Source organism: Manacus vitellinus, unplaced genomic scaffold (assembly GCF_001715985.3).
Source record: "Manacus vitellinus isolate BGI_N305 unplaced genomic scaffold, ASM171598v3 scaffold_0_pilon, whole genome shotgun sequence".
NCBI classification, from domain to species: Eukaryota; Metazoa; Chordata; class Aves; order Passeriformes; family Pipridae; genus Manacus; species Manacus vitellinus.
In genome coordinates this window covers 57093766-57237944 of record NW_021938789.1, presented here as the reverse complement: position 1 = coordinate 57237944, position 144179 = coordinate 57093766, and the positions used below count along the sequence as shown (strand labels likewise).

The 144179-nt window shown below is 41.2% G+C and overlaps 1 protein-coding gene across 1 annotated transcript; it reads left to right on the top strand.

Annotated features, from left to right (window-relative positions):
* The first annotated feature begins 29371 nt into the window (after positions 1-29371).
* On the top strand, positions 29372-118145 carry RNF150 (ring finger protein 150). Its single transcript, XM_029959617.1, has 9 exons — positions 29372-29450; positions 29510-29584; positions 67474-67724; positions 74407-74478; positions 74895-74977; positions 81893-81989; positions 87631-87841; positions 110777-110883; positions 118037-118145. The coding sequence occupies exons 1-9, from the start codon at positions 29372-29374 to the stop codon at positions 118043-118045; spliced, it is 984 nt and encodes a 327-aa protein (XP_029815477.1). The 3' UTR covers positions 118046-118145.
* Positions 118146-144179: the final 26034 nt, after the last annotated feature.

The following is a 144179-nucleotide window of genomic DNA, read 5'->3' as shown; positions in this document are numbered from 1 at the left end:
GTCCGGGACTGGGATGGGGGAGAGTGTTTCACACTCCCAGGTGAACGATCAGATGGAGTTAGTGCTTGCAGTGTCAGCACATGGGTGCTTGGCTCCCAACATGTGCTCGTCAGCTGGAACCAAGGCAAAATCCAGTCATTGGAAACAACCTAAACCTTGGCTTATGCCCACGAAAAAAAACCCGCCGATTTTGTAACAGTGTTTGATCTGAAATAATGTTGTTTTAAAAACAGTTCACCAGATTTATATTTAGGGGTGGTGTTTTCTGCCAGGGGTCACTGGGCTGTTATACCAGCTGCCTATGCGTGGAGACAAAATGCCACCTATTGTGAAATCTCAGTTTGGTTTCCATCCAGTAACTAATCATGCCCAGCTGTTTCATGCCAGCAGAATCTCAGCAGAGTTAGGGGTAGATTGAAACACAGAAATGCTGCAAAACAGGATGTTATTCTAATGACATTTTAAATTTTCACAGTAAACCAGCTAGCATGGATGTGCTGAGGAGCAATTTGTTGCCTAACTATAGTGCTATAATACTGCTGATGCAAAAGTAGTGCTTTTGGAACCTCTTGTGTGCAGCCTCTTTGGGAGATTAACAATTTATATTGGGCAAATTCACGTTTCTTTGGTAGGGTTGGTGGAAGATGGGGGGTTTTTTAGTGCTTTCCTTCGGGTTTGTGAGACAAGCAACTCATAACCTCTTGAGCTGCTTAAAACTGTGCTTTATAACCTGCACATGGTTTGCTAGCTGTTCAGATTATACTTCTTGCTACTTAAAGTATCTCAGATTATATACTAAGCAGTATAAAGTAGTAGGAGCTTGGCATACTTACGCACCCTCAAAGTAAAGCCCAGGCTGTTCTAAAATGTAAGATGCAGCATCGCTTGTTCTTCTGTACCGGGTTTCTCTAAAACTGCCAACATGTTGGATCAATTAATGGCTTGCCTGTTTTTGAAGTATGCACTAAGCTGTTTTCCCACACAAATGGTGTTTTATTAAGAAACAGTGGGAGTAAAAAATGTGTCTAACCTTTTAAAATGTTAGAGCTTTGGTTTGTTTTAAAGTTCTAAGATGAAGTAAGCAGGGAAACTTTCTTACTGAAAATGGCCTCAGATTTAAAAAATATGAACATTGTATCAATTATCGTGGGAGAATCTTCTTTATGTCATATAACTCCGGAGGGTTCCTTCCGAGAATCCTTTCTGAGTGTTGAATTGATACCCAGCAGTGGGATTGTACAGTACCAGAGGCTGAAATGAAAGGAAACTTGCAGAAAATAATCTGAACTTGTGGAACGTGATCACTGAGACTGGAGGGCTTTGCTGATTGATTGGATGAGGTTGTCTTCATTTTAAGGATTTTTGTTCAGCAAAGTTGAATAATGATTACCTTAGAGAAAACCTGCCCTCTGCACACAGTCAAAACTGAGAGGAGTTTTAGAGCCTCAGTCTGCTGGAACAGGAGGAAAAACAATTATTCTTAAATATTTGGCAAACTAGCAAGGATTCAGAACTGGATTTATCTTTACTCTCCCTCTGGTACCACTATTACGCTGGGACAGAGTGAACATACAAGCTGTGTGAAATTATGGCTGCAAGTTTCTGACTTGCAGCCTTTGACGTCTGCTTGTTCCCAGTCTAAACGATAGCACAAGATTCAAGGGAAGAATGAATCAGGTTCTTGCTTTCTGAGTTCAGCAGCATCTGCAGTGCTCTGCCCACGCCAAATCCTGGAGTGGGAAGAAGAAAATTCCATCCTGGAAAATACTTGGAGGGTGAGAGTGGAGGGTGAAATATGACCTAAAAAGCAATTTAAAAGTCAAAAGAAATATGCTGTTACTCCCTTTTTTTTTTCCCTCTCACAGATTTTTTTTTTTGAGGTTTCATAGAAGTTTAAACAAACTCTTTCTATACAGAAAAGTATATCCTGTTGCATAACTATGTGGATCCTGCCCTTACTATGGAACTGTTACTCCTAAGAGGTGTTTTATATACATTCTTCTCTTCTGTATGCTTTGCCTTCTTTGTCTTAACTGTCATTTTATCTCTTTTTGCTGCTTTTTCTGCTCTTCTCACCCTCAGCCTTGCTTCTTCATCTCTACCCCTGTGCTTCTTGCTCCTCTTGACCATGCTGTTGTGCCACTTCACAGTGCTTTGCCCTTGCCACTTTCTTCCCAAAGCTCTCTTTCTCCTGCCAAAGATATTACCTCACAGCTCTATGTTTAATTATATTTCCTGTTCTCTGCTACAGTGCATGCTGATGACCCTTAGCTCGTGTGGGGCCTCCTGATTTTAAAATCTGTAGGCAGCTGTAGCAAGACTCTGTGCTTCAAGTTGAAGGAGGTTCATAGACCTCCTTCCCACCACCCCCAAAACAAAACCAGGGTAGTGTTATATTGAAGCTTGTTATGGAAATCTTAAAATCTGGGATTTATTTATAGTGCACCAGACGGAGCAGACAAAGTGTGCAATTTGAACCAGTTCAGTCACTGCATGGAAAGCCTTTGCTTTCGGGGAGCTTGCGCTGAGCTCACTGCTTGCACATCCAGGAGGGAGAGGTGGAGTTGTGACATCTGCATTCACAAGGAATGTGGAGCCCTGGGCTTCTCCTGCTAGGATGCACTCAGTTTGTACATCACCTGCTGCAGCCTTTGCAAACTGGCATCTCTGTGTTTATTGGCTTGAAGTATGGCATAGGAGCTGTGAGTATGACTGTTTGCTTTTTCAGTAAGTAGGTTTTAACTAGAGAAGGAACAAAAGCTTCTAGAATTTCTATTTCAGATGCTTCGCATTTCTCCTACATCATCTTTCCTGGTAGAAAAGTACTCTAATAATATAGAGGATGTTCTTTTTTCTCCAGAAGAAAGATGTGTGTTGGCTAGGGTTTCTTATTGGAATTAGCTGTCATCTAGGTTTGAAAAGGCTCTAGCCATTGTGTCTAATTTAATAACTTAGTATTAATTTGAAGTAGTCTTACTACCTGTTGTAGCACATGTCCTAACATTTCCTCTGAGCTCTGAATAGATACATTAGGAGAGCCTTCCAGAAGGTGATGCAAGGTGAGAACTTCATTCTTTTCAGCTCTTTTTTTGAGGGAACCTGGGTTGACCACTTCTAACTTAGGCACCTGTCAGGTGCTTGGAGCTAGAGAGGAATGTTAACTGTGACTGTACATGATTCATATGTGGGTAAAAATCAAATCTGTAGTGTTCTCTACAGTTTGTAACATTCAGTTTGAATTCTGAGGTGCATCAGATTATCTCACAGAATGGATATGCTTGTTATGTGAAGCAAATTTCATCCTAAGTATTTTGCACCAGAAGCATATGTGGGTCAGGCAGTTTTGCATTCTCCATATTCCACTGCTTTTCCAGTGCATGCCATCACAAATTTTAAGTCATGTGCTGCACATATGACAGCCCCTTTGCAATGAAGGGCAGATGCCTCATTTTTTGTAATTGCTTGTGCACTCTGGCAGCAACTAGCAGCTGTATCTTGGAGACATGAACCTCATCTGTGGTATAAGAGGACTCTGACTTCTTCCCTCCCTCCCTGGCCCTCAAGTGCAGTATGTGTGCACCAAATTGCATGAGGGCATGGCCATCCCACTGTAAAATCAGATGTGTCCCTCCGCACGTACTGCGAACGTGGCCAGCCTTAATCTGAGTGCATTCAGTTCAATAGCAGTTTCTTCCCTCATACTCAGATTTTTGTTCCATGATCGATGACCAGTCTTGCCTTTTACGTAGTTTAAGATGTGTTGGTAGTAATTTTGGCTTTGGGCTTCCCTGTAGATTTCTACTGATATGCAAATTAAACTTTTGAATTTGAAGATTTCTCTCTTTACAGACTTAATTCAGCACTGTAGCTACATTTGTTTCTTTACTAAAACAATTGTTTTCCTAAACTTTTGTTGAATTCTAATGAGGAAAATGTGCTGACAGCATTCACACTGAATTTACATATGGGTAAGTGTGAATTAATTGAGGGCTGGCGATTTCAGGCTTCTGGGGCCTGCCATAATTATATTCTATTCCAGGCACCCAAGATTAATTCCTAACAGAAACTAACTCAGTGCTGGAGGGAGATGGAGATTAGTACATCTCTGAGGTTTATCCATTGAGGCATGACTGGCATGTGCTGCCATCCTTAGGAGCTCCTTGATCCGTCATGGAGGCCTGACTGTCAGCAGTTTTTTAAAATCTGGTTCTCTATGTTTATCAAAATTCAGGATTTAAAGCACTGGCTAGAGCCAGCAGTAGTGCCAGCAAGCTGTCCCACTGCACTGGCTGGTGAGCCACACTTCTGCCTCCTAGCTCTGCTGTGGTGCAGTGCTAGACTGCTCTACTGCCCATGTGTTCAGCTGTGCCAAGTGGAGGGGGCACTTTGTGGTGTTAGGTAACACACTTAACTGAATTAAAAGGAATGAATTTGACCCACAAGGACTAGAGAAATAGTGTTAGTCTCTGATAGCACCTGGGACAGCCATTTCAGTGGTGGGGCACTGAGTTTTGTCATTAGATTGAGAGGCTTTTTGCCTCATTGAGTCGCGTTATCTTTCAGCCTTAAAACTGGTTCGTGTGTCTCCTTCAGAGCCCACTGCAGACAGTGGAAAGACAGTGAGTCCACTGAGCTTTGGATCAAGCTGTAAGGTTCAGCTTTCCCTACGAAGTCGTGAAGTATTGATTCATTGGAGATTGCATTGATCCTCCACGCTTGCTGATGGCAAAAGCAGTTAGATTTCTGCACATCCTTTGGTTACCTGCAACGTTTGTATACAGTGATATTCATACAAGTGCTCTCTTCAGATCTCTGCAGTAGGAAGTGACACAGCAAGAAGACAATCTTCCTCAGGAACAAAACTGTGTCTGCATGGATGCTGACTGCTGCCTGTTAATCTGGAGCACCTCGTTGGTTTACAGTCTTTAGGAGAATGGCTTGCTTTTGATAAAGCAATGGTTTGTTCTAGTCCCGTTGGTGTTTTGCCTTTAAAATGGTAAATGTTAGCTTGGGTTATTAGAATATTGGGGCAGTGTGTGGCTAGTGTGGTAACAATTGTAGCTCACTAATTGATGCAGATGTATTTCTATGCTGCCCCCCTTCCTGGTACATCACAGACCCCAGGAACATTTTCAGCAAAAAGGGAGAGAAAGTTAGTTCAGTGTTGGCACTCTTTAGAGTTTCTTTTCCCAGTAAGAGAACAGGACACTTTTGACTTTTCTCATGTAAGCAAAGGCCTAAAAGAACCCATTATTTTGCCACACTTGTTTGATAGAGCTCATAATGCATTGCCATGTGAGATGACTGAGTTTCAAGTGACGTCTGCTGAGACCACAGGCCAGGCTGATGAAGAGTTAGATCTTTATGAAGGGATAGCCCAACGACTTCTCCACTTCCCAACAATTTCTGCATAGCTAACCTGCACAGAAACGGCATTCATTTCAAGACAAGCCCCACTTCTGCCCTTTCAGCTGCATTTGAGCACCAGTCACTTGATGACTCCTTTGGTACAGAAGGGGGTGAACAATACAATCATTGACTCATAGAAATCAGATATGGGAAAAATGGAGTAGTCCATGTAATCTGTCACTTTAGGAATGCAGGACTGCTTCCTACCGTCCCCTACCATCACAGTGTTTTTTGCTTAGGAAGAAATTTTGGGGTGCTTAGAACCAAACGCAGTCTGTATAAGGAGAATGATGCTGAGGCAACAGATATAAAATGTGGGAGGATGTTAATTAGTAATACTATATCTTGCAGTAGTATTTAATTCTCATAACTTCCACAAAGTCATAGCTGCTAAAGGTTTAAAGCCCGACTGTATCCATTGTATCACACAGCTTATGGGAGTTACATGGCAATTGTAAGAAAAAGCAAGTGGCAAAATATTTTGTAACAGTTTGTGTCCAAACAGGCTTTACTGTGCTGCGTCATGATTCCATAGTGGAATGTGACCCGGGACTTCATTTGTGACCAGCTCTCTCTCCTCATTTCACTCCACAGTGTTTTGGTTTCTCTGCAAAAGAAGTCAAAAAGGTTAGGCCACAGGTCAGGTACTGCACAGTTTTACCAGGTCCTGAATGTGGATGAGCAGGGGTCAAGGACCCCTCAGCGTATCTTGCTTGTTCATGAGTTCATCATGCATGTAGATGTAGTATCTCAGAACATAATTTTATTAAGAACTAAAATTTCTCTTACACGGAGGAGAAAAACCAAACCACTTAGGTGAAATTTCAACTTCTAAAATATACCATAATAAGTCTACCAGCTTTATATCTACTGTCTGATGCACTGGCCACGTTAGTGTAATTTGAAGTAATTCTTCAGCCAAGATAGGTTGAAAATTACTGATTTAGGTGCTTACCACCCTGCTGGAAACAATATTTTTTGGTTAAAAAACATGGATGGAAACACCTCTTCTTTCACCAGTTCTAGCAGATGGAGAAAGTTTGTGAATATTGGTTTGCTTATGAAACAACAATACTATGTAGCTGTGTTTTACAAGAGAGGCTTAACAGGGGCATTCTTTACTTTCTGGCTTCTCTTCAATAAATAATTTGAAATAAACCATAGAAAACTGAACTGAGGAGAAATGGAGACAATGAAAAGATTAAACTGTTTTATTAGTATTCTACATTGAAATATGAAAAGCTAGCATATTTGTTTCTTTGCTACTTAAAGATATAATAGTTTTTTCAAATAATTGTTCATTTCTTTTCCCCTCTCAAGAATGACTTATAAATAACATTAATAAAGTGAAGTAGCTGTTCATTTGCTTCTGACAGTATAATCATAGTGATATTCAATTATACTACTACACCTAGAGGTCTGTTAAGAGTTTCAGTCTCAAATTTGATGTGTTTAACTGTGTTTATATATGTAATAGAGCCTTCTGTAAATTGGAAAGGTAGCCCATTTATTTTCAGTTTGAGACAAAATTAGAGGAAAAAGAAACGTTTATCTTTTTAGTTCCCAAATCACAGAAACACATAGAGTCCTGGCTCGAGTATGCCTTGTATACTCCTTAAACATAGATAGAAGCATTACATCTGCATAGGAATGTAGTTCCTCCAGGGATACACGGAGCAGGGTGGGTTGGTAAGTGCTCCCTTGTGCTACACACTTAATGAAACATAGCATTTTAAAATTAATTTATATTCCATAGTGTCTTGAGCCTTTATCATGAGAGAGGACCCCAGCAGTGGGATGTTCCATAACAAAGCAGTTCTTTTTGTATGGTTTTCTACAAAGGTAGACCCCTACTACTGACATATTTTTCTATGAACCATCATCATTTGTCACTGAACATTGGCTTAATTATATAGGATTTTATTCTTCCTCATAATTTGATCCATACCCTGTGCTTCCTCCCTTTTTATATGCTCTTAGGTTTGCCTCTTACTGTTCAAACCTCTCCTTACAAGACATTTTTTTTTGCAAGTAATCGTAAAGATATCTCACCAGATAATATATGTATTTTAAAATTCCATGAAAGGAATTATACATCACATTAATCTCTGGCTTCCAGCTTCATAAATCACACACACCATTAAAATGTGCTCTTCTGTTTGTTGCTTGATCTTGCAGTCCTTGTCAAAAAATCCATTTCTAGTTACATTGCATTGAACGTGCCTGGCATTACACAGCACCATTGAGAATGAACTCAAGAGCCTAGAAGGTAGTTTCATCTTTGGTTATGGATGTCTAATCTTAAGATTGCTGTAAACTGTGTCAGCACTAGTTGAATATGTGTTGTGGGTTGCCTAGGTTCAGACCCTCTACAAGAAGCTGTAAGGTTCTGTTGTTTCGGTTAAATTGATTTGTGGAGAACTTGAGAAGCTTTTGCACCTAATTGTTACTGTCATACTAACAGAGCATTTCCAGTTCCTCAGGATCAAAGCTCTGAGTGTCTAACAAGTTTCACAATAAAAGGTTTCTTGGGTTTTCCAATTATGCAGGAGTTCTCTATCAGTATCTGATAAAGATCTTCACGGTTTTACATCCCGTGATGCTTTTCCATTTCAGTGTTTTCTGTTAAAAGACAGAAATATATTTCTGCTTTTCCTTTGTGTTAGAAAATCTTAAACCTTTGCCCATATTTCTGGGACATGTCTGTGTTTGTAGTCCGAAATAAATAAATCTTTGAAACAGAACAGTCTGATGCTGCAATCACATTCATGATTGCTTCTTATGGTTACACAGAATCTGCTTTCCCCTCTTGTGCCTTTTTAAGCTTTTATTACATACTCACTGTCTCCTAGTTTTACCTGCCAGTATCATGTTCCTTGACAGGGGCAACTTTCCCAAGATTGTGTAATCTCTATGCCTGGTCTCTTATTGCTCTTTATGTGTCCATGTCTTTGAAGTACCATCTGCTTGTCTATCAAATTCATACCTTTACTAAATACTCTTTCAAGACTTCTCATGCTGGAAAATGAGGAGCAATATGATTAAAATACATTATGTCTTGTTATAATGCTGCCTTTGATGTGTTTGTCTTGCCTTATTTTTCCTTCCATCCTGTATCCTCTTTATTTTCTTTTTAGTTTTTTCTCTCTCTTTTTTTTTTTCTCCTTTACTATCCATGCTTCCAATAAATCTTTCCCTTGGACTTCTCACCCTTTTTTTTTTTTCTTGCCATCTTCACTTCTCCCTTTATGTGCTCTGCACCTGTTTTTCATCTCTTCCATTTTAGTTTTTTTATTTTTCCTTTCTGCCCACTCCTTGCCAGGCTGACAAAAGTAGGTAAAGGGTATTAACTATGTATACAAAGTTGACTGTAAGGGGAAACAGAGCAGGATTATTGCCTTTTGGTTGCTTTTCCTTTGCAGCTGATTCTGGGTTTAAAGAGCATCTGCTGTCTGCTGCTCAGGGTGGGCTTGGTGGAGTGGGACACCAGCAGTTGGGCATAGCACATTTGCTATGCATAGAAGGGGGTTTGTGCTGAACACTCCTAAGTCTTTTTCATGAATTCTTAAAAGACTAAATTATGATCTCCTCTGTGAGAAGGGGCAGATTCTTCTCTTACATGCCTTTATGGAAGAAGATTAAGTTTCCCCTCAGTGGGTGCTAGAAAAACTGATGGGAAATTTTTCCAAAAGTGTTTTACTTAGGTGGTGAAATGGATTTTCAACAGAAAACTGTTTTGGAAAGCTTTTGTTCTCCAGAAGAGATGTCTTTCAAGTCTGAGTTTTAATAAAGATTTTATTTTAGTAAATATTTAATGTCTCAGAATTTCAGGTTCAGGAACAATTTGGTTCCTCTTTCCCTTTTTTGATGATATATTACATTTTAATCAGCTTCTACCAGCTTTAGACACTAGTTCCCCTCCAGAGCACAGACCTGACTTTCTCCCAACTCACATGTTACACTTCTCCAGGAATCCATGCATGCATTTGATCACAGGTATTATTTAAAGAAGTTGACTTCAAGTTTGCAGTGCTGAATTTCTTTTTCCCTGTGATGGTATGACAACAGCTTTCTGTCTTCCCACAGTGCAGTCCCTAAGCTATAAGTTTTTTGGCCCTTGTTGTGTGTCTTTACAGGTAGGCTCGGGTTGACTTCAGCACTATGTCTGGAGACACATGGGAATGATATGAGATAAAAATTGCCCTCACAGACAAAGGCATAACAAGGATCAGTAGTTGTCAATGGAAGGGAGACAAATTCAGGCTTGTAGTAAGATACAATTTCCTAAATGGTTGTCCATACCTTAATGCTATTTGAATGGGATTGGACAGCTCTCTAAATGTCAAATGCTGGAAAAAATTACCCCATTCTCTGGGAAAATTATGGCAGGATGTGTACAAGGAAGGTTAGAGAAGGTGATCGTGGTAGTTCTTTATGGTTTTGGGGTACCTCTGGAACTACCACTCAGCTCTTTTCCACACCTGGAGACTCAAAACAGCTGAGGCAGAAGCTCTGCACCATGGGCAAGGGTAAACCCTGTGGCCTGAAGCATCAGCTTTTCAAGACAGGATCTCTGCAAAGACCTGAGCTGGGTAACAGTGATGATCAACCAATGTCAGCTTGATATTTCTTTGTGACAGTTGTTCATAGGAGAGGAAACTGCAAAAAAAGGCACTTGCAAGAAAAACATAGTCTGAACCACTTCTATTTTTTGTGTCTGAAGGTGGCTAACAAATGCAGAGGGCTGCCTGTAAGCCTCCACAAAACAAGCATTTGCTGGAGCATGTGTCTTGCATCATGGGAGAAGCTGAAAGCCTTTCTCTTCTGAAACTTTTATTTAAATGTTGAATGCCAGCAGAAGGGAATGCCATGATTGAATACAACCTAGTGCAACAAAGCTGTCAGGTGAGGATGAAATAGTTCAAAAGGCAGTAGGACTATCATTCACTTCACCAGAGAAACAGCTAAAATAGCCATTAGATGAAAGTCATGTGAATGAATCTGAATCCTGGAGAGGTGAATTCATGTTGATGAAAAAATGATAGCCGTCAAAGTAGCTTGTGACCCCTGTGGCATCATCAGTGGGAAGACATTCTTCCTCTCAGAGACCCTGAAACTTCTTTGAATAATCCTCATTTCAATTCTGCATTGACTCATTTCTCATTGGTACTTACTGTCATGATCTTTGACATTTTCTTGTTTGCTGCCTCACTGCTGTTTGTCCCAGTCCCTCCTTGGAGCCTTTGCAGGTGGTGGGAATGTTCCCTGAGGTGATGAGGTTCTTGGTCAGCTTATGCTCCAGTTTGAGCATTAATGTTTTCTAGTTGCCTTTAGCAGTTTTGCACGTTGGTTGATGTTTGAGAAAGGAGCATTGTATTGCTGAGTGCTGCCAAAATGGATCCACAGGTGAATTAGATAGAGAAAGCTACCAAACAGCTACATGTGAAAGTGTTATGTCTAAGCCAGTCAGGATACTCTAGTGCTTATTGATTCTTCAGGGAACTCCTCTGTCATCTTCACTCCCCTGACCTACTAACCCCTGCTTAAGAAACTACACAGGAAAATTTCTTTTTTCCATGTTTTGGCTTTTGGAGGTTTTTTGTGTTTGTTTTTTTTTTCTGCCCTCCATCCAGGGATATTATCTTTTCTTTATCAAAGACCCAGACAGCTTTTTTTCCTCACTTTTTTTTTCTATCCTACTCTACTAAGAGAGAGCAGGAGAGTAGAGTAGAGCAGGAGAGAGAGTAGAGAACTCTACTAAGTTCTCTATCCAGAACTTGTTGAGATGCAAGTTATGAGACTCCATAGCCAATTTTAAGAGAAAATTATGACTGTATACCTATTTGTTTCTGAAGTTTCTAATGGTTGTTAGTTCAAGGAAATTTTTGGTCCTAGAGAATTGATATTATCTGGTTTCTAAATACACATGGCATCATTTCTTTCCGTGATAATTAAGGGCTTCATTCCTATTAACTAGTTTATGTAACCATCTTTCTACTATTACACTTATGAAAAATAACAAAGCAAGCACTGAATTTTTAGCATTGAATATCTTCTACTGAGTACCTTGTACATCTGTAGTGTGGAGTCTGTTCTTAGTTCTCAACCATTGCTATGCTGAGTCAGCACAATGATTGCTGTTGGTCTTACTGTGTCCACAGACCAGGAATATTTTTTGCCAATGCAAAGATAACTCTGCAGATTTTATCACAAAGCTGTTGTCTTTGGCTCTGACTAGAGCCACATCTGTTGTGGGTTATCCTGCAAAACAGGAGCTACTGTGTATATGTAAAACAATAGACTGCTTGGTAGTAATGGTAGCAGGGAGGCAATTCTAACTGTGTCTCTCCTGGACTAATATAGAAACTCTTAAAATCTCTTACTTGCAAATGAGACCAATACTTAAAAACCACTTCTAACTTTACTAAGGCCATGATTTTGCTGCCATAAAACTCACTGTGAAGTAGGAATTTTAAAATTTAGGTTAGATGTTATTTCTAATGTCTACATTACATTATTAATTTGGAGGATGCCTCATGTCCCAGTTCAGGACAGTGTTTGCACAAATGGTTATAGTTAAGCTCACGATTAATTCTTGCTGAGAATGGGCCAGAAGTTGAGCTCCTTGACTAAAAGTCACTGGAAGTGGTTTTATGAGAAAATGTCATCTATGAAAGATGCAGAAGTGTCTGATGCAGCCCAGAGGCTTATTACTAAGAACGTTACTGTGGTCACCTTGGATGAATAGTCAAGGTCCTTACAATAAGGCACTTCTATTTATAATTGTAAAGATAAGATCTGTATATTTTATATATTTCATAAAACAGGTACTTTAGAAATACTTATTAAAAAGAGATGCTTTAATTATATTTCCTCTTCCCACATAGCTTGGCTTTCTGGGTTATCACGCATTGCCTGCATTACAGTAAGAAGCAAAGGTGCCTCTCTCAACTTTCAGTGAGCACTGTGCCACTTCCATCTGTGGAAGAGTTGACCACCCAAACCCTATAAAATCCAGGTGCTGCCTGTTCTTCACTGTGTTTTATTTGATGTCTGTTACCAGTGCATGCAGAGGAACAATAAGAGCTGTGAGAAGCGTGGATAGCTGGTTAGTTATTTGCAGGTGGCTTAGAGATATACATCAACCAGTCATTTGTACTTGCTAGGTGAGCTAGAGCAGTTCATGTAATTTAGAAGAGACACACAGCGTTTCTTGCTAATCAGGGAGTTGCCTAATTTGGAAATACATAATACATACTCTGAGGCCAATCTGATACACAGCAGCTCCAAAATTTACACCCATTCCAGTTTGGGAGTAATTATTGTAATGTTTTGCAGATTTGGTTCCAGTAGATAAAATTTTGCATCCTCCCTTGTGGCCTTATCAGTCTGTCAGCTTCATTTTGCTTTGAGAAATTCAGGAGAGGCTTCTTTGATGTCCCCAGTGGTACACAGGACATAACTTTCAGCCACAATTGCTTGGGTTGTGTTGAGAGGATGGGAAACTGTAGCCAAGGAGAAGGGAAGTGTAAAATTAACAGACATTCCTCCTTTAGACATTCCTAACAAGCTAACTGCCATATTTAGTTAAAGGGATCTGCCTGGAATTAATGCAATACTTACTTTTAATAACCTTTAAGTATGTATGGGTGCCCCATGACAACTGTTGTAACACACAGCAGGACTTGCTGGGCAAATATTAATGTAGGATATGCAAGTATTGATGAGTACTTGAGGTGACTCAGTAGTGTTTTGAGTGCTCTGCAAATCTTATCACCACAAGCCTCAAAGATGTTCCATAATCTCAATGTGAATGGCCTGCAGTGGGGTGGAGGTGATTAGTATCCATTTGTGAGTGCTGTGCTTTTCACAGGCCTGGGCCTTGGTTTGCCTTCTACTGTGTCTCCTTGTTTAATAAAACAGAATTGGAATCCATCCATCAGCAAATTGCTGCAGGTTTGATTAATTTGTAAATAAACCTGATATTTATGCTGTTATCCAACAGTTGCCTCTACTTGTTGGCAAGAGTTTCAGTCTTCATTAAAGTGCTCCACATTAAGTCAACTTCAAAAAGAAAAAAAACAAAAAACAATTTCATTTTGGTTTCCATCTTTAATAATGGCAAAGTCCCTATCACTGAAATGGATAACATTGACAGCAAGTAAGGACCCCCAGGCTATAACGGTCAAGAGGTTGTACCTTTTTCTTGTGAAAGGATGCTGCACTGTGCAGACTTGGTGTCATGAAAACTGAAAGAATAGATGAAGTTTTAAATAGGCAGTTGAATTCTAGGTCCACTTCTCTAGCTACTTAGAAGGAGCACACAAAGGACTTGATTGGAAAAGTCACAAGAAGTTCACAGGAAAAAAAAAACCCTCCAGCACCAGTAAAATGATCTCAGTAGTTGTTACATGGAGTATTGGGATTATACTAGGCTTTAAGCTGACTTTCCCAGGCCATACTTTCCTCATAGAGACTGCTTTCAGACCAGCTCAGGTCTGATTTCTGAACTTTCAAGTTAGTCACCATTTAAGAGTTTCCAAAGTTCCCATTTCATTTATTTATATTTTTTTATGTTCTGAAGAGAAAACCAGTAACTGTCCTGTAAATTCTACCTTTCCTTTAGAAAAAAATCTTTCCTTTAGAAAAAGCATTATAAGTGTGCTGATTGCCAGTAATGCACTTACCTATGCCATTAATTTGTAACCTCTGCTTCTGAAATCCTAACCATGCTGAAGTCAATGCCAAACCTTCCTATGGATTTCATTGCCAGGTAGTTAAACCAAAAAAATAAATACCTGAGCTCATTGTATCTTCTGCTGCCCTCGTAGTATTTAACATGTTTTCCAGAACAGAAGAGCCCCATTCATCACAACCCAAAAGATATAATACCAGTCTTTCACCAGCAGTCAGAGTGAAGTATTAATAGTCAGCACTCCATATGAATTGTTTACATCTATTGGATTCAAGTAACACAGCAGGCAACACCAGGGCTTCATTAAGATCATTTTGTAATTGAGTAAAATGACAGGCCAGCCTCTGAGTGCCTTGAACCTATAAGTATTAACTGGCATGATTTGTCCAGTGCATTTAATAAAAGGTCCACCTGGCCTCAAGTGATTGTATAAATTATGTAGTCGTTACATTTATGAAACAGATAAAAGTTAATTTTCTTACCTTTTGAAGTATTTGAGAACAGTAGGTCATGTCTTACATGTATTTCTGGGCTTCAGTGGGCTTCAAAACATGTTTTTTCTGAATTCTACTGACAACTAAAATTTAGTTCTTCTTGCAGGGCTTTTGTTTGAAATGAAGGGAATCTGGTGGTGTGGTGTTGTTTAGAGCTGTGCTGCAGGAGGAGGCTGAGAAGCTGGGAGTGCAGGATGCACATCCCTGCTAGCTAGAGCAGCAAGAGAGGTTGCTGCCTGACAAAAGTCAGAGTTGAGATAAAACCTTCTGAATCTCAAGCAGGTAATGGCTGGCTGTGCTGCAAACGTACCTGTTCTAAATTTGGAGAGTGAGAGCAGAATGGTTTTCACACCTTTCTTCACTAACTGCTATACTAAGAAAGAATGGCAATGATGACAGCCTTATCACGAGGGCAATGCTTCCATGCTGGTTTTTAGGAGAATGCTCAAAAATTAACATTTGCAGTCTCCAGTGAAGGAGTGGAATCTGTGTTTTATACCATCCATCTATATACTGAGTAAATGTGGACAGATGTCACAAGAAAGATACCGAGTCTACCCACATTAAGCCTAGCAGAGGTCACTCCTAGATGGTTTCCTGTCTGACCAAGTTAAGATGGCATTTAGTGTGGGCTGAATTTGTTCTAGACAGAGGATTAGGTATTCGATTTTGAAATATGTGGTTAGTTGGTGATTTTTTTTATTTTTTTTTCTGGAAATACCATTCAGCTGAAGAGACCACAATGCAGGCAATACCACATGGTGATTTTAGTGAATTTGTCCTGGCTTGCATATTGTGTTTTGAGTGATACTGATCTGTTTTGAGAGCTTGTGGGGTTTTCAAAACCACTGCTATGTTAATCTCATTTAGGTTCTGTGACATGCTTCAGATCACTCTCTTTTTCAGGATCTGGTTACAAGATATTGAATGAGGTTTTGTTCTGCAAATGGGTTATTTTCAGTTTTCACTACACCTTCATTTTGGACATCTGTGACTGTTTAACCTCTTTGTAAGTCTTGAGCATACCTATTATGGTGAATTTCTTTGCTGATTGAGATGGTTGCTAATGAGAGAATCTCTGTCTCTCACTCAGTATAGGCACTGCTGTGTCCTTAAAGACATCTTGCCTTTTGATCTTTTTGATCCAAATTAATTGTTGGAGGCCAAATGCAGACAGAAATATCAAATGCACAGCAATGCTTAACAGAAGTGTTACAATTACATAAAAGTATCAGAAATCAAAGGGGGTATCCAGGTAGGTGATTCAGCATAGAAATAACAGGCTATCTGAAGTTCATTATTTCATTTCTATCTGCTTGTACTGAGGCACTGAGTCGTCCAAGGCAGAAAAGCTAAATGAGGTGAGAGAACATAAGCTGTCATACAAGAACCAAGGTAAATAGAATTACCCTCCTTTCATGTCCTCTCACGTATGGGCCGAATTCATCCCCAGAAATATATGAGCAGCAGTAATATTACCAGGAGAGAATAATTGTCAATAGTTATGACTAGTATTCCTCCCTGGGAGCCAGTATATGTTTTGTTTGTTGTTGGGTTTTCTGTTTGTTTGGGTTTTTGTTTTGTTTTCATTTGTTTGTTTGTTTGTTTTTTAAGGGAGGGGAAAGAGGCATGTAAAACAGCGTGTAAATATCTGGAACAGCATGATAACATCTTCTGAGTTGCATATTCAGGGAATAACTAAAAGTTACCATTAAACTGAAGGTTAGCTTAAAACAAACCTTGGTTTGGAATCAAGCATATAACTTAAGCACATCCCCTTCACATCTTCAGCTGTGTCTTGTGTCCTAAAATTTGCTAAATTTGGTGCAAGATTTCGTTTCTGAACATCTTAGATGTGGAATGTTTCATATAAAATGTTGTTTTAAAGCCATTTAAAGAGTTATATAATTCACATTCAAACTCTGAAATTTCTGGCTCAGGTACATGTTCAGATAATCAAATTTCAGTAAGGAAATATGGCACTTACCTTATCTGTTTCAGATAGATCCAGTGTGGAAAACTCTTAAAGGTACTGTAGTGTACTGTAAAGAGATCTGCATGGGTATGCATTTGAGCATTAGAAAGAAAGAATCTAATTAGCAATGTACTGTGATATCAGCATTATGTTAAGTGCTTTTGTTTTCATCATCCTCAAAGCATGCTTAAATCTCACAGAGAAATGATGGAAACCATATAATGAACCGTATAAAATCGGTCACAGCTGTACAAAATGTAGCGTGGGCAGAAATGTACTTTTCAGTGAAGCCTGAAAATACTGACAGGTAACTCTGACAAATGCTTTGTTGTAGAAATATGAGCACGTGCAACACACACTGAAGAGATTGTTTCAGTAGAGTATCATGAATTTGCCTGAGAGGAGTTGATTTCTAACTGAATAGTCGGAAGAAGAGTCTGTATTGCCACATTCCTGTAAAAAAAAAAAAAAAAAAGAAAAAATAGGGCTTTTAAAAATTGCTAGACCGTTTTAAAGAAGCCCCATTTCTGTGCCCTTTTCTGATTTAGAGGGGACTCAGGAGAGAGGGAGGAATAAAATTATATCTCAGCCAACTCTAGTCCTTAACCTTTCAGGTCTTAGAATGTAAATAAAATGTGTTGTCTTGGAATGTAAATAAAATGTGTTATACAGTCAACTCATAATCTTGCAACTTGTATATGCACAGGTGTAACAGAGTGGGGACAAGAATTTGTCTGCTATTCATTAGCATTTCAGAATACTAGAAGCAAGAGATTCCATCTGGAGAAGAGTTTCTAAGCTGCTGAGTAGAAAAATGAAATAAATGTTGTTCCCATATTGTTCCAAGTGCTTGATTAGAAATGAGTCAGAGAGTGGTCTCTGTTCTTCTCCATCTGGACGTGTGTACTCCATGATAAGCTCAGATATGAAATTTAAAAAATCTGTTATAAGCTTTTAATTCCTTAGCTAAAAAGACAAGGTGCTTTGTAGACAAACTGTAGAGATTAGTTTTACAGTTTTAGGCCCTCATGCTGAAAATACTCATGCGGGCAAGTACCATGCATTGCTTGATCTATTTATAGCTTTACTCAGTGTATGTTTTTACCCAGATGGGGCTCCTTAAATATCACTGGGCTGTGTGTATGAGCAGCAGTTCACACTACAGCACAGGACAAGAACCCAGGTAGCAAGCAAATATACTTAATAAGTGTTCACAATTGGTTAATACAATACTTGCAACCTTTTCACTTGTGTCTCTCTGCAAGAAGGATCTGTAACTGACAGAACTTTCAAAGTAGCTTTTAATTACTGTTTTGTTATTATTTTGGATAATTTTCTTTACAAGGATAAATAAATAACATTCAATTTTAAACAATGGAGAAATAAGCAGAAAGGGTAGTACTCTAAATCTGGAGTAGCCAGATCTTACAGTGTGCCAGGAATGGATTCCAATTTTCCCAGGTCCTCTTTTTTCGGTGCTAATAGATCATTTCCATCCCCACAGCACCTTGCTCCTCCAAGCTTGCTTTTTGCTAGTTTTGGTTCTGTAGGTTTACTCTTTCCATATGCTTGAACTCCCACCAAGATTGGTTTGCATTTCTTTTAATATAAAACTCTGAAATCTTCTTCTGCGCTAAACTGAAATTAATTTTTATTTGCTTTTTCCATTAGCTATTCTTGTAATTCCATTTTAAAATGTTATAATTTTAATACATATTCTGAAATTCTACTTTAATCTACCAGTTGATAGTTTTGTAAATCTCAGAAAACGTAGCTGTGAACATAATCCAGACAATTACATTAAACATGCTTACATTAAACTATAGTTGGACCGAATGCCTTTCCCTATGCCCCTGCCCTCCTATGGGAATAATAGATTTCATGTTAAATACAAAATTTGAATAATACACTTTTTTTGGACATCCCCAGCCACTGAATGGTGTTTCAACTGCTGGTATCCTGGTGCTTGTATGAGGTATCTGGTGTACATGAACTTACCTAGAATAGCTAATTTTAACCCTTGCAGTGACAGAGACCATGATTGTGTGTAAGGATGCCTGCAGCTCCCTTTGGGAGGGTTACAAATGAAAGCTCACTGTGAGTCCAAGCTATAGTATGGGGTTTTTTTGGTTTGGTTTGATTGTCCTGTGCAGCATCAGGAAGCTGGCTTCCCCTTTGCAGTTTGTTACGTTAAAAGCATTGGAAATACTAATGTACTGATTTAAGTGGGCTTAATGATTGCAAAGTATTTTCTATGACTTTTAACAGGTTAAATTACTAGATTGGGATCACATCAAAGGAACTGTAGGATTATTAGCATTACAAATCTGCATCCTGATCAGAACTACTCATCACATTGAGTTCAAGGTGATGAGATTAATATATTCCTGTAAAATGAATGAAACCATCTCAGGTTCTAATACAGCCTCTTGTGCACTACATATAACCTCCCTCTGTAAGCAGCCAGGTACCATGAGGTGCTGATTGCCAGTTTTAAGCTAATGGTAACTTACTGGCTTTAACTTAGGAGACTACAAATTACAGAGAAGCAGTGAAGATGGGATAGAGCCTCTTCAGTCATAGCACTTTGCTGTAACTTGTATACATTTGACATAAACCCTTTATTTTTTAGGCAACAATTTTTGCCGCTGTTCTTAGAGGACAGAGTTAAGTGGAAAACATTCTTTGAAAATAGAAAAGTCTGCAAGATAATTTTAATGGGCTTTTAGATTTTTTTCAAGACATTCATATATATGTATGGGTTTTAACACTATTGGAAGTTTTGTATTAGTCTACCCTTTCTACCTTGTCCTTCTGTTAATGGCACAGTCTCTGCTTTCTTGTACTCATGAAGACCCCAGGTAGGAAACATTCTGCAGAAAGCCTGAGAAAACAGAAAACTTAATGACCCCAGTGTATTTTCTTCAAAAATACATCGACATCTTAGCAGTCTCTCCCCATTCCTCCATGCTCCCTTCCCTCCTTGTTTCTCCAAGCTACTTGTTTCCCACTCCTATATTGCAATTTTCTTCCCTTATAGCTCTTCCAAAATGAGTTAGGCTTTAAAAAGATTTTTAAAAATTAAAAAACAAAATAGCCTTGTTTGTTTTCTAGATCCTATCATACCTGTTTTGCCCTGCAGTCCCTTAGTTCCACGATGGCCCAGCTGAAGTCTAGGTGAGTGGCACTGCTGCAGCAGGAACAGGCAGCTGCTGGTGAGGAGGGCCAGTAAAATTTGTAAAATGACTCTGTTCCCAAAAAAAGCACAGGGTGGAACTGCATATGGATTAAGTCTTATGTTGAGCATCAAGTGCAGCTGTGTTTATTACACTGTCTGCAAAACAGAGCAAGTAGTGTGCAGGCAAAGCTCAAAAGCCCCTTAGCAGTTTCCTCATCTGAGGTCAGTTGAGAAAGGATTCCCATTCCTGGATTCAACTTTCAGTATAGAAGAAAGCCCTGTACCTAAATCTGCTATGTACTCAAATGTTGTTTGAAATGGTTTGGGCTGCAGAAAACCATCTGATAGCTTTGCTTGAGGCCCAAGGGACTGGAATTAGTGTAAATAACTTATATGTGGGCGTGGGACTGTCAGTGTAACGTATGTGTCCCAACTTTCCAACCTCAGAGTGCTGACATAGTCCTTTCCTGCCATACATCCTTAGGCTGTTCATGTTGTTTTCTGACACTTCTATCACACCAGCTGCAGCTTCCCACTCCCCAGGTCTTGGCATGCCCTGTGGGTTGGCTGGCTTGATGATATTCTGTGTTCCAGCAGAGCCGTCTCTTCCTGTAGAACAGCTATCATATCCTTGATGGCCTCCTGTCCCATTAGCAGTTCATCCTCACTTTGTCTCTTTCCTCTCCCTTCTGACTGTGATTTCGAGTCATGTCACATGCCACACTGTTATAGGGCGTGCATTTGCTCTTTCTTAGCTGTGTGCTTGCCTGATCATGTTTAAACAGTGCTTTTCCTAAGGAGTGCACTCTAGTCTTCTTGCACAGTTTCAGGGACTGTATCTTATCGAAACAACTGTAATATTCTGACATGTGGTGAAACTAAATGCAGAATGTCTGGTTTGCTATCCAAAATGTTTTAAGGGGCAGGGGAAGATTCTCAAAGAAAGGCAGCTGTGGTCAGGGAAGAGCAGTTACTTATGCCGGAAAATCTGTTAATGCATCTTGGGTAAATCTGTCTGTGGCTTCTTGGTGGTGGTGAGGAGGTTATAATTCCCAGTAGCACATACAACACAGTGTTCATACTCATTCTTCACATGATAGCTGCTGCATGGCTGTTCATCTCCTGTCCATACCTGTCAGATGTGAAGGAGCTAGAAGTAAGTGCAGTTCCTCTCAAATAAGGCTAAAAGCTGCATCTTTCTCTTTATACATCTTCCTCCTGTCCTTTATGACTTCAGTGAAAAATCGGGAAAAGGTTTCTTCAGCATTTCTTTTGTATATATAACAACATAACTTCCTTGTTGTAGCTTCAAGGAACCATTATGCTTTTCTGCTCTACCCTTCTGTAGTCACAAGTCTCTCAGGTTGTCAGACACACTTCATACCTAATAGCAGAATCTAAACATTGCAAAGGATGTCAAGGTTATGAAAAGCCTAAAACTCAAAGTCCAGGCTAGTCCTGACCTGAAGTTGTTGGCTTTCTTTTCTGCATAGGCCTGAACAGGTATAGTTCAGTATTTAAAATCAAGGTAGAGCTTATTTTGTGAAGGTGTATCTGATCAGTCTACTACATGAGTGCCTGACTGCACATCTCTCTAATGACAATGAATTATCTGATTAAGTTTCTATCTGTGTCACACTGTCTAGACAGTGGACAGCATCTTCTCGTTGTTTTTCACATCTCTGTGAGTTGTCTTGTAAGTTAACAGAACTGATATTCAGTTGTTGCAAACAAACAGAAACTATTCTCAAGCCGTTATCCAACTTTGAATATGACTTACTTTGAATAAGACTCGGTGAATAAACGTATCTTTGGTTAAGATTCGGGACATTTTTAAATGCATTTTAAATTACTACAAGCCTTTAATCCTGTGCTGCCTCTCTGCATAGATGTACTATTAATTCATTACTATGATGTTTTCTGTTGTTTTGTAGCAGACTTGGCGAAGGTGAAAATTGTAGCAGTTGAAAAGGGGAGATAAAATGTGAAGGTAATGGAAAAGCATTTTCGTCAGCAAATGAAAAGGTTTTCATTCTATTTTGCAGATGGGAGATGTAATATGCTAAAAATGGAACTGAATATGCTTCCACATCTCATTTGAATAGTAATCAAGCAAAGCAGAAGATCTATACAGGATTAGAGTACTTGGTCTCAGTATTGCATAAACATGGCTTGGGGGATTTTTTGGCTGTTTTGGTCTCACACAGAGTCCAATATATACTTTATATTTAAAATATGTGCTCGCATTGCATTTGAGATGGGGTCTTTTTGTATTAGAAAAAATTACCAAAAGGAATGTAATGTACAACAGGGAGTAGCAGCTACCTTCATTAAGTATTGCTTTTATTACATCAAATGTTACAGAGTGGGATCAGATTAGAAGAGGAATATTTTGCCTCTTAGTTCAGTGAAGATGGATGAGGAGTTAAAAAGCTGGTGCTGGAGTCTAGGATCAGTATAGGTTTATTGTCAGGCTCTTCACCACTAGCTAGAAAGCAGTGTTAGTAAAAAAAAATTATTAACACAAAATCTTGTTAGGAAGTGGATACTTAGGCTACAGTTATTTTATCTTAATGTAAGAAGAATGCGTTCTTTGTTTTTGTCTCTAGAAGAAAAAAATTACCATATTAAGATACAAGAGGAGAGCATAATTCAATTGCATTTTGTGATCTTATTCTGCTTCTGCTTTCAGTATTAATTTTCTAGCTGCCATATCTACCAAAGGTATCATGTACAGTGGTAGCAGCCCTGGTAGCTACTTGTCAGAGAACGGTTTATGGCTCAAGACAGTTGTTTATTTTGTTTGCTTAAACTTAATCAGGAGTACAGTTGACTGTCCAATACACATATCTTGGCTTGGGAAGGCTCCCTCCCTGTGCACAGCATGGAAATGGTCCCGCCTGAAGTCAAAGACAACTTGTTTCTGAGGTTGAGCACAAGCCAAGTCTAGCTGGTCACTGGTCAAGTACTCTGCTGTATGAGGGCCTTTGACAGAAGCCTTCTGAAGGAGGCTAATAACAAGTTTCCAGGTTTCCTTATTGTGTAGCACATTGTCTCAGAATTACATGTGCTGTGCCATCGTTTCACACAGTTTCATTGACTCATCGGAGGCTTGTGGCCAACATTGTGCTTCATCTGTTAGTGCCAGGAGAACAATCTCGTGGAAAGGCAGGCGTGCATGTTCTGGAGCTATTCAGAGCTCCAAACAGGATGAGTGCTGAGAAAGAGGAAATAGAAATAGGAATGACAAAAAACTACAGATGTTTGGAGAGCCAGAAGACTAATCCAGGAGCTGCCAAAGAAGGAACAGATAACAGGAAAAATAAGTGGATGAGAAATACAGGAGTGTGAGATGTGATAGAAAACCTTACAAAGGAAAAAAGTTTTAAATGTTTGTCAGGATAGGAATAATCACCAGACCATAACTGGATTATGGCATTTGCTAGGTCTTTTCTGTTTCACAATGGTTTGGTGATTTGATTGTATTCAATAGGGCGATTTTTATTTCTGTGTATTCTCATTTTCCCAGCTGAATGCTTGTGAGCTAGCAAAACTGTCATAGGTTTATGGCCTCTTATAGGATTATCTTGTTGTAATGTTTTATAAGATTCAGTAGAAAAAGAAAGCTGATGGTCTAGAGTAGTTGGAATGTAATTTGCTACAAGTATTTTAAGTGGGGTTTTTATCACTATTCTAAAAAGTGGAATTAAGTTCTGCTCTCTTTGTGCAGGTGTAACACTAATATGAGCAATACACAATGACATATCAAGGCCAATCTTCATCCCACAAGCCAGCTTAAGGAATACTCCCCTAGAAAGCAGAGTTGTGTTTATAACCCCTGAGGCCAAGCAGTGTTATCCTGGACTGGTGGCAACAGCAGTGAGTGCTCAACAGCATCAGTAGTGCCTGCATCAGCAGCAAGCCTGTGTGCTCCCGGCCTCTCCTACTCTGTTTACTAGTGTACACACTAAATCCCACTCCCTGGATCTTCAGTGTCACTGTTATTTGTGCTAGCTGGAGTAAAGCGTGACAAGTAGGCAGCGTAACATTGCTATATTCACATATTTCTAGGCAAACTTTTTGTGGCTTGCCCAGCTCTGGAAGGTGGCAAGAGGAGGCCAATGCATCATCCACGGATTGCCAGGGAGCACAGGTATCCATTAACCATCCTGCCCTTTTCCTGCATGTTCACACTGCTGCTTCACACTATGAAAAGGTCTCTCAGGTCATGAACAAGGCAAGACACAAGTAATGCAAATATCTGCCTCGTCAATCCTGTCTATAGTGTCTTTCCTTCTGCCCTGTCAGTTCTTCCCATGGCAGGTAGAGAACCCTATCTAGCTTACACTCAGGTCTTCACTGAGGGCTGTGGTGCAGGCAGGTCCTCCAACACAGAGACCTTTGGAAGGTGTGTGTTGCCCTAAGTGAGGAAGAAAATGCTGCAAGTTGCATTTCCATAAAGCTAAAGCAGAATCCTAAATAGCAGCCTCTTCAGGTTGTTTCCTATCTCCTCCATGCAAAATAGCAGTGTAGGCCAATCACAAACTCCTCATCTTCTGCAGTGCTTATAAATATGACATCGAACACTTGTTGGTGAGAGGGAAATGAGATTGAGTTTCCTTGTGAAATATGGAAAGAAGGTAATCACACAATACTTCAGGGTTTGAGGGCTCTGAGATGCGTTCTAACCCTACAGCTGTCAGCCTCTGTACATGCAAATGTCATACCATCAGAATTTAATAGGGTGAAATAGGTTTTCATTTTAGATGAACAAGAACTCCAGTTATAAGCTCTTACAATTCCAGTTACTGTACTCTGTATGAATGTGTTTAACATCAATTCAATACATGACACAAAAGTCCTTTGCATGTTGGCTGAAGTTACAGTGCTAGTTACAACACTGTGCTGTCAGTATAAGAGGGTGGACAAGGCACTTCCATTAATCCCCCTGTATTTGGTTTTTGTAACATTTTTTAATATGTCTCTTAAGCTTCAATTTGTCACTCTTACTCCTAGTCCAGAACTCAGTTTCTTGTGATAACTGGTGAAAGTCCCACCTGATGAATTTAGAGCTCTATGGTTGTTTAGAAATGGAGGTTTGTGATTAGCTAAAGAAAAACAGTCTTGTTCCATGTTTTAACATTTGTGAAATATATAAGATCAGAGTACACATGAAATAATTGTGGTAACTCTAATTGTAGGAGTAAAATTTCATTTGGCATTTTTCTTGTATTTCTGAAGGCAATTACTTTGCTGAAAAAATTACGTAATTGGTGGCAAAGTCAGTGAACTTTTCTATATTGTATATGTGACCCTGAAAAAATCTGTTTTGTAAATAGGTCCTCACAGGAGAATGTTCATGCACTAAAGTTAAAAAAGATGCTGCTAGATCTTATGTATCCATTTTAGTATTGCGATAAAAAAAATCACAGTTCAAATATTTTAAAGAATCCAGTTTCTACAAAGAAAGTGTTTCCAATTGTAATAGTTTGGAATCACAATCAAATTCCATTATCAATTTATATTTACAACCACGTGCAATTTCCTGTACTACTTGTGAAAAACAACACTGCTTTTTAGCAAGGTGGGCTAATTTGTTACATTCTATGCAATTTAAAGTTCATATCTTGAGATCTATACTTTTTAATATACTAAGTTTCTATCTTCATTTAATCGTAGTCCTGAGTTTTACAAACTGTGGCTCAGTCCTGGAAATGCTCAGATGCCTGGAGTGCAGGGTTTGCTGTCAGAGATGGGCAGAGGAAATATTCCATTTTGCTGTTCAGAGGGAACCCCTATTGGGTAAAGTGGCTTTGCTGCGGTGTCTTCTACTAAAGACATCTTCCCTGCATCCAGTCAAATTAATTCATGGTTATTGTGTTTTTGTATAAGGATCAGAAAAGCTGCCAGAGCAGATATTGGTTGTCTGTCAGCATAAGTTCACTTGTGGCTGCCTGTGTGCTTAAGCCTGTGTCTATTATTGTGCTAGCCAACAGTTGTCCTTTGAAGCCTTGTGTGAAGAGGAGGGAGTGCTAAAGGTGTACCAAGACTTAACAGCTAAAACAAAGCCTGACTCATTCTTTTGCTTACTTACTAAATGTGAGATCACAGAACTTTACTTCAGACGAAGAACATTTGATATGCAAGTTATTGAAAAGAGGAAGTTAAAGATTCATATGTCTCTCTTCTGAAGTTGCTTGCAGAGTAAAGTTTGTCTGTAAAAAAAAAAAGTCTATTACTGCAGGTGGAAATGTTAGTATTAGTGTTAGGATATATTTTTTATGCAATAGCAAAAGAAAGCAATTTGTTTTGAAAACTAATGTACCTACTATGGCATATACATTTGTATAGCCTACCAGCCTTGTTGTGTTTGTGCAGCTGAATGGTTTGCAAAGCATTTTCTATTAAAAAAAAAATAAAGCTATAATATCAACACAGTTTATTACATATATTTCTATCTTTTGATTTACTATCTTTTTGAAAAATACACGAGATGTAATGCCTACAAAATAATACATAACTCTAATAGATTAAAGTATGTAAGAGTATTATTTATCAGACATTTCGTCAAATCCAGACTTGAAAAAATAATCCATATCTGGGCTCTGTGATAAAAATAACAGTGGGATATATTTTGATCAGGAACTAAAATGAAATTCAGCTGTCTGTCAGCACTGTTGATCTTTTCCTGTATGCCATTTAATCTGGTAATGAAAGACACAGTATCTCCCTCCCCCATATGTTTAACTGGAACAGTTTTTTCAGGTGCTGAGCACCTGTGGCTGCAAATCAAACTGAGTGTGTTGTCTAGCATAAATTGAGAATTCTGCTTCCATCAGAAATGCTCTTCAACAAGTCCTTTTTATTGCAGAGATGACTGTCTGCCCTTGTAAGCTCTTGACAGTGCTATTTTAGGATGGTTTCACTAGTTAGCTCTGGAATGATCGGAACACATCTTAGCAGCAGCAAAAAAAAAAACTGATCCAAAACAAGTACACTTAACTCCAACTCTGACATGCTGGTAGATGATTCAAAATCGTATTATATTTGCTTCAGAGGAAAAACCTTTAGAGAAAATAATGTGAATGAGCAGTGGAAGTGGCATTTAAGGCATGCTCGCAGACTTTAATTCCAGATTAAGCTTTGCTGTCTGAATGCCAGTGCACTCACTTCCTTGCCATAAAAAGATCCTGTCTATCTCCTCACTTTAGTTGATTGCTAGAATGTAGAGAAAATGCTCACTGATGGAGTGAGATACAAAATGAAGTGCTTCAGATTAGTGCAGTCAGAATTTGGAATGCATGGTGACTTCTGTCTCTGAGAAATTGTCCTTTCAGGCTTTTAAAATGGGGCTTGGGGCAGAGAAACAGCTTTTTGGTTTTGTTTGTTTACTAAGTGACAAATAATATTTTATTGATAGAGAAATACGTTTGAGAGCAGGATATGTTTTTCACAAACTGAGTGTTTAACTTGTCCCACAGTAATCAGTGCCTGGCTTGCCTGTGCTGTCTCACTGGCATCCAGTCTAAAACTACTGAGAAAAATGCAAGTGGAGTTGAGGGCAGAAACTGCTGCAGGTTTACTGGCTTTCTTCCACCCCCAACTGGGGCTCTCAAGTTAAGAAATCAATACACTTTGAGAATTTGAACAATGAATAATAAAATAAGAGCCAGTCAAATGCAGAATGTGTCACAGAAAGTAACCGATGATGTCTTTTAGGAACAGCTAAAATACAGTGAGTTATGTCAGCACAGACAGCTTCAGGAGGTAAAAGAACCCTTCCAAAACCTGCATCCTATACTTTATGACGTAAATGTGTGTTTTTTGCTTACACAGTAGGTTTTTGTACATGCTGTTCCTCACCAACTCCCATGGAAGCAGGAGCTTGAATCTCTAGGAGAGAGTGGGATGGGGATATTTGAACAGGGCATGCTGTTCCAAATGGATGCTGCAGTGATCCCTCAGAAGGGAGTATGCAGTAAGATGCATGCAGCACATACTGTCACCACAGGTGTCAAAATGGCACATTTTGGAGGCTGAACCTGTTTATGCTAATAATGAGTGTTATTTTTGTTCAGCGCTGAACTGAATCATCAAGAACACTTTCTTTTGCTGAACTTTAGCTCTGCCCTATTGTAACAGGAATCCAGTAATGAGGTATTTGAATTAGTTTGTTTTTGCCATGGCTAGTTCAGGTTAAAAGCTTGTTAGTTTTCTCAATGTGGTTTTTGTTCAATGCTGGCTGAAAAGAAAAAAATAAATGCAACAAACTTTACATTTTAAGCACACATCTTTTTGCATAGGTGTGAATCTTCATTTGCTTGCTTTAATGACATTGTTTGTTCTTTTACGTATCACTGTTTCAGATTGTGTCAGTTTTAGTGTGAAGATTCATATTATTATGCAAGCTCTTAATTTGATATGAAAAGTTGTAAATAGGTAATGGCTATGACCTTCAGGGATTTAACTTTGGTCTTTTTTGAGGGTTGCTAAGCACTTGCAACTCTTCCATTAGCAGAAACAGTGGCTACTCAAGATTGGGACCTTTGAAATGCTCATCACAAATCTACCTATTAGAAAATAGCCATGATTCTCAGAAGCCCATTTCTTGGCATATTTCAGAACTATTAACAAAGTAAAGGTGATTATCTCCGGGCAAATGCTCCACTGTATGTTTAAGGGCGTAGTTTTGAGTGTTTCAGAATAATTTTGACCCTGAAATATGCTATAGCACATCCCCAGGCTGCCTTCTCACAGAAAGCATCACCTGAAGTTTATTAGTATCAACCTTGAGCAGCAAATTTAAGCTTGAAGTTTTTCTACCAGGCCCTTTGGCTCCATTTAGATTGAATGGCTCCTTTTCCCCATCCCTGAGCATATTTTCCTTAGCACTATTACCTGTAGTGATGTGCCCAGTGATTCAGACCTATTCACCAGGCTATTACAGCAGTGGAATAACTTTCATTTGAACCTGCTCAGAGGTGAATACAAATGCCTGTAAATAAGCAAAATGGACTTTCTTCTCTGTCATTGGAGAGGCGTCATAAAAAAACAAAAATGCAAATGAGACTGGATGACAGCAGGCAAAAGGTGTTTTGTTTTACTCTAAAAAAAAAAAAAGAAAGTGCAGTTAACAGCAGACCAGAATGGAAAGCTGGAAAATTAACTTGACCAGGTGCACGTCATTATTAGAAAAGTTTCTGTAAGTCATCAAGTTATGCATTCTTTGTGTCCTTGGATTGTCCCTTTTCTGTAATATTGACCTTTAGCAGGTCCACGGAATGTGCAGTGCTTATTCTTTCTGTGAGGGCTGTTAAGATGCAGCAAGGTTTGCTTATATGGAGGTCTAGGTACCAAGAACACTTGTAAGATTGTGGCAGTCGTAATGAATTGACCTGCATTCCCTTCCCAGTGGAGCAAGTACCAAGAGCTTCCCAATACTTACTGGTCTGGTTTTGGAGAGTTTCCAGCAGAATAACTTTGTCCCATTTTCAGAGTACTTTCTGTTACATACTGAGGATTTGAGTAACATGTGAAGTGCCGAAGTGATTGCAAGCCCCCAGAGGGATAAAATTAGGAGTGAGCTTCCGTGAGATATCCCATAATTTGTGATGTTAAGGATGGCTCTGGAAAGGATTATCAATAGAACAGGACACAGACGAGATGAGAACTTGGACGAGAGATGTAAATATGTTGATGGTCAGGAGTAAATGTCTTCGGTGTATTAAGAATATGTTTTTATAACACCCTTTGAACAGGATTAAACTGGAATATAGGTATAGAAGTAAAAGATCTAGCCAGCTCCTCTGAAAACACGGAAGATATCCTCTCAGGTGGGTAATTTGTCTGATGATAGTGATGGATCCTCAATATGCTCAATGGATTAATGTTGCACTTTGATAATTTCTCTGAAAAGGTTAGGCAGTACAGCAGCAACCTCTGATCAGAAGCTCACAGAACAGCAAAAATAGCTGTAATTCCCCATTTGGAGTTGTACTCCACAAACTCCCCAGTTGCCAGCAGTGAGTGTACAGTTGCCAGTGGTGATGACTGGGTGGAAAATCAGAAATATACTTTTATTTATAACATTCAAGTTAAAAAAAAAAGTCACATTTTTAACCAAGTCTGGCTTTTAAATTCTGATGAAGGTTTATTTGGTCAAAAAAGATGTTATATTTCCCTCGGAAAGGCATTTGCCTTGGGTGAGGGTTTAATCTGAGTGGATGGAATTAAACAGAGATTATTTAGTACTGTTTAACGAGCGAAGATTGATTAGTCAGGTGTAGAGGCACAGTATTCTTCCTTTCTGTGAAAGCTTATTTCAGATCAAATTCCTAATTCAGTGTCAAAGATAACTTGATCAACTTGTAACGAGCTGGAGCTGAATTGTACATGAGACAGAGAGTTGTGTGATGGAAGCATCTGTGTGTGTATGAGTGAGAGGGAAAGGAGGGAGGGATTTTAGCTTGTTTAGAAAATAAAATGCATCATTAATCTAAATATGACAGTAGCATAAGCTGTGAGAACTGTCTTCCAAACAGCATGCCATGAGCCTGCTTTGTTTGCTGCTCTCTGCCAGCTGCAATCACGTTTTTGCCTAACTGCTGGTTCGTTTTCCTGGCGCTTGGATGAACCGATTGCTGCCTCTGCCAGAAAAAAGCATTGTGGGGAAAGACTGCCTGGAAAACATGCACTGAAAGAATAATCTGCTCAGATGCAGTGTAGTGGGAATGAAGGGGCAGAGAAGAGAGATGCCAGTTCGTCACCATTCCCAGCTAAATCTGAGCATCAGGAAGAGACATCATGTCCCCTGCCTGGAGTCTTAGAAAGAGATGTGTGCGCTCGGTAGCGATATGTCAAAGCTAGCGGGAGAAAAGGATTTGATAAGAAAAATCTGGCTGTAAAAGCTGGGTTTGTCTCATTTTTATTCCTGTTGGGAGTGATCTTTAGAATGATCACCTTTCTATGTTGCTGCCCTTCTTCAAAAGCAAGATACAAATGGAGTTGGAGAACAGAATATGAATACCTAATAATTTCATGTGCTTGTCACCACCCTGTTTTACATGCATCACAGTAGTTTTCTCCCTTCTTTGACTAGATGTTTCTGCTTTAAACACTCTGCAAGTGGTTTTTTGTGGGATTTGTTGTTGTTTGGTTTTTTTTAAATAACAGAAAGGTCATGGGCAAGTGAGTTCAAAAGCTAACAAACATAAAGCAAACAGCAATTATGCATAAGAAATGCATGGAGAAATATGCATATGCGTACAGGAAGTTTTTAAATAAACTGAATATAAATACTGTGGAAGCAGAAGTGCTGCCAGCAGGGTAATTATATAATTGATGTGCTTGTCTGTGAAACCACTTTTTCTGTGGTTTGATATATAGCTCCGCTAATGAGGTGGGTCTCAGTCCCAGAATTTGATCTCCTGTTCCATATGAAATATTCTTCACACAGACAGCTCTGTGGAGCCTTTTGGAAGTGAAACACAACTCTTCTAGGTAATGTTCTTTGTGTCTTGCTGGTTTCTGGGCCATACTATTTACCACTTCCCATGTCAAGGAAGATGGTAGTGGGAGTTGGTACAAACGGAAAATTAGAGTCATGTTGTGCACACAGCAATTGGGCTCTCCTTTCCCACAGCAGTCATGTTTATTTAGATGTATTTCCCTGATTGCTTTTGTAACTGAACTGTCATTGAGCCTCCTTTGCTAATTAATCATACTCTTCATCTCGTGCTCAAGCAGAAACTGGTCAGATTGATGTGCTGCTGAAGTCCAGAAGATCAGGAAAAATGATGGGGTTAATAGGTGTGTGACTGGAAGAATCAGTTAGTCTGCTGTTGTTTTACACCAAAGTACTGATGTTTTGAAAAATAACTGAGTATAAGCTGAATATTGCATTATCTGGGACCAGAGAGATGACTCTGGGTGAAAATTGATTTTACTGTTTTGTTTCATTTCAAGATTATCAGATTTTTTTTTTCTTGCTCTCTTTTAGTTTTTTGTCTGAATTCTCTTCATGTCTTTGATCTTTCCTTGTAACTTTGTGTCCTCCTCATGTGGGCACAGGCTCCAGAGCTCCATTGTTTTCTTTCAGAACGGCAGGAAGATGAGAGATCCTCAGGATCTTTTCCTCCTTTCCATCTTTCCACTTCTTGTCCCCTGACAAGAATCCCACAAAGCAGTATTTCTTTGCCAAAGACACTGCTGTTGCAGCAGCCTGCTGGTGAGGGACTGTCAACCCCCCATTCTGTGAGCAGTGTGTCTCCACCGTGTGCCAGGGCTTAACGCCGACAGGCACGTTTTGATGAGTATTTTTTCTGTAGTCCTTAAGAGAATAGTAATTAGTAACTAATAGCAAGACTCCAACCTACTCCTGTTTCCTCACATTCTGTCTCTTCAATCCCCATATACTTGTGTGCTAATTTATGTTCTCGAGTGAAAACGAGGAGGCTTCGAATCTGGAAGTGCTGCATTTTAATAGGTAGGCTTAAAATAATTAGAAGTGGTTTCCTGTTAGTATGTTTTAGACCAAAGCATAAAGGAGACAAGATACAGACCAGAAGTTTCAGGTGTATATCCCAAAGTCACGCATGATTGTGCAATCTGTACCTGGAAAAGAGATGCCAATGAGATGGGACAGCATCTGTCCACTGAACCAAAAGGACCTGCTTTTCTGCTCTGCCCGGCTTGGCTTTGCTATTTACACATCAAAGGTGGCATTTAAACCTTTATGGAGGCATGGTTCCTTAGTTTTGAAAAGGCACAGATCTTGAAATAACAGGTGACAAACCATTTAAAGGACGTTATATTGCCAGAAACACGAGGTTTATGCACACAGCCTCGGATGGGAAGCGTGCCACCAGGGTCACTTACGTGTTTACTGTTGAGAGCAAAAAAAAACCTGGTTTTGGGAGCAGGATCCAGTCACTTAAACAGAGATTTGTACTACCCTTGTAGGCATTGTAGCATATACTGCTGCCCACTGGGCTCCCAGAGGTCCTGTGTCATACCTGCCAGCCCTGTGCAGGTTCCTCACATACCCTAAGGAGCATAAAGCAGCACAGGGTACCTCTCTTCAGGCCATTGAATTTGGTGGCAGGAGGAAATGTCTGGAGAGGATACTGGAAAAAAATGCCAGAAACAGTCAGGGCAGCAGAGGAAGAACTGCCAGAGCACATGATAAGGGGGATGTGAGTGAGGCAAATAAGGAGTGTAGGTGCTGGGGAGCAGGCAGATAATTAAAGAAACTTAAAATATAGGAGCCTGGTTTTTATGCATTGACATGTGCTTCTTGACAGAAAATCACATTAGCGACTTCCTCCTGCTGTAACAGAAAAGTAGTTCAGGCTGGATTTGTCTTTCCATAGATCTTTTGATTTATATAATATGTTGCTGTTCTGTGAGTAAGGTTTGTTGTCAGAATTCCTCTCCAAAGGGTTTGCAGTCTGCAAACTTGCTTATTTGTCAGTACTGTACGTAACTAATATGAACCAAATCGATGGTTCAGAATTGTTTTGAAGTAGATTGATTTTGGCATGAGGAGATATTTTCGAGGAAGTATAAAGCCAAAAAATAAAGGTAAAGAGAATATATGCAGCAAAGCCGTGACTGGAGAGTCATTAGCAATGATAGCACTCACTAGGCCAAACTTAAAATTCAGATGTGAAGAAATGTAGCATATGTATGCTGCAGCGGGAAGCAGTATCTGGATAAGCCACTGAGAAGTCAGAGCCAGTTTTATGAATTTAAACAAAAAGTTCATGCATTTAAAAGTCTGGCTGTAGACAGAGTAACTTGGGAGTGAGTCAGCCTGGTGGCCAGGAGCTGGCAGGAGCTCAGCTCAGGATGGAGCCGAGCCAAGTCAGCACTGCTGGGCAAACCTGCGCTCCGTGGCAGCCCAGCCTGGGCACAGGATCCCCCCAGAGGAAGAGGTGAGAAGGGAGCAGGGGAAAACCAAGAGGCAGGACCTCGGAGAGAATGGTTTGCAGGAGTGTGCTTGTGCAGTGCCTGCCTGCACCTCTACAGAGGCTGCAGAGCCACGTGCTCCTGTCCTTCCCTGACCTGATGCCGTCTTGGGCATCTGCTTGATCTGTCTAAGCCTAGAGCTGGCTCCAGGTTACCCAGTGAATTACTGTCCCCAGACAATTTCTCAGTATTATTCTTACTGAGTTGTCAAGAGCTAAGTTAGCTCAGATCTTAGCCAGCAACACGTGGTCAGTACATTTGAATTATTGTTTTTAACTTTGTGAAGAAAGAGAGCAGTTGAATATATCATGTAAGTTGTGTTTCTTCTGGTGGTAAAAAGGAATTTCCTTTTCAGCACTGCTGCATCCCTCAGCGTCCTCTTTATGTCTTTCACAGTCTTTAGTTACGCCATCGACTACCAAATAACATCTTAAAGTTTTGCAGCTTTTTACACAATGATAAGGTGGTGATTTCTTTCACCAAAAGAGGCTGTTGCACTGGGAACTGGCAACTCCTACTCCAGCATCTCGAAGCGAAAAAGAAAAGAGGCTCATTTTGGTTTGTGAGTGGCCGCAGGTGTTTGGGCACTGTGGGAGATGCTCAGGAGCCAGTGTCTCAGTGCCTGAAGTGTCAGACGGGGAGTGGGAATGCTCAGAGTGGCCAATTCTGCATTTAGGTCCAACTCTTTGCTGCCAGTGTCTTTGGTAACTCTTATCAAAAATATCAGTCGTTTTGGCTGGAGACAGTGCAACATATGCTTGTTACAAGGCCTCGGGGTCATCATCTTTGTTTTCCTAGCTCTAAATGGCAAAGTATATGGCACAAAATTGTATATTTGAAACAGGTGTAACAAAGGCTGGTATTAGCAAGGTGCCATGGCTGAAGGATAATTAAGGCTTTACCATGAGGAAGAAAGGTGGATTCAAACTTTTGCAATTAATCAAATTGATTTCTTAACACATAAATCTGCATCCGATCATGATCCATAACTAAGTATATCACAAAAGTTATTGTGATCTCAGGGAAAAAAAATTAGTGTTGGGAATACTGCCTGGGAATATAAAGGCACTACAACTGAGTTTTAAATCTTCTTTGCAAGGATAGTTTTGATATTGTTGAGTGCTATTATTTCTTGACAGAAAGGTGTATTAGATGGTGTCTAATTTTTGTGTGTCAGTGGCATATGTGATATAAAAACTACATTTGCTTAATGTAACAACTTTTAAAAAACAAAACTGTTTCTTTAAATTTGTTATTATGTTATTCTTTTGTTTATCAATATAACCTATGTACCATATACCCTTTTTCTTAAATTTGCAGAGGACCGGTATGAAGCTGACCATACCATGTTTTATCCTTTCTAAATGATCATTTAAATTTGTTACCTTTGTTAATTTTGATACTTATACCTTTACTGCACCATTTATTACCCTCTTTGCCTGGTACTTGAGCATTTGGTTGTTCAAAGTATATACTGAGAGAAAGCTTTAATATCTTTAGATGGCCATGGATGCTTGACTGATTTGATTTCCTTCTCTTGTCCAATGTTCTCTTTTCTTCCCATTGAAGACAAATACTATGTTCATGCATATTCTTTCTGGTGATTACCCTCACTTCCCTGCTTTGAGAAGCTCTTGCAGAAGAGCTCATTGCTACAGCCGCTGCCTCTGACATGTCGTTTGTGAAGTTCAGGTTCTTTCCTCCTGATATTAGTCATGGATAAATCTCACTTACAAATTTTGCTGCTGTCCTTGACAAGGTGAAGTTGTTAACACTCATTTACAGCCCGTAAGAGGAGATGTCTGGAGATGAAGTCTCGTGCTACTAAAACATTAGTGTATCTGTCTGCTTGTTACTGATCGTTGCTGTCAGGTGAGGAGACCTGTGATATGTCTTCCTAACTCATCATTTGAGAGGTTTTTCACTTGAATCTTTACCAGCATTATTCTGAGCAGGAAGGAGGAGGAAGAGATGCACCTGCCAGAATAAAGACGTGCCTGGTTCATGTTGTAATTAAACATAGGAAACAAAAAAAAAACCCAAAGCAAACTGTGAATACATATGATAGGCAGGTATGAAGGTGGGTTAACTAAACGTTGAGTTCTCCAGTTTCCACTGGCAGAAACATTAATATTTGCACAGAGGATCTTCTAGGGGGTTTTTTTCTTTTTTTTTCTTTTTTTTTAGTTAATATGTTGAATTTATTTTTTTTAATAAGCTACTTTCTTATTGTTTTGAACTTTCTATTTCAGTGCTTTACAGAAGCCTTTTTTCACCCTCAGCACTGCTAAGGGAAGCTGCTGTAATGGGACTTTTGAGAAACTGGAATCAGTGTTGCAGAGGGCAAGACTGTTGCAGTTGTCCTCTGAGTGTTGAATAATCTCCCAAAATGGAAGTAGTAGTGATGCTAATTAATCCTTCTTATAATATGTTAAGAGCTCTGATTCCTGCATACTTTAAATTTCATTAAATGAAGGAAAAAATATAAGAGATGCAGTTTTAATTAAATATGAGTAAAATTCTTATTCTTAATTAATCTGTTTCTATACCATTACTTATACATGGAGAGTGACTTGACTGCATGTATGTCAGAAAGTAAAAGGAGAAAAGTTGAAAACCCTATTCTTGATCTTTCTCTCCCTTTCTTACCCATCATGAGTATTTCAGTCCCCTGCTATGAATTTTATTGTATTTCAAAGTACTCTTTCTACCTGCTCTGATATAGTCCAGCCTCACATATTTCATTTCAGGCCTCCAACCCTCTGCATTCAGATTTCCATCAGTTAAATTCCCCTTTCCATCCTGTTTTTCCAACCTCTCAGTTTTTCAAAAAGTGCTGTAGGTTTTTTCTTTGTCACTTTCCCCTGTGAAACTTGAAAGTGTAGTCATTTTAAGCTTCCACTGTTTTTACTAAGGTGTTGGATTTTTTTCTTTTTATTCCCAGAAAAAGCTCCAAGGTCCAGAAACAGTTTGTAAGGAACGTTGAGGTTCATGCAGAATAAGAATTTTTTTCCTTCCTCCACGATGTGCTCTCATCCCTTTGGCTGCTTGACATTCAGATCATCTTTTATCTGAGGACTTCTTTCCACAACGGACATGAATTACTTCCCTCAGCCTTGTCACTATTTTTAAATGAGCCCAGCACCCTCACTGTTTTAAGAGGCTTCTGGATCATCCAACACTGGGAATATCCCACAGTTGTTGAGTGCTTTGTCGCTACCCAGAGCTTTAACAAGGTGTGGGGATGTACAACTTCTGAGGCAGGATACTAAACAGGTGAGGTTTTATTTTGGGAAAGACTTGTAGAGCCATGTTTTTTCCAGTCTGCTTTGTAGTGACCTTTGCAGGTGGGAGGGACAGGCATATATCAAAGTCAAGAGGGAGAAAGCGAAAGCACCGGCTTTCAAAGTGCTTCCATGAGTTTTCCAGCCCCAATCAGACCTTACATCACAGTCAGCTTTTCCAGTTGTGTTTATTAATAGCTAATCAAGCCAAATACATGGAATTTCTGGGTACATTCAAGATTTTCATTACATTTCCCCACTATCATTCCAGGTTTTAAGATTAACTGTGCTTGTTACAGAGTCCCCACAGAAACGCAAGACACCAATTGTACTGTTCCTTGTCTTTTCCCTCTGTGCTGTGTTATGGATATGCAGGTACTTTGAAAGATGAGCTGGTTTTGCTCTGAAAACTCACACTTTGTACACGATAGCAGAAAGCTCCTGTACCTCTTCCCTTTTTTTTATTTTTCTCTCCCAGTGAACTATTAATGAATTATTCATCCAAAAGCCTCAGAAGGCAAAGTATAAAAAGGAAGAGTACCTGAATTCCCTCAGATTTTTATTTTGTGCTGCTTTTCTCTAAAAAAAAAATCCTGAAATTGTACCTATATCCAGGTCTGTAAAAACACAGTGTGGGATATATGATATGTGATCCTGGGAAGATCTGGGTGTGTTTAGGTGCAGAAGCCATTGACTTCAAAAACACAGCTACTGGTAATAAGCTTTCTGGCTGAAGCCTCATATGTTGAATATAAACAAGCCAATTCTGGGCTTTTCACCTTTTCCATCTTATAGTTTTTCTTCCCTCTTGATTTATTCCCTTATTTGTCTTTATTTTTTTTCATCACTCCTTGCTTTATGTAGAAACCTGTGACAGTTAACAATGTAATGGATAGATAGTAGTAGAGGAAAAGCCAATAACTATGCATACTTAAAATCTCTGTGGTTCTGCTGGGACCAACATTTTTAGTACAGCATTAATTTCAAAGGAGCTTACTTGATGATGGAGAAGATTTTTACAGTACTGACTTTGATACTTCCTGCTTGGTTGTGTCACAGATAATACTAATGATTTTAAGACCTTGTTAAAAGAGGGAAATTAGGAAATCTGGAGAAAAAAAGTAATTTAAAGGAATTTACGGATTGGAATGATAATTGGTATATTTAATGTGGTTCATAATATGTGTCTGTTGTGAGTAGTGATCTTTGAAATTAGAATTATATTACTGTTGATAATGGTTTTCTTTGGATCCGCTCCTTGTTTTTCTGTCCTCAAGTCTGAAAAGCTTGATCTAAGCTGGTATTAAAAGACCAAGTTCTGCTTCATCTTTTATTGAAGGCTGAATGATTTAGCAAAGGTAGAGTAATGTTACTTTCATCTAGAATACGGAAAACATTTTGTTTCAGATGTTTTTTTAAGTAAAAAAGCAGTACATATCACATGGAGATTGATTTGGTAGGAAGATGTATGGAAATGGCAGAACATTTAACAAAAACTGTTGCAGAAATTTTAATTTTACATTCTTCCAATATTTTTTTAATATTTTATTAGAAATTAATTTTTTCAGTCTATATTGACACGGATGACACATTCTACAGGGAATAATTTTTTAGTTGTTTGATCTGTCATCAGATCCATGAATCCTCATACCAGTTGTTTCTGCTTGTATGTTTTAGCTACTTTTTAGTTAGAAAGTTGAATACTGTTCTGAGCAAAACCACTAAATGATGATGATGATACAAGTTCTAACCAATTTTATGAGATGAACTGTAACAAAGTTACATCTTAATGCAGTATGAGAATAGACATCAAAAAGAAGAAGTAAATATATTAATACTTGGAAATCTGCTTAGGAGAAAAAAATGTTGGTTTTACTAATATATATCTGTGTTTTCCATTATTTCAGAATGTGATTCTAAAACAGTGTAAGCTAATGCGAGGTAATTTTCTACATGTGTACCAGTAGCTGGATTAGAGGTTTCTTTTTGTCATTTTGTCACTGTAATAATGCCTGCAAAATGATGCTTTTCTTTCTCCCATACTCTTTATGGATGCAGTAAGCTGTAACCCTGCAAAGCAGACTTGCTTTATAAATGGACTACAGCAAAAAGGCCTGGATGGTGGAGAAATGTTTGCTTTGTGCTTTGTCCCAACAGAGAAAACTGGCCTTTTAAGTCCATCTCACTAATAATAGGTTGGTGGGACAAAAGTAAGGCAGAGAAGTGAGAAATATACATGTTTTCTTTGTTCATTGCTTACTGGACATTGGAAAGCTGATTTCTACTGTTTAGCAAATCTAGGAAAATAAATGTGTAGAGAACTATCTTCCATTAATCAATACTAGAATTGCAGAGAAACACAAAGATAGGATAAATTCAGTCGTATTTTACTGCCTTATGCTCGGTAGTTCTCCATTCAGTCAGGTTCCTCCCAGAGCACAGAAGAGGGAGAAGGATTAGGCACAAAATTTGAATGACAACCTTATGCTTTCTTTAGCTGCAACGTTATGGTTGAAATGGAAGATGATCCATCTGGTATTTTCATCTACATCAAAAGCTCTTTCTTGAAAACTGTTTGTTATGAGAAGGAATAACTAGACTAGTGTAGCTTCATACAGGGTATTCTAGTTGAAAACTGCACCAAATACTTATGTAGATATGGAAAACAGGTCTGCTGGCAGTGGCCAAAGTGACATGACATCAAGTCTTCTAGCAAATGCAGTGTAGCAGAGGTTGGGAAAGTCTTTGCTGTGCACAGTGTCTTGAGGTCTTGCCCTCTAGGAAATGCTGCACCTACTAAACACCAGATTCCTAAACAGCACTGTAAGAACCTTCAAAAAGTAAAACAGTGAGAACATATAATATTTTGCAGTGGACAGTTTTAGAGGGTGTAGTGTAACAGAATGGAGTACAGTGAGATGAGAGATTACACTGAATATATCTTTTGTAAATATTTCATAAAATATACCCTTTCTGTCTCAGAACTTTTGTCAACCTTCCATTTCCTGGCTTTAACAAAACTTCATTTATTGACATCAAACTTCCATGTGGAAGTACTGGGCACAGAAGCAACAACCTCTGGGGAATTTTTGTCCTGCTTCATGCATTTACTTGCTTGAAATGCATTGTGAAGGGGATCCACAAAAGATGAAAACATAAGGCATTTTGTACAAGGTGTGGTCCAAATCCTTTGTCAGTCAGGTTGCCTTCAGTCTAATTACTTCCTTTGTCCTACTAGAGTGTTAGACAAGAGAAGCAAACTCAAGATTTAGGTTGAGGAGCTGAGTAGGTTGTCTCCAGTTTTCTGTTCTGTTGAACCAGTGCCCTGAGAGTGAGGAACTTACACACTTTCCACAAGAACTCATTAATTGGGACAGGCTTCTTTGGTGTTAGATTTTGAGCCTCAGCACTGAAAAGATTTAGGAAGGGTAACTTTTATGTAGAATTACAGACTGATAGAATGTCTTGGATTGGAAGGAACCTTAAAGATCATCTCATTCCAGTCCCCCTGCCATGGGCAGGGACACCTTTCCCTAGACCAAGTTGCTCAGAGCCCCTTCCAACCAGGTCTTGAACACTTCCAGGGACAGGGCATCCACAGCTTCTCTGGGCAACCTGTGCCAGTGCCTCACCATTCTCATAAATCTCTTTAGCTTAGAAGAGAGAAAGATGGTGGGGGTTCTACCTGTGGTGGTCCTGATTTCAGTGTGAGTGTTGTGGCTGGGTAATCACTTTATAAAAAGAAGAAAAAGGCAATAGCTTAACTGGATTTGAGGTATATGAGGTGCATGCTAGTATTTTGAAGAGAAACTACTCTAGAAAACTGTGAAGGCCACACACATACACAGAAGGGGTGCTATATGGGGGTCATATAGCAACTTGTGCTTTTTGGCAGTGGTGACTTACACATGGATTCTCAAATGAAAGATGTCTGAGTCCTCGTGCCTGAGTTGTGATAAGTGACATGGCAGATGTGTAGCAGGAGTTCATCCAGGATTTCTCCTAGTTTAGACTGAAACTATAATAAAAATCTTTCTTGGCTGAAAAGAGGTTGGACTACAACCCAGCTAAAGTTTTGGAGGTCCACAGATCTGTCTAAAATGATGTAAGAACATCTTGACTACAAGAGACATTTGATCATATGAGTGACTGGTTTGGACTAGCTTTTAAAATCAGTTGGGGGGGGTAGAAATTTGTCCCTGTAGGTGGTATCTTTCCTTTCTGCTTAGATAAAGACTTAATCCTCAGAGGCTGATTATGTTCAGGCCAGGGATTTGGCTCAGAACCCATTTTGGTGCAAAAGTGCAGGAACTTCTTAGGTTCTTTGCAGCCAGGAACAACTGAACTATAAGCTTATGAAGAGCTCAGCCAAGCTCCCATTAGTGAAACAGCAGTGGAAGAAAAATTTATACATGAAACTTGACTTCGTTTCCATTGAAGTCAAGGCATTTTCATTCCAAGAAGAATAGGATCTGGTTTGGTTTTTTTTCAGTATTGAAAATGAGTGTCTCACAGATTTTTGAAGCGTTCTTAGAGGTTTTTCTCCATTTAGTATAATCTCTGCTTCCACTTTCTGAATCCTTTTGTTTGGTCAAAATGATTATTGATATAGTTAGGAAAAAATATATATGGTACACTGAAAGGAGGGGTGGTTAATTTTTGAAGATCTATTTGGTAGCCTGACATACTTGCCAGAGCACATTTCTATTCACTAAAGGCATCAGACAGAAAATTATGTACACAACTTTAGCCAAAACTCAGGAGAATGTTTGTGATTTCAGAGTGGGTTTTATGACAGTATAAATTTCATGGCTCCCCTACAAAAAAAAAATAAATCTGAAACTGTATTGTTTTATTACTGTATTGTTTCATTGTATGTTGCCTGTAATTTCTGTGTGGCAAAGAACCAAAACATCCAGAGGAAGCTGTATGTTTGTTTGCCTTTTTATTAACAAGCTGTTGGCTAAATAAATTTCCATTGTTGGATGACTAAGACAGTCAAATATTTACGATACAGACATAGGGCAGGCTGTGTAAGAAATACCTGGCCAAATGACTGAATCCCAGAAATTTCTGGGAATAATCATCAAGGATTCTGACTAATTGCAGGCACTAATGCCTAATGAGTGTCAAATGTGCACCTGTTTGCCCCTCTCCATAAATATGTTGCATGGACAATGTTCTCATAGGTGGTTATTAGTACTGTAACCTGAGGATCACTTTTCCTGCAGTTCCATTTTATTTCACACATCTGGGCACATCATTCACACAGCAGGATGTCAGTGCTGATATTCAGCTGTAAGCAGTGGACCTACATGTGTACTAAATCAGGTCCTTAGGCTGCACTTGAAAATTTTTCTTGTACTTATTGCTCTGTATTAGACAATATAGTCAACTGTTTTGTAGGTATTTGTCAGTTCTTCAGAATTCCAGTGATTCTGAGATGCCTCCCATGCCCTCTAGCACATAACATTACATCCTAAACAAAGGCAGAGGAGTTTGCACTGGCAATTTAGTGTCTGAATGTATTACTTCTTCAGCTTTTAGTGGATTTGATACCACTGCAGGGAAGTGACCTTGAGGCAGAGGTGCTCTACAAATCACAGTCCATGTCTGGCAAAGAAATTTGCAGAATATAGGCCTCAAATACTCCTTCCCAGCCCAGTCATCATCCTAGATTTTGCTCTTCTGATCTCCTGTGATGCAGTGATTGCTGGGGTACCTGTGCCAAGCCGTGCCTTTGCCCTCGAGGTACTAAACAGGCTTAGAGAGTGAAAATCCCTTGTCTGCACAGGCCCTATGGATGAGGTTAGTCCAAGGCTTTCTTAGGTGTTTGGGAAACTTCCAGCAAGCATTCAGATTTGTTGTAGGGAGAATATTCAGTGTCACTGTAGAGAGGGAGCTGAGTGTCACCCTGCCCCTGCATAGCCATAGCTCACCTGGCTCTAGGGATTTTCAGGGATCTTCAGCAACAGAATACAGGGTTGTGAGACTCCAGGGTTGTGTTGACTCATCACTGCTTGAGTCCTCAAGCAGTGCTTGAGATGGAATAGGGCAGGACCTCTTACTGACAGCTTTCTTAGGTGCAAAGAAGCAGGAAGGCAGTACTGTGATGTTTGGCTTTAATATTATAATGCAGATATGCCAGAGAGATAAAAGTGAAACAAAAAAATCTAGAAAGGACAGCCTATGGGCTTGCCAGTAAGGAAACTGAGAAATGGGACATTTAGTGAGCTAAAAGTAGTGGCCCTAATCCTCAGTTTAGGATTACAATGAACGAGTGGTTGAACTAAAAATCAATAAGGTGAAACTTTCACTTATATGATTTCTGTAATGACTGCTTAAATCCATAGAAACTTCATCTGATGTAATATGGGATAGCCTGGGGGTGTGACTTTGAGAACCATAGTTGTACCTTTGTCCACATCTCCTTCCCTCATTGCACTGAAGAATGTACTTTACTTAGCTTACTGTACTTTATAAAACTTGCAAAATACTTTGTCACAAAGAATAATGGTTTGTTCTTAAAGCCCAGGCAAAATAAATCACAGTTCTTAGAACCAGTGTAAACATGATAAAAAGTGTACACAGGTCCTGATTTTGAAAAACCAAGCATTGCTGTGATGTTGTCAGCTTGTTGCTGTCCAGCTGCTCCAGAAAAACAGCAGCTGCTGTGCCTCACTACCTGCTTCTTTCCTGGTAGGTGCTTTATGATTTAAATCACTTCTTTGGGTGGAGAGAAGCAGATCTCTCTAATTCAGCAGCAGCCACTTGCATTGACTTGACACCAAGAAATAAAACCAACTGAAAAAGATCTCTGCAAGGATAGAGAAGAATAGGCTTAGCTAATAAAAAGCTGCTGAAAGCAAAATAAAAGAAAAAGAAGACATAGTACTGGTGTTTAACTCTCAACTTAGGAACATAAAAAACGTGCATGCAGTTTTATTCATTTACCAGTAAAGAAAAAAGCTAGAAGGTGAGGTTTGTTTGTCTTTTTAAAGGCAGGTTTTAATAATATGCATTGCTTATAGATCTAGAATCATCTCTTAAATCAGAGAGCAGCATCCATGTGCTGTGTGGGCATTTTAGGCAAAGAGTTGACTGTCATCACATGAAATCCTTTTGCCTTTTTTGGCTGGAGAAGAAATGCTTCCAAACTCCGTGCAAAGGCAAGAGGAGGACCAGACTGTGCTGCTTAATATTTGTGACTCGTTATGCCGTGTGCTTTTAGCAGTGAGGCATGGCTAGTGGGTAGCTTCCCCCCACCCCCAAATCAGATTATCTAACAGTTAATCTGTTTTGTTGATGTGCTGAGCAACAGCAGCTCATTCAGGACTCGGGGCTGGAGGGGGGAGCTCTTCTGAGAGCAGGCTGTTTCAACCAAACATTTTCCTTTTAGTGATCCATAGGATTAAATTTCAGGCTGTTGCCTATGGAACTTGGCATTAACAGCCAGTGCATTCATCACATTAGCTTTTCTCCTCAACTTCCCTTATGGAAAAAAATAGAGCCGTAGTTTCACCATCAGTCTCCCTTGACCAGCTTCTGTGATTACCCTTTTTCATCACTTTTTAATACTGACCAAAGCCTGGGTGGTTAAATTCACAGTCCTATCACCTTTTTTTTTTTTTTCCAGCACATACAGAATAGTCCTGAAATGAGCAGGAATTGATCTGTGGTACTGTTAAGCTCCTCCCTTTACAGACAGATTATTATTATTTCTCAGCATATGTGTGAGAGGCATCCATATGCAGCAAGCCTATTTCCTTCTCACCTAGAGGAAAGATGGAAATACATGTCTTGTTTTGTAAACATTTATTGCACTGTCTTTTTCTTGTTTTGATTAAGTCCATTAGTCTGTAGATCGTGCTGTGGCTCCCGAGTTCCATTTTATATAGTGCTCGGTAGTTTGCGTGTCTGAATGGTGAAGCCTCCTGCATTCATATTTCTCACTTTTCTTGACAGAAAGTGGGGCAGGGAAGACATAAGTCTAATTAGAGTGAGTGAATCTGTGCCTTGTGCGTGCTGCTCAGAGGCTTTGCCGTCTCTTATCCATATTACTGTGGCAGCCAAAGAGCGCATCACAAGGGCACCCTGGTGTGGACCCCGAGTGCTTTATCTGTATAGATTACTGCAGTGTGTTCGTGCAGGGTGGATCCAGACTCTGCAGCTCCAGCTTTCACAAAGCCTCCTCACAAGGGGAAAACAAATTATGCTAGCTAACAGGCAGCAATTGCTAGGAGGTAAAAGCCTAATGAAATCAAGGAAACAGTTCTCACAGGTTGCAGCAAGTGCTATGGGAAAGGTGAGAGATAATCAAAGCCTGGTAATAGGTACTGAAGCTGCAGATAACCTTGCCTTTTCCAGGACTGTGTTTTGCTTCTCTGTGAAAATAGTGTAAGAACACATTTTGACATCACAGAGATGAGATGTCAAGCAGTAAAGACAGGGCTGAGCTAATAACAGCATAGGGGACAAGCCAAGAACTAGACAACTCTGTGCCTTCAGCTCAAGGCTATCCTCCTCCTCCACAGCTTGCTTCCAAACAGATTGGATGATGTAGGGCAACTCACTTTTCAATTCTGTGTCTTGAAGCAATATGTGGTTTTAACCTGTTTCTGTAAACTCAGATGTGAGTATCTCTAGTGTATGGCTGGCTGGCCAGAAGGGCAGGAGTAAGAGATTTAAAGAGTCTGTGTATTCTCCCTGGAGGTATTTAAAAGATGTGTAGATGTGGCACTTATGGCCACTTGTTTAGAGTTGGACTTGGCAGTGCTGGGTTAATGGTTGGACTCAATGAATGATCATAAAGGTCTTTTCCAACCTAAACAATTCTGTGATTCTGTGATAACAGGAGACCTCAGTGTGAAGTCACAGGGTCATACTTTGTGTATTTCGTTTGGGAGTGTTGTGTTTGCTTAGTTGGACCTGCTAAACTTGTCCCAGCCACTGTAGGGAAGCACCCTGTCTCATTATATACCCATGTTATTGCTGCCTGGGTATTTCTGTCCATGGAGAGTGTATAAATTGCATGGCAGGGCTGTGTGTAACCTGGGAGCTGGCACAGTCAGAAAAGAGTCCCTTGAGCTACTGGCTCAATACAGGTGGATTTTAGCTTCTAGACAAATAGCTTGAAGGGTCAGGAGTAAACCTTCTCTGTCTGTCATCATAGGTGTTGGTCTGCCATGTCCTCTCCATTCCATTTCCAAAGGATGGCAAACAACAGCCCAGGTTCTTGAATCATCTGTTTGACTGTCCTCTTTGAGTTTGCTCTTTTCCCGTGTTATTTTTTGGATCTGCTCTGTATATGACTCTAGACTCCTGCCCCAACTCTTAGTCCTGTCATAAATGTAACCTTTTCACTCTTCTTCTATTATCATAGTCCCTCAGTCTGTTTCTAAGTCAGCATCCCGTTCTGGAGGGTTTGACACCTTGTACAGTGCCACATGACACTCAGTCCCAGCCCTCTGATTCAGCAAGCAGCTCTGAAACAGCACCAAAATAAAGTACCTGTTTGGCCCTATGTGGTTCAGGCACTAATTTTATTTAATTTTCTGGTCTCTGGTCAGTCTGCCTTAGCCCAAGACACAGGATGCAAAAGTGTTCTTTCTTTGCAGTTCTAGGTTTCTGTCTTTTGGGTCAGCTTCTCCAGTTTCTTCTATTAGGCTTGTGTAACTCCAATAAAACCAGTAGGGTTTTCCCATCAGAGCATTTGGCTAATATTGTATGCCAGACAAAGACATTTTGAAGATTAACTATCTGCCTGTCATGAGTGTATAAACACTTACTATTTGCCTATGTAACAAGTTCCTTTAAGTGGCGACTTTTGACAGCTGCAGTTCAATTTTACCAACTGTTTCTTTCTAAAATCAAAGAAACAGTTGGACTTGATGATCTTGAAGGTTTTTTCCAACCTTAGTAGCTCTATGATTCTATGACAATACAGGATAGCAAGAGCACAAATGGATTCTATGAAAATATAGGACAGCAAGAGCAGAAATTATACTTTTTAATGTAAACAACTTGCTTGTAGGGAGTTAATGAATGAAGCAACTATTAAAAAACATAGAAAGCATTGTACTATTGACTAGAAATGTGAGGCATCATACATAATTCAAAACCGAATCCCCCAGGAAGAGTTCACATAATGTATATGAACTGTTGAGCGGTTTAATAAACAAGGAAACAAAAAGGGCAGCATTTGCTGTAATCCAGACATCTTGTTAATGCATACAGGTATTTGCAGCCAAGGGAAAAACATGGCATTTAACACTGAAGTGTTTCTGAGTGAGAAACAAGATAGGGAGTTGATAATACCATCATGGTTAAGCACATTAAAGCAATACAGCTGTCTTTTATTCCTAAAACGCAAGAAAATTTTATCAAGGCTCTGAAACCTTTAGAGATTCACTTTCCCAGTCAGGGGTAGTGATACAGGAATTTCTAAACTGAATATCTGTGCTTGCTGCACTCCAGCAGTATTATGTGTTAGTGACTACAGAACCCATTACCAATATACAACCTGGCCTGATTTTCAACCAGTGTTATACTTTGTAACAGCGATACAAGAGTTCCAGTTCCTTCTGTAGTAACTTCTTCGTGGGATCTCCACACTATGGAGAGCTCTAAAACCTTGATGTTGTAACCAAAGCTTGGGTGAACCAAACCTTGCTCAAAGTTAAGGTGTGTTACCATTGGTCCATGGAAGTCACTTTGCATCATTTGGCCCAGATGCTACTTTTTTCTCCACAGCTGAGTCTGAAATGGGAATTGCCATCCCAGCAAAAGCCACTGATGTAGATCTTCAATGGAATAGCTGAACTGCTCCCTTTTCTTGAAGGGTCCTTACTGCCCTTTAGCATTTTGGATAGCACCCTTGGTCAAACTATCACCAGCTTGCATAGGCTGCAGCTTTCAGTCAGCAGCAGGACTCCCTGCCTTGGAATGACTGCAGTTTCTCTGAGGCTAGATGGAAGTCAGCTTTTGTTTGTCTTTGTGTGCTCTGTTTTGTGCTGTCTAATCTGCCTGACATGGGAGAACTGATTTGAAAGCTGCCCACGGTACTTCCTACTAAAATGGAGTCTGAAGAAATCAGACTTAGGGATTTCTGGTGGCTGTGTACCTCCTGATGGTACTGATGGTACCTCCACATATGGGGAATGAGAAAATAATGGAGTGACATAGATTTCAAACCTCTAGGTCTGTGTGGCTCACTGTGCTAATTGCCTGGTGACCTCCCTTTTGAATCCTTGGCAAAGCCTGTCCTTCTACCAACATGTGGTTCTGCTGTAACCTCTGATTATGGATATAAACCAAAAAGTATTCCATTCATGACCTTTCTCTCACTTCTTGTAAACAGATAGGTGTTGACTAGCATGGTCATTATTTCCTGTGGGCTTTCTGTAACCACTTTTCAAATAAGGCTAAACTGAGATGAACAGCTTGTGGTTTGGGACAGCCCCACAGATTTTGCCTGATGACAGCGAGTGGATTGCTTTGGAGGGCATTCATCCTTTTTTTTTTTTTTTTAACCAAGGTTATCTGAAAGTGAGGCCACTAATCTGAATGAGTCAGGTGAGCTCCATTTATTGACGTGAAGTGCAAGGCATCTGCAGAGGGTGAATATCTCATCCTTTTTGACTGTAGGAAGAGCCTCAAGGTAGCTAACCGGTTGAGTAGAGGTACCATTAATTCCATGTTATGATTTTAAATCAGACCACTCATTAATTTGGATGGGAGCACACCTGAGCACCTTTTTACTTCCTTTTCTGGGCATTGACTCATCCAACCTGAGGCATTCTGCGTTTACTGTGTTACGCTTAACTTTTCTGTGTCTTTTCTTACCTTTCCTCTAACATTTAGATTGCCATATTCAGGTTTTGAGATGAAGCTCACAAACAACTGATCCACAGCAGTGTCTCAAGCAGAAAGCAGAATGCATTATTTCTATGGGGTTTTTCTTACCCCTTTTTTTCTTTTTTTTTTTTTTTTTTGGCAAGTACACTTCCACTGAATATTTTTAGGAACCCCCATGATGTAGCATGTAAGTGCTACAAACTAGTAACTGAGAGAATCGTGTAAAAATAGCACTGGAAGGGACCTCAAAAAGTCATTTAGGTCATCACTCTCTTCTTCAAGGTAGGAGCAACTGTTGTTGTGGGGCACAGAGGTTTAGTTTACATCTTTCTTAACCTGAGTGCTCTTACTCACTGTGACCTTTCTGTACCGAAACTTTAAAAACTTAAATGTTTTTCACAATGCTCTAGGATTTTTAAAAAGGCCCATCTTTTATTAAGCTAGATGACCTTACTGCATTTTGGTTGTAGATGGGATGAATTCTGCCTGAAATGGCTGTGCCATATGCATGAGACTCGATCTTACACTGTTAGTAATCTGATAGTGCTTTGTAGAGTGAAGTAGTAGTCTATCTGCAGGGAGAAAAGAAGGTCTAAATGAATTCACTTACAAGCCTGAAATCTTTGTTTGTATACTTTGTTTGCATCTCAGTGCTGTGTAGGAAGAACATTGAAAAATCACCACCAAAACTCTGGATAAGAGAAGAATTTCATTCAATTTTCTGTCTTTTTTATCCTTTCTCATTTGGCTTCTGGAAGTGGCTGTTCAGGATTAAATGTCTGGAAGTATATTTTTGGCATAGAAGACCTCTATGTGTTGACTTTCAATGTACAAATCTTTGAGACTGCCAGTCTTGCCTTCTGGGGAAATGTTACATAATTGAAGTGTCACATAAAGTGTGTTGCTTTTTGACTGAATCCCTTTAATGTCTTTGGTATTTCCCTCTTTTATTTCTGAAGTTCCTTCATTTCATGTCATAAATAACACTGACCTTGCTGAATCCCTGCCCGTGGATCGCTTGGAGACTGGGTGAGCAGGAAAAAAAAGAGAAGTGAGAGATTTATTCAAACTTGACATTAACGGGAGCAAGTGGCATTTAGAGGCATTGCCCTTAGTAGTAGGAACCCCAAAACATTTTCGAGAATCACGAAACTGAAGTTCCACTAGAAAAGCAGAATCAGGAAAATTAGCAGGCAAGACCGAAGGTTAAGGGTGCTGCTGTCTCATGACACAGAGATTTAAACACCCGAGCACACAGACAGCAGCACTGTCACTGCTAAATGTGTATATAATACTTTGCATTAAAAAAAAAAAAATCCATAGCCTTGTATTCCCTGAACTGTCATCCTTCAGGAATGTGGGCTCTCAGGAAGTCCGTGAACACCTCAGGCAGGCACAGCTTTGATGGAAGGTGACCCCAGGCTCCTTTGCTGCTGCCCTTGCCTTGCATTGCTGCCTGCACTGGTGGTGCCTGATCAGTTGTGCCTCCCAGGCACAACAGAGCTGTGCTCCCACAACTCTGGGGGGTGCAGAATGATGCCATAAAAGCCACAGAACTGTGTTTTTGAGCCTTTTACATTAACTGTCGGAATAACATTGGGGTTTTTTTGCAGCACATTATTGTGAACTTTGTTACATTTCCAAATGAAGTATGAACAGAATATGTATATTCTTCAAGTACTACATGAGAACTAGGTGTTTCCTCTGTGTGGTGATGACCCTTCTCATGAAACCAGGCTGGGTAGCAGATAAGAGTGATGCAGTAATTTCTCATTAGAGCAGAGTACCTCCCCATGGGGCAGGTAATACCATCTTATTTCTTGATTTTGTTTCCAGCCTTTGCTTAGTAAATGTCTTGAGAGCCTCTGAGTAAAGATAATTCCAGGAGAAATGCACTAGAAGTGTTTACAAAGAAAAATGCCTGAAATAAAAATGTTGGCTGATACTTTCACTGAAGGAAGTTACTCTTAGCTTCCCTGGTGGTCCAAATAGTGGTTTTAAGAAACACAATATTTTCTTTGCCCAGTGTAGCATATACCAACCAAAATACAGTGGTGTTTATACCCTGCATATCCTAGTGTGGTCAGAGATATCTCAACTTAATTTGTATTGTGTGTTTTCTTAAGTCTGCATTTCCAGTGCAAATACTTGAAAGGCTAAGAAGCATTAAATGTAAGAATAAAGATTTATTTCCCCGTATCATTCAATTATGAAGCACACAGCTCTATAGAATTTGATAATAGGGACATAAAAATAATGGCATCTTTAAAGAAATATAGAGACCTTACATCTGAAAGGCACATCAGAGCTATAACCATTTTTTCTCATCATGCCCACATGCTTTTGACAGTGGGAAAAGGATGTGCTGAGCAGATGAAGAGGGATTTCTTGGTCTGCAGGGGGAACGTTCTTCAATAATTATAACTCCTTTTAAGTAATTATTTGGAAATAGCATCTCTGAGATGAAACTGTGGAATTATTTTAGCCAGAGCATGTATCTGGCATTGATTCATTCAGGTGCTGTTTAAAGTGGCGTTTTGTGAAGCCTGCAGTTCCACTTTGCTGAAAATGACAACCTGTAAAATGCTGAGATGTACTGCAGGATTTGAAGAAAACATTTTACTCTTACACCTACCAGGATATTTGAGGCCCTGTTCCCTTTCTCCAGGATGTCTGTAACTTCCATACATAATCAATAGGAATTGCTCATATCCTGTGCTGGGAAAATAAGGCCTGTGACCCAGTCTATTAAAACATGTTGTCTAAAGAATGGTGTATAAATAAAAAATAGCCAGCTTTTTCAGTGGTGGTAGATATTTTTCTTCAGTAGGCTTTCCATAGCTGACTTTACATACAAAATGTCCAGTTCTGCATAGTTTTTAGGCAGTGGGGGATTTAACTTTAATTTCATTGTGGGGAGGACTGGCTTTAAGGAGAAAAGGTGTGTGACTTCTGAATGGAAGCACAGACCTTTCCTCCCTGATTGTAAGGTGAGAAAATAAGGTTTATAAGGCATTTGCTTTTTATATAATGTAAATGCACTTCTGAGGTGTTTATATTACTGTTATAGCAAGGTGTGCATTAAAAGGATTTTTAAGAGAAGCTGCATATCCAAGTTCCACGTAGATTTTATAACTGTAAGGTCCTGGAGAATAATTGTTTCTCTGTATTGCATTAAAAAGCATTCCAGTGACTTTCTCCTTGTGAAATCAGGAAAGATAAACACTGTGACTCTATAGAAGTATAAATATTTTTCTCCAAGGCATTTAGACTTTCACATGCTGTTGAGGATTGTTTTTCTTTTTTCTTTTTTTTTTTTTCAGCTGTGAGAAGGCCTGCATATTCAAAACATTTTCAGGCTTGATGTGTAGTTTTAGCTAAGGGTGGGTGTATCTTGCAGAGCTTGAATTTTGGTGAGCAGTGCCAGCTACTTCTGGGTTCACACAGTTCAGTCGTCTGGTTGAAGCCTGAAGAAACACTTCTGTGTTTCATTTGTGGAGTTTTCCTTTTTTTTTTTTTTTCCCCAGCATGTTTTTGTTTCTTCTGTTTCTTGTTTTGAATTAGGCTTTCTGGGCTGAGCTCAAGTTGGAACATCACCTTATGAAAGATCATGTGTGTTCTGTAGTGTGCAGCTCGTGGTGCCTCTCTGGTCCCCCTCCCAGAGCCAAAGGTGACCGGCTCGATAATAAAGGTTAAGGAATTCATTAGTGAGACTGTCCTGTGTGAACAGCAGCGTCTGGTGATCTTGAACTTCCCATCAAATAATCTCATTTCATCGCTCAGGTTACTTTAAGCCCAGATGCAAATGGGAGTTACAGTTGCCAAGGCCGGTATTGGTGACTGCGCTAAATAAACACCCGCACGTAAAACGTCCTTGTGAACCCTTGCTTGGACGTCTGCCCGTGTGGAAAGAAATCCAGGAAAGTTCATATTTTGTAAAATTTTGCTCTCATAATAGCAAAATGTGCTTGAAATTAGACCAGGTAGGTTTACCATCTCTGTTTCACAGAGAGCTTCAGGGAAGCTGGGGTGCCCGTGTAAGAAATCACAGAGTGATTTTTTGCATTTTTCTAATCTGATCTGTTTATTTAAGGATAATTCAAATTTCAGTCAGCATACTCCTCCCAAAAAATAATTTTTCCCTGTCTAATCACCCTCACAGTTTAAAAATCTGTGATTTATTTGTGATTTATTTCTACTTTGAAAAGACTACCTTAAGACTCTGGCTGTTGATTCTAGCTATGCCTTTTCCCATGTAGACAAAGGCCCTCTTATTCAGAGCATGTGTACATAGGTATATGTAGATATATATGTGTATACATATAATAAGTCACCTCCTGGTTCTGTTTTCAATAAAGCTCCTGAAATGCTTCAGGTCTCCCCAAAATGCTTTCTCCATAGCCACAAGCATTTGTGTTATTCTGCTGTTCCTCTCAGTCACTCTTTGCTTCTGCTCATTGTTTCCTGTTTATAAATCCCAGGACTGTACTTTTCTTTGCCACAAGGTTACCCTTGAACTCTACCCTCCTATGGCACTTTTTGTTTTGGTTGGCTATTCTGTCAGACTTTCCAGTTTTCAGTCTCTTTTTTTTTTCTTTTTTTTTTTCTTTTTGTTTGGTCTTTTCTTTCTGCCATGCCTATTTGTTTGCCTAGTTTGGCTCCCTTGTTCCTAGAAACACCACCTTGCTTGTAGGAGTGCGTTAGGAAATGTGTATTGCCGCAGGTGATCCCTGGCAACCCTCCCCTGCCATTCACTTGGCTTTGTTGAGCTGTTTCTTGTAGGAAGCAGCCTCTGTTGTGGTAAATGATTGGGCTGGATTTTCCACAGGAACATTACTAGGTAGGTGTTGGGAGTTACACAAAGCAAATGTAAGAACAAATGTATCAGAAAATATTCCTTATTCTGTGTCGAGTGGAGCCAGCAGGTGGAACGTGTAGACTAGAGCGTGGGTGAGTTGGGGAAACCAGAACCACATTCCCAGCTCTGCTCTTGCTTTTTCTTTGTGACTTGGGTGCCTTGTCCCACTCCCAGCTGGTAATATTTACCATCATTACAGCCACTGGAGAGAGAAGATGATGATGTTACAGCTACAGAGAATAATATCCAGCCTTTCAGTGGGGTCAAAATCAATTGTTTCTAGAAAGGGCCAAATCCAAAAAGATCATAGAATCATAGAATGGTTTGGGTTGGAAAGAGCCTTAAGGATCAGGATCATCTAGTTACAACCCTCCTGCCATAGGCAAGGACACTTTATACTAGACCAGGTTGCTCAGAGTCCCATCCAACCTGGCCTTGAGCACTTCCAGGAATGGGGCATACACAACTTCTCTGGGCAACCTGTGCCAGTGCCTCACCACAGTCCATGGTGCCAACCAGATTAGGTCAGCTTGCTGATGCTGCTAAAGTCTGGATAAGAGAGGGAGCTCAGTGCCTGTGATGGTAAAGAGAGAATTTTAGCTGCTTCCACACATTCTTTTGCTATATGAGGCAGGACCCAGGTTGGTTATTTACTTAGACTGAACAGCAGCAGACAAGGTTAAATCATCATTACACTAGACTACAGAGCTGACAGTCAAATCAATCATTCAGGGGAATATTAGCTAACACCAAGACAGCTCACTTGGGCAAAAGAAACCCTGGACAAAACAAAAATCTAGCTAAGCAAACCCTCACCACTCCAAACCAGCATTTTTAGGTGGCTTGTTCTCAGTTTTGTCTCAATTGTTCTTAATTCTGTCTTGTTCCTGTTATTCTGTCTTGTTTTTATCATATATACCTACCTGTTGCTAAATTTTGTGTGTAGCTAACCCTGACACCATAGTTAAAAAGGAATTTATTGCTTCCCAGACCTTTTCCATGATGTGAAGAGAGGCCCTGGCAGTTATATTTTACTCTAAAAGCTCTCACTTTCTCTGAAGTTGATATGCTTAAAAATTATTTTGACCTGTCTGCATTCGTGGAGGTAATTTAGCTATGTCAGTGTGCTCATCATGTAGGAAAGACCTAACATCTATCTTCTGCCTGATTCTTTTTTTTTTCTTTAATTAGACATTTTAAGTGTTGTTTACCCTAAGGGATTGTAGGGACAGCTGGAGAATTGCAAAGCTGACAGTGTTAGAGGCTAATAAAAAAAAACTTGATTTCTTGAGAAAGGAGATAAACTTTATTACCCAAATAATATATTTTTGCCCTGATTTTTGTCTGATTTATGCTGATATTGCCTTTTTTCTTTCAGTGTATAGAATAGGACCCCAGTTTTAAGCACCCTGTGACTACAATGTGCAAAAATGAAGGCCAAAGATTGAGCAGCTCTGTCCCATCCTTAGGATGGGAGGTTTTCCTGACAAGGCTCTTGAGCAAACAAGATTTCTCCAAGAAAAACAAGAGAGACTTTATTATTCCTTTTTATGTCTGAGGTGAAATTAACTAGGACAGGGCCCCCCCTATTTTGAAGTATTTGCTTGATTTTTGTTTCTTTGTTTAATTCAGGGAGTCACTGGCATTTGGGGGTTAAATAGCTCATAAACAGAGGCTATGAACATGCCCCCCTAGTTGCAGTATGGCCTTGACCAGGCTGGGAGCAGTGAAAAAACCTTTTGTGACTGAGTTGGGTGACATCTGGGGGGAAACAGCTGACACTGAGCTGCATGATTCCCTTTCTTTCCTTCCTCTACTTCTCTTGCCTCAGCATGCAGGGGGTGACTTCTTTCTCATTTCCCCCCTCCCGACCAGGGAGGCATGTGGTGCTGGTTGCCTGCTTTGCAGGGAAGATGTGGGGCTGTTGCTGGAGTGTGTGTTTTTCCAAGAGCTGGGAAGGCATAAAGAAAAGGGTTACTTGAACTAATTCCAATATTCCTTTGTAGTTTTCTGAATAATTTTGTTATCACTGATTAAAGACAAATGAGGGCTGATGCCACATGAAAACTCGACTGCTGCTTTTGCAGTAGGTAAAAAGACTTGTGGCCTCAGTCATCCCTGTGACAATAACAGGAGGTGACAAATAAGGTATTTCAGGCTTGTGGCCACAACTTACAGTGAGCACAAATGACTGAAGCCTCTTTTCTTCCTGGAAAAGTCTTTAAGATGGCAGCAACTAGAAAAAATGTTTGCAAACATGCTACTAATAATCGAATCAAACTCTAATAATCAAACCTATCCAACCTCTATATGGAAAAGTATGTTCAAAGATATGGAATGGCTTCCACATGAGGAGTGGCTGAGTAAGGCAGGGGTCACTCAGCTTGGAAAAGAGATGACTAACGACACATATTTTAGAGGTCTAGAAAACTCTCATAAAAATCTAATGGCACTGAGGGATGCTCGGTGTTGGAGGGTTTGGAAGTGTGTCATTGATACTCTGCCTCAGATTTGGCTTATTTCATTATGCTGATGTGTTCCTTGCCTACTGCCTGCGATTCAGCTTATTTGTCCTTTTCATTTGGTTTTTTTCCCCTCTTTTCTTTCTTTAGCTCCATTTTAGTTCATTGTTCTTATCAGTGATTTTTAATCCCATCCCCCTGCACAGAGTGATAAAAGCAGTTAGTGTTTTTGCATCTCTGGCAAAGTTTTACCTGAGTAAGGAAGGAGGAAATTCCCTGAAGTAATTTTACGAAGTTTCCAGATTGCTGCTCTGAACCTGTTTCTTGCTCAGCTAGTTCAGGGTCACTTGAACTGGAACATGCCCAGCAATGTGGCTTAAAATCACACCAGATGTGCTGTGCTGTTCTCTAGCTCTTTACTCTTTCAGTCGTCTGTGCTTTTTGAACCACAAACCATTCCAGCCCACGCAGAGCCACTAGAGTTGTGTGTGGCTTCAGCCAGAGTTGTGTTAATCTCCTGGTTTGGGGATTTTCATTCATCTGCTCTGGAGAAAAGCAGATGTCCTGTAAGGCTTCTCTGACTGCCAGGTTTGATGGTGCAGGAGGAGGATGTGCACAGTGCTGCCTCTCCAAGCAGCAGACAGCGTCACCACATCCCCTTTTCTCCAGTCTGCAGCCCGTTGTATCCCATCCTTGGGTCAGTGTGGAAGCTGCAGCACCTTTGAAGCTGGTTGGACTTGCTCTGGGAACTGACTGATGTAGTTCCAGTGTTAGGGACCAGTGATGAGAACAGTGATTAAGAAACCCCCATCTGGTCCCTGTCCATTTCCTTCAGTGAAGAGTTTTCAACCAGAGTTGTAGATTAAGCCTCATGGGCTTAAAGGGGTGCTTAAAAGCTGTGTTAAAAGTGTTTGAAGCATCACTTTGGAACTTGGGCATTTCAGTTGAAATTGTATTTCTGCATGCATGTCCTTCTCTTCCTCTCTTTTTTTCCTGTTTTTATAGCTTGGAGAGTTCCTAATGATTCTTTACTCTTCAGGGTCAAACATTGTTTATTTTGCATATGGCACTAATATTTTTTTAACACTTTCTTTCATATTATGAGTAAACATGCAAGATTTGTCAGTACATGAAAAAAAAATCACTGATTCTGTCTCTAAGTTTAGATTAAAAACTGCACAATAATGCATTTAATATTAATGATTAATCTGCATCATAATTGCAACATTTTTTCTGTGTGTAGTCTCATGCTTACTTCCTAATTTTCTGTGTGTTTCCAATATTCTTTGTCCATGAAGTTTGCTAAACACAAACAGTACATAACTCTATTAGCAGGTCATTAAATAACATCATTCCATGTATGTTATTTAATTATGCAAACAACAGCTTTGGTTACCTACAGCGCCATTTAATTGTTTCCCCTCCTTTTATCTTTGAGGATTCCATGCATCTTTGCACACTTGTAGGTTGCACTTCAAATGAACATGTTCATGTTTTGTCAAGGTGTGGGATTAGAGTTTGGGAGGAGGAATTTCAGGTCCCTGAAACTGTACATATTCACTCCCATTCTAAGAGCACCAGGCACAGTCACTGGTTTGTGTTTGCATTGTACTCTCTCCTGACTACATAAGATACTATTTAAGACATATTTTCTTTTGGCACAATTCCACTGAAGATAGCAAAGCAGCTTCTGCTTTAGGCAGTGGGTGTGTTTTGCCACAACTCTGAAAAGGTTGTGTTTTACTAATAAATTATCCCCGTAGCATGTTTTGCTCTGAGTTGGAGCGTATCTGAGCTGTAAGACCTGCATGAAGGAGTCTGGGTGGCCACCTTCTACATGAAAAAAATCATAAAGCATCCCAGTGCAAAGTCCAGAACAGAGAACAAGTGGCAGAAGCTACCAGCAGTATATATATATGGTTGAGAAATCGAGGGAAATTTCTAGAGCAGTATTCAGTACAAAGGATTAGCAGTTATAATGAAGTACTATCCTGGTTAAGCTAACAGAGTCTCGACAATTTATGCCTTGGGTTGGGTTGGGATCTGAGAAAACCTCTTATGGAACCACCTGTTTTCTGTATTTCAGTGTGAATAAGATCACTGTGTTGCTTCATTAGCATTGGTTACTTCAGCAGACTGATGAGCTGACACTGTGGGAAGGAAGCCCAGCAAAGATGCAACTATCATGCTGAATTTGATTTTGTGAGCTTTGTAGCTGTTTACTTCTTTTTCCTTCGCTGCAGTTGCTGCGTAAAATTTAGAGAAAGTCAATATGTTCTGAGCTCTTCCAGCCTTTGCGAGATCAGCATTGATTACAAAAACGTGAACAGAAATTTCTTTGTCCCTAAGCAGTGATAAACAGTGGCTGAAGCTGCTTTTCACAGAAAAGATCACAGTCAGATGCATCTTGCCGCTCCCGGTTTTAGCATCAAAAGAAATGAACCAAGAACAGCTCTGCTGGAGGTTGTTGTTGTCCATTTCAGGATAGAATAGCAATATGTTATATCCCTTACTTAAATATTGTAGTCAGTCGTTCACATGAGTGCATCTTTTTTGTCTACATGTCACTACTACTTATCCTAGTAGATATTTGTGCTTCTGGAATGAAATGAGTTTCATGACAATAACGTTGTCTAAAGAAAAAAAACCATAGTTTGCATAAAAGAATTTCCTTCTTTTGCAAGTGGGAAAAGTGCTGTAGGGAAAAGGTGTCGCTCCTCTCTCCATGGCTGCCTCATTTGCCTTTTAAAGGAAAACTGATTTATAGTTCAATGTTTTGGAAGATGGGCAGAGGACCAAGGCCTGTGCTAGCGGTGCCAAGGAGAAGCGGGAAATGAGGGAGAGGGTGAGTTGAAGGAAGTATCTCTCTGCTTTATAACAGAGAAAGAAAACAATTTGGAAATGTGGGTGGGAGGAGATGAAAGCACCTACGTCATTGCCAAGCAAGGGCTCTAGAGTTAAAAAAAAATAGAGTATATGGTGAAATCTTGTGTTCTGATAGCTTTAGTATCTTGATATCTACAAACACAGGGCTATGTGCTGCTATGCTGTCTTTGCTTCTGGCCTTCCCCTGCATTTTTTTTTTCCTCTCAGGCTGGATACCCTGGAAGGGGATTAGCTCTGTATGCCTGGTGTGTCTCAATTTTAGCAGTGAGAACAGAAAACGGTCACATTCATGCTTTCCTTTTTTTCTGGCAGCTCTCCTCCTCCACCTCACAGGGTGCAAGGGCAGAGGGGCTGCTGTGTAGGGGTACCTAGGGGCTGGCACTGCCTGTGGGCTCCAAACTGGGTGGGTAAAGATTTCTACATCCTGCTCTGCAACCTTTCCACACTGTAGGGTGAAATCCTGCCCCCAACTTCACCAATCCCTCGCCCTTGGTGACAGTAACACCTTTCTGAAAGGGGTACTGAGAGAAGAGGTGGATGGGCCCATCTGCAGGACCCAGGTGTGATGTTCAGCACAGGGGGTGATGGATGTCCCTCCAGGTCAGCTAGAACACATCACATCTTTCTTTCCTCTGCTTTACACTATGTTCACGCCCCTGTGGTGGAACCCAAACACTTGATGCTCACAAATATGGTACAGAGCTCTGAGCCACCAACCCACCCTTCTGCCTCCACACTGGAGATGCAAGGACCCTTCTGCCTTGGGTCAAACCCTCACTGGGGCTTTCAGAAGCAAGAGGCACTGACTGTCTCAGCCCCAGTCCTTTCTTGTTCATCATTAGTCACAGAAATAGGTATGATTTCCCCACTCTGGCTCATAGAGGGATTTTTTGGCATAATCAGACCTGTTGTTTTGGTGTCATGACTTCACTTAACCCTTATCCTCTCCAGGGGAATTGAAACTTTCAGTTTCCAGTTAGTGTCAAAACAAATCTGTACTTGGAGACCAGAAGTCCATCTGTCCCAGTTGGGTTTTTCTTGTAATGGCAAACAGCAGTTCCTTGGAGAATAGAATAAGCACAGGGTGAACATTTAATCTTGCCTCCCCAGAATGGCTATCCCAGCCTCCAGCAGTGTGTGGTTCCCGGGTGTTTTTCATCCTTATTGCTCTCTGATGTTTTGAACACCTAGATCCCGTGTTTTAACCACTTATTTTCTCATGTAACACCTTTCCTATTTTATTCAGAGCCACCTTTTTGGCTTAAGAGTCTTAATTGAGGAACCTCGCTGAAAAACTTTGGACAACCTGATCTATAGCTGCCCCTATCTGTTATGAAACCTCATTAGCAATTGGGATCCTTTCTAGCCCTCTGGCACTGAGACAGTTTGTGCAAAAGATTATAGATGACAGTCTGTGGTCACTTCACCTATGATACATGATGTGTTGACTATGTATTACTGTCACTTACTGTGTATTGCTCTTTCCTTGCCAATTTTTTTTCAGTAGTATCATTTATTGATACTTCAATTTGAGACCAATGCTGCAAATGCCCATTAGAGAAGAGGGAACACTCCTTTTACCCAGTTTGATTTCTTACTGTAATGCTTCCCAGTTTGCCTACATAAGTGTCTAGGATGTTGTTTAAACACTGTTAGGCTCCTTCTTCCCTGAAATGGATGAAGCTCAGAAATCAGGTTTTCTAAAATGTTGCTTTGATTTTCAACTGTAATTTTTGAGTTCATAAAAATGTAATCTAGGCCTATGTTGTTTGGTTGGTTTTTTAAGGAGAATAACAGGTATCAGCTGATATTCTGATCAATTTATAATTGCACCATATAGAATAGAACTGAGATTGAACTCTCAGTGGATAGTCTTAAAGTCTTAAAGACTTGGAACCCTTGTTGCAACTATGAAGATATAGTAGTTCAAAGCCAGGTTGGATGGGGCCCTGAGGAACTTGGTTAATGAATGGCAAGCCTGGGAGTTGGAACTACGTGATCTTAACCCAAACCACTCTATGATTCTATGATTCAATGATAGTAGAACAATTGATACGGTATTAAAATTCAATTGAAATGCCATCTGATTAACCTCTATATCATTTCCCATGTAACTTCATTGTAAAGCAAGGAAGCAATAAAGCAATACTGTTTTCAAAGACAACAAGATCTATAGGAAAAGGGAGTCTCTTCTAACAACCAAGCAGACCATTCTTAGCTATAGCTTAGACAGTCACAACTACAGCACCATCACCATGGACTCCTTTTCATTCTCTTCAGTAATAATTTTTCAACTGAGCTGCTGTTCTGGAGGGGGGGGAATATTCTCTAAAAAATATCCGTGCTCTGCTCCGAATTAGCTTTGAAATGTTGCCCATCATCCAGATCATAGCATAAAATCCATTCACAGGGATGCAGGAAGCAACAGGAGCTACAGCAGGAGAGCACTGGTGTGGTTGGCAGCACAGTGAGTCCTTGTGCAGAGCAAGTGCTGCTGAGCTCACAGGAAGCACCACCACCGCTGCTGGCAGCACCCACGGAGCACAGGCTGAGCCTGGAGTTGAGGATCCGGAGCTGGGCATGGGTGGGATGTCAAATCATTCAGACTTGTGCTTGTTTTGCTTTCTTACAGTAGCTGCTGGTTAGTGAAGTAGATTCTTAAAAATGAAATTATTTCTTTGAGAAGGAAAAGAAGAGTTGCTTAGGTTCTTGAACCTTCCTGTAAGGTTTCTGTTCCTGGGCTCTGAGCAGGACTGAACACTCTCAGGGCAGTTTCTGAACTCTAAAATACTGTTTGAATTTTCACTTACAAACTCTGTAAAAGGAAGCGCTTTAGTGCTTGATTTTGATCTACAACATAAGAGAAATCTTCATTTATATCTTGATGTGATATCTTAGACAAGACTCTATATGCCTCTCAAATTGGAATTCTATTCAAATAATTCAATGAATTTCTCTGACTGAGTTCTGGCTGTTGCCAAGCGTGAGGAATTAAACTGTCTATTCTAAGATGTGTCAGAAACATCACTTTTTAGAGCCACCATCAAAAACTGACAAAAGATTAAAGCAGCAGCCCACTACTGCTGGGCCTGACTGCTAATGAGGAGAGGACTGTGTTCAGTGTCATCCTTGAAACTCTCAGAACAGAATCAAGAAATATCACAAGTTTGTAAGCACAGCCTGCAGCCAAGGTGTAGAATTTATGTGTATCTTCTGGATGTAAAATGTGCTCATTTCTTGTAAAAAAAGCCACTGTTACTGAACTAAAGTATTTTTCTCTGTCACCAGAGAATAGATTGTTACCCTTGAAGTTTGCAAATTTTGCATAAAAGCAGTACTACCTGACACGTATTTCCATAGCCAAGTACTGTGTGGAGAGGGAAGGTTTGGAGAGGGTCTTCCAGGTCTTTTTCCAAAGTGCACATCTATAGCCGTTGAAAGCCCTCTGATTTCGTTGCTGTGTCAGAGGGTGGCTGACACCTGCTGTAGTCTTGCTCTCCATCTCCCCTGTTAATTCCAGAGCCACTCTTTGTAAGTGAACCAAGTAGCCACAGCTTGGTGCAGCTGTTGTGCCACTGGCAGATGAGCCACAGAACCACACGTTTGGCCCAGTGACTGGAAAACAAGCCAAACCTGGACACAGCTCTCCAGCCTGACCCCTCTGGAGCCAGCAATGGCAGGACCAGTCCTGCACCCACTGATGGATGTGCCAATGTCCCTGGATGCAGAACCCAGAAGTGGAATAGCTACCTGAAGACTGCACATTTTCTCCACCCAGAAATATTTGATTAGGCAAATACACTTCAACAAGTTAAAATTACGTAAATCATCCCAAATGCCTGTAAGTTCTACCTTACTTGTTTGGTTATTGGCTCATAAGGAGGGAGCACTGATATGTTAAATGTTTCTTAAGCCAAAAAAAGAAGAAAAGAAAAAAAATCCATTCACTGCAGCCTGAATACCTTTGATTTATGAATCTCTGATTCATCTTGACAGCTACTTAAAAATTCATGTCAAACTCTACATTAATCTTGGCCAGAAAAAGAAAAGAAACGTGTTAGGGAACCAGAGGGCCACAAAATGCAGTTCCCACTGTGGGTGTGTTTAATGAAAGGCATCGATAGCATTTACCTCGCCAGAGAATCATCAGCACGTGTTACCAGATACTTTCTCTTTTTGGACTCTGTTGAACAAATGTGTACTTGGGCATAAAAATGAATCTCTAACACTGATGTCTCATGGCATTATTTCCCTTCTTTAATTTGTATGCTTTTAATGTATGTTAGAGCTTCTCGTATGAAACTAAGATAATACAAACTTTTTTTTATATAAGGGAGAAAAGACAAATCTATTACTTTTTTAAAATTTCTTTTCATCCCAGTATTGAGCATAGATGAGATTAAAAACATAGCTTGATGATATGATTGATAAATAGCATTCTCTATAATGCCTTGGAAAAATGATCATAAACTTAGTAAAATGCCTGAAATTGATATACTCCAGTAAATAAAAGCAGCTGCTTTCCTCTTGCAATGACTGTGTCTTCTGCTTTGCATTCCGAAATGCAGTTTTATTTAGTATATATCCATGGCAATTTGCTTTGTGTCCTGTGTGTTTTAAAGGATCTTAAAAGGCCCTAAGCTCAAGGTGGCAGAGGCTGGGAGGCCCACTCCCTGTCAGAGGTGAGGAGGACAGAGCAGAGAAGGGAGGCGTGTGGCTGCACTCCTGTTCAGAGCCAGTTATGTTTCCACCATGAACTACAGCCAGAAAGCTGCACTGTTGCTTAATCAGAAAGGGCAGGTGATGAAAAACAGGAACGAGGTTAAATCTGTGCAGGAGATCACGCAGTTTTTTCTCCCTCTTTTTAATTACTTTGCTCTTAGACAAAGGTAGGATGTTACTGTGGGGTGCTTGTTTTAGTATTACAAAAATACCAATTTCAGAATTGAGCAAATGAATATGATTATTTACTTGCAGCATCTCACATCTCCAGAAATATATTAAAGCTATATTAACCATAATTAAACACAATTAAACATGTTGTTAAAGTTTTTCAAGAAATGCAGATTCGAGATAATTAAACAGTTTAGATAGTACTTATATTTTCTACTGAAAAAGGGTTTTTCTGTGTCTCCATTTTTAAAGACTATCAGGTAATATTCATACAGTGTCCCAAACTGTATTGAAGATGATGTTAAAGTCTGTACTGGACAAGTCAGTGGGTCTGAATGGTGGGTTTTAAGAACAGTTGAAAAAATTCATTTCAGTATTTTTGGCTGCAGAATTTTTCACTGTGGTTTCTTTTTGGGTATGTGTGAGGTTGTTGCTTTTGTATTCTTGTAGAGTGAACTTAAAATTTTTATTTCCTTTGAAGAAGGGAAAAGAACAAAGGAACCCATGTGGACAGCTAAGCACTGCTCCAGACAATTTGTCTTATTGACTGCAGGAAAATTACTGGCGTGGCACCAGTGCCCTTCTCAGCCACTTTGAGACTTGGCAAATTCTCCCTAAGCTGTTAGGGTAATGTTTGCATTAGCCTTTTGTAATAAACAGGGATCAAAAGAGTTGCAAGCTACTGTAAAGGTGGGCTCTTGCTAGAAAAAAAAATAAAGGTAAATAGCTGAAAATTATTAATCCTTTATGCAAAATTATCAGCAGAAAGGTAAAGTTTCTGACCGTGGATATCTAAAACTGTTGACTTGGCCAGACTATTGATTTCCCCCTATTCATTGACAGACCTGTTCATAATCAGGAAAGTGTTACGGTGGAAAGTCTCACAAGAGGAAGAGTGGTGGTGTTTGCACTTCTACTCCAAGACTTGAGAGAGGAGGGTTCAGTTCCCAGCTTTGCAGCAGGTTTTGTGTGTGAGTAGCAGCAGTCTGTCACAGCTATTTCAGTACCTCCAGGCACCCAGCAGAATTTTATAGTTTCCCCCACAATTAGTGTTTTCTACTGAACACCACCCCTGTCTGCTTTTGTATATCCTAAGTCCTGCTAATCACCTCCTGATCTATAGCATCCAAATACATTTTTAAAATCTGGTTTCTACCTCACAGGGGTTTTAGTGAAGAAATGTCTGAGCTGGGCCATGAAGACTAGAACACAGTGCTGCCCTGGTGAAGCTCATGTTGGATACCAGCTTGGAGGGAGGGGGATGCTGCTGGAAATGAAGATCTCCCTCTCACAACCTCCATTTGTGGCTGAGTGATCCCTTCCCACCTCCACAAATGTCCCGACACAGGCAGAGCTTTCTCCTCCTGCCACAGTCAAAATACAGATAGCCATGGGATTAACAACATGCTGGCTGATTTCCTGGAATTTCAGCTGAAATTCTGAAATCCCACCCCAGCATTGCTCTCTGGCTTCAGACACCCCCAGTTTGTAGCTTTCCAAGTGCCAGTTTGTGATCAGTTAATATGCTGTTGTTTCTAGCATGTTTCTACATTACGATACATCCTGTTTGTCCTTAGCTGCTTTGTGCAGTTCAGGATTTGACTATTGCAAAACACAGTTTAGGTGTAAAAATAGTCTACATGCTTGTTTCATGAAGTAAAAGAACAGAATATCCCTAATATTAAACCATGAACTAGAGATAGTTTATTTGTAAGGCCGGAAAAAGCATTTAACGACCTGCTAAATCCCAAATCGTTTCATACTATGTATTTCATGGACACGGGGGACATAAAATTATGAAAAGAAAATTGTTTCAGCAATGTGTGACGCAAGTAAAGTCAAACAGCGCTGCATGGAAAGGAAAACTGGTGCAGAGTCGAGGATAGATTGGTGGAGGGCCCTGTTCACAGGGTCATGGCTTTAGAAGGCTTGGCAAGACTGTAGGAAGTCCTTGCTTCATCCCATTAGTGGGATTTTGCTGCCTCAGCTGCGCTGACTTCCATCCTTGTTGGGGCCATGCTGCAAACTGTGTCAGAGGTTTATCTGGGCTGCAATAGCATTTTCTTTGTGGAATTAAACAGGGCTCTTGACTTTAAACTTGTATCAGTTGGAGAGTCCAGCTCCCAGCAAGGGCTCCCAAATGTCTGTGTGGGCTCGGGCTGTGGGGAGCTGCTGGGGACACGCTGAGCTTCTTTTGCCCCTGCAGCTTTCTCCTGTTGCCAGCCTGGGGTGAGGGCAGTGATGCTTTGGTGTGCTCAGGTTGTGAAACCGTGTGGGAATCTGTGATTGAAAGTATTTCTGATCTGAATGCAGAGTTTGGAGGGGGCTTCTCTGACAGACTCATGACCCTGCAAAGTGGCCTGTGATAAATGTGTATGGAATGTTGGATGCAGCACAGCTCCCTTTCTGCAGTGTTTACAGCAATATCATCTTGATAAGCCTCAGTAGTGCTAGAAATCTGTGTTTATGTCAACCCATAAAACACATTTTAGGTATCTCACCAAGACTAGTGTATAGAAACACACTGTGTAATGGTTTAGGTTGAAACCTTCACCAGATCCATCTTCTGACTTCCTTCTTGGTAAGCACGAGGGGAGAGCAGAAGAAAGCACAGCTTTCTTGTTACTGTTTTGACAAATTTAGACAAGTTAGAGGTCCAGGCAATCACCAACTGTATGAAGTTTAACAAGTGCAGGTGGCAGACTCTGTACCTGGGATGGGACAACCCTGACTGTGTATAGACTGGGGAATGAGAGGCTGGAAAGCAGTGCCACAGCAAGAGACCTGAGGGTCCTGGTTGATGGCAAGTTAAATATAAGTCAGCAGAGCCCTGGCAGCCAGGAGGGCCAACCATGTCCTGGGGGGCATCAGGCAAAGCATCACCAGCCAGTCGAGGGACAGGATTGTCCTGTTCTGCTCTGCACTGGGGCCACCTAACCTCGGATATTGTGGCAGCTTTGGGCACCACAATATAAGAAAGATATTAAGCTATTAGAGAGTGTTTACAGGAGAGAAACAAGGATGGTGAAGGGCCTTGAGGAGAAGCCGTGTGAGGAGCAGCTGAGGGCACTTGGTGTGTTCAACCTGGAGAAGAGAAAACTGAAGGGAAACCTCACTGCAGTTACAACTTCCCCACAAGGCAAAACAGAGGGGCAGCACTGATCTCTTTTCTCTGGTGACTGATGAGAGGATCTGAGGGAACAGCATGAAGTTGTGTCAGAGGTGATTTAGGTTAGATATTAGAAAAAGGTTCTTCACCTAGAGGGTGGTTGGGCACTGGAACAGGCTTCCCAGGGAAGTGGTTACAGAACCAAGCCTGACAGAGTTCAAGAAGTGTTGGGGCAACACTCACATACCTGGTGGAATTCATGGGTTGGTCCTGTGCAGGGCCAAGAGTTGGACTTCAGTGATCCTTGTGGGTCCCTTCCAACTCAAGGATATTCTGTGACTCTATGACTGCCTTTTGGGGATCCCTTGTTTTCCTTAAAGGTTCCTTTTCTCTCTCCATCTGACAGGTTTAGAAGACGTTGTAGCAATAATGATTCCTGAACCCAAAGGAAAAGAGATAGTGAGCCTCCTGGAGAAGAACATTACTGTGATGATGTACATAACCATCGGGACGCGCAACCTGCAGAAGTACGTCAGCCGGACCTCTGTGGTGTTCGTCTCCATCTCCTTCATTGTGCTGATGATCATCTCGCTGGCGTGGCTGGTCTTCTATTACATCCAGAGATTCCGCTACGCAAATGCCAGAGACCGAAATCAGGTGAGCAGGGCCGGAGTCACTGATTTGTGTTTCCAAAAGATCCCCGCGGGGTTCAGCTTAGAAGTAAAAGTAGAGGAAGTTATGAACGTGTGGAAAAACAGACAAACCAAAACAACAAAAAAAACCCACAAGAAAGTGAAAAGAATAGAGATATAAAAACTTCTGCATCTGGGAAAAGCCAAGACTTCTGTCCATATGGGTGGGATTCAGGAAAAAAATTAATCATGTGTGTATGTTATGGAGGTTTTTCCCATTCAAAACACACAAGAAATAGACAGAAAGTTGATGATGTTTATTCATGAAAAGCTTGTTTTGGTGCATAAAGCCAAGTGACATAGCAATGTATATAACCAACAACCCTTGAGATTACAATGATGACTAAAATACAGAGATATGTGAATGTCTGTGTGTGAAATAATGGTTCACAATAAGTGAAGAAAGAACAGAATGTGTTTTCATTTTCATACTTCTTTAGAAGGGTCTTGGGCTTGAAAAGCAAACGTGTCCCTCTTCATTTGACAATGATCACTGAACATATAAGTGCTGTAGTGATAGCCACCAATGCTATTAAATGTTATTATTGCTACTGGTTTTGGCATCTTGTCCAAACTCCTTGAAAGAGATACAAAGCCTATAGGGCTGGAGAGAAGTCAGCAGTGGGAATGCGCCCTGAGTCCTGAGCCCTGAATTTATAAAGCACTGTCCATCTTTATGGTAGTTCAGCAGAGAATAATAATAGGAATGATAATAATAAATTTAATCTGTTCTTGTCTGGATACAACTATCTCAGCATCAGCAGAACTGGAAAGCCGAGGCTTCTACATTTCATTCTAATGGTACACTAGAAAATGTTATCAGTGTATGAAATCTGAGGAGATAACCATTTTAATGCAGGGAAAAAACGCACTATAATTCAGAGAGGTTTCTGAACCCTCAATAAATTACTTTCAGGGCCAGGAGGGTTGCCTTGCTTATTCTGCAGAAAAGGTAAAGCTGAGAGTGTTAATAATCATCTTGTAGAGAAAAGTACAGCCGCACACTCTGTAACATATACTTGATTATAGGAATCCCTTGCCCTCCCCCATTGAAATTCAGGCATCCTCTGAGATAGAGTGCAGCTGCTCTGTATTTACAGACAGAAAGAATATATTTTCCTTTTAAATATACGGTCTGAAATTTTGGATAGCAAGAATGAGACTATCCCAGCTGGATTTTGAACATCATTGGCAGCAGATTCGCTGTGACTGTAATGGCTGTTGTAATTTTTAGATGCTTTGTCTGCAAAAGCACATGGCTGCCTAATTTGTGTGTGTAAGTGTGCTTTCAATCAAGTAATTATACAGGCCGATTAGCAATCTAAATAGAGATACATAAACATAAAACTCAGCAAAATAAGAAGCTCAGTCAGGTAATGTGAGGTTTGGAACTGATAGGTTTATATGTTCAAGCAAATTTTCTTTTCAGTGTTTTCTTTCCAAGGTTTGAGTGAGACTAACATGTGCACAAGCAGTTGTCCTGTGGAGAGGTTTTAATAACTTTTATATTTTACTAGTTTTGTTCTTCAGAAGAATAAGAAAGCATGCCTCCTAAGAATTTTTTTTTGGCCACTTTTGCACAATAATATGAGACAAACTAGAATGTCTTCATGCCCTTTCATCATACAATTTGTCTGACGTCTCTTCTAATCTTTCTGTCAACTCTCTTCATATGAAAAATGGCAGCAATATACAAAGCTCAATGATTTTTGTTAATGCATTGCTGTGGCTTGTTTGTTTTGTTTCTTTCAGTCCTGGCTATGGAATATAATGATGTAGGTGGTTCAGAAGAGCTCATCTTGCTCTTGGCCTTGCCATGAGGGTTCCTCCCTGTTCCCTGTAAAGTTCTGCCTTTTTTTTTCTTTAACATATTCTCTTATAGCACAAAGATGGGATCACAGATTTCTACAGTAATACCTCGGATATTCAGATAAATACAAAGAAAAACTGTTTGTGTGGCTTTGCTGGAGCAAGGTTCTTTAGTCATTGCACTCAAAAGCTTTTAGCATTATAACTTGCACACGTCTGTTGCTATAAAGGTGTTGTGCTTACTTGTTGGAGAGCCTAGCGTGGGTTGGAAGCACCTTCATTGCTGACTAACTTTAGAAGAGATGCTTTCTTTCTATTTGTATTTGATGTGTTCAGGCTAAAGTGTATCCACAGGCTGAAGTGTTTGGATAAACAGAGGTGGAGGGGGAGCTAGCTGGTCTGTTGAGAGAAAGTTGTACTGTCAGTTCCTACCCCACAGTGCAATGAATTTTAACTGTGCACACTGAGTGCCCTGTTCTCAAAAACCTGTCACTCATTTATTAGACTTCAGTTAAAATAATTTAAAAATAAGTGTTTAAATTAGTTTTGTCATCTGAATTATTTAAAGCCACACAGTTTTTAAAACAAGGGCTTGTGAGGCCCTATGTTTTCTATGTCAAATAAGAACCTATGCCTATCTCTTCACTAACCTGTGCCAGGCGTGGGCTTTGGAGGTTTGGCTGATACTGAATTTGATACAAGGGGCAGTTTAGCCTCCTGTGGGTTGGTAGTCTGGGTACTGTGCTGAGAGAATGGGACAACGTGTCTGCAAACTATGACTGGCAGAAAAAGCTGTTCTCTCCAAGCAGAAGTGTTGCACTGTTACATGAAGGCAAGATATTAGAACATCTTTCCTTGGTCACTGTAAGTCTCCCTAAATCATCTTCCATTTTGCCTCTTCCAAGCTGACTCATTGCAACTATGTCTTCCTTTCATGAAAAACATCATGTGTCCTTTTGTTGAGCCTCATTACTACCTTTGTCTAGTCCTATTATATATGGGGACCCTCCTTTCCAGGTCCTCTTCCATTCTTGCACACAGCATAAGTTTCTGAGCAAGCAGTAAATCCAAAAGGAACTGATTTAGTTGTCCATCAGGAAAGCGATGAGTGCAGCTAGCAAAGAACCAACTACAAAATGGTTAGGTATCAATTTTTATTTTAATATATTTAATATTTAAGAGTACCTCTAGCACAGACAACTGTACAGTACATGTGGCAGTAGAAGATAGGTAGTAATATTCATATGGATGAACGTTTTTTCTTCTGACATAACAAGATGTTGCCCTGATAATAATCCTTTTGATATGAAGAGGATAGATTTGTGTAAGAAATGCATAGGCAATCTGTTTCCTCAACAGCTTGTTCCTGGAGCCTTCCTGAAGATGAGAGAGTTTGTAAAAAACCGTGAGAATTGTTTGCATCATGAAACATCACGTTGCAGAGCTAATTAGAAGTAGTTTGGAATTATATGACAATTACAGAGTCAAAATCACAAAATATTCAAGTGCCAGAGATAATTCAGCAGAATGTGGCTTGCTGTCACAGCCCTGTAGCAACCAGGACACAGACTTAACAACAACCAAAAAAGAAAAAATCAACCCTGTCAGTGTGTCAGATTTCATATTTCACCAGTAATAGTAGAGTTCTCTTGCTGTTGTTTGTGAGGAGATGATGTTCCAGTGCCAGACTTCTTTACCGTATTTCTTCCATGTAATTTCTTTCCACTGGCTTCTTTTTAAGAGGAAGGTTTCTGCAAAGTCATTTTGAAGCTAGGTGGGCTTCATTAGTTTGGCAGGACAGTGGAAGCCAAATCAAGTAGCAATCTCACTGGGGTTTGGGAGGATTCCTTGCATCCTGTGTTAATCTTTAGTATGTGGCTGTCAGCATGTGGAGCAGTTATTTGAGATGGAAGATTGCTGGCTGTGGCTTTGAGAGTTTTGGGCCACTGAATAGAAACATCAGTCTTTGAAGCAGTTTTGGGAAGATGCTTCCCACAATGGAGTCTGCAAATTTTAAATGTGGACAGGAGATGTGTCTGAGACCTTGTCCCAGTGATGCGCTTCATTTTGCACAAGGTGATCTCCTCCTTGCAAAGGTGATATTTAGTAAGGACATTAAGAGAGAAGAACTTACTGTAATTCTTTTTCTCTAGCATTTACGGTCATTTACTTTCTCAGGAGCACATGAGTGATGCTTTCCATGCTACTGTCCTTTATTTTTAACTAGGATCCCCATTTCCATAAAACCACTGCATCTCATATGCTTGACTCCTTCCAGTCCAGTACTGAATGTTGCAGCCATGCTAATGAGATTATGAGATTTATGATTGTAAATCTCTAAGCCTCACTTTAAACCCTTAGACTATTGTAATGCCTCTTAACTTTTAGGAGATATCATTGGTTATTGATAGCATGCCTTGCATTCAAATGGGAGAATCCTTTGAAAGTATGCCTTTACTCCAAGATATTCCTGTTCTTTGAAAAACTAAATTACTCTCATTTCCATGTAAGTCATGAACTTTTCTATTTATGATAGATAAGAGAAAGCAAACATGAAAACGAGCAGATCAAAGATGTACATGAGTTTTTAATCTTGTCCTTTCCCCTTCAAGTGCGTGCAAAAAAGAACTGAGACATTTCATTAGTTTAAGTAATAATAATGATAAAAAGGAATCACAAGCAATTTCTGAAACAGGACATAATGGCTCTTGTCTTGCTGTATATTATCAGTCTGTCTTTGATTTACATTAAAGAACCAAATAGCTGGCAAGAAATGTTTCCAACTCTCATCTGATCCCTTTATTTAAGGGACACTGTGAGAAAAATGGACCACAGAAAGAGATGTTGTATAACTGCAGGATACTCCCTCACATGCAATAATTAGTTATTGTGGGAAGCTCATATATAAATCTCATATGATAGCCAAGATTGTTTTCACCTCTTTAGCCAGATCTGAAATTGCTCTCTGCTTTCAATATTGCATGCATTTTGTCAGCTTCCATGTCTTTCCAATCCAATAAGCTTACTCTCTAAATTTAATTCAGTGATTTTAATTGAATCTGAAGAACAAAGTGGTAATTTATTAGTCATATCTGTATGGTGATTAGGCCTGAACTTACAAACTACCTCCAGCTTCCGTCCATTTTTGGCTTCATGCTCTCACCCCCTCCAGCTGGAAACCCTTCCTGCTGACCAGTCCCTCTGAACTCCAGCACAGGCAGTGTTCCCAGCCAGGAAAGTTGAATGTCTTCTGAGTCACCAAAGGCCCTAAGTCTCTCTCCTATCTAACAACACATGGCTGGAAACATGGATGGGGAGAGGAGGTGAACGGAAGAGTTCAAGTGGTGGCGAAATGGGATGCGCTGTATTATGAACTGTTACAAAGCTGACAAGAAGACACTGGAGTAGGTGTTGCTGCCTGGAACTGTATGACAGAGGCATGAAAAAAGTGAGAAGTGACCAGGAGGAGGGTCACCACTATGATCTGGGGACAGGAGCACATGGCATCTGAGGAGAGGTGAAGGGAGCTTGGCTTGCTAAGCTGGGAGAGGAGCAGAGGAGGAGGAGAGAGTCTGCTTCCAGCCTTCAACTGCATAACGGGTGGTCGGAGAGGAGTCAGAATCAACCTCATCTTGGAGGTGCACATTGATGGTCACAAATTACAGCGAGGGAAATTCCATTAATATGTTTAGAAAAGAAAAAAGACTGAGATTGGTTAAGTGCTGGAACAAATTATGCACAGAGGTTGTGAAATCTCCCTTCCTGGAGATATTCAAAACTCGACTGAACACAGCTCTGGCTTTGAAGTTGACCCAGCCTTGAGCAGGGGGCGGTTGGGAGTAAATGACCTCTCAAAGAGTTTTCCAGCCTGTGAGTCTGTCTCCAGATGGCCTTGTCGAGGGGTTAGCACAAGTGAGCAGCCAAGTCCTTGGAGCACTGATACAGCACAAGCTCCATAGCACAGGACCGCTGAGCAGTGGTTGTATGGACTGCCCTGCAATGGTCACAGCCTCTTGCAAGGGACAGACACGTCTACCTTCAGCATCTGAGAACAGGGTGTTTTGCATCAGGCTGTTATTGCATACTTTAATCCTGAGTGGCTGTGACCTTGCTAGCACAGTAATGGTGTCTTGGAAATATGGGAGAACAGTCAAAAATGTCACATGGTAACCAATTTATGGTCCACTTGAGGGAAAGATAGGGGAAGAATGAGCAAATGGTTATGTATGGATAGGATGTTACTGCAGGACTATATAGTGCTTTACCTGCAAGTAAACTGCAGATGCTTTATCCTCATTTTTATACTTTGCATTGCTTTTATAAAGTAGGCAACTCTGTATTGCGGGAAAAAAGAACAGGAGAGACTTTTCGCGGTTTTTGTGGTTAACAAATTAGCAGCTCACTTTCAGGTCTTACATCTTACTGAAGATCATGAACTAGCAATGAAACAATGTACAAATAAAGTTCAGTGTTCACTTTGCTTACTGCCTAGTATTTTTTTTTTAAAGTGTCATTAAAAAAAGAGAGGGAAGAAGTGGGATGCCCAAATAGTTGACTTGTTACATCTGTTGGTACTCACTGCTGTAGTTTAGTGCCAGGAGGGGCTCACATGCAATCTCCACTGGAACTCTATCAGAGTAGTTTGGCCTCATCTGCTCTGGGTTACCAGCAAGCCTAGAACACCTACTGTGGTCTTATTATGAATTATTATGTTTATATTTATACACTCTCCTGTTCCATGTACAGTCATTTGCAATTATTAAGAAGGGTAGGGAGAAAAAGTGATGGTTTCTGCATGAAGAATTGCTCTTTTCATAAGATCAAATTTTGTATTACAGCGCCGGCTTGGAGATGCTGCAAAGAAAGCAATCAGCAAGCTGCAAGTCAGAACGATCAGGAAAGGTGACAAGGTAATTTTTCAAAATGCTTGTTACTAAATGAAATTCAGTGCTGAGGATTCTTTCAGACCTCTGGGACAATGAGGCAGAACAGAAATGGCAATTGCTTATTTAGCTACTGTGTCCTTCAGGTGGAGGAGGAACGTTGGTAAGCAAGTTATGTGGGGAACGGAGTAGAGAGGGTGATTCAATAAAGATGCAACAAACCCTTGAAGTTAAAACATGCTAACTAAATCTACATGCTTCCCAGTGCAGGTTTCTAGCTGGAAACATATTGGAAAACATTACTTGCTGGTCTTGAAATGCAGTTACTGGATTTGCAATCTACTTCAGTGACTGTTTTACTTTGTCACATAGGCTCTTGTATAGAGAGATGAGCTAACAAAAATAAAAAAAAATGAAAATTATGAATGTTCTCTCTCCTGTAGGAAACTGAGCCAGACTTTGATAACTGTGCTGTTTGTATTGAAGGCTACAAGCCCAATGATGTTGTCAGGATATTGCCTTGCAGGTAAGTTGAAGTTGCTTTAGCTCTAATAATCTCTCTACTTCAAGACAGTCTCTGTTCTCACAGTTTCACACTGATGAGATTACCTGAGAGCTGGGGGAGGAAAGGGAAGGATGAATTTGTTATTTGGATCTATTCAAAATCTGTTGTTAAAGATATCTGAAATGCCTCTTTATTCAGCATGAAGTGAAACAGGTATTAATGGTGGTGAGACCTTGAGGGTTTAGTATAACAGTGAGAAATTTTGTCTGATCTGGACCTATTACAAAGGTCTTCGGTAGGATTTTTACGCTAAAGGTTTTGATTCCTCTGTTTTCCTCACTTTTTTTTCTTAATCAGTCCAGAATAAATGCCTTAGGAGAATTTGCTTCTGACTTCAAGGTGAGGCCTGGCCACAGCAGACAGGGATAGAGCAGGCTCCTGCTCCCCATAGAGCTACTTCTTTTGCTGTCCTGGGCCATGTTCAGGCACTGAGGAAGGGCTGACTTTTGTCAAAAAAATCTCCAGTTATAAAAAGAGATACACTGAGTAGAAGGAGTAAAGCAAGGTGAGAAGAAGAGTTTTTCAGTGTATTCTTTCTCCTTTTTCCCCCCTCGTGTGAGCGTACCCTGTGCAGAACTTACACTTGCAGTAATGTGAAACAGGAGCAGAGCCTCCTGCCACCCCTAACAGCTGTATTCACCTTTGTGCTGTTGTATTGCCATCTGTGAAGTGACATGAAGGATTTCTCTAAAGAAATCAGTTTCTTAAGAAATTTCCTAGGAACACTGGTTCCTCCAGGAGAGCAACAGCAAGTGTTTGATTTCCCTAGATATAAGAATCTTAAGTGCTGTGCATGCAGAGCAGAGGTTTTTATTTTTTTAATAGAGCTTCTTCCTTCTCCTGCATCATATTCACTGGCTTGAGAAACCAAAATACTTGTTTATTTTCCTGCTATGTTGTTCCCTAGTAGATATTTGAATGTTACAAGCTGTCCATTTCTGTTAGTTCATGCAACTCATTAAATCTGTTTACTGTCATCTCTAAGTGGCAAACAAAAAGCAACAGATTAATCATAAATTTGACCTACTGTAAATCCCCCACAATGACAAGTCACATGTGAACTCTTTTTTTGTTTTACAAACAAACACAAACACATCATCTTGTGAAGCAGAAATACAGAACAGTGAGAAATTACCAGAAAATATGGACCTCGGTTTGACATCAAGCCTGTTTGCATAGAAGCAGAATAAAGCTTGGAAATTTTGCATGTTAGAGACAGGCAGTGTTTGGAGGTAGTTATACAACATCCTAAAATATGTCTAAGCTTTAGCTTTCACTTGTGTGTCACCCCATAGTTCAGTAAGACTTTGTCATGCACAGTGTTGAGTCAAGCAGAGTGGATAGGAAACACATAGTTAACAGGTGGTGTTCAGTTCTTGGCTGACTTAAAAGGTCGCCCAGAAAGTGACTCACGCTGAAAGGGTAGAAGCCGCAGAACTGTCTTGTAAAATACTCACAGTTTGAGCCTCAGCAGTCTGGAATTATAAAAACTCATCTTTCTCAATCAGCTACTTCACAACCCCCTGGCTTTCCGGCTACACAAGTTGTGAGGGCAGTGTTTTGCGTGTTCTCACGTGTTTGAACTTCTGAAACATGAAATGGTAGTCTTGACTCTTTCTGCTGTTGACAGTCTTGTCTCCTCATTAAAAAAAAAAAGAAAAAAAAAGATTAATTTCTGTGTCTATGAAGTGAGTAGGAGTGTGTTATATCTTGATAAAGACCTAGAGACTCTGTAGTTTTTTTTCTCCAGCATCCTCAGTTAAACCATGTGCAGTTTCTTAATGTGGGAACATCATTAGACTGCTGTTTAATGAAAGGCTGGCATGCCACCAAGCTTACAGAAGCCAGCACCATATGACACCAGTGCTGGCTAACCTTGGTGTTTCTATCAGAGATGTAGAAGGTTTTATCTGCAAAGCAAAATATGCCCCAGGAGTTGCACATGAAAGGTGCTGCCCTGTACTGCAGGTAGTACTGGGAAAGCCACTGCTGGCAGGCACACTCTGTATAAAGCCCTGTATGTCTTGAGATTTCTCTTTAAGACTCTTTAAGACTTTTTAAGAGCCTGAATCTCCTAAGAAGTTGGTACCAAAAGTCCACCTGCTGGTACTGCAGTGGGTGAGCTCTGAAGTCAAATAGCTACATGTTTACTAGGATTTAGGCTGTTTCCCCAAACAATCCTCTTTTCTGCTGGCACTGGGATAGCCTGTTGTTATGTACCCCACTCTGAAAAGCTCAGAGGAGAATTCTAGTGAACTCGTGCTTCTTCCTCTCTGTCTTCTTCAGGCAGCTCCCACAACTGACTGTATTAATAAACTTCACTCTGCAGAGTGTATTAAATAAATAAGGAGTGACACTTGGTAAAAAAAAAAAAAAAAAAGTGTTGACTTGCAGCTGGTTTTATGTTTAATGGTAGCAAACATCACTGAAGTTGTCTTTGAGGGCACTGACACACGATCAAATGTAACCGAGTTCATTGTTCCCAGAGTGACATCCTTGTCACAGCCCTGGTTCGTTCTGCTTGTCCTCCATCTCCAGCTTCAAAATGCTGTTGCCTTTTCTGCTCTAGCTTTGGAGAAGTTACTGGTGCTGCTGCCCCCAGCGTATGCCTTTTACTAAACTTCTACTAACTACTAAACTTCTACAGAGAGGCAAGACATTTCTTTCAAGATTATCTCTGCTGAGTTCCTCATAAGCTTTTTTTTTGGCTGTTTCATTTCTCTCAATAATAAACACACTCTCTGACCCCATTCCAGCTCGTTCTCTTCCCCTGAACCTTCACTCTATGAACAACTGTGATTTCAGTCTGCTTCACTCCTGCTTTCTCTTTTTATTAGCTTCCTTTGAAAATTATTTCATAGCACACATTCTTTCCTTTCATTCCTTCCTCTCACCCTCATCATCATCTTCTTTTATCCTTCCTTTTACCTCAAAAGTAAACAAATAATACCCTAGATGCACCCCTAAAAGCTCAAACCATCTTGTTGGATACTACAGTGCTGCTCAGTCTCTCATCAAAACCCTTCTCAATCCCCTGCTTTAGCCCTATGTCTAATCCAGGCAACTGATGCTCTTACTCAGGGTCCCTAGGGATGTACCTCTCTCTGCACAGATGAGACTAGGAGTAGAAGGCAGGAGGAGAACAGTTTCCCCTAACCTGGAAAAAAAGCTTCTCAAAACTGTTGGCAAGCTGAAAGCTTTACAATAGTTTTACTACAGTCATCATTGTAATTTGGGGCTGAGCTCAACATGACTTTTTTTTCTTGGGTGATTAAAATTGCAGCTTGAAAGAAAGTGTAAATACATTTCAAACAAAAGTAATCACCAGTTTAAAAAACATGAAGTGCTATTTAGATAATAGTAAATGGAGTGCTCTGGGATTCTGAGGTTCTTTTTCTTTGTGCTCTGTGAGCCGTGTGCAGTCACAGAAGAGTGCAGGAGGGATCCCAGGAGGCTGCCACCTCTGGAACAGCACAGGGACTCTGGCACGCACGTGTCATTCTTGGGAGCTTTTTCCAACACACTCTGCAGTCTCCCGGGATGAAGACTCTGCAAATTCCCCTGATAATTTATTGCAGTGCTTTGTTACCCTGACTGTGGTGAAGCCTTTCTTATTGTGTAGCCTGGATCTCACTTGCTGCAGTTTAAACTCATCATTGTGCCTCTTATCCCTAGGAGAGGGAAGATCAGTTGTTTCCTTTCCCCTCATCAAAGCCTTTTTGTATGACGTAGTTGCAACATCTCCTCGCCTTCCTCTCTGTCAACTAATCAATTACAGTTCTTTTGAGAAACTTTTCAACCCATCCCAATCAACACAGTTTTGCAATACATGTGGTTGCACACAATAGGGAAAAAAACCCAGGGTTTCTTTTCCAGGTTTGACTTTGATTGTCAAAGCCATATCCCAAGCCTGTGCCTGGAACATCTCTCTCTTAGTGTCTCCTTGTATGGGTCATTACTTCTGAACTCATCCGTGATGCCTCTGTCTTCTCCTTCCATTTAAAACTTGCATCAGCCAGAACTGCAAAGGGAGAAGGATTTTTGTTGCAGTTGATCTCTTTACATCTTTATCTTACCATGTGATGGTGAAATACTGCAGTTGCTCTCTCATCTTACCTTGTGCTCCTTGAATTTGGGTAATGGACTGATCAGGGCATCAAGCAATTGACAATTTGTTAAAAGCCATAAGTGTGTATGTACATAGTGCTATAGCTAATAACAAAGAAAATAAAGTTTCAAATCCAAATCTGTAAAGCCTGCCCCCGTGCTTCTCTTCACAATGTTTACATGTTCAAAATAGATATTATGAAAGCTCTAATTGTATAATGCAGTACAAAAATTTTAAAAGGCAAATCTTTATCTGATTTTCAATAACATTCCATTTTTCTATAGATTTCTGTCAAATCGAGTTCCTTCTGTTGTGCATACTAAATCTGAAATTAGTAGATTCATAATAGACTGTGCTACATTAGTATTGAGAATTGCAAAGTGACACAATCTGTCATGTATTTAAATTGCTTGGCATTGTTAGGACTTATTTTAGAATATTGTTTTTGAAGCCAACTTCAGGAGCACTGAACTGCAGTTTTTGAAGTCTTTAAGTCACAAAAGTTCCAAGCTTTTGTGATGAACAAACATCACAGAATTCTGCAAAATGAACCCCAGTTTGACTGAGGCTCTCAAAGCTGGAACTTGAAAACAAAAAGGAATTTTCTAGTCTATGGTAAAATGTCTTAATAGAAATTATGCTTTTTTTAATCCAAAACAGATTTTGTAAATCTGGAGTTTTTTCTGAGAGAATAATTATCTCAGATTTTGTAAATGTGTGGACTATTTTGGCACAGACATGCTTCAGATGTTTGCCAATAAACGTGTTTGTTTATTAATTTGATTATATAGTTAAAGAAAACCAATCACTATCAAGAATTTCATAATTATTTCAAATAGCAGAAAGGCAAGACTTTCAGTACCCTCTGTGAATTAACACACCCAAGAAATTCTGTTGGTCAGACTTTTTTAAATGTAAAATTACACATGCCTGAGAACTGTGTGCTTTCCCCTACTCAGAATGCTTATCTGATGATGTGCTGAATATGTCCCTCCTAAGATAAAAGGAAGGAATTCTTAAGCAGGACAGAGACCAAAATCTGGTTCACTGTGTTGTTATCCATTAAGTCAGGTCTTGTTTGGAAGGACAGCTCTGATCTTTAGTAGCCTTAGTAAAGAAGTGATTTAAACTTCAAGTTTAAACTTCACGATGCCTCATTTGCATTAAATCATGTTGACAAACAGGGTCAGACGAGGTTTGACCAAGTTCAGTATTGCAGCCAACTCATATAATTAGACTGGATCAAACTCCCAAGAACAGATTTGCCCTTTCCCATGGTTGTGTGAAGTGATACCAAGCACAGGAATGTGATAATGTGCAATGTAGCTCTGATTCACAAAGGATCCTTTTTTTTTCTAGAAGTAGTGAGTAAAAACACTGTAGTGAAAAGAATAAGATTATGAGATTTCACACAGTTTTGACTTTGAATTTCTAGTATTACTTAGGACTGCAGTCCTCTCAGAAGCCAAACAGCTGCTCTGTTGGCCAGTAGCATCTTAGTAAGAGCTGGGGTTACAAACCAGTATTGGTGAAAGTGCACTTCAGTATCTTCCATCAAGCTGAAAGTGCATCCTGTGTTGTGAGAGGAGCTGTGCCATAATACTTCTGCTGACCCCTTCAGCTGAATAAGTAGCACTTAAATATTTAACATTATTTTGGTACATTAAGTGATTCTGGCTTTCTCAGAGATGGCATTTCCTTGTAGAGGCTGGTATGTGCCACGGTCCAGGCAGAGCCTTAGAATCAGAATTGTTTAGGTTGCAAAAGACCTGTAAGGTATCAAGTCCAAACATAAGCCAGCACTGCAAAGTCCACCACTTAACCATGTTCCCAAGTGCCACATCCACAACTCTTTTTAGATATCTTCAGGGATGGTGATTCCACCACTTCCCTAGGCAACCTGTTCCCATGTCTGACCACCCTTTTGGTGAAGAAACGTTTCCTAGTAACAGAATATGCTCACAAGAGAGAATGCAATCTGTCAGTCAGGTTCAAGCACTGAATATATCTATATTTAATATAATCCATATTTAGTGATATCAGTATTGATATTTAATAATATCATTATCAGTTTGTGTCAGGCAATGCTAGAGAAGAAACTTTCAGCTCCTCCACCTGAATAGTGTCTAAAAAAAGGGGTGCACAGCAGCTACAAGGCTCAGGTAGCTGCTTGGCAGTCACTTCAGACCTAGAACAGTATTAGCAACAACTCCTTCAGGGCTGGCATTGTGTTGGAAGTCTCTCTGATGGGCAGCTTCTAAAGAGCAGGAAAGTCAGGGAGAATGTGTTAAGCTTCATGCTGGCTTTTCTATTTAAATGAAAAGTATCTTTTTTTTTAACTCAAGTTTATTTGCCTGTGCCTCTATCCTGAAAAATACTATGCTCAATGGCTTCACATTTAAGTTATCAGGTGTAATCGAGTTTGTAGAAACATCAAGAAATACTAGCATTTTTACCTTTACCAGCAAGCAGCTTTTGTTTACTGACAGCCTTTAATGTTTAAAGAATATGGGGTTTGCTGATGCATTTTGTGTATTTTCCCTATTTTTCTAATTATGCATGTCTTCTATTCCAAACACACTTAAATGTGCGCTTGTGCTTGAGATTCTGAAGGAACAATCTTAGTCTTGTGTGCATAGGATCTAGTTTTGCAGTCTTTAGAGAGGTCACAAACTGCAAACTCTTTACTGAATTCAGAATCATCTGGTACTAAGTGGTAAATTGTGCTGTGGTGGATTTGAATTAAGATATCCTGGTTTTCCTTGCAGGCATCTTTTCCACAAGTCCTGTGTGGATCCCTGGCTGCTAGACCATCGTACCTGCCCGATGTGTAAAATGAATATTCTAAAAGCTCTAGGGATTCCGGTAAGCACATCACAGAGCAGCTGGTTGGGGCAGGAGGGAAACACCAGCTACTTGGGTATATCCTTAGCCCTTCACCTGTCTGTTCCCATCCTACTCTTTTTTGCCAGATTTATTAACTGATTTATTAAGGGATGTGCAAGGTCTGACTCTACCTCGCTCCTGCACCCCACTTCTATTAGCAGGGAAGAGTGTGTGTTTGGTGGTTGGTTGGGTGTTGGGATTTGTGTGTCTGTGGTTGCCTGCTTCGTGGAGCAGAAGATTGTTTACTGGTGTTTTAGTGGATTTATAGTTTCTTTCACATAGCTTTCGCTTGTGTTTTAAATCAGGACTGGATTTATTTTTTTAATCATGCTCTCAGTTCCAATCTCAAAGAAGAAGTCTGCAAATAAAATTTTCTCTGCTATACTGGTCAAGGACAACTAATTGCTCATTCTGGGAAACCAAATCTTCTTTCTGTCAGATTTCTCTTAAAGTCTATCTGGAGCAAGATCTGTACTCCTAATTCCAATTAAGAGGCATTTCTCCCATGGTGGGCCACATGACATACAAGACATTGTTAAGCCCTTTGTTATTTGAAATATTCAACTGTGGTTAGAAGCTGCCAAAGCAGTTGATCTTTTTAAGTTGCATGTTTGCATTCACATAGTGCATGTCCTGTTTGCCATACAGTTCCCCAGCTGGAGCTATCACAGAGCTCAGGGGCTTCTCTAGGAAGGAGTGAGTCACCCTCTCCCCCTGTGCAAGGCTTGCCACGTGACACTGAAGCTCAGTGCTGTAACACCACCAGTCGATGAATTAACAGGTGCTGTAAATACCCTCCCAAGTTAGAGATGGTGACGTGCCAGTTCCCATATGAAAGAGCTATATAAAGTAAAACAGCTCACGTGAACATCCTGGGGGAGCTGATCCAGCCGTTTTCCCGGAGTTCATTTTCATGGAGACCAGGAAGCAGGTTGCTGCAGAAGAGGGTCCACGGCAAGCGATGAAGTGTGTTTTTGCTGAAGTGGGCAGATATGTTAATCAACCTAATACAATCCAAAATAAAAAGATGCAATGGGAAAAATGACGTAGAGCATTTTAGTCGGGGTAACATGTCATTACAGCTCGGCTGCTTTTTCTGCTAAACCTGTATATTGTCTTTAGAATATTGAAAGATGATACAACAGTTCAGTCAGTATTTGAGATGAAAGCCAGAATGAAGGCTAGCTCAGCCATTCAGCATCTCTGCACCTAGGCTTAAATACAGAATTTTTTCCCAAGGTTCCATGTCTCAGTTCACAGGCCTGCCAGTGAGCAGTTATCCAGGATTCCGACAGCTCCTCTCCATACCCAGTGTATTGTTCCGTGGCTTCCACACCATTCCTGCACTCACACCGATCCGTTCACATTTTTGCCCAAGCACTTCATTAAGGTGCTCTTTATCAGGCTTCATAATCAGGGGATATAAGGCAAATCAGACCACCAGTTTTTGGAGGCCTGCAGTGAGATGTTAGAGGCTTCCAGAAAGTTTAGTGCTGTGAGAATTTACATCCATAATACAGCTCTCACTGGCTTCACTGACAGCTACTGAAGGCTAAGCATGTCCACAGACTGTCTGAGGCTGGGCACAGCAAGGGGAAAGGAAAACATGCCCAGAGGCCATCTGTAGAGGTTTTGTTTTACATGAGTGGCCTTTACTATATACAAACAGCTCTGTAGTGGCAGGTATAGAACCTAATTGCCAGGAATAATTAAAGTGCCATTCACTTTCCTCAGCCATCATTTCTCTCCTCACAGCTCCCTGTTCTCTCTGTACCACAAAGCAGAAAGGAGATCCATTCTGCATCCATCACTGAGGGCTTTCTGCCTGGAGTTTCTGTGGAAATAATTGTACTGGGCGTGTAATTAAAGACACTGCTGTAACATACATGAACAACTGGTTCAAATTAAGTTTTCCAAATCAGCTTTAGTGTTGGTCTGTCTCAATACTAAAAATAAAACACTTATATGTTAATGTTCCACTAGCAAAGTTTGTTTAGGGGATTTTATTGCATGAAGTTCTGTAAAAATTTCCTTGGGTTGTTCTAAGACAACAAACTGAAAAACAGCCCCCTACATCTTTTGGAGGGGGCATACTGGCTCCCACCTGCATGGATCATCAGTTAGGTTCATGAAGGGAACATAAGAGAGCCTTACCCCTCGAGGTGACTTTCAGTAGGAGCTGTTGTCCATGGGAACTTGGAGCAGATGATAGCCTTTGTGTCAGGTGTCCTCTGAGTGACAGCAAAGGAAGTGGAAGTCTGAGAGCATCTGGTAGCCTGAGGGTTAAAAAATCCTATACTGCTATCAGTTGCTCCTCTTCCTCTCTTTTCTTTGCCTTCTCTTCCTGACATACACCTCAACTCCTGCTTCTCCCTCTCCTGCTTCTCCTCTGCATAACCACTCCTTCCCAACCTCTGTCCTTCTGAGCTCCTGCCCTGCTGTCACTGCTCCTGCTCACTTGCAGGACCTGTTCTCCACCTGCACAGAAATTGTGTGTCCTCACCCTTCTCAGCACCAGCTGAGGGCAGCCCAGGGTGGACATCAGTCCTGAGGGCTTGCAGGCACTGGGCAAAGCTCACTTCTCTTTGGTGAGTGTAGTTGTAGGTGTTGGTACTGGATAAGCCACCAGTCTATCAGCACACGTGAGCTGATGTGTTTAGAGGCTCATTGCTTAGCCAGATGTCTGTAGGCTGCTGTGGGAAGAGATGTTCCCTCAAAGCACCTGTAAAGCTCTAAGGCTTCTCAGTGAGAAGTGGCAAACATTTCTGTAGAGTGGATAAAGCAAAATGTCTCTCCCTAACCACATTCTTGAGTCTTGCTGAGCCGTCTCAGGTGGAATTTCCACTCACAGGAAAGCAGCGTTAGGCAGGCACCAGTCTCTGATGGGAGACTTGAGTGCAAATTTGCCCAAGTCCTTTTCCAGACTTTTACAATGGGAGGAATAAGGAAATCTTATCACAGGCAGGGCTATGGTGTTTTTTTCCTGCCAGCAGCATGTTTGTCCTATGGTTGTTATTAAGGACCTGGCTTGTGTGGCTGTGGATATATTGTGCTTCATTTCACAGACTTGGGATTTTCCAGGAAGGGATTGGTTAAAATCCAAATACCTAAATGTTTCAATTCAGTTCACATCTGAACTCTCCATTTACTTTGTAACAGAGACTTCAAATATTATCTGCCCTAAACCCAGATTCCCCAGGCAGCTGTGAGACACCGAAATGTCTGCACTCCTTTTCACGGTAGCTGAGCACCCAAACACCTTCACTTTTCTCTGTGGCACTCTGCAGCTCTGGAGGATTATTAACTATTTATCAGCAAATGGTTGGCCTAACCTTTTCCACTCCCTCTTTGCTGGTGAATCCAGCTCAGACTATACTTCTCACAGCTGTAATATTTGAAATGGATTATCAGTTAAAGCGTCTTTCACTTTAAATAGCACTACATTGCTATTGGGATGATCATATCACATAAAATAGTTTCCCCCTGCTTCTCCCTCTTTTCTGCAAATATCTGCTGGATATGCAGTCAGATGGATTTTTGGCAGCAGACTGTGTGACTTGAAGCTATTCACTAAGAGCCTTAGCCAAGCCCTCAGAAGTCAATATAAAACCTTCCCTTGACTTTAGTGGAATTGTGCTCTCAAAGCACTTACATGAAAGGAATGAGTGAAACCAATATAATTAAACTTAGCAAATGTATCTGGGTCACTCTGGCAGCAGAAGCTGTAATGGGGGGGGGTGTGTGTGTTTTGATCAGTATTTCATATCATTAGTTTTATAGCATGCTGCTTACTTTGGGGCATTTTTTCCAACTAAAATGATTCAGGAGTAAAGGGATTAATTATATCAAACAATACTATTTTTACATCTTTAGTGTTTGATTTGGCTTTCAATTATAATCCCCACTCTTTAAAGGTTTAAAAATTTGTGATAAAACCCCATTGTAGGAATAACTGGCATCAGAGCAAAGGACAAACAACTGATCCCTTGGAAAAAATTGAAATACTTTTTTCTGTAATAGAAAAAAAAACAGACTTTTTTTTTTAAGATACACTGCCACCAAAGGCAAATTTAAGTTAAAAATGAAATTCCTAAAACATTTTTTCATAATAGCTGAGTGCTACATCTAAGGGATAATTTTGAATCCCTGTCCTGCATATAAGTGATTGGTATTTCATTTTAAAAAGTGCAGGTTCAGTGAGTTTCATTAAAACCTGGTATAGCTGAATGTGCCTTTATTCGAATTCTGAGGAGTTCTTGCTGCTTGTGGATTAGGCTGGACCCAGGCAACAACAATTCTAATTTTTATACCAAACTTCAGTTTGTGGATATAAGATTGTTTAAATTGCCTGCCTTTTTCATTAGGAACATTTGTGAAAAAGTACTTATGAGGCAGCAACCATTAGACAGGGAATGTATGTGAAAAAGAGAAAACATGCAAATTTCCTCCTCCTGAAAAAACATGTAAGCATATGGTAACCTTCTGTGCCTGAATTCAAAGGGATTTCTCTTGTGCTTAGAGTTAAGCCTCTCTTTAAGCCTTTGTTGTATCATATTTTGCTTAGTTTCTTGGTGCCTGCTATGGCAAAATAGGCAGGTAGTGAGATTTTCCAAAGTGCCTTAGCATGTGAGAACTAAGCATAGAAAAAATCAGATCCAGTGAAGAGAGTGCGTATCCTGTGACGTTAGCCATCTGGAAGCTGGATTTCCAGGCTAGCAGCTTAAGCCCTGTCTCTGCTTAGTGCTGAGCAGAGGGAAAGCAGAGGGGGCAATTCATACTTAGGGGTATGGGATGAATCCCACAGCGGTATTGTCTCAAACCACTGAAGTTAGAGGAAACCTAAGTGACTGATCCAGATTAGCTGTCTGATTCCTGAAAAATAAAGATAAATGGGAACAACTTAATTTTACGTTTCCTAACTAAACCAGGTGTCTGTGTATTGCAGCTCAGTCTTGCTGTGTCCCTCTGTCGTTGGTCTTGCTAAATCACATAGCAAGAAAGACTAGAAATCGAATAATACTCTTCGAATTCCCATAACTGCTTGTCTGTTTCTTTTCTTATAATTTTATTTTATAGGAAATACAGTATTATCAAGGGAAATGATCTTTTGATGTTTAGAAATTGTCTTACAAACAGCTTTAGCATTTATTTTTGCAGCCCACACATAGATGCACCCACAGGCAGCTCCCTTGGATTCTTATTCTGGGAAGCTCTGATATTGGCTCTATAAAATTTATATTTCGGGAAAAGATAATCATTCCCCTTCCTGCTGTCTGTTTACATTTGTGATCTGACTCAGCAATCTGCTTATGTTGAGCAGATCGTATCAATAAATGAGTTACACTTTTCCAAAACCTTCTAAAAGTATAAGTAATAATGTTTAGCAATTGTAGGTGACACAGTTTAATAATATTTCCGTGGCATACTTTGGGTCTCTCTTCCAACAGATTGTTTTAAGTACATGAAAACAGACAAACTCTGTGTGTTTATTCATTACATGTTGCCATTTTCAGTACTGAAATAAAGTGAAAAGCTCAAAATAAGTGAGAACAAGTAAATTCAATCTTTTTATCAGGTAGAAGCTCGATTTTCTTTTTTTTTTTCCTTCTCCTCCCATTAGCCAAATGCAGATTGCATGGATGATATACCTCCAGACTTGGAAGCATCCATAGGAGGACCACCAACCAACCAGATAACGGGAGCCAGTGACATAACAGTGAACGAGAGCTCTGTAGCCCTGGATCCCCCAGCCCGGACTGTGGGAGTACTACAGGTCATCCAAGATGTAGACTCCTTTCCCCAGGCTGGGGAGGCTAACTTCACAACAAGCAGTAAGTTCCAATTTCTGGCAGAATTTGCACTGAAATAAATGTTTAGAAACCCCAATAACAAACTGATCTCTTGAGGGCATTTCACTGGAGCAATGGCCGTACTTTAAGCCCAGCGGGGAATCTACAGGGTAAGTAAATTTAAATATCATGTGTTCTCCTGTACTTGAAAACCAGAGCACAGTGAAATAACACTGCCAATTTGTACAAAAAAAAAAAAAATAGAATTTTGTATGCTTTCAATGTGTTTATTTTTCACTTGTGTAAAGAGGCACCATTTGAACGGGTAATTCTCAAAATGTCTTCATGTCTCTCTGTTCCTAAAAATTATGTTCTCTCTTGAAAATCTACTTCTGACAGTTTAAAAGGAATGTTGTCAGCTGTTTCGAGTGAGGATTGTACTAGTCTTAAAATTCTCATTTTTAGGTAAAATAGCAGATCAGTAGAAAATACTTATCTGTTTGGTACCAGTTGGTGTATTGACAAGACTAGTATCATCAAATATACTTTGAAGGAAGGTAGAAGAATGTAACAAAATATAGGTTTGTGTATGGAGTTAGTGTAGGTTCTGGGAAAAACTATACATTTTCAGCCATTTCTCTAGATACTGCTATGGGCCTGGGCATGAAAAAGAAGACAAATAGTAATATCACGTGTAGAAGGTAGGAGACAGATGACAGAACTAAGATGAAATGATTTTACATTAGTCTCCTTACTCTTACATTTTCCCTGATATTGCAGCCAGCATCATGGCAGTGAAGATAACTTGTGGAAATGCTGGACTTGTGACCTTAGACACAGGTGACCCAGAAGTAGATTTTTAAATTTGGTTTTGTGGATTAGGTTCTGGTTTTCTTTAAAGGTCTGGCCTTTTTATGGTCTAAGTACTGAATCCAGCAAGGGGTGAGCAGCAAGGTTAATAAGCCCAGCCACCTTCCATGGCCAGCCTTTCAGCTCGTGGCATTCAGCTTTCTCAGGTCTCCTTGAGTGCTGGCAAGAGCTGTTCAAAAAAAGATATTCCTTCCAGTGATTGTTTTTTTAAATGCATTTGAAGCTGTTTTAAATAATGAAGGAAAGATGGTACCACAATGTAATAAAGACTGCTAGACACTGTTTTCAGCTGTGCCCTCTTAGCACTCCTGAAGCAAGTAGCTCCTCTCACAAATAATGATCCTTGCCCCACTGTTCTTTACAAGGTCTGCTGTTAAGGTTGAGAAGGAGGGCTGTGATGTGCCCTTTATACACACACAGCTGCATGACAGATGCTGGGAAAAGCCAGCAGCCTGGTCCAAAGCCCAGCACAATGGGCAGTCCATGCTTTTCATCCCACGATTTTGTCAGACTGAGAAGCAGCTCTGCTGGTTTCTCACCATGAGTAACAATGGTATTGAGGCTGCCAGGGAGCACCAGAGCTCAGTAACTCTCCAGACACTCTTTTCCCTCCAGGTTTGTTTCCAGAGTCTGCAGAAGGAACAAAGACATTTTTAATTCACTTTCCAAGTTGCCAGCTAAGTTAGATAACTGGGTGAAAAACTTGCTCTGAGCCAGCAGAGTACTGCAGGGCCTGCAGAGATGCTTTATTTTGCCTTGTTGCTCCAGTTTTCCCTCTTGCCATCCATTTGCCCCCTTACCTTTAATAACATCAGCCAATAGACCCTAAGACTGGACGATCCTGAGGGCTGACAGTGGAGCCCATGGACAGGGAACTCACACCAAAGCCAGTGGTCTGTCCTGGCAGACAGGCAGCCAACCATGGAGTGTCAGATCTCCATCACCTGAAGAGACTGGCCATGTCTGGGGAAGGACTGTGAAAAGGGTTTTTCCCTGGTTATTTCCCCTGAGAGAGGGCAGGAGAAGAGGGACTGAGTTCTGTGAATGTTGTGAGCCTCAAGCCATCACAGGGGTGGCCTGCTAAAAGCAGGCCTTTGCAGTTGTTTTGTGAGGAAAGAAGAGTCCTGAAGAAAACTCAGAGCACCTTGGGACTTTCCAAACCCAGCTGTGTGCCTGCCTATGCTGTGGTTACCACACAGTCACTCGGGGAACTCTGATTTGATACTTGGTTAGCTCTTGTCACTCACTCATCGTTGATATCTAGACATGAATCTTCATCTGGATTTCTCATCTCAGAGGGGAATACAATACTTGAATATTCAGCAGTGGTAAACGTGCAACTTAACCTGCTGTCACCACTGCATCCAAAGTGGTGTGTTTTGCAGTAGTTCCCAGAAGCAGCCATTTGGCCCCTTTTTGCAGCAGAGCTGCAGCAAAGAAGAGGTCTTTGGTTGGGAGATAGGGGCTGAGTTCCAGCAGTGATGGGAATTTGTCTCTCTGGTCAGATTATGTGAATTTGGGGCATTCAGGCACTCTGAGAGGTAGAACTTGGCATCTTGGGCAGCCTAAACTCTTAAGCCAGTGAAAGGGACCTTATATATAGTTGTGGTATGAACCCAAATGGTAACTAAAACAGAGGGCAAATGTAGGCTAAATAACTGGGTCATAGCTGTCATAATAGATGGGACTTCATAGGCACTGTGTCTGTTTATTGTATTCAGGCATTGTATTTCTCATTTCCAGAATCCTCAGTTACACAACTGCAGTGCTTGCTGAGCGTGCCCTTTCTGTGAACTAGACTGCCTGGGAATTTGTAAGCGATGACGCTGGCTGCTCCTAGGAATCTTTGCTGAAGTTGCTAGGTTCTGGCCTCTTTATATAGCATTAGTGATGGAGCCTACTCCGAGGCTGAATCTGCACTGGAAGGTTTTCTTCCTTTTGTTATTGAACCTGTGCAGACTCCAAGGCTCCAGTGCGGTCTTGATGTGGCATCCTGCACCCGGCACCACAAGTCCTTGCATCCTTCCTTATTCCTCACAAAGTCCAGTGGTCCAGGAGTTGCCTTCTTCTTTCCACCCACTTCTGCAATACTTTTCACTTAATTGTTGCATTCTTTTTGTCTGTTGATTAATCGTTCTGGTATTGTTGTCTTGGTTTGGGTTTAATTTCCCTTTCTGTGTTTCCAGTGATTATTCAGAGCCAGAAGAGCTCCCACAGTGTGTGTCTGGAGGGAGGATGTTTCCAGAATACTGTTCACTTTGGGTAAAATTCCATCTCCATGGTGGCAAAGCTCCTACCTACTTCAGTGGGACAAGATTTTAATTTCTGGAGCTCAGCCAGTGCTTTTCTTCTTACTTCTGTGTGTATGCTCAGCACATGTTTCCTCTTCTCTCCCTCCCTTTTGCCCCCTATGCTCCTGAATAGGTAATATCTTCCATAAGACCCTGGGAGATGTACTGTACTGTGAGCATCTGGATGGGACTTCATTTGGGGGCCAGTCCCTAGGGTTCCTTGCTGAACCAAGCATCTCCTGTTTAGTAGCACTGAGCACTTGAAAATGGACCAGCAGTTTCTCCCAGCTGCCTTCTACCAAGCCTTCATCAAGTCCCTTGGGCATATCGACAGCCCAAAGTCTGTTTGGTATTTAATCTTACTGACTGTTTGCTCTCTGTGGTGGGATTTTGTGTAGGATCCTGGGATAGCATCCTGCAATAAATTTCTGTAGTCAGCTGTTGAAAATGTATTGATGGACAAAGTGAAAAACTGGAGTTGGGAAAAAAAAAAGGAAGGCAGGAGGGTGAAAAAATTGTGTGAAATACCTAAGAGTTCATCTCAGCTGAGTTTACTGCTTTGACTCTGTAACTTTTCAGCTCTCCAAAGGGTATGAAAGAAGATAACGTAAGGATCTTTTTCTACAATAATGCATCATAGCAATCTCTGTTCCTAGTTTTTCATACTGAGTTATGCAAAATGCTAACATGTTTGGAAATTTCAGTGCTGGTAGAATTTCCTGCCCTACATATGAGGTGGGTGTGAGCTGGACTTGGCTAAGATCTGAACTTGAAGAAGCTCTGAGCTAGCTTTGGAGGGTGGATTTGGGATTTGAGGAGGACATTGCAATATTCTCTGGGTCAGGCTCAGCTGGGATTGAATGATATGGTTAAAAAGGTAGTTTTCTGGGAAAGTAGCATCTAGATTTTCTAAAGGTTGTATGGTGACCCTTGCAGGTGAAAAGTAGTTAATTTTTTTCATCTTTTATAGCATCCATGGTTATTTATCTCCCTCAAGCATTTGCTAATTTCTGCAGAAAATAATGTGCACTGCCCGAGTCTTTGCCCTCTCTTCATAAGTCCTTCTAGTTTTTCAATTTAGACAGGCTTTTATATTCTGTTCGGTGGGATGTCTCATCCCACTGCATAAGGCCTCAGAAATCCCACTAGCACAATCTCTGTAGTTGGAGGAAGATCCATAAATAATTTTACTGCAGACATGAACGGGACTTTTAGTACGGAACACCACAAGCTCTCCCCCGAGGTGTCATATCACCTGCAAAGTCAACAGAGCTTGGTGGACTGTATGGCAAGTGTGGGCAGTCTAGAGAATACCAGCAGTTCCTTTTCTGCCTCTCATTTTGTTCTTTCCATAAAACCCTGCCAACGTACAGCTCATCGTGACTGTTAGGACCCTTTCAAATCTCTTTGATAGCTCTTCATTAAATCTATTAATATAACTTTTGAAGTAATTATTTTGATCTGTGTATGTCTAAAATGTCTTTTTGAAGAATAATCAGCCTTTGGAAGTGGATGAAAGTGCATGATAAGAATCTGATCCACTGTTGTCTTGTAACCACTTGACTGTTCCTCCTTGCTATTAATAGTGGATTTCTTGGGCGGAATGTAAAGGGGGAGGAAAAGGTGGAAAAACTCCCTAGACAGTAGTTAATGCAGAAAGTTACTAACACTTGCATTAGCAAGTTCTTACACTGTCCCAGAGGGAGAACACTGATGGGACCTAGTTAAAGACTCAGCAGATTGGGTCCCATTTGCCTGGCATGTGACAGAACTCCTGGTGGCTCTATTAAAAGCTTGTGAGGATGTTGCACTAAACTGTTGTCATGGGCTGAAACTGCCAATGAGCTGAGCTTCTAGATTTGTTTTGAGACTAAGACTGGTGCCAGCATAGCATTGGTGGTTTGAAAGAGTCACCAAGTGAAACATAACTGGCACTAAAAATGTACTTTGGATTATTACATACACCTACAAGACTCCTGCCAGCCTCTGAATGGACAGTGAAGCTTTCCTGTTATAAAACTGCTCCTCCTTTCCATATGTTAAGATGTGAAATACAGACAGTGCTTCTGTACAGCAAATTGCAAAAGGGGATGTACAAAATGCTGTGAAACAAGGAGCAAATTTAAATTTGTTTCGTTTGTTTTCTGTTTCACATCTCCTGTATATATTGACAGTGTGTACAGAGCAAGGATTAAACCATTAGTTCAACAGCTGTGATATGGCACACACAGCAGACTGGCCTAACCTAGGGTGCCAAAAATGCTGCAGATCTCAAGAAACTTGCTTAATAATTGAGTCTAGGAAGAGATTTAAAAGAAAGTGTTCACCTTCAGTAGTGGAAGCTCCGTTTGTGAGTCTGTCTCTATATCTAAATTCGTCCCTAGCTTGCCACTCTCTGTCCCAGATTACAAGTTCCTGCCTGTATATTGCTTTTGTGTTGTGCAGCTACCTTGGGAGCCCAATCCAGAAGCCAACCAGTTTCTTCCTGGTGGGTTTTTTTTAGTTTGGATCAGTTCCCTGATCCAGAAGTTGTCGTACCAGTACAACAGGAGGAAAGGAATGTTGAGCACAAGAGAAGAGAGGACTGGGACCAGTGATAAGATAGCTTGTGTCTTTTTTTATATTTCACTGTCTTAAGTAGACAGCTGGATAAAACATTGAACAAGAAAGCTTTTAAAGCAAAATAGACGATGTAGAGTAAAATACAAATCTGAACTGCAGAGAGACCAGATGACAATAGTAGCTGATCTCTTTGATTTATCCTTGAGAAGGAAAACCTTGCCTCGCAAGAGATATTTAGTATCTTGCATACAATTGGCTTAATTATTTAGGACTCAATCTCACATATCTTGATGTCTGTACAGTTTCTGTTCTCATCAGTTTTTACACAAAAGCCTCCACTGAAGTGACCAGGAAGTGCTGTTTAAAATACAATGTGCCACTGTGATTCTGAATCTTTTTATTACCAATTCAGGAACAAAACCAAATGCAAGACACAAGGGCCCAGCTTGGATCAGCACCTGAAAATAAGAATTACGAAGTAACACAGAGCAATGGTTCTGTAGCCAGGCAGGCAGAGGAAAGGGAGGATTCCAGGGTTAGTGCTGCTCGTTGCTGCCAGTATTTCAGACAGATAGGCAAGGCAAAAGTGATGCTCACCTGTACTGCACAGAGCCCAGAGACCCCTACCAGGGTCAGGCTCAGCTGAACCAGTCAGTACATACAGAGATGGACTTTCAAAAACCTCACAGGTAAGAGCAGATTACAGCAAGCAAACAGATCTCATAAATTCAGTGGGAAAAGACAGACAGTGAAAAGGCAGCTGTGCCTATGGGTGAATAAAAACAGCAGGTTCAAGTACAGGAGGTACTCAGAAAGTAATGTCATTTCTGCAGCAGTCACTCCTGATTCTGCTTGCATGTGTTTTGCTCCGAGTGCCTTGCTTCATGATGGAGCTTGCATTTGCTTTAGTGCTCTGCAGTGTTGTGAACCACTTTGAAGGTAACTCAAATGAAAGAAGTCAGACAAGAGCTCTGCTGATACAATGTTTCCAGTCACTGGTGTGTAATGTTTTTCTCCTTATTCATCGAGGCTTTGAGCCTGTGAACGGTGCAAGAGGATCATCCGCACAAGGGAGCTGTCTGGCTTCTCCCGAGCATTTAAAGGATCACGTGCATACTTACACCTGTACTTGTTGTGCTGTAACCAGCAGTTCTGATTTCTCAAAAAGCACAGAAGAGTTGCATTTAGGAGAGTTTAAGTGAAAGGGGGAGAGGGAGGGGAATGTTTTCTCCAGATTCTTGTAGGGGCAACAGCTCAAGCTTTCACATATGGTGTCTAATACTCTACAATTTCAGCCTCGAAAAAATAAGTGGTATTTTTTCATAAGACACTAAGCAAGTCCTGCTCTTTGTTTCATTACTTACCTCCAACTCCTGCAGAATTTAGGGCACTTCAGGGATCCTTTAGGGTTGCCACAGTAACCAGGTCACTTCACCTAGAAGTGAGTTCTCACTTAATCTTTAGTAACTGGACTTCTTGTTGATCTGGATGTGGGCAATTTTAAGTGAAGATAGGGCCTGAAACTGTTGAAACTGGTAGGGCAGATGGAGAAAGTGGCTTATGAGTTTTTATAGGAAACATGAATGATCAGAAAAGAAGTAGGTAACAGGTCAAGCCCAATATCTGAGAGGAAATATCCAACTACTGGCATGAGTGTTAGAGGATTTTCTCCTGCCTCAGAGCCAGGAGAGGTGCGTAAGCCCTCACATTTAGAGATGCTGAAAATAGGACCCATGTGGATATATTCTTGCCCAGCTAGATGTCATCTTTGCCACTCCAGTGACAAGGCTGATATACTGAGGAATATACTCGGGGTGTACTCAGCACAGTGCACAGTAGCACCAGAGTTGCATTAATGAATATCCACCAAAATTAACCTTATATTGTGACTATCTTCTTCAAGAGCAAATACATTTGACTGTTCTTTTCATTGTAACTCATGTTAACATATCTGAGCCACTCAGAGAGTAGGCAAGAACATATGCAATAGAACATATGCAATAATTAAACCATATAATAATACACACAATGTCCAAAACAACTTACGTGGAGATCTCTGTGAATTTCTGCTCTATTTGCCACTCTCTGGGTCCTATAAGACAATGAAAAAACATACTCCTACAGGAAAAGTGTACAGAAAATGTGTAGAACAAAAATGCCACTGGCAGAGTCTGAATATGGAAAACACTTAACTGAAATAGCTTTATTAAATTGTAGCATCTCGGGGAGGGGAGGGGGGGGATCACACAAAGGAGGTTTAAAGTCTGCCAGTTCCTTACACAGGTAATTAAATAACGCAGTGTTTTCAGCTGCCAGCGTTTCTTTGAGGGGCAGCCACCCAACGTGGTGTGTCACGTATGCATGACAAACCTGACTCCAGATTTTTACCCCCATGTGCCTGGGATATTGAACTCAACTGAGGTGTTGCTAAACTTTATTGCTTCCCTGTAGTTGCCTTTTGAAAAGGTAGTGGCACCAGCAAATTGTCTTTCTGTGCATGAATAGCTGTCAGTCTGCAAGACCAAAATAGTCTCACTGAAGGAAATTTTAGAAAAATGACCCTCTGCTAACCTGCTCTGGGAGATGTAACATGCTCCCAGCTGTGGAGTAACCTGCAGCCTAAAAGTACACTTCAAAGGAAGCAGTTTTGAGGAAAAGCTGCGATGGAAAGGTTATGTTTTTAGTTTTCACCCTCAAAAGGGCCTTGTTAAACCACTCTAATGGCTGCATATTCCACAGGGCAGAAACAATTACATGTGCTTGCAGTAATTAATTCCTTCTGTCTTGCTTTTTTTTTTAATTAATCCTTCAGTTTTTGCTTGATTTTGACCAAAAAAATGCAAGTCCACTTCTCTTGTTAAAACTGAAAAGTTACTATAAATTTATATTCAGCTTCTAAAAGCCCTCTTTCCAGACTAGATACATAATACAACAATTTAATCTTTTTTGTTTTCTAAAAGCTCATGAGGTCTATCTATTGTTCTGAAACTGCCTGGGAGCCTTCTGGAAACTACTGCTTCTCAATTAGAGGAATTAAAAGTGAAGAACTTGAATAAAAAAAGAAAAGGCAAAAGGGGTTAAAACCAAACTTAATGTTAAAAGTTTTGACTCTAACTTCACAGTAGTGTTCCCAAGGAAAATAATAATGAACAGTGCAAAGGCATTTGTGTTTTCGAAGTCACATGGGTCATTTCCAGGTTTTCACAAAGCTTTTGTTACTTTTATTTTTCCAGGTATATTGGTACACAGGGTAATAACTCTCTTCTGCCTCTCCAAAGAGTGTGAATGCTTAGAAATCAAAAGAAAGTGGAACAGGAGTATGTGTTAACTAAAAAGGTTGAAACAGAGACAAAATGCTTTTAATACAGAGAAACAGTGTTTTAAAATTATTCTCTTCCAATTTGCTTCACTTTGTAGAATGTTAGGGAGGTCTTGATGGTAGTGGTGGTGGCCAAGTGACCTAATGAACATATTTTCTAGTAGAATTCCAGAGGCAGTTTGTTGAAACTAAAGTTGACCTTTCCCATCCACTGCTTTGAGAAGAAACTCTGAAAATGGATGTCTTGGCTTTGGCCTTTCTCATGTTCTCATGAGCATTTCATCAAGAGTCCCTGATAAAAACTGTGGCTTGGAGGGGATTTTCTGATGCCAGAAGTTGTTCAGTTGAAACTAGATTGTGACTGGAGGCTTATTTGAAAAGAAATGCTAAATGACCCTAGATTTGTATAGCCTAAAACCAGTCCCTATTGATGTCCCTACTGGATTTCCTACCAGCCAGACCCAGGCCTCCAAGGGCAGTTGGCCAGTGAGAAGTTATCCTGAGATGCCCTTTTGGGAGCTTTAGTGGCCTTTAGGTGAGATTGAGTTCCCTCTTCAGCGTTAGCTTTGCTGGTTATCATCCTGGCTGCCCCTCTCTGGGTTTTGCCACATCTGGAATTTTGCAAGCCAGTAAATGGAGCTCACTTTTCTGTGACAAGCAAGGAAGCAAAAGGAGGTAGGTAAATGAGGAGGGAGCACGCTTGCACTCTTGCTTTAGGCTGGAGAGACAAAACTGTTGGTTTCAGATCTCAGGTCAAGAAAAACTGTGCTGCATTCTTTTTCATAAAGACTCATTTTGGACTCATTTTTAACTCAATGAGAAAGGGAGACAGGCAGGAAGGAGACACAGGATCAGAAGGAGACTCACATTAAATTGATTTGAGCTCTTTAAATCAAAATTGTCAATTTAGTTTCAGTTTTTGTAAAGGCTGATTTTTGCTTGCTTCTTACATTTTTATACATGTCTTTTCCAACAAGACTTGAATGTAGGTGGCCTGACCTGGCACATCAAAGGTTTATTTTTTAATGGGGGAAAAAAAAAAGTTGAGCTATTCCAAGATTGTCAAAGAAATGTTTCAATTAAAAGGAGATTGGCATCAACTAATTTAAAATTTCTTAAATGAACAAAAGAGATAAACAGTTGACCTCTTCCTCTATGAATGCTTTTCTTGATTGTTTTTCTGTACTCATGTATTCTCTGTATACACAGACAAGCTTGTTAGAATTTTATCTGGTGCATTAGCTCTGCTACAAGACACAGGTAACATTTTGGACAATTCTGCTCCAAGCAAGCAGTGGTTCTGTATACCTCCTAGTCATATGCTAATCGTCATTTCTTGTGCTAGTGATGAGTTTTAAATGTGCTCATTTTTCTTTCCTGTAGAATGCTTTTGGTCAGATCAGAAATATTGCTAAATCCTTTAAGCAATCTGTGGAAGCATCCTCAAGGAGATGCAAAGGACATTGAACCATTTTACTTTTTGAAAAAGAAAATGTTTTTATACAGTCGCTGAGTTTGGGGTTTTTTTATTTCCAAACTGATGAAAAACATCTGTACATAGACCAACTCAATCAGGGGTTTCTGTTTAAGTTTTCAGGAAGTCTTGGTAGAGATGTTCCTGCTGGAAACTCTGGGCTGCTTCTGCCTGCACAGATCAACTTTACTTTTCCTGCTAGTACTCAGTCACAGTTATATGAGATTTACAGATCCTACCAGCACTGACAATGTCATCTCCTACCTGCCAATCCAAGAATGTCAGCAGCAGTCAGACATTTGCACCCTCTGTAAAATGCTGACCCACGGCATACAGCTGCCCAGTGGCACACAAGGACCTTCCTGGTACACAGGTCATCCAGATAGTGAGAAGTTCTCATTTTAGGAAACATTAAGTACAAAAGTTCACATTTTGCTGTTGGGGGCCATGGTCAGGTTTGCTTCTCAGTCAAACAACTGGCCACAAGTGTAGGTAGAGAACTGATAGTGAAGTGTTTGAGTAGGCTGTGGGGAATATCAGAGCTGGAATAAAGCTGTTCAAAAGCTGCATAATTACACTGGAATATGAAATGTGTTTCAAGGTTTTACAGGCTTGTGAGGTTTAAGAGAAAGGAGCATTAGCAGCTGAACTCATCTGTCATCGTAGGATGTAAAAAAAAAAAAAGAAATCTCTGTGGGTTGGTGTTGCATGAAGGGTTCTTTTGAAAATCAGGTATTACAGCTTTTGACTGCCACCCATCTGTGGTTCTGCACTGGCAGAGAGATGAACTAAGTAGCTGGGGAGCTTGTGCAGTGAATGATGCTAATTGCTAGCAAATCTGAAAGGAATTATATCATGCAACCACTACAATGGTGGAGAATAGACTCAACTACCCAGGACATCCCTTCCAGTGCAAGTCTCCTACAGCTTCCCCTTTAAGTATAGAACAATAGTCCATGTGTTAAAGATACTTTTCCACTGGAGCTATTTTGAACTGTGGTTTCTGCACTGCCTGCTCTTTTTCTTGCTATTGTTTTGAAACAACATCGTCACTTAGACTCCAGAGAAGATGAAAAATCAGAGAATAGTGAAGTATTCCAGGTTTTTTCAGTATTTTAAAGGAGGCATTTTTGTTAGCTCCAGAAGTTGGTAATAACTCATCTTGAGTGTTTGTCAGTGTTCAGTGAAGATCAAGGCTGTCCTTTCTCTGTGTGTGTATGAGGGAGGATCAGACAAAAGTACCTACCAAGAGTGTATCTGAACACAGGGCACTAGAAATTAAGTGTACATTGTTTTCAAATAGCATTAAAACTTCCTTCTGTAAGGATTCTGTGAAACTGGATGGTAAAGAAAGCTTTCCTTGCAGAATTTTTAATTTAGGGGCTTCAAAAGAGGAAGTGCATGGATACTCTAAGATGCCATAGGAAGGAGATTCAAATTACTAGAATTACATTATTTTGAAATTATCTAGAATTTATTTTTAAAAACTACTTCAATTCTAATGAAATTAAGAGATGACACTTCAGCCTGTTATTTTGCTTCATTGATAATGGACATATAAATGGCAGCAGTTGTTTCTTCTGTATGGAAAACTGGACATTCTTATTTAATTGATCAGTCTATTAGTTCTTAAATGTTTTGTGTAGACATAAAAAATGCCTTGCTAACCAGCTGAACTGTCCCCTCTGTCTGTATTTAGAAAAATGTCTTTTTACCTATGTGCCCATCTTGGAAGAAATAGTATAGCTATAGGATATGGCTGTAGTGATCTGGTCAGGTTCTTACTTTGTTTCAATATATGCATCAGACTTATCTGCAGAATACTGTACTGTTGCTGATGCCACACCTTCAAGAATCACTACATCTACAACTTGATGGAGTTTGTGAGACTGAAAAGCATGCGCTTTGCTTTTAAACTGGAGTTTTTTAGAGAGACACTGAGGCTCTGTGATTCTGGGGTTTTTTTCTGTTGTTACAAGAGCTTTATCTAGAGCTGAGTTGCACTTAACTCAATCTTTATCTGTTGAGCTACAGTGGGTAGACAAGCCATATCCCATAACAAAAAATATAGTTAATCTGTCCAATTCAAATCAGGTTAGACAGTCCTGTAAAGTTCAGGAACATATTTTCTCCAAGTTGTGCTGTTTCTGTCCAGTATTCTCTGTTTTTATGGACTTGTGAGAACTGATCTTTAGCCTAAGCAATGTACTTTGGTCAAATGTCTCCCAGTTTTTTGGGGACGTGTACCTGACAGTCCTGTGAGCATGTGACAAGAGACTAGAAGTGGTCACATTCTGCAAGTCCACCTGTGGGACCTGGTGGAGGGGACACTGATTTCACTGTGACGTGTCAGAGGGTTAAAAAAAAAAAAAAAGGTGTAACATACAATGTTATGGTCTCTGCACATGTTTGTGGTTGTGCAGCCCTTGGGTAGCGTGCAGGATGATGGAGAGTGGAGGGATGGACGACCTTGGAATGCTATCCCAGTCTGCCCTGACTTGTCAGGCACAGTGGTCCCGCAGCTGTGTCCTGCTTCAGGCACTGGAGCAGTTGCTGCAACAGTCGAGCCCATTCTCAAGCATGCTGTTTCCTTGTACTGAACAAAAAGAAAGACTCTTTTCCCCTGAAAGTAAAAGTTACTCTGTTAAAAGTTGTATTTTGCTAATGACAGCAGTAAAACTGACTTATCAGATATGCAGGTTCCTCCAACAACCACGGTGGGATTTTTCTCTTTTGACTCCATTACTGTGGGCATTTTTTTCCATATCTAATGAGAAGACATCCCTGGGTGAAATTTTTATCATGGACATTTCTAATGGAATTCAGTTTCAGCCAAGGATCACTGTCCCCAACGTGCATGGTGAGGAAGAAGATCCTAACAACAATACATCCTAATGACTTACCCCTTTATCCTGGAAGTGCTCTGGAGATCTCAGGTGGAGACCAGTGTTAGCAGCATTGGAAAGGAAGGCAAGACCACGTGTGAGAGAGAGGGAGAGAAGATACATACACACTTCATTCAAGTAATTCCACCACTGTTGAGCTTTTCAGCCACCTCCTTGTGGTGGTGGCTCATTTTCTCATTAAATCCTCCAATATATGCAGAGGTGTTCCTGTGACATCTTTGCTCAAAGATATGTGTTGTAACTAGTGTTGAGAGTTCAGGATATGATTCCTCAGTACTGTGCTTTGCTAGTGACCTGGGATTTTTGAGACCTTATGCAATTAAAGGTATTTAAAGAGACAGATTTGAAAATCATGCACATGCTGCCATGACAAACTCAGGCAGACTAACGTGAGCTTTTCCAACCTCCTCATTTAAAATTTAACAGGAGTTGTCTTTGAAGCAAGCTGTTGTTTTCTGTTACAGCTGTGTGCATACTTGCAATTGAGGAAGCAGTTCACAGTGATTAGGCAGAAATATGGTTTTTTCTGATTGTCACTCAGAATTAATTGCCCCCGTTCAGATTTTCACTGGTTAGTAGCCACCTTGTACATGGAATAGGAGTAGGAGTATCACTCCTACTTCCTAAAGTAGGAGTGAGAAGTTTCTAACATCCCTGAAGAAAAGCTGCAGGTCCACTTCCATGTCCTAGTCTCATTCTGTGCCTTTGGTAGGTTGCTTTTCCAAGCACCAGTCACCCCTTTTTGCATTTCCCTGAGTGCCAAAGGCAGCATTCCCATTCCACAGGAGGACCACAGTTCCGGTTACCTTTGCAGGATCCAGCTGTGCCGAAGATGTTAAAGGATCACAGGGATGGGTTACCATTTTCCCCCAGGCCATGCTGTGTGCCAACAGACCCTGCTGACCCTTGGCCACCACTGAGCAGGTGCTCTGGGACAGGCTCTTGAGTTGCCGCAGCAGGAAGGAAGGTGCCTCTGGGATGAGCATCCCTTTCCTTGTTCCTCCCAGCTGGGAGCAGGTGGGGTCAGCATGGACCTGCAGTCATGAGGAGGAGCAGTCTGAGATGGCTTTATGCAGCTGCTTCTGCCATGGAGTCCCCCAAGGAGAGGTCCCAGCTCTGCAGCATGACCAGAGAAAAAGGTTTTGGAAACCAATACCTTACACGGAGTCTTCTGGTTTAATATTGCTTGGGGGGATTGTGATACCTCTCCAGCATGACTGCTCTGAGGGATTTGTGTGGTGTTGGCCAGTTCATCTCTAAATCACCCCACCAAAGGATGTTTCTTCCTGATGTTTTTTAGGAACAGGACAAGAGCTGAAATTTCTCTTACCATTACACTCTTGTTCTTTCAATCCATTATGTGTCTGAGTCAGGCTGTAATTTCCTTCTTTCAGGCTTGCAGGAAGCAGAGCTGACACAGGTTTTTGAAATATAAATAATAAAGTTCAGTCACAATAGCAGTCACCAGAATAGCCCATGGAAACTGAGATGCACAGGATTAAATTGCGTGATTATACCTCTTGGATGTAAAAGTCTCTTTATCGTGACAAGCTGCCAATAGGCCACACATAGTGTATAACACATGCTGGTACATACAGCATTTAACTCTGCTTTTGTCACACACCTGCTGTCCCTTCAGAGTTTTAAATGGCTGGCAGCTTGGCTGAAGCTGTTTGCTCACTGCTCAAGGGGTGTTTGTGTCTCCACATGCTACTGGGGTCCCTCACACACCATTAACATGACAAAGCATGATTTTTTTTGTAACTTTATTACTTAATGCTCGTATTTTTGCAGTAACACCAGGGAGCCGTGGTCATTTAGCAGCTGCTAAGGAAACCAAGTAAAAAAAGCAGTCGCTGTGCCACACCTGAAGTTTTAGATGTATAACATCATGGTTACTGCGGGGACAGCTTGCAGGTGTTGAATGCAAGAGGAGGTACCTTCCCTTCCTTTCTCTTTGTTTCCTTCCTTCCTGCAGTTGGCTTGCCTTGTGACTGAGCTGTGCCTAGCAAAAAATTATTCCAAGGGAGTTTGCAGGCTTTTTTTTTTTTTTTAAATCAACTCTCTGGCCAATCAAAGGACTAGCAGAGCTGACTCAGGATGTGGCAGGAGGATGAGCTGGGGAAGGGGAGTTGGACTTCCACTACTTGGCTCTGTTGTGCTGCTGGTCCATGGAACTATGCTTCAGCTAGGTCAGAAACCAGGTCTGCATACAGAGGATTTAAATGGAAGAATAATAGAAGCGAATAATACCTGCACATGAAGTGTTTGTAGCAGTGCTTGGGACTGCACAATCATCATGATTTTAGTTCAGTCTGGGCCTAAGAGACTTTTTTATGAGTGAATTTGGTGAAGAGTTGAATTAGACTTTTTGTTTAACATGAAATGGAAAGACTTAACGTTTCTTAGGGTCCTTAGAGTGGTATAGGAAATGACATGATCTTACTAAAAACAGACAAATTCTTTCAGATTTAAAGATCTTTGGCCATTTAACATATTCCTCAAGGTAGCTACGGTACTTGAGTATCAAAACTGTCATGTAGCTACAGCCCCGTTCTTCAGTATTTTTTAATCTTTTCCCTTTTTATGGGAGATGTCATTTTCTGATTTTCAATCAAATATGTAAATAATTTTGCACGTTCTAAATAATAATAATTTCTAACAGTCTGTACATTGAACGAAATACATTCACATTTATTTCCAAAGCTTTCTGTGGAATCAGGAAAACATGCTGCCCTGACCGGAGGTGCATCTGGTGCAGTTTTTTGGGCACTGAGGATGGCCAGTGGTGAACGGTAAAGGAGGGTCTGCAGCAGCATTCCACTGTCCCTTTCTCCTTCTGGACAGTGGGAAGGCTTGGAGAGAGAAAGGAAAAGCAGCTTGGCAAAGGTTTAAGAGTCTGGAAGCCCTGTTGTGAAGGATATATAAAACAAAAAAGAAACCCTCTACTTTTGCAGCCAGTTGGGTCCAAGTGCTTCCATGCAATAACATCTGGTATGTGTCCTTCCCTTTTTGCTCAGCTTTCTCCAAATGTGCTTGTTATGTGCTCCCTGTGTAATATATCATATGTCCTTATTTGGACAGATTTTTTTTTCCTCTTTCTTTTGGAGAAAGCATTTGGGTGCTGGTACTTTCTATGCCTGTTTATGAAAATGAGTTTATTGGTGTTGCCAGAACACAGAATGTCTCCTCGGGTAACTGGTGTTAAAGTTTATTGTTTTAAGTACATGTTCCAAATTTAGGCTTTAGAAAACTAGTTGTATTACTAATCAATAACTTCTCTATTTTGGTGCTTAACTTGAGATACAGGGGTGTGATATCCAGAAGTGAGTACTCAGAACTGTAGCTGAAGTTCAAAGATATCCTTGGGACATACAATGCCCACATTAATGCTGTAACTGAAAAATCAGGTTTACAGTGTCTTAACTGGGCAACCAGAATCAGTGAATGTCTTGGGAAGAGTTGTGGCTCTCCCATATCAGTAGCTCATGTCTAGAATAATGATGATGATGATGATGATGATGATGATGATGATGATGGTGATGATGTTAGCCCTTCATACTGCAGGGTGTTTGAAGACAAAAAACTATGTCTTAGGCTGTTTTCCACTAAGAGATGCTGTATGTTCTCCCAAACCATATATCCTAGAGAAAGATTAAGGGAGGAAAGTTTGTTGCCCCTTTACTCAGTAACAAGAAAAAAGAGCAAGTTTGCTTTGGAGGAGTCTCTCTAGTGTTTTATGTCATATCCAGGCCCATCTGTCACATCTCTCTACCACTTAGGGATTTGGTGCAGGTAAACACATTTTTGAAGTGTCATCTTGAATTAATCTTGCCCGGCCGTGGCATGTGGTTCTTCCCTTTGTGCTGATGCTTGGGTATTCTTTGCACTGTGTTTCAGACGTCATCTGCTTTACCCCCTGGAAGAAGCCTTGTTGCCATTAGTACATTCACAGAGCTCTGACTTGTTATTTATGGAAAAGACTGTAACCTTTTCTTCCAAAAGCAGTTACCACGCTCAAGTACTTTTTCCCCTTGCTGCTCTGATAAATCTCTCTGATGCTAGGGAACAGCAATAAAGTGTTTCCCCGGTATTTTGTTCTCAATTGTAGCCAGCCAAACTTCTTCATCTGTTTTATTAGCATCTGTACAAAAGGACTGCATTAGTAACAGGGGTTTTTATAACCCTTTCTCCTCAAGCATATTTCCTCTGCTTCTTTTGCATTAGAGATTTTATAGGCATTTTTTTCCACATATTTTATTTTATGTTTTGTTAGTGCAGTTATGGCCCATTTCTGAAGTGTTACAAGTCTCAAGATGATATGGAAGGAATTTGAGATTTACTTATAAAATGATGCAATGAGAAGTATGGGATGATTGAATTGAGAGCAATTTTAAGAATCAGTACTGTTTTTAAAAGAGAGGGTCTTGGTGATAAAATAAATTTAATTGGTACTGTTGTGGAAGATCATGCTCTTTCTTCCTCTTAGACTATAAGCAGCAAAGTGATGCTGTGGCAAGACTGCAGTAGGAGGAAGCAGTAAACTCTGTAATGGTAAAGTGCATTCTTGGGCAGACAAAGAGCAATAAAGGAATCTAGATATGTATCTCTCCCTCTCATAAATCAAATGTGATGAATTATGTTCTGGTTGTTCTGATATTGGAAACAAAATCAGAATAGCACTGCTTGCACTGGCAGTTCACTGCAGCTTCAAGCTGAGCAGAATGTGTTTTGATAAAGGGCCTTTAATGACTTTGGATATATTTTCTATCAGGTCGTCGAAGCTCTAGAAGATGGGTCACATTTCTGGTTTCTTCTGAAGCAAAATCCTTCTAGACACATCTGAATGTTTTTTTAATAGAAATGAGCCCCAGACTGGGTTCATGCTAACACAGGCATTTTAGATATTTGTCTAGATCTGAGAGCATAACTGTCACCAGGGATTTGATGTTTTGGTTTAATTCTATCTCCAGAAACTGAAGAGTTCTGAAATAAGGTATATTTCACAGTAGTGAGTGTGTGAAATGAGCAGTGAAATCAAGTCCAAATTTTGCTGTATATTTATTGTCAAAACAAGGTTTTAGTCAGTCCCACTTTTCTACTAGTTAATGATGAAATAACAACAGATAAATTTTGCACAGTATTTCCTTATATGAAAAAAATCAATTGTTAGTCATTTCACCTCTAAGCTGGGCATCTACATCTACCATCAAGAACAGAAGACCCGAGCAAAGCAGGACCCGTTTCTTATGCTAAATGCTCAACTTTTCAGCGACACAAATAGGTCACACCTCAGTCAGCAGCACAGTAGCAGCTTTTTCTTACCCCCTGATTCCTGTCCCTGTCATAAGATTAAGAAAACCACGAGCAACTGCACTGCTCTCTGCAAAGTTCAGTTGCGTGCGGAGCAGGACTGAGGATGCTGGATTAGGTCATGGAGGGCTGATAATAAATGAGGCAAGGGAGACTGACTCCGAGCTGAATAGGTTATTGCTGTGACCCGTGTCTTTAATCCACAAGAATAGGAGTTTGCTGGCTTTAGTTACACTTTCAGTAGATGAATTACACACTCAGTGGCAGTTCTCATCTTCTTATGCCCAAATGGGTGTAATAGCAAAGGTCCAGAGAAGGAAAAAAGTGCCATCTTAGACAATCCTTATATATCTTCAATGCTGAGAAGCTTTTGTTGTGTAGTTACAGAATCACAGAATCAACTAGGTTAGAAAATATCTTAACTGGTGCCCATGCCTGTATGCTTACCTTTGCATGGCAGAGGAATGTTTTTTTCACTCACTGTTGAGTGCTTAGCTCCCTCACAAGCCTCTTGCAAACAGTATCAAATTCTTAGAAACCCATAGTCTGACCTCTTTCTTTTGGAATATTTATTAGTGTACGACGGCTACAGAGTTACTCCAAGAGTTGGGAGTAGCAGCAGCAGTAAATAACTATTACTAGTGTGCAGTCTTACTGTGTTTAAAGCACCAGAGTAACTAGCTGTTGTCATCCTTGTTTGATTGCAATAATATTCAAATGTAAACATCAATTGATCAGCTTTTCAAGAAGTAAGGGCTGTACTGCTGTTATGTAGGGAGGTTCCAAATCCATGGTGATATTCTGCCTGCACTGACATCATTAAATTTAAAGTAATATTGGCTAGAGAAGGGATTTGGTTTATTTCATCTCTCAAACGAATGTGTGTCAGGAAATATAAGTGAGTGGAAAAAGTCTGTCTGGACAGGCAGCATGCTGTGGTGTATTGCATTTCACTGACATGGGAGGAATGTGGCAGTGAGGTCTATAGTTCCCTGCTGTAGGCACCAGCACTCAGGCTGAAAAGCAGCTTGGGATGTGCCTTTTCCTTCATTAAGCAAAAGGCTTTATGTCTGTGGCATGAAGTGCTGTAAAACACGGTGGAAGTATGTATTATAGCTTGTGTTGTTAGACAGGATTGCCAATCTCAAGCATCTAAAATCAAAATTCAGATATTCCAACATAAAATCTGTCTAGAAATTAGAGATTTGTTTCCTTTTTGATTCTTAAGCTTCATTTATTTTTAAGTGAAAGCTGAGATCTTCACTGAAAGTTGAGATCTTCACCTGACTTCAGGTCTTTAAGAAAAACAGCAGATTAGAAAAAACTTGCAAAAAGGTCATAAAATTAGTTAATGGCAAGTCAGGCATCTTTTGGAGAAGCTATGTGATTGTATAAGCTTTGTCATTGTAAATAGGATCTAAAAACCAGAGGTGCAAAATGCAGGCTAAGCTCCTGGCACTTGCAGTATAGTTGAGGTTTGCTTACCTTTAACAAATAACAGTAACTCTGCTGGCTCACATTATTGAGAAGCCAGCCAAAAAAAAAAATAGCAAAACCAAAAAACAAACCAGCAGAGTCTAGCAAGCCTGTGTTGTGTGGGGGAGCCACGGTGAGGCAGTTTGCAGACCTTGCAGTTCCCTACAGCTGATCTGTGTCTGCTGTAAATTCTGCAGCCCCCCAGAGTTTCATCCTGTGTGTGTTGGGGTCGGTCAGTAGTAGGACTCCTGTTTACAGGAGCCAGCAGGTGATGCTGAGGGATGAATTAATTTCTTGTGTTGTCTACATCTTCCAAAGAAATGTTGGTGCAGATGCCTTCCCCAAAATGGAAGTTGTAAGCATAGGGATGTCCTGGTTGTTCTCCCCACTCTGCTGAGATGGCTGGCTGTAGCTTTAAGGTTTTGAACTGCTGCAGTGTTAGCAAGCATGGAAGGTGGAGTGTTCCTGTTTCTAGGCTCTTTCACAGTGCTGGAAAAGCAATGCCAGAGCATAGGCATGGGCATTTTTAGGATCTTTATTCATTGTTCCTGCCGACCTGCACTGCAGTTGAAAAGAAGACAACTACAAAGCCCACACTTTGCAAAGACTGAGATCCAAGAATTTGAATAATTGTATAGGATTTTTAATGTAAAACTAAAGTTTGCTGATTTGGAAATGGGGTGCTCCTATATCTTGATCCAACATTTGCAAATCTGCTTTTGTTCTGTCTTAGTGTCTTGGACTCAGTTGAGATCTTTTTCTGCTATGCAACCCTAGAGGAAACAACAATTCTTGAAATAACATTTCAGCACCATAAACACTTCTCATTTGACATTTTGACATTTGGTGTTGGCAGCTCTGCCTGCCTCTTGAGTGTGCATCTGGCTGTCGCCATTCAGCCAGGCCTTTTTTCCTGCCCAGCCAGTTCAGATGGAAATCACTTTGGCTCTCAAGAGCGCTCCGAGTGGCTGTTTAACATGGCTAAGCCTCAGGAACTCTGTCCTGCAAATATAAACTTGCTCTTAGATCAACATTTAAAGCATAATTTTCATTGTTTTTAAGAATCCTATTAGTTATAGAGGAATGATAAATAATCCAGTGGTCTGGAACCACATTATTCTGGCTTAGGGGGCCGTTACTACTACACATGATGCTTTAGGTGTTGGAGGTGTATGAGATGCACTGTTGTACTCTAGGATCCAGCAGTTCACCTAAAGGTTCAGTGCAGTTGAGCCCAGTGAAGTCTGCAGGATGTATCATTCAGTGGAAACATAGTCAGAAGTCAGTAGAAATGTTTACTACTGTCATATTGAAAGGCGAAAAAAGATACAGATGTAGAGATGTTGTATGCATTAATTATTTAACCTGCAATCAAGAAAGTATAAAAATAATCCGGGGTGAAAACTGGGAAGAATTGTAAAGGAAAGCACTGGTTCTTTCAGTTTGAATAATGCAGACCCCATTCAAGCTTTCTCTGCAGAACATGATGTCTAATCCCAGCACAACTAAACACATGTGGGGTTTTTTTCTCTGAAACAGATTTACAAATCATGCAGCTCTTGTGAGGTGACTAATTGTGCTCACTTATCTTCAAGCCAATAAACTTTGAGGAGTTATTACTAGCTCACTGTAATGTTTTTTACCTATTAATTCTTAGATAGTCAACTTTCAGACTTTTTAGTATCAATCAGGCTCTGCTTCTATTGTCTGAAAAATAAAATATTTAAAGGAAAAACTGCACCAGATTTAAAAACATTATATTGTTACAGTATAAATACCATAACTGTAATTAAACCACTTGAAAATAGGAACCATCAGCTTTTTCTCTCAGGGATTCAGCCACCTATGGGGGTTCTGAGCCTTTTAAAATCTCCCTAGAGTTCCAGTGTGCTTTGCTTCTACTGATCGTTCTTGAAAGAAAATTAGTTTTTAGTCCTTTAGAATCTGTTGGCTTTATCTGCTACTAAATATACACAGAATAAGTGCTGTGGGATCAAAACAAAAGCAAGTTGCTCTTCCTGTGCTCGTAATTTTGATGGGATTTGCAGTTTGGCAGAAGTCAGTAATATGACTCAGTGTGTTTGGGGTCATGGTGTATTAAGGGACATCCCTTTGGCCTGGTTCAAGAACCTGCAAGGTATCTTCAAATCAGAGGAAAGAGTGAATATGAAAGAGACTGGAAAAGGATGAGAGGGGGCACTTGAGAAGGCAGGTAGCCTGGTCCAGAGTCCTGAGGCAGAACTAACGATGCCTGTGTTGCTCCTTCCGATGTTAGCCTAGCACCTGCTTAAAATTGTCTGCTAACAGAGCTTCTGTCACCTGATGAGGGTTTAGGCAGATTTTTTCCTGTTAGGAATGTTTTTCTGATGACTAACTTGCTCCACCAGGTGCCTGTGACTTTAACTTTCTGCCTTTGTGGAGAGAGAAGATGATGCCAAGTTAAAGAAGTGAAAGGGGATGGGGAGGGAAATGCTCAGGTTATGGGAGGAAGGTCATGAAGGACCTGGACAGAAAGCCCTGGGGGGATTAAGAGGAGATGAAAGTGTTACCCATACGAGCTCCTTGTCATCATATTTCTCACTATGATGGCTTGAACTTTGTGATATTTCTGGAATGTTTTAGACAGATATCGAATAAGAGCAAAGTTTCAACTCTAAGGACAACCTTTGGCGGGGGGGGAACTTCTGGGTTCCACCCACAGAACTAAAAATTTGTAATACATTAACAGAAAGACATGACATTTTCCTGTCTTTTCTACCCTCACAGATGAACAGGAGCCAGCAGTCAGCAGTGATTCAGATATTTCATTGATTATGGCAATGGAGGTTGGACTGTCCGATGTGGAGCTTTCCACTGATCAAGACTGCGAAGAGGTGAAATCTTGAAAAACAAACAGAGATCCAACACCAAACTACAGGGGAGGGTCACAGGGAGGGACCGAGTCAGCTTTCTAGGATTTGGACCAGTCATGCACATGCCTCCAGAGCACTGTCACTCCTGCACACTCCATTCTGAGATGGTCACGAAAAGCAATAGCAACAGTTGTGTCTGCCTGGATGCGGTTTCATCATCTACATACCCTCGTTTGGTTCACACGGGAGATGAACGCTTCCAGTTCACCCACGTGCTTGAGAGCAGTCATGGAACTCTTCAGTGGCTCGTAAATACGCAACTGAAATGACAGCTTGAGTGTTTTCTACACTTGTTCAATTGAGTTTTTGTTGGGTTTTTTTTTTTGAAAAGACATACGTTTTGTTTGTTCGTTTGTTTGTTTATAGTTTGTTATGGATAGGCACTCTGTTCGTGTTGACTGACCCCAGCTTTTTCAAGAGTTCAGTCCAGAAATCTGAATTCCCATTTGCAGGTCACTTCATAATCTGACCAGGATTTATCATTGCCTTGTTGTTTCTGCATGAAGGTACGCATGGCTTCACAAGGACAGTGCACCTGCACCCTGCATTAATGTGAAGCCTGCTTTCATGAAGTGGAAGGCTTGGAAATGGTGTATTCTGAAGGTCTTTATTTGTAAGAGAGCTCTGAATTAACAGAGATTGCTGAGATTTGAGTTAAAACTGCATTATGTTGTCTTTTACATAGAACTCTGTCCTAGAGAAGTATCGTACAGCTTAAAGGAGAGAAAGAAAAGCTCAAAGCATCAATCCGTCCGTGTAGTCCTGTGCTATATTTTATGCTATTAGCAGCTGTCAGTACATTAGTGGCCTTCCTTCAAGTCAATTCAGTAGCTGGAAAAAAAAGATCTGGTCTAACATCATGTCTTTTCTTAGTTTTACAGACCAAAGTCAAATCACTGAGCTAAAGGAGTGTCTGAGGGGTTTCCAGAGGCTGCTCGTTAACAGCTCTGTATTACACAGGTGACAATATTCTTAAAAAGGGTCTGGAGATGCTGCTGTCAGTGTCAGAAATTGCTAATGAAGCAAGAGGCAGCTGGCTGAAATGTTTAACTCCTGATTTGTTTTGGGTCTTTTTCCTTAGTGCATTTCACTTCTTACGTTTTGACAGCAGGTTTTGTCTGCTTGTTATCCAGCACAAGAGTTCAGGTGGTTTGTTGCCCTCCAGAGTCAACGCTCTTGGAAGCATACTGGAGTACTTGCAATTTCTGTATAGGTAGATATACCAAAATATTTTGGGAAGGGACTTTGGGGAGGGAATTTGAAAATAAAAAGAACTAACATAAGTCAAAACACCTAAATAATAACGACCTGACATAATCATTTAGTTCATCCTGAGCTCTTCTTTCCAGGTAAAAGCTTATTGTTATTTGTTCAGTGCATGATCTGGTTTTTCAGTCGAAATACTCAACTGTGGAGAAGCATTTTTGGCTTACTGTTACACAAGAGTACATGGTTTCTGCTGAGAGTCAAATGATTTGAATCACATTACTGCCTCCTGAGTAAGTCCACAAAATCAACAATTCATCTTACATCGAAATTCCATGGAGGTCAAACATTTTGACTTGATGGTGTCATGGCAACATCTCAAAATGCAACTCTTGGGACTCTTGCTGCATTTAATCTCCTTGTGGACTTACTTGTTAGATGGGGAAAACAACTTCCAGCAAAAAATTGTGTTTGTCAGATCTTCAGGAACAAATGTGTTTAGAACTATCCCTAAAATTTTAGTTGACTTGCTTCTTTAGTACAGGAAGAAGAAAAATTATTCTCCATCCTTTTTGGTCCATTTAGAACTCAGTTCATTTTATAGCTTAATTACTGCCAGGTAATCTTGAGGCAAAGGCTTAAACTGAAATAGGCCAGGTTTAGATTAGTTATTAGGAATAAATTATTACTGTGAGGGCAGTGAGGCACTAGAACAGATTGCTGAGAGAAGCTGTGGATGCCCCATGCTTGGAAGTGTGCTAGGCCAGATTGAATGGAGCTTCGAGCAACCTGGTCTGGCAGGGGAGTTGGAACAAGATGATCTTTAAAGTCCCTTCCAACCCAAACTATTCTGTGATTCTATGAAAAAGATCCAAAAATGTGCTGTTACATCTTTAGAAGCCATATGAATGAAAATCTCAGTTGAAGACATACAGGCAGCTGGAAATCTTCTTGGCTAAAAAAGAAAGTTAGAGATCATTCCAGAAGGTGCAGCTAGGTCAGTCTTGACAATATTTGTGGTTGTGTAATCTTATTTTCTTTATTCTTTAATGTCTTTTCTGTTCCTTGCTTCAGTGGAAAAGACCTGACGCATCAATGCTGATATTGACCCCTGCACAAGAGAGTTTGCACAAGGTACTGCATCAGCTCCACTTAAGGCTCTGGAAATAATGCTGAAATGGGATTTAAGTGGTGCTTACACCAAATACTGACACAGGAATGAAATTCATCTCAGATGACTGCAGGGGAAGGAGTGAAGCTGCTTATACGCAGTCAGGGCTCCCTATAGAAAGTACAAGCACTGGTACAATTTCTTCTCCAGCGCTGGAGCCTGGGTGCTACATGTCACAGGAACATCACGAACACCATGTCCGAGTTGTCAGTAATCCTTTCACATACACCCACTGTAGCTCAGCACACAGACTAAAAGCTCCTGGCCAAACTGTTTGGGTTTCACAGGAGCTGTTGCAAAGTCTTAACTCTAAACTGAGTCAAGTTAATCTCAATGGATAGATTGACCAATTAGCTGTTGCCATAGCGGAGCCACCCACAGCACAGCAGAGGAAAAAGAGGTCTGTGGAAAAGCAAGGCAGGAGGTGAAACTCCCAGCTGATAGCAAGCAGTGTCCTTTGTGCAGCAAAATCATAAAAGGGAGCCGTGCTCAAAGAGGCATCACAGAGATGGTAACTGAGACCCTGCCCATATTTCTGGGAGTTAATGAAGGATTTTCTAGAGGGTTCATGCTGTGCACACTCTTTTCCTAAGTATCCTGTACTAGATCTGGTCTCTCAGCATCCACGGGTGGCCACTGGCAGAGGCAGGGTGTCAGGCTGGGTGAGATCTTTTGACATATTGCCATATACTGTGGTCTTTCAGAAGAAACATCCCAACAAATCTGGGTCAGGAGTCTTTCTGCTTTTGTTTTTTAAGTTCTGCCTGCAGTTTCACTCAGGGAAGATGTCTTTCTGTCCCTCTCCTCAAGTGTTCTGCAGCTCTGAGCACTGTTAAGTGATAATGAGTGCAAAGCCAGGTTACACATTACTGAAGCCTGAACTTAGGAAAGCACTTAAGTAAATGTTCTATTCCGTCCTTCTATAAAAAAGCACTTATGACTAATTTTGGACTTGTACCGAAATCACATTATTTTCAGCAGGTCTTCTATGAGCATAATTAAGCCCCTGTGTCAAATGGAAACATTCTCCTAAAGCAGGACCTGGCTGACAATATTCTTTGTACCTAAAAACTGTGAACTGCCTTGGGAATTCGAGGTGCTTTATAAATATTAAGACCTCCCCTGATGTATGTTAGTAACATGTTTGAAGGCCTTAATTCTGCATACCTGCATGCCCATGCACATTTTCGCTTACATGAGTGTCTCCACTGAGATTCCTCACAGGGTAAAATTAAACCTCCAGATTTGCAGCTTTGGACATGGTTAGTCCCATCCTGAGCATTGTGTGAGTCCTGCTAAGCTTCGGCTTTTAATACGTGGGATTCAAGGGAAAGCAGCCTTTAGAAGGCAGCCAGGAAAAAACAAAATCCTCTGGTGCCCTCTGACAGAACAAGTGCTCACAGATATAATTCTGCAGGGCTGGTGCCATGACTGGGTGGGGGTGGCACCTCCTGCACAGGACCAGTGGGCAGGGGACTGTGTGGCTCTCAGGGAAAGGCACTCTTGTCATTAAGCTGATCCTGTGTCTCTCCCAGCAATTCCTGTCCTGTCATCTGAGGCTTTTTTCTCTTCTTTATCATGAGCAAGTGGTAGGGGGGAGAAGACTTTGCCTTAGTGAGGCTCATCATCCCTCGGGCTGGGTTGCAGGATGAAACTTGGTCAGATAGATTTGGATTTTCTTGGGTTGCACTAAGCTGCCTTCCCAAAGGTCTGTTCAATAGGTAGGATGCATAAAAAGTTATATGGGCAGAATTTTGCACTCACAAATGACCTAATGTGTGCATGCAGATGTGCAAGGCACCGGGTCTCCATCCCCTCCCCACAGCTGATCGATTGTGGTGGGGATACAGATCTGGCACTTTCGGGGTTGTTTTATTCTCTGACTGCTTTAGAGCCTCAAAATCAGGATCACAACAATCACAGGACTGCAGTTCATTCTTTAAGCACTCTACAGAATTAAATTGCCATGTATGCATATAAAAGTGCATTGATATGGGTATGGAAACTGTAGTGTAGTGAAAACAGAAGCAGCTGTCATTTTTAGACCTTTTATTTGAGGGAGATTGTGGCACTAAAGAAAAGGGTCTATAGAGGCAATCTGGAAATATACATTATTGAAATCACATGTGATAAGTGGTCCCTTGGATCTCACTAATGACCTCTGGATCAAATCCCGAGGAAGTCATTGCAAGAAGGGCATTGCTGTTGGGGTGCATCCGTTTTGCCAGACTAAAATGGCAGAGAAATCCAGCCAGTTCCTTCCCAGCCCCTCTCACAAATGTTTGCCCCAGCATGAGCCTGTGTTGCAGGGGAAGGAGAACGTGGGATCAAACTGGCACGGTGCTGCTTCCTCTCTTTGTGTTTCATGCTGCCGGAATCTCTTGCAGCAGATCAGAGGAGGGAAAGGAGCTGGCCCCAAGTTCAGCTCCAGGGCTTAAAAAAAGGCAGGCCAGGGGCTTTCAGCACGTTCAGGGCAGCCAAGCTTCTTCATGGCCAGCGCTGACCGGGAGCACGGCTTTGTTGAGGAACACTGAGCCCATATGGACTCCTCTGTTTTATAGATGCAAAATGTGAGGGTGTGTGTGCGTGACAGCAGTGACTCAGCTTGGTTAGCACAAGCAGCAAAACACATTGTCACAAAATATCTTAGGGGTGGTGAGGGAAAATGAGGTTGGAGGTGTTGTTTTCACAGACTTTTTAAATGGGGACAATTGATCCAAAACAAGCACTTCTTTTAATTTCCCAAGCTGTTACCTGAACTAATTGATAGTTTTCGCAGAAAGAGGAATGCCAGATGGACTTTTGAGTTGGGATTTGTTTGTGGAGCAGATGGCAGCTGCAGGCTGGGGCAGCGAGGGAGGGCGAGGGCAAAGGCTGCCCCTCTGCCGCGCCGCTCCCCCCGCTGGGCTGGACACCCGCTTGGTCCCTTTATCTTTCCATTTCTTTTTCAACGGAAAAAAACCTTCTGAGCAGGAGCTGTATTTCAAAGGGAGAAATAGAGAAGAAAGATGAATGAAATATGTTGTGGATTTTGAATGAAAAGCCGACGGATTAATTTTCCATCTGAAATTAATCTTGTTTCTCTCAAGTATTTTAATTGTGAATTGGTGGAAGTTATTTCTTTCTGTAGGGAATGGAAAAGAAGTAAGGACAGGGGAAAAAAAGGAGAAACAGCATTTTCAGCATTTTCCCTTTCTTGTTTATTTCCTGATTCTTCGGTTCTGTGTAGCATTAAAAACAATAGCCAGATCAAGATGCTTGTTTGCTCTGAATGTATACAGTTATTTCAGATGTCAACTATCTAAATGTTTTTTATGTGTATGTAATGCCATCCTCACTTCTTGTTTCATGTTATGAACCTGAAATGACTGTACCATTTTATAATTAGAAATGTAAAGAGGGGATAGTGGGTGGGAGGGTCTGTTATTTTTATACCAAGATGTTCCTTGTATTTAGTGAACATTTAAAATGGTTTTGTACTTGTCAAAATATACATTCCATCCATTTCCAGAAGAGGATTATTTCTATTTAGAGTAGTTTATAAGCAAACCAAAAAAATGTGGCATCCCACTTGTATGCAGTTAAGAACAGAGCAGCAGTATCCTGGTTTTCAGTGATGGCTACAAAGCTTTTTCCAGCCATGTCTCTTCTCACACGCAGCAGAGCTGTACCAGCAAATGCCAATGTTATAAAGGGAAGAAAAATCCCAAATGAAATAAACACCATATGGATCAGTGCACAGCTTACTGAAATAATTTCCAGTTCGGAGACAATGGTCCATCCCAGTGAAATTCTCTAAAGTAATCAGTCCTGCTCTGGACAGCAGGAGCGGATTTACTGGGAGGCTTCATCCCCCTTTCTCTGCCTAGCAGGGCCACCAGCCCCAGCAAGCCAGGGGGACACAGGGTTGTCACGATACAGGGTTGTCACGATACAATGTTGTCACACTCCGAGGCGGCTCCTTCAGGATGGGAGCTGGTGTTTGACTGAAGTTGTGCTGGTGAGGCAGTTGCTTTCTGCAGGCTGATCACACTGGGTTTCATCTCCACATTAAAGAAAAAAAAAACCAACTTCCTTTGTCCAGACAGCTGTACTTTGGTTTGGGAAACACCTACCAAAAGGCCATGGCAAAGTCACACAGTGGCGTTTGCATGGGCCATTCTTTTTCTTGTAGTTGGCTTTTTTTTTCCACCCCTATCCCTCTGCTACCTGTGACTTGCTGCCAAAACTGTGCAGTAGCAGTTTGTGAAGCATTTTTTTGCCTTTTTTTCCCTAGCATTACTTTCTGTACAGTCTTGCAAATATACTTGCAACTCTTCGCTGATATTTTATAATGTGTACATCTTCCTCTCCAATGCACTTTATCTCTCTTGAAAAATGTGGGAGTCAGAGAACTACCATCTTAAAGGGATTTGCCTGAAATCATGAGACACACACTTTATTTTTTTGTTTCCTTCTTGCTTTGTTAGATACTGTAAATGCTAAAGAGCATGGACAGTGACTCAGCTGGGGGAAGTACCAAAATGTTGAGGCTAATACTTGGAAGCATTATTCAGTAGTACAACATGGCTATTTTTGTTATATAGAGGATTATAAGGTAAATATGTGAGACTGTGTTATTATGTACTAGTAAACTATTGCAACTCTCAAAGTTAAGATGGTGAATTCCAAGGAATTTTATTGCAAGTTTTTTAATAAAATGATTCTGATTACTGTGTCGTACGTATTTTCTAACAGACTGTGTAAGACTGGAATTTCCCAATGTGTGAAACTTGTGGATTGCTTCTTCTTGAATTCCCCCGCTGCAGACTTTGGCATCCACAGGAGGCAGAAGGTACAGTGGGAAGGGACCTGAGTGACAGCCTGGCCTTCGTGCCACCAGCTCTTGTCCCCTCTATCCTTCAGCTGCTTCTGATCAGAAAGCAGCGGCTGTGCGAGAGATAAATGCCTCTGCTACCCCAAGGGAGAGCTGCAGCCTTAGCCCAGACACTGGGCATGATGTGTTAAAACAGCTTTAAAAGATGACTGCTCAGTGGGAATTGCACCGTTGTGAGGGGTCATCCAGCTACTTTTCCCTTGCTTGATCATCCCGAGGGAGAGAGCCTTGGGGGTTGTTGTGTCATCCAGCATAGATATGCTGCTTGCACGAGGTTTGAGGCACAGTAAAAATCCTGCCGAAAAGTAATTGAAGAAACTTAAAGAAAAGTTTTCCAGTAGATGCAAAAGAAGGCAGACAAATCTCTGAAGGAGCCAAATCCTGGCTCAGGCTACAGCCTGGCTACAGGTCCCAGCCTGCCCCCATCCTGGCCCACATTTTGTGCTTTCTGGCTGGTGCCACCAGCAGGGATACCTCTCTTTTCCAGTGCTGGAAAACAAGCATGTCAAGGTGACAACATGCCAAATCGGCTGGGCCCCTAAGCTGGATTTCAGCCAGGCAGCAGCCGTGGGCCAGTTCACACCCAGCTCCCCAGCCCCTGCTGCCTCCTTGCTCCTATGCAGCCCCCTGCCCCAACAGAGGGGCAGCAGCTGGCTCAGAGCAGGAAAACCGCGTGCGATTTAATGTGGCTTCATCAGCAACGCTGGGAATTATTTTTCTCCTCCCAACTCCTGTCAGCCAGTCAGCAGCACAGCCTGGAGCTCACATTCCACCAGCCCTGCCCCGACGGCAGAAGCCCTCCGCACCAAAACAAACCCCGGGCCGCCTTTGCAAGGAGGTTTTCGGTACTGCTAAGCCAAGGAATCCGGTCTCGCTCTTCCCCACGCATCTCCCTCCCTGCCAGCTGCTTTGTTCCCTGCCTCCATGTAAGAAAGCGGCGAGGGGAGGGAGCGGGGCCGGTTTTCCTTGGCAGGCAGCTGTGCGCAGTTGCTATGTGATCTGCACACACAACACAGCTGCCGCCGCTGCCACGGGGCTGGCAGGAGGCGAAGGCAGCGCGCTCGGGTAGCGCCGCAGAAGCAGCGCCGTGCGGAGCTGCTGGGAACGCCAGCGGGGCTATAAATAACGAGGGGCGTAAGGCAATTAATTCCAGGATGCGAGCGCATACTTGGGGCTTGTGTTACATCACTCCCTGCTCTATACGGAATTAATTTCTGGTCAGAATATCGAAATAAAGCTGTGCTGCTCTATGTCCTGCTGTGGGTTTGGGTTTTATTCTCCAGAAGGAATAAGGCAAATTTTAGTCTCTCCTCTGATTCAAGGGGGTGACACTCAGACCTAACACAGTCAATGAAGAGGACTTGGGATTCAAAGTGAATTTATGCAGGTTTGCACTGCTCAGCAGTATGTTCAACACAGGGTCCCTGCTGTCCCATGATACCCAAAACACACCAAGAATGAATGTGCACCCACCTGTGCTGGGCCTGGGGAAGCCACTCTGGAAAAAACACTCTGAGAAGCCAGTTTTCTAACACGGGGAGATCAGGTTCGGGGGCATCCCTGAAGGAATAAAAGGACTTAATGGCCCAAAAGAAATCTAATGGGTTGGTGATTTGTCAGAAATCAGTGGTAAGAAATCGGTGCTCAATAGGTGAGGGTGTAATTTTGCAAAACATTCATTCCTCATCTTTGATCCCCATGCAAAGAAGCTGCTGGCAAGTCCTGGCAGCAGTGGAAATGGGCAAAGTGTCATCACCCTCACGTGCCTGGGCCACTCTCTGCTGTAGGCTGCCACATTGCCCCTCTGGACATAGAATCACAGAATCCTCGAATCAACTAGGTTGGAAAAGACCTGCGATATCATCAAGTCCAACCCTTGATCCAACACCGCCATGGTTATTAGACCATGGCACTAAATGCCACATCCAGTCTCATCTTAAAAACCTCCAGGGACAGTGAATCCACCACTCCCCTGGGCAGCCCATTCCAATGCCTGATTACCCTCTCTGTAAAAATTTCTTCCTAATATCTAACCTAAACCTCCCCTGGCACAGCTTAAGACCATGCCCTCTTGTGCTACTGCTGGTTGCCTGGGAGAAGAGACCAACCCCCACCTGGCTACAGCCTCCTTTCAGGGAGTTGTAGAGAGTGATGAGGTCTCCCCTGAGCCTCCTCCTCTCCAGGCTGAACAACCCCAGCTCTCTCAGCCTCTCCTCATAGGACTTGTGCTCCAGTCCCTTCCCCAGCCTTGTTGCTCCTCTCTGGACCTGCTCCAGCACCTCAATATCCTTCCTGAACTGAGGGGCCCAGAACTGGACACAGTACTCAAGGTCTCAGCAGCTTTGCTTTACAGTGCATGCTCTCACCTGAAAGCAAACACAGGCTTGCACAGGGAGGCTGGCAGCAACTCTGGTGACTGAAACCCAGGCAGATGTCCCTCCTTCTCCTGCTCCAGCTAGGAAGCACGTCCCTCCTGGCAGAGGGACAGAGCAGCCATCTGGGAGCAGTAACGCCTTAGATGTGTTGGCAGAGCCCCAGAGCTTGTCTGTCAGAGCCCACAGCTCAGATGAAGTTGTCCCTCTGTCCCTGCTGCTCCAACCAGCATCCCACCTAGTCTGCATCTTACTCAACCAGGACAGGGAGCGAATACCTATGAAGAAGTTGCACCAGGGCAGTCACCTCCCACCACGCCAGAGAAAGGCAATGAAGCTGATGAAGGGTCTGGAGCACAAGTCAGATAAGGAGTAGCTGAGGGAGCTGGGATTGTTTACTCTGGAGAAGGGGAAGCTCAGAGGAACCTGATCACTCTCTACAGCTACCTGAAAGGAGGTTGTAGCCAGGGAGAGTTGCCTTTCCCCCCAGGCAACAAGTGATAGGACAAGAGGAAATGGCCTTAAGTTCCAACAGGGGGCGTTTAGATTGGATATTAGGAGAAATTTCTTCGCTGGAAGGATGGTCAGGCACTGGAATAGGCTGCCCAGGGATGTGGTGTAATTATCACCCCTGGAAGTGTTAGAAAAAAATATGTAGATGTGGCACTAGTGGATGTGGTTTAGTGGTGGACTTGGCAGTGCTGTGTTAATAGTTGGACTCGATGATCTTAGAGGTCTTTTCCAACCTCAGCAATTCTATAATTCTATGATTCTATGTCCTCTCTGCCTTTCTCCAAATCCCACTGCCCTTTCCTTAACTGCATGGCATAGGAGTCCCAGACAGAGCACAACACCAGGAAGAGAGGATGTAGACATGCCCGATGGCAGTAACACTGCCAAGGGATTGCCCAGCGCTCCCTGGGAGCAGGGGAGATTGTTCACACCCAGGCAGCTCCAGAGGATCTCTGGGGAGGCAGGAGATGAGTTTTTCCCACTCCCACGGGTTTTTGATGTTACCTGCATGCCAGGTGGACATCCTGGAGCTCCCATAGAGGAGCCCGGAGGTGCCAGCCCACCTGTTCGCTGTTACGATGTGTGATGTTTGGTGTTTTCTGCCAAGCTTGAAGGCAAAGGAACCACGGCGGGAGGACACGGAGGGGAGGCAGGGGCGCAGGGCTGAGGAGAAAGTGGTTCCAAAAATGAACGGTGAAGGGCGTTTACCGCTCCAAGAGGACGGCGGGCAGAGGCAGCCACCCTCATCCCGCATCCCGCATCCCGCTCCGTGTCTCTCCAGCAGGAGGCTCCCCCGCCTCGCGAATGCATCGCCAGCCTCGGGCGGGCACCCGTGGGCGTGCGGCTGCCTCTCCCGCACCCACCCGGGACTGGCTTTATTTATTGAGTCAAATTAGTGAATATTTACTGTGTTAAACAAGTGAAAGGCCCCGCTGGTGAGTTTTTATCTCCCCTCCCCCCTGCGCACAGCCCGGGGTGCCTCCTCCGTGTCCATCGTATCGGTGGGTAAAAGCCCCCTCTGACCGTCTCAGCAGAGGTGAGGAAGCACAGGGGGTGTCCCCAAACCAGCCCCTCCAGGCCCGAAGCAGCACAGCACTCTGCAGGATCGGGACCGAGGGCTGCGGATCACTAAATTAAAAGGTTGCAATTATCCCTTGTCAGCCCCTTGGAAAGATCCTTGCCGGTCACCTAGGATATTTTAGTGGAAGCCCAGGAAATCTGTAGGTAGCACTGGGGTTGTGCCTGCTGGCGTGTGCGTCTTGCCCAGTAGCCAGCAGATTTTGTGGAGAGGAGCAGGACTGCTACCCCTGGTCATAGCCAGGGAAAACGAAGGAAAACCCAGCCAGGACACCTGGTGGCAGTGGCTTTAGCAGCAGGTGAGCAACAGGACAGGGACAAGAACAGGGCTGGCGACCAGCACTGCAGCCCCAATCACAGCCCGACCCCCTAGGTGAAGGCAATAGCACGTTTTAGCTACACTAGCTAAAAGAATGTTTTTAAAGCAAATTGGTTGTTCTGTCTGTGCATACACAAACCTTTTAAAAGCAGGGGTGGTTGGCATGGCTTTGGCTACGGATCAGTCTGTGCAGAAACAGACACTGCACAGGGAATTGTATTTAAATGGAAGTGGAATTTTGAGGTGGGTAAAATCCCAAATTAGAGCCTGATGGCCATTGTAGGGTGCTGGGTTTCACGTCCTATTCAAGCCTAAACATGAGAATCCTCCATCTGTACACGGACACCTTTAACAGGACACAGTTCAACTAGATCTGCTTCGGTACCATTCATCAGCTCAGCCAGCATCCTCACCTCTCCAGGCTCTTTCATGCCCTCAAGGTACAACACAGGGTGGCGGTGCAGCTTCAGGGTGTGAATTACTTCATCCCCCCCCCAGCCCTGGTGTGCATTCATTCACCCGCAGAGAGGTGCTTGGCACCGGCTCACTGCTCCCAGCAGCGCTCCCTGGGAGCAGGGGAGGTTGTTCACACCCAGGCAGCTCCGGAGGATCTTTGAGGAGGCAGAAGATGAATTTTGCTTTCAGCCTGGCTTGGGTGTGAGAGTCAGAGCAATAACCTGAGAAAGGAGAGTGCCTCTTGTTTGTTTACCCTTTGCTTGCTGTGCCTGGGAGCTTTGTTTGCCTTCTCTTTTGTGGAAAAAAGGGTCTCAGAGCAACACTTGGGTGCTGTTCTTCAGGGTGTTAAGGACTTACCTGTGCTTTGACTGATAGGGAAATGTATTTTTTTCCCTGAAGATGGTTGTCCCTTGCTGGAGTGTTCTGCCCAGCTGTCCTAGTTTCAGCTGGGATAGAGTCAATTTTCTTCTTAGTAGCTAGTACAGTGCTGTGTTTTGGGTCTAGTATGAGAATAATGTTGATAACACACTGATGTGTTGGCTGTTGCTTACCCTAAGTTAAGGACTTTTCAGTGCCCCATGCTCCGCCAGTGAGGCAGTACCCAAAAAACTTGGAGGGACAATGGCCAGGACAGCTGGCCCAAACTGGTCAAAGGGATATTCCATACCATAAAACATCATGCACAGTATATAAACTGGGGGGATTTACCCAGAAAGGGGCCAATCACAGTTTGGGGATGGGCTGGGTATTGGTCACTGGGTGGTGAGCAGTTGTATCGTACATGACTTGTTTTTCTTGATTTTTTTTTAATATTGTCATTATTATTTTAATTTGTTTCAGTTCTTATCTCAACCCACAAGGGGTTCTTTTTTTTTTTCCCTGATTCTCCTCCCCTCCCACTGGGGGTGAGGGGCAGCGAGAGAGCAGCTGTGTGGTACTTTGTTGCCAGCTGGGGTCAAACCATTTTGCCAGCTCATGGTCTAAAATGGTCCCTGAGTGCACTTGTTGCATTGATATCTGGGGATCCTTCACTTTCCTTGGGTTTGCTTTGCATTCCTTATTATTTAATAAAATGCCATATTTTTTTACCCAGAATAAGTAGGGGTGGGGGGCTCCCTGGTGACTGGCTCCTTGTCAGGGTGAGGAAGGAGCGTTACTTGAGTTGGGGTACTGCTTAACAGAGGCTTAGTTTGGGCAAATTCCTAACAGAGCGTTTAGTGAACCAACCAAGTGCATCCTCTGATAAAGGGCACAGAAACAGCAATGGCTGGGGAGGAGGGTGGTATTTACTGCCTGAATTCCACACATGTGTTTTGTCGGCTGCCAGATTCCATCAGTGGTGAAGCAGCTTCACTCTGACCACAAGAGTTTCTCTCTCCTTTGTTGAAGATGATAACCATGTGCAGTGGTGAGATCGTGTCCCTTGGGATGAAACCTGGCCAGCAAAGGAGCAAGGCAAATCTGTGGTGCTGAGTCTCGCCCCTCAGGCATCGGATAAAATAAACAGAGCAATTCAGAAATGCATTTGACCATCTTGGGGATATGAAGTCTTGACTCCACACAAGTGACACATTAAATACAAATGGTATGTGGAGCATGAATATGATTTTGACTTTCTAGCAGAAAAATGTCAGCTCCTTTTGGTTTGCCCTTGGTCGTAATGCCAGAAACCTTCCTAAATACTGCTGTTCTTGCTGGTGTTAGAAAACATCGTCTGTCTTGTTCGTTCTTTAATTTGGATGGACATAGAGGTTGCTCCTGCCTTTGGTTTGTAATGCTTGCTGATAGCCAGGGGTTCAAAAGTTTTTCCTGTTTTTTTGGTTTTGGTTTTACTTCAAATACTTTACTGTAAATGTTGTCACCCTTGTTGCTCCTTTCTCACTACCCTTGTTACCCCCTTTGAAATGACTGTGTCCTCAGACACTGAACAGGGGATGCAGGAACTGCAGGGGTTCCAAGGACCTGATTGAGAGCTTGAATTAGTGTTTAAAGTTCAAACAAAATCCATGCTTCCATTTTTACTGTTCAGAAGAAGGTGACACTGCTGACCTCTTTAAAAAAAATAAAGAAAGGGGAAAAATCCTTTTGAAAGCAACAGGTTGAAATAGTTTTTTTTTAAATAAAGATTTCAGAGGGTCAGCTGGCTGGAGGAAGGATTAAGTGTTGTGCATGGTGGGTGGGTGTGTTAAGGAAGAGGTGTTTGAGGGGTTTATTTTATGAAAACTGTTGGAACTTGGAATCGATTGTCTTGGACCATGGGTGTGAGGTGCAAGAGCACAAGCTGAGGCAGGGCTGTGTGGGAGGTAATTTTGGGGACTTTCTTGCTGGAGGGATGCTGGTGGCCAAAGGAGAAGACCAGTAGCTCAGGCTGGGGCAGCATCTCAACAGGAGAGACCCACGGGACATTTCAAATTAGATGGAGGATGAGGAGCAGGCAGCAGGAGCCAGACTGCTTGAAGTCTTGCTGGGTGCTTTTGTTTCCCACAGATGTAAGACATGACAATCAACAGATGGAGTCCCTTAAATTTCCAATCCTTTGTATAATTTTTCAGCCTCCAGACTCTTGGTCAGATCCAGTTTGCTGTTACAACCCCGCAGGAATTATTCTTGACTTCCATTCAGTGAGGTTGCAATCAGGTCTCCTGTTCTTTGGGTTATGCTTGTATTTCCTTTATTGCTCACTTCTGCAGAAGTCTTGATGCTCAAAAGCATTTTCCCCCCTTCCCTGCCTTTTCACCATTATTACTGTAGTTCTTTGTGTTTACCTGACTTTAGTTTTTCACATGGCAGCAAATGGAAACATGGAAACAGCTGCAAACAAGATATGCCTTGGAGAAATGCCCCTTAAAAATGGCTACAATGGAGCCAGATATCTGAAAAATACCTGATATATGTATGATGTGGTTCAGCTTGTGAAGCAGAAGCAGTGAGGAGGAAAGAAAAGGATAGGAATGCACATGGCAGAGAAGTGATGATGTTGCATGTGAACTGACTGGGGAGGGGGAAGAGGCTGCTGAATTGTGTGTCAGGAACAGTGTCTTGGATAAGGGGCAGATGCAGGAAGCCCAGGCAATGGTGGGTCAGCCTGCAGTAGTAGCAGAGCCGTGTGCTCTTCTCAAAAAGCCTTCACCTTCACGTATGTGAGGAACTCCAGGATGATCCTGGGTTCATGTGCTCATGGGGCAGTTATGAAAAAGAAAAATTAGGAAAGCATCTTAGAAAATGTACCTGAATGGCTGTAGCTCTATGGTGCCCATGCTAGCAAGGGATGCATCCCAGGAAGCTGCCCAGCTTCTTCCTTGTGCTGCAGAGGAATGACACCTCTAGGCCCAGAGCTGGTGATGCTGATGCACCCCTGAAACTGGAAGGGAAGTCTCAACTCCTCCACACAGGTTCCTGAGGCTGCCATGTGGAACAGTTCACCTTCCTCTCCATGTCCCAGCACAAGAGAAAATGCCCCGCACTGGTCAGTACTCCTGCTGCTGATGCACACATCTGGGAAACCAGAGAAATATCCAAACCAGTCCAACAGGGAGTGTCAGGAACTTCCCAGTGTCTTTTCCAGTCCCTTTTCCTTTTGCAGGGAGCAATCCCTTGAAAATATTTTAGGCAGTCCATGAAGGATAAGGGCAGGAGTCCTCCCTGCAGTGTCCCTCTGAGGCACCCTGGCTGTGAGCTGGCAGCACATTGCTGCTCAAAGGCAGCCTGGCTGCTTTGCTGTAGTTTGTAGTGCATTTTTCTTCTCTCCTTTTAGTGCAAGTTCTCAGCTGTTCATATTCTGATCACACAGGAGGAGCTATTTTCTGCAGCAACACCTTTCTCTGCTGGCTGTGCTCAGGCAACTCTGGCCTGGTTTTTGTTCATCACAAAAAAGGTGGAGAAAAAGGTGGTTCCCTGTTTGGGGTGTATATGAATGAATTTGAAGTATGGTGGATTTTTTTGGTTTGGGAATTTTTTTTCCACAGAAAAGCTTTATTCTTTAGCTGTGGAGAGTCTATAATCTCTCTATAGCTTGTACATAGAGAAATTCAGGTCCAGTAGCCACCTGCCTCTCATGGTGATGGTTATCATTCACCTTCATTTATCACCTGCTTGTCTGCGTGTTCAGAGCATCCACAAATTCAGGTTCCTGGGAAACATGATGGTGGTGAAGTTTGCCACACAGGGATGCAACACAAACCCACATTGGTGTTGGATGTTAGCAGGGGAAATAATTCACTGTGTATCAAGGGCTGCTCCTCTTGTCTTGGGGAGCTGAGGTGGGCAGAGGAGCCATGGCTGCCTTCAGAGCTGGCTGCTGGGGTGGGGCTGGAAATCACACCAGGGCTCATGCTAGCTGGTGTTCTGTGTCTGCAGTACTTTGGGCACTTCTACTCAGTTCTCAGAAAACTGATATCTCCTATAAGAAGTACCCAGAGAGTCATAAATATTGTAGGATACAAAGCACTTTCTAACCCCATTAAAGATGGATATCAAAATGTGTGTTACTTTGTTTGTAGAGGAAGCTTAAGGGATGTGTAAAATACCACTGCAGAAAACAATCACGTAGTTATTTACTCCTGCCTGAGATAAAGGCATGGAACATGTGAAACCTAAAAGCAATGAAAGGAAATAACATAATGCAGTATCCTATTGATCTGTGGGATTTGCTGCTACTTAAGATGATGGCACCACAAGTAATATTTGTAGTTGCACTAACTAGAATTAAAATAATTATAGGATGGAAACAAACCAGAACACAAACTCCTTGGGCTTAAACTTTCTGCTGCTCACTTGTTGGCTGGTGGGGCCCAGGGAGTTCTGCTATCCCTGCATATTACTGCAGTGCCCAGTTACACGTGATATGAATGTTTTGTGTCTTGCTGTGGAGTCACTGGTAACATCTCCTCAGGCAGGCTGAGTGCCAGGCCCTCGGCTGATAGAAATCGATGTGGTGGTGCTGAGTTCGCAGACAGCCTGTCCCTGCCATGGGCTCAGCCAGCTCCCTCACAACCCAGTGCCTTTAGGGAGCTCACACATGAGACAAAATCAGAATATGTCAAGTAACAGTGTAAGAAACGAAGGAAAACCCTCCTTCTGCTGGAGGGACAAACAGCCTGGCATCCCAAAGCAAGCAAAGGAGCAAGGCACCGAGACTTGCATAGCACAAGGTAGCAGGGAAGGTGTGATGCAGTTGTAGGTAATCAGTAGCACCATGGCAATAAGTAAACGATTAATTTTAATTATGTTGTGTCACAGAGCTGTAGTTGAAAGCTGAGCAAGAGTGAGAGCTGGGGGACAGGTGATAGTAAGGATGACACATTGACCTTTCCCTAAGCACTATTCCTGTGTTCACTGTAACAGCTTAGTGTGGGTGGATGTCAGTACTATAGCTTTTATTCATTTTATCCTTTTTCAGAGTAAACAGAGGGTCAGGTCCTTCAGGAGCTGGGGAGGGTGGGCTCCTGGCCTCACCACCCCAGCAGAGCTTCCAAGGTACCACATCCAAGCTGGGTGCAGAGATGCCTTGCTGCCTACTTGTGCTCAGGTCAGATCTGTACTTGAAGGCATTCATACCAGGCAGTAACTAACTGCTTAGATGATTTCTTTCCAGTATGTAGCAGAGTTTCCATTACACTTCAAGCCAAATATACTTTCTGCTATTAGAAAGAAAAAAAATAAAAATAAAATGCAGTGACTGCAGGAACCAGGGGATTAATTTCCATGGGAAGATTTGACTGCTTTTGACTTGCATTAAAGCTGATCGATGGGGGCTCAGGTTGCATCATCCTTCACAAGAGAAAACCAGCTCACAGGAATAGCTTCTTCTCCAGTGATGTGCTGCTTCAACAGGCAGGTCTTGGAGACCACACAGGGATCTAAACACCTGCAAAAACTAGCCTCTAAGGTTACCCTTGTCAGCCCTCTGTGAAATGGTGCATAACATTTATTCATGAGAACATGACAGTCCAAAAAAGACTGATGCCTTTCCTGCTGTCTTCCCACCTACCCCCAACCCCAATATCCTCCTGTATCCTTGGACCCTACCAAATAGCCACTAATCAGGTCTGTAGGTCTTCTCTTCACAGTAAAAACTTGTAGGGAGATCAGATGGGAGCTGAGACTTGTGCTATGGGCTTTCATACAGGCAGGGAAACGGGGGCTTCAGTTAATTACCCACAGACCTGGCTATAGAAAAAAAAAAGCCTCAAATTTTGTCTTCTGGGTTTTTAGCTGCATATCTAGTAGCAGGCACTCCCAAGGCTCTGGGATTTTTTCCACCAGCCCAATAATGATGGAAATGCTCCTGTGAGAGCCAGGTAAGACTGTTTCTCTTGCAAGTCCTAATATCCCACTATGTTGCCTTAACACCTCGTTTTCCATGTTGACTTGCTTTTCTAAAGAGACCCCCAAAGGCAGGTGAACAAAATCCTTTGCCCGTTTTGACTCTTTTTCCCTCTCGTGTGATGCTTCAGCACAGCTTTGAATGAGGCTTTGGTATCATCCCACAGGGATTTTGCAGGCTCTGTTAGCGCAGTGTCTGAGTCATACTCTAAAAATAGCCAGGAAAATGTCAGCCCAGCCAAAGTCATTGGCTGATTAACAATGAAGTTTCATGATTCCAGCTACCTCTAGATACACTCCTCATCTTAACTATGTATCTAAAAATAAAATAAATAAATATATAATAAATTATGAGTAGGGAGTTTAAAGAAAAAAAAAACACCAAAACATGATAGAGGTAGTGCAGAAACAGCTTTCCTTATCCTCCCCAGGAAGGTGTGTGATCAGGAAAGGGCTAGAGGGACTGCCTGGCTGGAAATGCAGCATGTCCCTTCTAGCAAGAAGAATGAGAAAAAAATTAAAAACTGGACAGGAATGAAGATGAAGCAAATCTTTGGTCCTTGAGGTCAGTGTGGTACTGTGACTGTGGTCTCTGTGGAAGTAGGAGATGGTCTGAGGATAACCAGAAGCCAGGCTCTGGGACAAGGTGGAGGATCAGCCACGATGCCTGGCCCATCTGTGGGAGCTTGCCAGGCAAAGGTGGGTTGAAAGCCTCTTGCTAGAAGGAGTTTGCTTGGTCAAGGGGGCAGGTCTGTTTTACCAGGATTGATGCAGTTAAATGTCCCTCCAGCACCTGTGTGCAGCATCATCCAGTGCCTGTGGATGAGCTGCTGGTCTCTGAGCTGTGGTTAGTCAAGGGAGCTTGGCCAGAGGTGCAAGAGAGAACACCCCAGTTCCAGAAACATCTGTCTGCTGCAAGGGTTGAGGGTGTACCTGAAAGACTACCTGGCAACAGTCCCATTAAGAGCCTCATGAAATAAATGAGCCTCGTGAAATAAATAAGATTAAACTAGTTCTCTCAAAGCTGATGTGATGCCAAATGCAGGGACTGTAATGCTGCAGCAGCACTTTGTCATGGCCACATGTCCCTTGGGCCAGACACACCAAATGGCTTGTAGTGTGATACTGGCAGGCTCTGGGAAAAGGAGCTGAAACACCTCATCTGGAGAAACAAGGGAATGAATTGACAGTGGGCAATTTGACAGCTGCTGCCAGATACTGAATGCTCTGCTGGGCTGAGTTACCTGTGCCTGCTAATTAATTCTGGAAAAGTGTTTGCTCCTTTTTGTTGATTTCTTACATGGGACTTAGCCAACAGCTGCTGCCCACATGGGCAAGGGGAGAAAGAAGGGATGCTCAGACATGACCAAGCTGTTGGAAACGGCAAGGACAAGGGTGGTGATGCCAGCACCACCTCCAGTATCCGGTCTGCTTTGTGTGCCAGGGAGGGAGTGTTGTTTTGCTGCAGCTTTGGCAGTCCCTTCACATCCTCTTGTGAGCTCATCACCAGTACAGTGCCCAGGATAGTTATAGTGGGAGTCAGGACCAAAACAACATAAGTATGAATGAGCACACTGCCCCTGCATATGGTCCTTAAGTCATCCATTCGAGTAAATGAGCTTTTCTATGAGGTTTTTCTGGCAGGGAGTATGCTAAGTGAAGTGAAAAGATGTCTTACTAGGGTGAGTAGCTAAACAAAATTGCCACTAATGGCAAGGAAGGGAGAGGAAAAGCTTTTAACCTTTTATTTCTGAGGTGCTTTCCTTCAAAAGAGGAAGGAAATGTGATTCCCTGCCAGACCTCATAGTGCTTGATACAGCACAGTGGGATGCTCTCTGCAGGTACATGCTGCAAATAGCCTTTACACCCTGGAAGTCATCACCTTTTCCCTGCACATCACAGCTCTGGTGAGGGTGAAATCACATAAAAGAAACAGTGCTGGAGTGGGGTCACCTCGTGAGAGGTCCTGGTGCCCCCATGGCGTGGATGTGCCTCTGCATCCAACCAAACAGGTGCTGGTGGGGGAGCTGCTGACACCCCTGGCACCACTCCCTGTGCTCATCCTTTAAAGACTGACCCATGGCATTGCCTATCTGAGTCAGTGGGTGGGAGAGTCGGGGTGCACCCATCGAGGAGGGGATCACATTTGACACTCCATAGTGCTGCAGCAGTGTCTCGACTGATAGCTGATGTATCTGCAGGAACATCCTCTGCCCCCACCAGGGGACCTTCTTGTTCTTCCTGAGCTTACTGCCTCACTCCTGTGAAGTTTAAGGTCACTGACCCATGGAGGAGCTACCTTCTTGTCAGCTTGCTGAGCTCATGGATGAGCAAGCACTGCCTCCAAGGCTGACACTCAGCTGCTGGGCATGTGAAACAGTCAAGATGTGCAATGTGCTCTCCTGGATCCCTCCTTTGCCAGGTAAAGGTTTCCATTTTTTGCAGAGGAAGATTAACTCCTCTCCAAAAGGAACCTCCACATGGTGCAATGCAAAAAGCTTTATGTGCCTCAATGAGGGAAGCAAGCAGAGCTTGATTGACTCTGTTTCAGGATTTTAAATCTGTATCCTTTGTTCACAGTCCATAGAAAACTATATTTTCATAAGTAGAGTGGCCCCTCTTTTCTGGCTCCTACCCTGGCATAGCTGCTCTTGGTGATTCAAGAGAGGTGGGAGAACAGCTATGGGCTTCACAAAGAGGATGCAGGGGTGGGTGTGGGTAGATTGCTTGGTGCTTTCTAAAATCCAGATCCACTGGAGCAAGGGTAAGGCTGTGGATATGGACTGAGCAGCACAGGAAAGACCATGGAAGTGACTTAGCTGTTGTTTGAACTAATGTAATTATTAAAAAGGGGTTTAAACATTCAAAGGGATGAAATCTTTAAATCTTTCATTGATGCTGCTTAACACTGAAATGTGTGCTATGAAAAAGAAAATATTTCTACCAAGTGATTTGTAAATAAGTAATCTTTCATGACCTCTGAGCTTTAGTAGATGCATTTTTATAAACTGAACAAATGCAAATTAGCAATAATATTTCCCTGATTTGGCAGTCCTTCCTCTTACACTGACAACAGAGGTGCAGCAGATAATGGGGTATTGTTTATCTGTGCTAGGAGAGGCCTCTTCCTTCTCAATAATCAAAGAATAATTTTTCATGCCATCCTGGTGTCATAATATGCTCTCACCATCCATTAATGTACCCTGCACTGTAACTCCATCTGTCATCCCTCATAAATAAGTTTGAAAGATGAAATTGGCTCAGCAGGCAGTGCAGCTTTATTGAATAAATACTTTGTGCCCACAAATAATAAAGCAGAGTGAGGCATGAATTAAAAACTCATCCATGATATGCTTCGCTGTTCTGGCTGTTACCAGACCGCCTTCCATCTGGACACAGGGGTGAACACCTGGAAACAAACGTGTGGGCACCCCTGGCCACCAAGGCCATCAGCAGAAAGGGAGACAGACCATGTCAGCATGTGTGGACACAAAATACAAAGCTAAATGTAGGCCATGATAGTCCAGAGACACATCTGAAATGCATCAGCATAAAGCTGTTGATGTGTGGATTTGCACCAGGTGGAAGCCATCCTTATCTTCCCAGTGGTGTCACTACAGTTTCACCCTGGTCTGGGTCTACTGATCTAAGTGATGATTGGTAATCGATGGAAAATCCCCAAACCTCCAAATTATCCCTGCTCCCATGGTCATGAACTAAGCTGCAGGTGCTAAAGTATAATTTGAAAATACTTGCAGTAGCAATAATTTTTAATTTTGTCCTTCTTCAAAGCACAGGTCTACACATGAAAATTAAAGCACGTTATGGGAGGTGTGGATTTATACTGCAATATTTATATCTGAAGGATTCCTTGGAGCATAATCTTATCCTGGGAAGAAAAAAAGTAGTTGCTTAATCCAGATCAATACAACTCACTTTCAAACTTAAGCCTGGTGAAAGCAAATTTGTTCTTAAATGTGTCTGAGGACTTATTTTGGAATGATTACACATGTTATTCATTACACTGGAGTTTTGTTCCTTGAACAGATCACCCAGATTCCACTGATTTATTTTTCCTCCCTACCTTTTTTCTTCTCTTCCTTCTCCAATTACTTTGATACTCAGCTACTAAAGAGCACACAGGAAATACTGGGAGACTGACCTACAGCTGGCAGGCAGCCCATGAAAACTTCACCAGGTCAGAACACTGTTTCTTTAGCACTGTTTTTTCCTGCTTTCTGAAACTAGTGCTGGCACTTTATTATCAAGAATTTCTGAGGGTAAATGCCTCTCTACAAATCAACTGAGTTTGGTTTCTTTTATTTGGTTGGTTGTTTGGTTGTGTTTTTTAACAGGAAATGTGGTGAAAGCAGCTGTGTAACTCTTGCACATTCTCCAACTGTGACTGTACCTCCTGTTTCTTGTATATGTTAAATGTCATGGACTGACTATACTACCTTCTCAATATTTTGATAACATTCTGCACAAAAGTGCTCTTTTGAGGTCCTTCTGCATTAGGAAGGCACATTTTTGCATCTTTTGACCCAAGTGAGAGACAACTCTAAATTTAAAGAGAATTTACCTTGTTGATGGTTATTTATTACAGAAAACTACCAGCAAGGGTGGCTCTAATTCACGGATCCCTTCATTGGTGTTCTTACCCCAGGCTGTGTTAGATGTCTGAAGGTGTCGGAGGTTTCCTTTACATTTTGGGATACACTGAAGACTCTCACAGATTTGAACCAAGGGTGTTAGATACTTTTGCAGCCACAATCAGAGAGTTGGGGTTTAAAGCAAGTGGCAAAATCATTTTCAACAGATTAGTGTTCCAGCTAACACTTGAAACTTGTGGGGTTGGCTCCAAAAGGGATTTTCTACTATATGATCAGTTTTTACAAAAACAGCCACAGAATTACAGAATTGTTAGGGTTGGAAGGGACCTCTGGAGATCGTCCAGCCCTATCCTCCTGCCAAGGCAGGGTCACCTGGAGCAGATTACACAGGAACATGTCCAGGTGGGTTTGAAATGTCCCCAGAGTGGGGAACTCCATGACCTCCCAGGGCAGCCTGTTCCAGTGCTCTGCTGCTCTCAGTGTAAAGAAGTTCTTCCTCATGTTGAAGTGCAACTTCTTGTGTTTTGCTTTACGGCCATTGCTCCTCATCCTGTCACTGGGCACCACTGAAAAGAGTCTGGCACCACCCTCTTGGCACCCACCTGTGTGATATTTATATGCATCAGAGATCAATCAGAATGAGAAGAAAACACTGTAAAAATGTAGATGGGCATGAAGGTCTGTGGTTTGCTGAAACATGGGTGCAACAGCAGGGCCTTCTGATAGCCAAAATTCATAGAATTGTAAAATGTTTTGTGTTGGAAGGGACCTTAAAAGTCATCTAGTTCTAATATCTGTCTATGTGTTTGTGTGAGCCTGTCTCCATCTCTATAGCAATTTCCTTCTGTAACAAGAGCTTGCTTCCTTCCCCCCACTTGTTTTTTTTTAAGAAAGTAAAACAAAATCAGTCTGATCCAGACACACATGACTTTCCAGTCTCTGAAAAGCTCTATGTCTGTTCTTGCCTTGAGAGCAGAACACTTCATCTTTTCAGAGCAAACCACAAACAAAATAAGTCAGGAAGCTGTGCAGAGAATGAAAAGTATTCCTGGCTGCTTCTCTCTGATATGAACAAATTGATTTCTGAGTTTTTTCCATTCTATATATATGTGTGTGTACATGCATTTTGAAATATGTTAGGACTGTAACTGCTTTAATGATTATTTTATGTAAAATTGAATCAATATTTTCTGTAGTTGTTGTAGCAGATTACCTTCAATATTTTCAATCTTGTCAGATTAACTTCCTTGAATTTCCACAACTCACTTTCATGACTACAGAAATATCACTTCTCTGCATAGATAAGCTTACAGAAAAAATTGAGTTCTCAGGTATAAAACAGTTATTTCTCCTAAATTACTTATTGTAAAATTTTAGAGATTGAATGCTTGAGCCTCCACCCTACACCACAAAACTGATATATGCAATGACACAGACTTTGGGGCTTTTTTTCCCTTTTATAGAAGCATGGATGGCTTTCGCATAAAGACCAAAGATCACTATTTTATTGTTGTTATTTTCAACCCTAATTTTCTTTTGTCTGCTGTTCCTGATTTGTAAGGAGCTATCAGCTGTGGACTTTTGAGGTAGTTGCTGTGCTAAAATGCTTCTGAGTATTTGCTTCAGGTATTTCTTTGGCATTTGACAGCTTCTGGAAGAGGACAAACCAAAGTCATTAGCACGGGTTTACAAAGCTATTAATAATGCATATGCATACAATATACATAATAATGTGTAATAAATTAATTCTACAGGGAAACTAATGAAGTTCATCAGCAGGGGACTTCCAAATGGTATAGGCAGTCAGTTCAGACCTTCCAACTGGTAAAAATGTTCACTCATTGAAAGGCTGTGGGGTGTTGTTAATAAAAAAGTTTAATGCTTTGTATCTAAACTTGTTTCAACATTGGAATCAGTTTAAGATAGGGTATGAGTTACTAGAAGGAGTTTTTTCTTTTTATATGTTGTAATGTTTATGGACTGCTCTGTATAATTCAGAGCTGATATTTTATGGGATAGTGTTATATTTTCAAAATACACTTAACATGTAGTTAAGCACATCTGAAGACTAAGTAATGCCTCTGGCGCCCTACCTGTTGTGAAACAGTTTCATACTCAGTCATACCTAGAAAAATTAATGAAAGTGCTGAAAGTGGTTTTCTATTGTGGTTATGTGCCACTACCAACTTTGCTTCCGGATGTTGCATGGAAAAAAACCCACAGAAGCAGCTTTTTTGTGTTTTAATGGAGCATATAACACTGTTTGAAATGTGTCTTTCTTGAAAAATTATTTTGAAAGATTCATTTAATGCATCCTACTTTTTGGCTTTATAGGACAAGATAGAGATTTCAAGAATAATTAATTTCAGTAAGACAGCCATGGTGTGCACATTGATATACTTACTAGCTGTGAGATAATGACTTTTCTCCATGAGCCTATTAAGTAAATTCTTCCACCATCAATCTTAGGTACTGGCATATTTTATTCCCTTTTTTTTATCATTGCTGTCATCTTTCATTTATTCTGTCATCTTTGGTTTGTTAACTGGCTTCCTCTTTTTTTTCCAACAATGTTTTTTGACCCTTCTAATATGAAACCCTTTCTGAAACGGTCTCATCACCACATTTGGTCATACTTAAACCCTTACTCAATCTGTTTTCCTTTCCCACTATAATCAAATGATGACTCCTTCAACTTCTAAATTATTTAAGTTCTCCAGGTCACATTGGTTTTGCTGCTCTTGGTGGGTTGGTTTGTCTTTCCCTCAGCCAGTAGCATGTCTCCTACCTTTTTCTCTGCAATGGGTAGATGATTATGCCACTTAAATTGGGCTGATGCTAAGCAGCAGGATTAATGGGGATAAGGCTTTCTTTGTGTCAAGTGATCTCTCTTGAGCTGTTTGTGGGGTTTTGGTGGTTTGTAATTTGGAGGTTTTTAACCTTGCAATTGTGCAGTGAAAGTAGGCAATTTCATTCTGCTGTGGTGGAGCAAGCCTGACCCTGATCACATCCCATCGTGATGGAAAGAAGGAAAACAATGCATTGCCAGAGATGACAGAAGCACTCCTATGCTGCTGTGGGCCTGTGCAATCACAAGCCAAAGCACTGAGACTTGCCTTCAACTGAGGTGGAAAGTGAAAGCCAGAAAGAAACTGCTCTCCACGAAAAGGAGCTGCCCTGAGGAGCTGAAAAAGGAGATGAGCAGAAAGCAAGGCTCTAGCACAGGGCACAGAGCTCCAGTAGCACTTGCCAGGACCTGGCAGCATTGACTTTGCATATGCCTTGGCATGAATTGCCAGGATGTTTGTGTTGACTGAGTTCTCCTGTGATTCCAGAAAGCAGGTAGCAAGACACTGAAACAATCTGCCAATGATAAAACACTGTGATAACTCGATGTTCTTCTTCAGTCTTCTAATTTCTTCCTTTTTGTCCTTCAGTTCTCCACCCCTTCTTCCATACATGCCTATTAGTTGCTTTTTCTCTGCCTCTGTTTCTATATTTACTTATCCTTTTCTCTTATTTTTCCTTCAATTTTAAACCATTCCCTTCTGCATTCTCCTTCTTCCATTTCTCTCAACCCTTTCTTTCACTTTTGTTTTACAGTAGCCAAGAATGGGTTGAAGAATGAGGTACTCTCTTAGCCCTGGCAGGGATTACCAGAATGGCTCCAAGGCACAGTTTTGCCCTGAGCTCTGATGTTAACAACCAAGGACTTATCACCAGTAACAGCAAATATTTTGCATATTTGCATCTAGACAGGGAAAAGCCTCTGTCAAGCACATTTTTGTTGGATTTAGCAGTGCTTTTGCTGTTTCTGCATATGTGTATGTGAGTAGGTACCCTGGAGCTTTATACCAATATGTTTTGGTCCAGTGCCAGAAATTAGGCTGTCTTTGCCTCAGAGGGGAACTGTGGGAAGACATTAGGACCTTTTTGCATGCCTGGAAAGCAGGTAGCTACTGAGCTGAACTAACCTGGAGCCTGTGCAGCTTACAGCCACTTAGGCTGGGCTGGCTCTACCTCCAGCTCCAGCCCCAAACACTCCTTGTACCAGAGGTTGGCTGTGTGGGGTGGGGACTGGTGGAGAAGCTGGCTGAGCACTCAGGATAACAGTGCTGCCAGTAAAAGTAGGCATTTTGTGTGGAGATGGAAACCCCAATCCCAGATTCTCAGCAGCTGCTTGGTGGGCAGCCAGGAGGAGTGGGATGGAGGGAGAGCAGCAGCCCAGAGCTGCTTTTATCTGCCCTGTTAAAATGATCTGTGATATACTGTGACTTATTTAACAAGGAAGCTCAAATGAAGACAAGTTCCCTGCAGCTGTGGCTGGGCAGCCACTGGGCTGCATCAGCAGGACTCCTCCATCATCACAAACAGCAGTGGGATCTGGTTTTTCCTGGGTGGCAGGGAAAGGTAGCAATGACTAAAGCTGTTATAAGCAGAACAAAAATGACAGATATCAACCTTTTCATTGGATATTACCTTAAAATAAGGGCTTTATTTTGCCTTGGATGTACCTCATTACATCAGTAGGATACATGGCTCAGAAATCTCCCAATTCTTTCTTTCTTACATCTGAAATTTGACCTTCCTGTTTGTCTCAGTTTTCAGAGACCTCTAAAACGTCAGGTTTCTCCAAAGTGTTGCAATTCGGGACTGTTGGAAATTCTGTCATGGCAGTGTGACCACAGTATGTATACTGATGAATTTGTTTGAAAATAAAATTGGCAAATGATTCACTGGATACTGAATGTCATCCTTTATTACCGGCCAAGGCACCTAAAACGTTGTCTATAAATACATGCATACAGATAAAGAAAATTTATATCTGTATATTTACAAAAGTTCACATTATTTCAGTGTTATTTTTTCATTTGCAAAAGTCACTAAAAATTCCATTAGTTCAAAATCCTCACCACCACAAAGGGTTGTTTGTGGGTGTCCACACACACCACCACTAGTGTGTCCCCCCTACCTCCATCCTCCAGCAAAGCATAATGTGTAAAATTATAGTTAAAATCAATATGTAAGATTCTACAGATACAGATTAATGTGCAGTGACAAGCAGGACGGGAGTTCAGCTGGGAATATATCTATCATGTATACTACATTTCTGGAAGGTTTAGGAACAGATTTGGGCATGTGTGGTGTAAAGCACTGGCATGATCCTCTCTGCTACAGCAGATTTAATTTCTGTGATGTTTTAAAGGCTTTCTCTAACACTAATTTTCACCCCAAAACCTAGAAATAAAGCTCTTTATGCAGACATACTTCTTCTTGACTACTGATTTTTAACATATATGATATGTTTAACAGAAGTTTCATATCTGATACAAATCAACTTTTACATCTCGTTTCTTCTACATCAAGGTAAGTGAGCAGAGAAGAGTAAAAAGATGCCAGAATTACTATAGGACATTTAACAAAATAACACAGATCCCTAGAAATGCTGTTATCAGGACTGTCTTGGATGTAACAGTCCATGTGAATTGCAAATCAAATGAACTGCAAAATAAAATATTAATTGTCTTGGAAGCATAGCCCAGGTTGTAATCTAATTGCCATAGCTCTGCATGTTTATGACTTGTTGGTCATGTGACTTTCACAACAGATTTCTTTTAGAGCTGATATTTTCCATGACTGCTCTCAGTGGCTGTTTTCAAGTAAAGAGGGAAATTTGATGAAATTCCACTTCTTGGTTTCTGTGCTCTGCACAACCGAGAATATCCACCTGAAAATGATCCAAAATATAATTTTCTATAGAAAGCTACTGCCTATACATGTGGTCAGCTGCAATGTTTGATTTATTGTAGATAAATTTTCCTAGGCAGTGGAATGGAAGGAAGTATTCCTGAGGGGCAGCTTGTTCTTACCAACACCTACTGGTCTCTTATTCCCTCACTCCAAATTCTTCCCATACAGCTCCCTCGGGACAGGGAGCACAGAGCAGCTTCTTCCATAGGAACCACAAGCACAAGACAACATGAAGTCATTGCCCAGCCCACAGCAGCCATTTCTTCTGAGGGGAGGAGGCTGTGAGTTGTTGTATTCTGCAATTTTGGTTTTTTATGTTCAAACAGTCGACTTCTGTATTTTTCCAGAAGTTGCACAGTGGTATGTGCACGCTGGTAATGTGTTCCTCATCGGGGAGCTGTGCAGAAATTGCATCCACCATGATGGTTTCTACATTCATTTGGGTAGACACACTTATTTGATCTGTTCACTATGCATGTGTTGCAACACCAAAATAAACTGCCACTCTCTTCTGCCTACAGTGAGAAGAGGGGGCTGGAAGAAAGCGAAGAGGATCCTAATGAAGAAATACTAAATTTTACAGGCTGGGATTAGAGAGGTGAGAATGACTAGGTTTAACAAAAAGGCTGAGAGGTGAGTTGAGACTAGATCTCCTCCCTAACACCCACCAATCATGGCAATGGCCCTCTGCAATTTCAGATAGCTCAGGAGCCACAACCAGTGCTGACTTGATGAAGCAACATGCCAGTGACCAGGCATTTTCTGATTCATCTTCCCTCAGCTCCCTCCTTAAGGGAAGTAGATTAATTCTAGATATTGAATGGAGATGGGGTAGCTCTGAACTTCAAGCAAGTGAAAGGGGGCAGTTGAGGTTTTTTGTTTTTCTTTTGTTTTGAGAGGAATCACAGTAAGCCTTCCATGCTGCTTCACAAAATTGTTTCATACCTTTTCCCTTCCTGCTGCAATGAAATTTTTTATCTCCCTCCATCTAAATATCCTCTTGCAAATTTCCTAAGAATTATAGATTTACTAAGAGTCCAGGTGACATCACACTGGGTACCACCTCATCCCACAATTACAGGCATTTCAAAGCCTCCTTTGTCCACAGCTATTTGGTGAATGCTGAAATATAGGGGGCCTTTTTTGATCTACAAAGCCAGTAATAAGAATAACAATAAAAACTTGCATTCTTTCTTCTTTTAGGTTTCAGAGAGCGAATGCATTGGGTTTGTGTAGCAGGGTAGCTTCTGTCAGAAGTTGCCAGAAGGTTCCCTTGTGTCTGACAGAGCCAATGCCAGCCAGCTCCAAGAATGGATCTGCTGCTCACCAAAGTAAAGCCCACCAGCAACAGTGGCAGCCCCTCTGGGATAACAGGTTTAAAACAGAGGGGGAAAAAACCCCAAAAGCAACTGAACAATTGCAACTAGAGAGATGAGTGAGAATATGTGAGTGAAACAAGTCAGTGGGCACCAAGGGGGAAGAGCAGAGTGCCAGGTCAGTGTTTCTTTACATGATTCATTCAGAAAATTAGCAGGAAATCAATTCATGTATTTGGGGTTTGCGAGGCTATGTGGATCTACTGCAATGGCAACTCTGTCCTACTGGGTTGCACCAAGTACAATGCCATTATTTATGGGAGATTTTAATGTGTTCAACTGCAAATCATGATGCTTTCAAGGGAAGTCAGCTCTTCAAATTTCAGTATCTTAACTAATCTTGGTGCTATGTTATTTTCAATAAACAGGCAAGTAAGTGGTAAACAGTTTATTACCCATCATTTAGATGTCAAATCAAGCATATTTTATCAGCATTTCAGGAGCCATCTAGTTCCCTTAAGAACATGTAACAGAAATTTCAAGTATCAATTCAGATACCAGCTGACACATAATAATTTTTTAAGCTTTTAGTCACACAAAGCAAGATTCCTCGTTGATGTATCTTCACTGATTGCACTGAGTTGTATTAGGAGCTTCTTGGTTGTGTGCCACATACTCTTATGTTTTGTAAGCAAGTAGAGAACATCTCAGAGACATTTAAAAAGAAAGATAAAATAAAATAGGTAAAATGAGAGAAAAATACACAGCACAATAATTTGTGAAATAAGGTAATGATTCTTCAACTAAACTCTATTTTTCCCAGTTGTTTGGGTTTTTCTAAAGGGCCTTAGTAAGATCAATGAGGAGTTTAACCCAAAACGATGCCCCCAGTTTAATCCAAGTTCAAAGTGTCAGAAATAAGTATCAAAGATAATTGGTTCTCTGAGGAGCCTGTTCAACAGAAGAGAACCTAGAACACAAATCTATATTGACTACTACTTTATTTGATAAAATCCAGACAAACAAACTAGAAATAAACCAAACCCCCACCCGCATTTACAGGCTCTCTCTGAACAGACACATCCACACCCACAAACTGTGTCACCATCTCTATGCCAGCACTTGCTAAATCGACTTCTTTGTTGACTCCCTCCATAATCACATTGCATTGTTGGGTAAGAGGTACACAATTAAACAGAAAAATCACAATTATCATAACACATTACTATGACTTTTATTTATTAACTGAGTTTGTATGCCAAACCAGAGGGGAAATTTTGTATTCTGCTTCATGACATTTCCCTGCCCATTTATGCTTTGAAGATCCCTGAGACAGTTTTCAGGTTTCTGATTTCAGCAACGAGAAACATTCCTGGAGACCCCAGGCTACAGTAAGAAAAGCATTGAAGTAAACTAACTGCAAATTAACTTAACCCTGTAAATCATTCAAAACACAAATGAGTAAACGAACAGACCAGAACCCTGGCCTCTACTTGTTTCTGTACATCTAAGGTAGGTTTGTTCCTCATTTTTGATGGAATGTTGCTTCCCTAAATAATTTCACCTCAGATGTGCACTCTTATTTTAGGGTAACACAGATAACAAAAAACAGCATATAGAAAAGCAAGGAACACCATAATCAAAGTTTATTCTGAATTTAAGGATAAACAAACCTGACCAGTTTATAAATGGGCTAAGCTAATTAAGTCTTATGACACATACAAAAGTATTTAAATTTAGGTACTTAGCATAAGTAATTAATGAAGAGATTCTGGGGTAAGTAATTACTGAGTACTAGCACTCTTAAAGACAAATTAAGTCCAGCATTTCTCTGTTGTCCAACAAAACTTATGCTGTTCCTCAAGAAATCTGTCATCTCCAACTTGTTCAAATTATTATTTACAAGAGCATGTAATGAAACCATCAAAATCTTTAAAAGAAAACTCATTCCTTGCCAGTATTTTTCTTCAAACTTTTTCACTCCTGTCATGCTGAAGAGGCAGTGCCAATGAAGCTGCTTGCTGAACTGGTTCGGTGACTTCTCATCTGCCTGTCTGCAGGTGGCTCCGGAAGGTGCTGACAGCGAGGTGCAAGATGGAGTTGGATCACTGAATCTGAGAGAAAGGGGCCAATTCTGCTGTTACCAAGATGTACACCTCCCTTTTTTCTTAGCATCTCGCTGAAACATCATAACTGTGCCTTTTCCAGAGCGCTGTTGCATTAAAATATCATCTGCAAACAAATGTTTCTTGGCTTTCCACTTCTGTTAGTAATGTTGGCTCAGCTATGTGTAGTCTCCTAAGGCATATCCAAAGAGCTGCTTTTCTTCTCAGCTTTATAGTTATGTCAGCTTTGTTGTCACAGGAAATCTTAATAACTTCTTTGGAGTTTTCATTCTTAAGCTTTTTCTATTTTCACTCCACTGGAAGATAGCAGATGTTAAAATTCTTACACATTCATCCGTATACTGATGTAGTTCCCACATTTTAAAACAAGCAGCTCTGTTAATTAGTTAGACTGAACAAACTATGGACCAGATAGTCTATCACTGAACTTTGTTACAATGGCAGAGTAACCAATCTGCCACAATGTTAATAAATAGTTTCAGGATAAGAATGCAATTGTATTTTTTCTTGACCCGTCCAAATATGGTTTTACGGAAGTAGGTCCTGTCAAACAAAGCTTGTTTGTTTTTTGGCAGGGTGAAGGCCTTGGGCAATAGAAATAGTAGAGTTGGTATCATATGTCTGGGTTTTGCTGAAAGAGTTTTAATTGTGAAGATGGATTGTATATGAAATTAACTTGGTCATAAGATCTGGGCGTGAAACAAACCCACAGAGATACTTAAGACAAGGGGATAATAGTGATTGGGAAACTTGTAGCACTCCATATATACCTCATGATCAATACTCAGCTAAAGCATCTTTATGACACTGTTTCTGAATGACATAGGGATTGACAAGATAATAAATAGTAATGTAAGGTCACTGCTGTATCAGGACTCAGGTCACTCTACTACAGCCCACTGCTTATATCCGTAAGCCAGACGTAAGGCAAAGGGTGCCTTTTACAGCCAAAATACAGATCCCTTCTTTGGAAAGCTTGCACTGCATGAAGATTTTAGATAAAGTGCTCATTATATTCCCAGTGCCGTGCTGTGTCAAAAAGAAAAAAAAGGATGATCCAGACAGAATGTGTCCAAATTAGCAAAGAGATCACAGAATCAGAGATCACAGGACATTCTGAGTTGGAAGGGACCTACA

Excerpts from the sequence above, each read along its gene's own strand:
- RNF150 (XM_029959617.1), top strand. The coding sequence starts at position 29,372 with ATGGCTCTGGAAAGGATTATCAATAGAACAGGACACAGACGAGATGAG. Across the intron at positions 29,585-67,473 it reads CACGGAAGATATCCTCTCAG|GTTTAGAAGACGTTGTAGCA; the intron begins GTGGGTAATTTG and ends TCCATCTGACAG. Across the intron at positions 81,990-87,630 it reads TAAAAGCTCTAGGGATTCCG|CCAAATGCAGATTGCATGGA; the intron begins GTAAGCACATCA and ends TCCTCCCATTAG.